General features: G+C 44.8%; 1 protein-coding gene across 5 annotated transcripts; it reads right to left on the reverse strand.

Moving 5' to 3' along the window:
* Positions 1 to 55,791: 55,791 nt before the first annotated feature.
* LOC140726054 (galectin-3-binding protein-like) lies at positions 55,792 to 93,587 on the reverse strand. Of its 5 annotated transcripts, none has more exons than XM_073041953.1 (6): positions 93,545 to 93,587; positions 86,326 to 86,387; positions 83,230 to 83,421; positions 82,330 to 82,461; positions 76,409 to 76,676; positions 55,792 to 59,068 (listed from the first exon to the last, which is right to left on the reverse strand). In XM_073041953.1, the coding sequence occupies exons 2-6, from the start codon at positions 86,378 to 86,380 to the stop codon at positions 57,982 to 57,984; spliced, it is 1,734 nt and encodes a 577-aa protein (XP_072898054.1). In that variant the 5' UTR covers positions 86,381 to 86,387; positions 93,545 to 93,587; the 3' UTR covers positions 55,792 to 57,981. The 5 variants fall into 5 exon arrangements, with proteins under 5 accessions (XP_072898054.1, XP_072898053.1, XP_072898051.1 ...); XM_073041952.1 differs by having other exon boundaries at positions 86,326 to 86,411; positions 93,535 to 93,585; XM_073041950.1 differs by having other exon boundaries at positions 86,326 to 86,411; positions 93,545 to 93,583.
* Between the last annotated feature and the right edge of the window lie 27,850 nt (positions 93,588 to 121,437).

Here is a 121,437-nt window from a genome sequence, read left to right on the forward strand (position 1 = left end):
CGCTTGATTTATCGTACAATTTCATTGGACCTCTGTGAACTACTCATCAATTTTATTGGTCTACTGTTACGAGGCAAAATGTTTTTGGCGGCATGAAAAAAATCATGTATTAGCCGCTCCGTATTAAAGGCCGCAGTGTTCAAAGCTGTTCAAAATGTGGGAAAAAAGTAGCGGCTTATAATCCGACATCTACGGTAACTCCCTGAACTCCCTAAGCAGAGCCTCATCACTTGTCCTACCCATGTCATTGGAACCTACATAGATCACTTCTGGATGTTCATTCTCCCACATAAGAATGCTGGGGACAGGATCCGAGATATCCCAGATGCTGGCATTTGAGAGTCAGTATACTCTCCAGGAATATCATTCTCACTCTCAGAACTTCCTCTCTGTTCCCTTAACTGTGTATTCCCTCTCACCACAATTTCTTCTTCCATCTTCCAGAGACCCGGCCACTGTACCTTTCCTCTGTTAGGTCATTACCCCCACCCCACCCTCAATATCTAAAGTGATATACCTGTTGTTGAGGGGGATAGCCACAGGGGTACTCTGCACTGGCTGCTTAACCCCTTTCCCCTTCCTGACAGTCACCCAGTTTCCTGTGTCCTGCACCTACCTCTCTATATGTCCTATCTATCAGCCCTTCAGCCTCACGAAATGCTCCAGAGTTCATCCAGTTCCAGCTTCAATTCTGTAACATGGTTTATTAGATGTTGCAGTTGAATGCACCTCACAGTTGTAGTCATCAGGGACAGTGGATGTCTCCCTGCCTTCCCACATCCCACAAGAGGAGAATTTCACCATCCTGCCTGGTGTCTCTACTGTTTCAAGCTGAGCAGATAGAAAGAAGTGAATGAGAAAAGCGAGATTTTCTTTGTTTCTCTGACTGAAGCCTCAAAGAACTAAATCCACAAGATCACCACTCTGACTCTGTTCACTCAGACGATGGCCGCTGTGCTTGCCCCTACCTTCCTTTAATTTTCTCTTACTAATCAATCCCAAACACCAACTGGTCGCTGGTCAAAGCTTTGTTTTCGCTCTCACGACCCACTGCTGCCTTTTATCCTTTGGCAGTGGACCTGATTGAAGACCCTTCCATATAACCATATAACAATTACAGCACAGAAACAGGCCATCTCGGACTCCACCTTCCGCTCACAGTTTCTTCTGTCCGCCTTTAATCTCTCCCTTTTCTGACTTAAACTTTGAAATTTCAACTTTATTCAGTCAGATCTGTAGAGCAACAGTTATAATTATGGCTACTTTAAGAAGCACCAAAAAGAACCCGGACCCAGGCAACAGAAAGTCTAAAAAAGCTGATGAGTTTTTGGAGGAACTCCCTTGGGTGAAGAGATTAGAGTTTCAAATCAGCAGTATCGGCACTGAAATAACTCAACTAAAAGAGAAATTTGAAGAAAAAATTGACTGTCTGAGCCTCGATCTTAAAGAAGTTAGTCGAAATGCAGCTGACCTTTCTTCTTGTTTGGAAAAGGCTCAACAACGAATCGTGGATCTGGAAGCTCGGTCGCGTCAGAATAATATTCGAATTGTTGGATTAAAAGAAAAATCAGAATCTGCCGACACACTGGATTATTTTGCTAAAATGTTTCAGTCTTTATTTCCGGAGGTTTGTTCGTTACCTCCGGGTATTGAAATGACTCACAGAACCGGTGTTTTAAAACTTTTGGATCAAGGTGAAAACAGGCATATTGTTGTGCATTTTCTCCATTTTAGAGACAAAGACTGCATTATTAAGCTTGCAAAAAAACAAAGGTTGTTTCAATTTCAAGGTTTGGAGATCCGCTTTTTTGAAGATTTTCCACACGAAATTGTTAAGAAATGTGCTGGATTTGCTTCGGCTATGAGATAAGCATATCAAAAAAAAGCTCTTTCCATCGCTTCAATACGCAGCTAAATTAAGGCTTTTTGTCAAAAATTCTGGGGCTCGTATTTTTGATGACCCAGTCAAAGCACTGCGTTTTATTAATTCTTTGCCTGACGAGTCTGAAGCCTGAAGTTTGAATGATTTACAATGGTTTGATTGTCTCGTGGCATAAAGAGGGATGAAATTGGAAGATCTGATGGTTATAGAGAGTCTTTACTTTAAAATGTATTTTTATCTGTGAAAAAGACTGGTTTGGATGGTTTTAACCTCAGAAGACATAGCAGGAGAACTGTTGAAAGACTGTAGATAATTTTGAACTATCTAGAATTTTTTCTCTGCAGCATTGAAATGAACTAACTGGTTTTTTTTGTTCAGTATGCTTTTGTAAAAATCTTTTAAGTAACTATTTGGATTTCTTTACATTTAAAAGATAGGTTGGATAATTTAAAGATGGCGATTGTTTTTTATTGTGCAAATATTTCAAGAATTGTTTTGGATGTGTTTTTCTTCCCTTATCTAATATTATGAAGGTCACTTTCAAAATTGAAGGTCGTTTTGTTTTACAATAAAAACACTGTTCCTTCCAATTTAATTATATTGAGATACACGTCGACTGTAACGAGTTTTATGTTCAGTAGAGGGAGACAGAGTTTACTTTTTTCATATTTTTTATTTAGGTAGGTGGCGTTTATAATCGCTTTCTTTGCTTTTCTTGGGGCTTGCGTCAATTGATATTGACTTATTTCTGGGCTTTGTACTTTGGGTGGATTTTTTTTCTTCTTTTTTTATCCCCATTATGGAATCCCAGAACATACGCGAATTATTATTATTGTTGTTCATCTCCGCCATTTGCGACTATCTTATCCTGACATGCATCTAACTACTCTTTTTAGATACAAAGTCTCATGATGATATATAAACAGTTAAATGTTTTAAGTTGGAATGTCCGTGGTTGGAATCATCCTATTATGTGTAAGAAAACATTTTAAATTATTAACCGATTCCAACCTGATATAATCTTTGCTCAAGAGATGCATATCAGGTTATGTGATAAAAATTGATTTTTTAAATCTTGGAAGGGTCCTCAGATTCATTCAAACTCTCAGAGTAAAATTAGAGTTGTTTCTATTTTTATCGATTCCAATATCCCTTTTAATCAGGAGCATATTATAGCCAATATTAATGGTAGATTTTTGATAATTAAAGGATTAATTTATAATAGGAAAGCAGTTTTGGTTAATATTTATGGACCAAATGTAGATGATCCTTTTTTTAAAGCTGTCTTTGCTCTATTACCTGATTTAAATGAATATATGTTATTAATGGGTGGTGATTTTAATACTTGTTTAAATCCTTTAATGGATAAGTCATCACCCAAACATCAGCGCCCTAATCGTTCTGCATCTCTTATTAATTCCTTTTTAATTGATTATGGTTTAATTGAAATCTGGAGGCATATGCACCCTAGTGATAGAGAATACTCTTTTTTCTCACATGTTCATAATATATATTCGAGAATTGACTATTTTATAGTCGACCCTCAACTTCTATTTAATGTTCAGAAATGTGAGTATGATGCAATTGTTATCTCTGATCATGCTCCTTTAAACCTAATATTTGAACTGAAAGATGTTGCTTCTACCAGACCATTTTGGTGTTTTCCAGAACACTTGTTACAAAGTTCAGAATTTGTTGAGTTTATTGAAACTCAGATAAAAGAGTTTTTTCTCTTTAATAATACAGGAAACATCTCAATGTTAGTAACTTGCAATACATTAAAAGCCCATTTACATGGTCAGATTATTTTGTATATAGCTAAACTGAAGAAAACAACAAGAATAGAATTAGATAAAATCTCTAAACAAATTAAAGAATTAGATAACATCAATGCAATCTCTCCAAATGTTGTTTCATTTAAAAGAAGAGTAGAATTACAATCACAAAATAATTTATTACTAACATATCCTATTGAAGGATATTTGCTTAAATTGAAAAGTCAATTTTATATTTTTGGGGATAAAAATAATAAGCTCTTAGCTTCCCAATTAAGAGCAGCGAGAGCTAAAAGACAAATTTTAAAGATTCGTAAAAATAATGGAGATATAGCAAGTAACCATGAGGACATTAATAATATTTTTCAAGATTTTTATTCTGATCTTTATAGATCTCAGTTTCCTGCAGAGTCCTCTGAAATGAAGGGTTTTTTTACATAAAATTACATTTCCTCAAATTTCTGTTGAAGATCAACAGATGCTTGATGCTCCAATTACCGAGCATGAAATTCAGAAAGCTATTTTATTAATGCAATCAGGTACAGCTCCTGGACTTGATGGTTATTTGATAGGATTTTACAAAAGAATTTGAAAGATTACTTTCTCCGTATCTTTTGGAAATATTTCATGAATCCTTTGAGAAGGGTAGTTTACCTTCTTCCTTTTATGAAGCATCTATTTCCTTCATTAGAACATAGAACATAGAATAGTACAGCACATTACAGGCCCTTCGGCCCACAATGTTGTGCTGACCCTCAAACCCTGCCTCCCATATAACCCCCCCAGCTTAAATTCCTCCATATACCTGTCTAATAGTCTCTTAAACTTCACCAGAGTATCTGCCTCCACCACTGACTCAGGCAGTGCATTCCACGCACCAACCACTCTCTGAGTAAAAAACCTTCCTCTAATATCCCCCTTGAACTTCCCTCCCCTTACCTTAAAGCCATGTCCTCTTGTACTGAGCAGTGGTGCCCTGGGGAAGAGGCTCTGGCTGTCCATTCTGTCTATTCCTCTTAACATCTTGTACACCTCTATCACGTCTCCTCTCATCCTCCTTCTCTCCAAAGAGTAAAGCCCTAGCTCCCTTCATCTCGGATCATAATCCATACTCTCTAAACCAGGCAGCATCCTGGTAAATCTCCTCTGTACCCTTTCCAATGCTTCCACATCCTTCCTATACTGAGGCGACCAGAACTGGACACAGTACTCCAAGTGTGGTCTAACTAGAGTTTTATAGAGCTGCATCATTACATCATGTCTCTTAAACTCTATCCCTCAACTTATGAAAGCTAACACCCTATAAGCTTTCTTAACTACCCTATCTACCTGTGAAGCAACTTTCAGGGATCTGTGGACATGTACCCCCAGATCCCTCTGCTCCTGCACACTACCAAGTATCCTGCCATTTACTTTGTACTCTGCCTTGGAGTTTGTCCTTCCAAAGTGTACCACCTCACACTTCACCGGGTTGAACTCCATCTGGCACAGCTCAGCCCACTTCTGCATCTTATCAATGTCTCTCTGCAATCTTTGACAATCCTCTACACTATCTACAACAACACCAACCTTTGCGTCATCTGCAAACTTGCCAACCCACCCTTCTACCCCCATATCCAGCTCGTTAATAAAAATCACGAAAAGTAGAGGTCCCAGAACAGATCCTTGTGGGACACCACTAGTCACAACCCTCCAATCTGAATGTACTCCCTCCACCACGACCCTCTGCCTTCTGCAGGCAAACCAATTCTGAATCCACCTGGCCAAACTTCCCTGGATCCCATGCCTTCTGACTTTCTGAATAAGCCTACTGTGTGGAACCTTAATTCTTAAGAAAGATAAAGATCCTACTGAATGTTCATCATATAGACCTAGTTCATTATTAAATGTGGATGCAAAATTTCTCTCTAAGATAATGGCTAACCACTTGGAAAATATTTTAACTAAAATCATCTCTATGGATCAAACGGGCTTTATTAAAGGCCATTACTCTTTCTCTAATGTTCGGAGATTGATGAACATTATATATTCACCAATATCTAAGCAACCTCAATGTGTTACTTCTCTCAACACAGAAAAGGCATTTGATAGATTTGAGTGGCCATATTTATTTAAAGCATTAGAAAAATTTGGTTTTGGTAATAATTTTAATAGGTGGATTCAAATGATTTATAAGAATCCTATTGCCACATTTATTACTAATAATTTCAGGACAAATTTTTTTCACTTTCTTGTAGTACTAGACAGGGATGTCCATTAAGCCCCTTATTATTTAATCTTGTATTGGAGCCTTTAGCTATAACATTACGTGAAGCTAAAAATATTCATTGTATCTCTATGAATGGAACCATACATAAGATTTCTCTTTATGTGGATGATCTTTTGGTTATTATTTCGAATTCTGAGGAATCAATTCCTAATCTTTTGGAAACACGAAAAGATTTTGGCAAATTTTCAGGATATAAACTTAACTTGAATAAAAGTGAATTGCTTCCATTAAATGCCCCTGTTTTTATATATAATGATATTCCTTTTAGAATTGTTAATACTTTTAAATATTTAGGTATTATAATTACTAAAAAATATAAAGATCTTTATAAAGCTAATATAGTTCCTTTAATGGACTCCATGAAACAACTATTTTCTAGATGGAATCCATTTACTCTCTCTTTAATATCCATGCTGCAAAAATGATGACTTTACCAAGATTTTTATATATTTTCCAAAATATACCTATCTTTTTAACTAAAAAACTTTTTGATCAAACTTTTTTTGACTCTCTTATTTGTTCCTTTATTTAAATAAAAGACCAAGAATTAATAAGTATCATTTACAAAAATCTAAAAAAAATGGTGGACTTGCACTTCCTAATTTAAGACTATTATTGGGCTGTTAATATCAGACAATTATGTTTTTGGCTATATTGGCTTGACAAGAGCCAAAAACCACTATGGGTTGATTTGGAATTAAAAGCTGTTGAACAATTTCATTTAACCTCAATATTAGGAGTTCCATTACCTTTACAACTCTCTAAATTTCCACTTTTAAATCTTTACCCTGTTATTAAACAGTCCTTACGGATTTGGCTTCAGTTTTGCAATTTTAAAAATTTTAAACACTTAAGTTGTCTAGTTTTTTATATCAAAACTTTTTATGTAAACCTTCAATAACCGATCCCATTTTTCTCCTATGGAGAAATAAAGGGATCCGTTCTTTTTCAAATTTATTTTGTGATGGCCAATTGATGACTTTTGAAGAGTTAATTAACAAATATTCTCTCGCTCATACACATTTTCTGCAATATCTTCAGGTTAGACATTTTTTACAACAATATTTATCTAAGTTCCCATATTTGCAAGAATCTGATTTGTTGGGTACCATTTTGAAGTTGAATCCTTCAGTGAGGTTCCATTAGCAGAATTTATAATTTACTTTTGTTACAAAAAGAGAACCTCTCACTAAAGATTAAACAAGATTGGGAGAGAGAACTTAATATGACCTTTGTTAATGAAGATTGGTTGCGAGTTTTGAAAAACGTAAATTCTTCTTCTATATGTGCCAATCACTGTTTAATTCAGTTTAAAATTGTTCACTGTTATTATTTATCAAAGGAGAGACTATCTAAAATATTTCCTAGTATAGACAACTACTGCGATAGGTGTAAAACTGAAGTAGCTACTTTGTCGCATATGTTCTGATCATGTTCTTCATTAAAACCATTTTGGAAATCTTTATTTTCTACAATTTCTAAAGCTCTCAAAAATAAATTAACAACCTAACAATTCTGTTTGGAATAGTTCTACATCATATTCAGGGTATTTCATCTTCAGATCAACATGTAATTGTATTTGTTACATTATTGACAAGAAGTGCTATTTTATTAAAATGGGAAGATACCTCTGTCCCTACATTAATTGAATGATTTTCTCAAGTAATGTTATGTCTCATTTTGGAAAAAATTAGAAGTAGAACTTCTGATCCCCGATTTGATTTTGAGAGAAGATGGGACTCTTTTGCGAAATATTATCATTTAATTTGAATTATTTTATATGGTTTCCTTCCAATCTTATTTTATATAAATATGAATCAGTGGTTGATGATTCTTTTTCTTTATATATATATGGATGATGGTAAGACATATTGCTCTGGGAGTTGATTCCTAATGGGGTTTTTTCCCCTTTTTTTTGTAGTCAGTGGGTTTTTTTCTTAGTTAGATGGGGTTCTTTTTTTCCTTCGTTTCCTTACATATAATTTTTTAAAATTTTTATATTTTACGAACAGTTTTTATTTTCTTCAGCTTTATTAATTGTATATACATTAACTTGTTGAAGTTTTGAATCATTTTAGAGCTGTAGAAGATTATGTACCAATAGAAAGATTCTAAAAATGAGAAACAGGCCATCTCAGCCCTTCTAGTCCATGCCAAATGCTTACTCTCACCTAGTCCCACTGGCCCGCAATCAGCCCATAACCCTCCATTCCTTTCCTGTCCATATACCTATCCAATTTTACTTTAAATGACAATATCGAACCTGCCTCTACCACTTCTACTGGAAGCTTGTTCCACACAGCTACCACTCTCTGAGGAAAGAAGTTCCCCCTCCTGTTACCCCTAAACTTTTGCCCCTTAACTCTCAACTCATGTCCTCTTGTTTGAATCTCCCCTACTCTCAATGAAAAAGAGCCTATCCATGTCAACTCTACCTATCCCCTTCATAATTTTAAATACCTCTATCAAGTCCCTCCTCAACCTTCTATGCTCCAAAGAATAAAGACCTAACTTGTTCAACCTTTCTCTGTAACTTAGGTGCTGAAACACAGGTAACATTCCACTAGATCTTCTCTGTACTCTCTCTATTTTGTTAATATTCTACCTATAATTCGGTGACCAGAACTGTACACAATACTCCAAATTTGGTCTTACCAATGCCTTGTACAATTTTAACATTACATCTCAACTCCTATACTCAATGCTCTGATTTAAAAAGGCCAGCATACCAAAAGCTTTCTTCACCACCCTATCCACATGAGATTCCACCTTCAGGGAACCGTGCATCATTATTCCTAGATCACTCTGTTCTACTGCATTCCTCAATGCCCTACCATTTACCATGTATGTCCTATTTTGATTAGTCCTACAAAAATGTAGCACCTCACACATATCAGCATTAAACTCCATCTGCCATCTTTCAACCCACTCTTCTAACTGGCCTAAATCTCTCTGCAAGCTTTGAAAACCTATTTCATTATCCACAAACACAAAAACGCTACTGCGTCCAGTGCTCCCGGTGTGGCCTTTTATACATTGGTGAGACCCGACGCAGACTGGGAGACCATTTTGCTGAACACCTACGCTCGGTCTGCCAGAGAAAGCAGGATCTCCCAGTGGCCACACATTTTAATTCCATGTCCCATTCCCATTCTGATATGTCTATCCATGGCCTCCTCTACTATCAAAATGAGTCCAAACTCAGGTTGGAGGAACAATACCTTATATACCGGCTGGGTAGCCTCCAACCTGATGGCATGAACATTGACTTCTCTAACTTCCGTTAATGCCACTCTTCCCCTTCTTACCCCATCCCTGACATATTTAGTTGTTTTTTTTCTCTCTCTCTCTGCCCATCACTCTGCCTATTCTCCATCTCCCTTTGGTGCTCCCCCCCCCCCCCGCCTTTCTTTCTCCCGAGGCCTCCCATCCCATGATCCTTTCCCTTCTCCAGCTCTGTATCACTTTCACCAATCATCTTTTCTGCTCTTAGCTTCATCCCACCCCCTCCGGTCTTCTCCTATCATTTCACATTTCCCTTTCCCCCCACTACTTTCAAATCTCTTACTATCTTTCCTTTCAGTTAGTCCTGACGAAGGGTCTTGGCCCGAAACGTCGACAGTGCTTCTCCTTATAGATGCTGCCTGGTCTGCTGTGTTCCACCAGCATTTTGTGTATGTTGTTTTCATTATCCAGAACGCCACCTATCTTAGTATCATCTGCATACTTACTAATCCAATTTACCATCCCATCATCCAGATCATTAATGTATATGACAAACAGCACTGGACCCAGTACAGATCCCTGAGGCACACCACTAGTCACCGGCCTCCAACCTGACAAACAGTTATCAGCCACTACTCTCTGGCATCTCCCATCCAGCCACTGTTGAATCCTTTTTACTACTTCAATATTAATACCTAATGATTGAACCTTCCTAATTAACCTTCCATGCGGAACCTTGTCAAAGGCCTTTCTGATGTCCATATAGACAACATCCACTGTTTTACCCTTGTCAACTTTCCTAGTAACCTCTTCAAAAAATTCAATAAGATTTATCAAACATGACCTTCCATGCACAAATCCATGTTGACTGTTCCTAATCAGACCCTGTCTATCTAGATAATTATATATACCATCTCTAAGAATGCTTTCCATTAATTTACCCAGTACTGACGTCAAACTTACAGACTGATAATTGCTAGGTTTACTCTTAGAACCCTTTTTAAACAATGGAACCACATGATCAATATGCCAATCCTCCAGCATCATCCCCGTTTCTAATGACATTTGAAATATTTCTGTCAGAGCCCCTGCTATTTCTACACTAACCTCCCTCAAGGTCCTAGGGAATATCTTGTCAGGACCAGGAGACTTATCCACTTTTATATTCCTTAAAAGCGCCAGTACTTCCTCCTCTTTAATTGTCATAGTTTGCATAACTTCCCTACTTGTTTCCCTTTTTTACACAATTCAATATCCTTCTCCTTAGTGAATACCAAAGAAAAGAAATTGTTCAAAATCTCCTCCATCTCTTTTGGCTCAACACATAGCAGTCCACTCTGATTCTCTAAGGAACCAATTTTATCCCCCACTATCCTTTTGCTATTAATATAACTGTAGAAACCCTTTGGATTTATTTTCACCTTACTTGCCAAAGCAACCTCATATCTTCTTTTAGCTTTTCTAATTTCTTTCTTAAGATTCTTTTTACATTCTTTATATTCCTCGAGCACCTCATTTACTCCATGCTGCCTATATTTATTGTAGACCTCCCTCTTTTTCCAGTATCCCTTGAAAACCATGGCTCTCTCCAACTTTTAACCTTTCCCTTCAACCTAACAGGAACATAAAGATTCTGTACCCTCAAAATTTCACCTTTAAATGACCTCCATTTTTCTATTACATCCTTCCCATAAAACAAATTGTCCCAATCCACACCTTCTAAATCCTTCCACATCTCCTCAAAGTTAGCCTGTCTCCAATCAAAAATCTCAACCCTGGGTCCAGTCCTATCCTTCTCCATAATTATATTGAAACTAATGGCATTGTGATGGCTGGACCTGAAGTGCTCCCCAACACATACCTCCATCACCTGACCTATCTCATTCTCTAACAGAAGATCCAACACTGCCCCTTCTCTAGTTGGTACCTCTATGTATTGCTGCAAAAAACTATCCTGCACGCATTTTACAAACTCCAAACCATCCAGCCCCTTTACAAAATGGGCTTCCCAGTCTATGTGTGTAAAAATTAAAACCTCCCACAATCACAACCCTGTGCTTACTACAAATATCTGCTATCTCCTTACAAATTTGCTCCTCCAATTCTCGCTCCCCATTAGGTGGTCTATAATAAACCCCTATAAGTGTTACTACACCTTTCCCATTCCTCAATTCCACCCAAATAGTCTCCCTAGATGAGCCCTCTAATCTATCCTGCCAAAGCACTGCTGTAATATTTTCTCTGACAAGCAATGCGACACCTCCTCCTCTTGTCCCTCTAATTCTATCACACCTGAAGCAACAAAATCCAGAAATAATCAGTTGCCAATCACAACCCTCCTAGAACCATGTTTCACTAATAGCTACAACATCATATTATCAGGTATCAATCCATGTTCTAAGCTCATCCACCTTTCTTACAATGCTCCTAGCTTTAAAATAAATACATTTAAGAAATTCTCCCCCTCTTACTCTCTGTTTATCCCTAATGGTGCAACCAACTTTACTATCTTCTTTTTCTTCCTTCTCCCCTACATCTTCAGTCTGAGCGCTCCCCTTCTCTATCACCTGCCTATCCTCCCTCACATACTGTCTACAAGCTTTCTCTATTTGTGAACTAACCTCCTCTCTCCTAGACTCTTCAATTTAATTCCCACCCCCTCAACCATTCTAGTTTAAACTCTCCCCAGTAGCCTTTGCAAATCTCCCCACCAGGATATTGGTCCCCCTAGGATTCAAGTGCAACCCGTCCTTTTTGTACAGGTCACACCTGCCCCAAAAGAGGTCCCAATGATCCAGAAACTTGAATCCCTGCCCCTTGCTCCTATCCCACAGCCACACATTTATCCTCTACTTCATTCCATTCCTACTCTCACTGTCGCGTGGCACAGGCAGTAATCCCGAGATTATTACCTTTGTGGTCCTTCTTCTCAACTCCCTTCCTAACTCCCTATATTCTCCTTTCAGGACTTCTTCCCTTTTCCTACCTACGCCATTGGTACCTATATGTACCACGACCTCTGGCTCCTCACCCTCCCACTTCAGGATATCTTGGATGCAATCAGAAACGTCCCAGACCCTGGTAGGCAAACTACCATCCAGGTCTCCTGATTGAATGCACAGAATCGCCTATCTGACCCCCTAACTATCGAGTCCCCTATTACTACTGCCTTCCTCTTCCTTTCCCTACCCTTCTGAGCTACAGGGCTGGACTCTGTGCCGGAGGCACGGCCACTGCTGCTTCCCCCCAGGTAGGCTGTCCCCCACAACAGTACTCAACATGGAAACATAGTAGCATGGAAAATAGGTGTAGGAGTAGGCCATTCAGCCCTTCAAGCCTGCACCGCCATTCAGTATGATCATGGCTGATCATCCAACTCAGAACCCTGCACCTGCTTTCTCTCCATACCCCCGATCCCTTTAGCCACAAGGGCCATATCTAACTTCCTCTTAAATATAGCTAATGAACCGGCCTCAACTGTTTCCTGTGGCAGAGAATTCCACAGATTCATCACTCTCTGTGTGAAGAAGTTTTTCTTCATCTCGGTCCTAAAAGGCTTCCCCTTTATCCTTAAACTGTGACCCCTCGTTCTGGACTCCCCCAACATCGGAAACAATCTTCCTGCATCTAGCCTGTCCAATCCCTTTAGAATTTTATATGTTTCAATAAGATCCCCCTTCAATCTTCTAAATTCTAGTGAGTATAAGCCTATCTATTCCCCTTACAATTGAATCCCCTATCACTATAGCTCTCCCACTCCTTTTTCTTCCCTCCTGTGCCGCAGAGCCACCCGTGGTGCCATGAACTTGGAGGCTGCTGCCTTCCCTCGATGAGACATCTCCCCCAACAGTATCCAAAACAGTATATCTGTTTAGGAGGGAGATGACCTCAGGGGACTCCTGCACTACCTGCCTACTGCTACACTGTCTAGTGGCCACCCATTCCCTTTCTGCCTGTGTAGCCTTTACCTGTGGTGTGGCCAACTCACTGAATGTGCTATTCACGACTTTCTCAGCATCACGGATGCTCCAGTATGAATCCAATCGCAGCTCCAGATGCTCAATGCAGTCTGCCAGAAGCTGCAGTTGGACACACTTCCTGCACACATAGTCGTCAGGGACATTGGAAGTATCCCTGATTTCCCACATGCTGCAGGATGAACAAACCACGGGGCTGATCTCAGCTGCCATGATCTACCCAATACTTGCCTCAACATTTGAAACTTTCTCCTTTTAAAGGAACTTACCCGGCCTTACCTCACTTGGAATGAAGCTCATCCTCAGCCTCTGCTCGCCAAAGCCTTCCTACTCTGTCTCTCTCTACTCTGTTGCCCGCTACAATGTCAAACAGGAGTACTTATTGTCAAGGGGTACAGCCAATGGGGTACTGTCTAGGACCTGACTCTTCCCCTTCCCCCTCCTAACCGTGACCTACTTGTCTGTCTCCCGTGGCCTCGGTGTGACCACCTGCCTGTAACTCCTCTCTATCAACTCCTCACTCACCCTGACCAGACGAAGGTCATCGAGCTGCAGCTCCAGTTCTGTAACACGGTCCCTTAGGAGCTGCAGCTTGGCGCACCTGGCGCAGATATGGACTTCCGGGAGGCTAGGAGACTCCAGGACCTCCCACATCCGACACCGAGAACAACAAGCTGCCCTCACACTCATGATTGCCCCTTTCCTCAAAGAACAGGAAAAACTGAAAACTAAACTACCTTGCCTCGCCCATTGAGCCAAAGCCCTTAAGCATTCACTCTGCTCCTGGCTCACTCTGCTGCCCCAAACGACACTGCCCGCTGTATAAGGCTGTGTTCCTTTTAAATCTTCCGTGCTTCACTGCCTGACGTCACATACCTGCACAGTCCCACATCTCTTAATCCCGATGAGAAGAAAAAGTCAAAATGGCTCCCGCAGCACTCTGGTTCTGACTCTCAGACTTCCTTCTCCAAATGCGAAGCATTCATGCTGTCACATAATCCAGGATGGATTCCTGTCACAGTACGTTGACAGGCTAACTAGGGGGAATGCCATACTAGATCTAGTATTAGGTAATGAACCGGGTCAGGTCACAGATCTGTCAATGGGTGAGCATCTGGGGGACAGTGATCACCGCTCCCTGACCTTTAGCATTATCATGGAAAAGGATAGAATCAGAGAGGACAGGAAAATTTTTAATTGGGGAAGGGCAAATTATGAGGCTATAAGGCTAGAACTTGCGGGTGTGAATTGGGATGATGTTTTTGCAGGGAAATATACTATGGACATGTGGTCGATGTTTAAGGATCTTTTGCAGGATGTTAGGGATAAATTTGTCCCGGTGAGGAAGATAAAGAATGGTAGGGTGAAGGAACCATGGGTGAGAAGTGAAGTGGAAAATCTAGTCAGGTGGAAGAAGGTAGCATACATGAGGTTTAGGAAGCAAGGATCAGATGGATCTATTGAGGAATATAGGGTAGCAAGAAAGGAGCTTAAGAAGGGGCTGAGAAGAGCAAGAAGGGGGCATGAGAAAGCCTTGGCGAGTAGGGTAAAGGAAAACCCCAAGGCATTCTTCAATTATGTGAAGAACAAAAGGATGACAAGAGTGAAGGTAGGACTGATTAGAGATAAAAGTGGGAAGATGTGCCTGGAGGCTGTGGAAGTGAGCGAGGTCCTCAATGAATACTTCTCTTTGGTATTCACCAATGAGAGGGAACTTGATGACGATGAGGACAATATGAGTGAGGTTGATGTTCTGGAGCATGTTGATATTAAGGGAGAGGAGGTCTGGAGTTCTTAAAATACATTAGGACGGATAAGTCCACAGGACCTGACAGGATATTCCCCAGGCTGCTCCACGAGGTGAGGGAAGAGATTGCTGAGCCTCTGGCAAGGATCTTTATGTCCTCGTTGTCCACGAGAATGTTACCGAAGGATTGGAGGGAGGGAAATGTTGTCCCCTTGTTCAAAAATGGGTAGTAGGGATAGTCCAGGTAATTATAGACCAGTGAGCCTTGCATCTGGTGTGGGAAAGCTGTTGGAAAAGATTCTTAGAGATAGGATCTATGGGCATTTAGAGAATCATGGTCTGATCAGGGACAGTCAGCATGGCTTTGTGAAGGGCAGATCATGTCTAACAAGTCTGATAGAGTTCTTTGAGGAGGTGACCAGGCATATCGATGAGGGTAGTGCAGTGGATGTGATCTACATGGATTTTAGTAAGGCACTTGACAAGGTTCCACACGGTAGGCTTATTCAGAAAGTCAGAAGGCATGGGATCCAGGGAAGTTTGGTCAGGTGGATTCAGAATTGGCTTGCCTGCAGAAGGCAGAGGGTCATGGTGGAAGGAGTACATTCAGATTGGAGGGTTGTGACTAGTGGTGTCCCACAAGGATCTGTTCTGGGACCTCTACTTTTCGTGATTTTTATTAACAACCTGGATGTGGGGGTAGAAGGGTGGGTTGGCAAGTTTGCAGATGACACAAAGGTTGGTGCTGTTGTAGATAGTGTAGAGGATTGTCAAAGATTGCAGAGAGACATTGATAGGATGCAGAAGTGGGCTGAGAAGTGGCAGATGGAGTTCAACCCGGAGAAGTGTGAGGTGGTACACTTTGGAAGGACAAACTCCAAGGCAGGGTACAAAGTAAATGGCAGGATACTTGGTAGTATGGAGGAGCAGAGGGATCTGGGGGTACATGTCCACAGATCCCTGAAAGTTGCCTCACAGGTAGATAGGGTAGTTAAGAAAGCTTATGGGGTGCTAGCTTTCATAAGTTAAGGGATAGAGTTTAAGAGACGCGATGTAATGATGCAGCTCTATAAAACTCTAATTAGGCCACACTTGGAGTACTGTTTCCAGTACTGGTTGCCTCAGTATAGGAAGGATGTGGAAGCATTGGAAAGGGTACAGAGAAGATTTACCAGGATGCTGCCTGGTTTAGAGAGTATGGATTATGATCAGAGATGAAGGGAGCTAGGGCTTTACTCTTTGGAGAGAAGGAGGATGAGAGGAGTCATGATAGAGGTGTACAAGATATTAAGAGGAATAGGCAGAGTGGACAGCCAGTGCCTCTTCCCCAGGGCACCACTGCTCTGTACAAGAGGACATGGCTTTAAGGTAAGGGGAGGAAAGTTCAAGGGGGATATTAGAGGAAGGTTTTTTACTCAGAGAGTGGTTGGTGAGTGGAATGCACTGCCTGAGTCAGTGGTGAAGGCAGATACACTAGTGAAGTTTAAGAGACTACTAGACAGGTATATGGAGGAATTTAAGGTGGGGGGGTTTATATGGGAGGCAGGGTTTGAGGATCGGCACAACATTCTGTGTCAAAGGGCCTGTAATATGCCGTACTATTCTATGTTCTATGTTCTATATGTACAGCCAAGTTTATCATCCTTGACGTCTAACCAGGGATAAGTTTCCTTCTTTTTCTTCCACATTTCTTCAGTCCAAACATCTGAACAGGGATACATGTCTGACTTTGAAAGCCACAGTGGCTCCAATGACTACAGACCGGTGGGATTGACCTCCCACATCATGAAGACCCTGGTGAGCCTTGTTCTAGAGCAGCTCTGGCCTATGGTTAGGCCATACAGACCCTTTCCAGTTCGGCTACCAGCCCCGACTAGGAGTTGAGGATGCCGTCTAAACCTACTAAACCGTGTCTACACCCACCTGGACAAACCGGCGAGCACTGTGAGGGTCATGTTTTTTGATTTCTCCAGTGCGTTCAACACCATCCACCCTGCTCTGCTGGGTGAGAAGCTGACAGTAATGCAGGTGGATGCTTCCCTGGAGTCATGGATTACCTAACTGGCAGACCACAGTACGTGCGCTTGCAACACTGTGTGTCAGACAGAGTGGTCAGCAGCACTGGGGCTCCACAGGAGACTGTCCTGTCTTCCTTTCTCTTCACCATCTACACCTCGGACTTCAACTACTGCACAGAGTCTTGCCATCTTCAGAAGTTTTCTGATGACTCTGCCATAGTTGGATGCATCAGCAAGGGAGATGAGGCTGAGAACAGGGCTACGGTGGGAAACTTTTTCACATGGTGTGAACAGAATCATCTGCAGCTTAATGTGAAAAAGACTAAGGAGCTGGTGGTGGACCTGAGGAGGGCTAAGGCACTGCTGACCCCTGTTTCCATCCAAGGGGTCAGTGTGGACATGGTGGAAGATTACAAATACCTGGGGATACCAATTGACAATAAACTGGACTGGTCAAAGAACACTGAGGCTGTCTACAAGAAGGGTCAGAGCCGTCTCTATTTCCTGTGGAGACTGAGGTCCTTTAACATCTGCCGGACGATGCTGAGGATGTTCTACGAGTCTGTGGTGGCCAGTGCTATCATGTTTGCTGTTGTGTGCTGGGGCAGCAGGCTGAGGGTAGCAGACACCAACAGAATCAACAAACTCATTCGTAAGGCTAGTGATGTTGTGGGGGTGGAACTGGACTCTGTGACAGTGGTGTCTGAAAAGAGGATGCTGTCCAAGTTGCATGCCATCTTGGACAATGACTCCCATCCACTCCATAATGTACTGGTTAGGCACAGGAGTACATTCAGCCAGAGACTTATTCCACCGAGATGTAACACTGAGCATCATAGGAAGACATTCTTACCTGTGGCCATCAAACTTTACAACTCCTCCCTCGGAGTGTCAGACACCATAAGCCAATAGGCTGGTCCTGGACTAATTTCCACTTGGCATAATTTAATTATCATTATTTAATTATTTATGGTTTTATATTGCTATGTTTCTACACTATTCTTTGTTAGTGCAAATGTAACAAAACCCAGTTTCCCTCGGGATCAATAAAGTATGTCTGTCCGTCTGTCTGGCTGTCAAACCTGATTCTGATTCTTTTGGGAGAGACATGACCTGTTCAAAAGTGACAGGTTGCACCTGAACCCAAAGATGACCTACGTTCATGTGGGAAGGTTTGTTAGTGCTATTGGGGAGGGTTTAAGCTAAGTTGGCATGGGGTTGAGAACCGGAGTGAAGGAACTCAGGATAGGACTCAGGATAATGAAGTAGGTTTTCAAAGCTTGCAGAAAGATTTAGGCTGGTTAGAAGAATGGGCTGAACGATGGCAGATGGAGTTTAATGCTGATAAGTGTGAGGTGCTACATTTTGGTAGTGTTACATACCCTTGGGTATCTTGTACTTGTCACAAGACAGTGGTGTTGAAGTTATACTGGACTTAAGGTAATGGTCTTGTGATGGTGGAGTGATGTAATTTTCCTGCCAGTAGAGGTCATGTGACAGTTTTTTTTTACAGGGTATAAAAGGAGGAGGGGCAGTTCGTGGCCCCTGTGAGGAGGGGCAGTTCGTGGCTGGATTTGCCATTTTGTCTCCATGCTACTACGTGGTCCAATATTATGACACAGTTTGGTTGAAAGGTGGAGTTTTATTTAATGCCTAAAGTTTAAAAGGTCATTGCCGGCAGTTTCTTTACAATACTTCCAGTAGTTAAAAGTCAGTGGAGAGTGAAGATCGGAGTTCGGGAGCTAACAGATCGAGGAAAGTCGATTTCGACGGTGAAACAGGTTCGACCTTGTTTGATCCTCATTCAGAAGGAATTCATTGGCTGTGCCTGTGTTAACCCCTGCAATAATAGCAGAAAGGATTGGGTACAGTTTTGCCAAGGAAAGGTCAGTGCCTTTAAGCCATTTCATTTTCATCTTTGTAAATTCTCTGGGAAAAGTATAGTTCGACTGGGAACTGCAAAAACACGACGTGAAGGAGAATTTAAATCATCTAAAAAAAGTCTCTCCTTAAATGGACTGTAAGCATTTTGAACTTTTGCAGTACTACTTTGAAGAACTGTTTTCGCTTTATTCCTTTAAGAACTGTTTAAGCTGCCGCACAGCAGCTGATTTCCGGTTACGTTAGTGGCTTGTTTACTTTTGGGGGTTTGTTTTTCAGTGTTTAATAAATGTTTTATTTGTTATAAAAACCCTGCCTCACTTATATATTTATTGTTGCTGAATCCGTTACATAAATATGGGGGCTCATCTGGGATAAACCATTTTTGAGTTTAGATGCTTGTTAAATGTTGAATCGGTGTTTTGGAAAAGGGGAATACTCGACTCTTTTGTTTGATTGGCTTGTGAGTGGTATTCGGCAACAATGAATATTGATGAGTTTCTGGCTTCGCCAGATGCGGAGTTGTTAGTGAAGGCGAAAAAAACAGAGGTGTCTGAGATAGCTAGTAGATTGCAACTTAAAGGTATTTTGAAGTCTACATCGAAGGCTCTAATACAGAGAAAAATTGCGTCACACTATGTAGATTCAGGTGATTTTGATGAATCGATTTTAGAGTCATTTCCAATAAGTAATCTGGAGGTGCAGTTGCAAATTGAACAAGTGAAGTTGGAGCATTGTAGATTAGAAGCTGAAAGTAAACAGAGGGAATTTGAATAGGCGATGGTGGAATTAAGGTCTGAGAATCAGTCTTCTGGTTCTAGAAAACCATTTGCTGCTAGTCAAGAAATTAAATTGGTCCCTCCATTTAGTGAAACAGAAGTGGAAAGATATTTCCAACATTTTGAAACAATTGCTCAGATTTCAGAGTGGTCGAAAGATAAATGGTCAGTGTTGTTACAAAGTGCAATTAAAGGCAAAGCACGACAAGTTTATACAGCTTTAACTGCTGCGCAAGCACTTGATTATGATATTGTGAAACAGCAGATTTTGAAAGCATACGAATTGGTCCCAGAAGCATATAGAGAAAGATTCAGAAGTTTGAAGTCTCAGGAAAAAACATGTGGAATTTGCCTATGATAAAGCTGTGTGTTTTGAGAGATGGGTTTCCTCTAAAAATGTAAATGGGGACTATAATACATTGAAAGAGCTGATTTTAATGGAAGAATTTAAAAGAAGCATCCCTGTTGAAGTAAGGACCTACTTAAATGAGAGGGATACTGATACATTGCAGGACTCTGCTAGATTAGCTGATGAGTATGTTTTAATCCATAAGAATAAATCTCCTCAGGGCAGAAGTTTTAAGAGGAAAAATAACACAGAGACTCAAGGTAAATCAGAAATTAAATCAGAAGTTAATGAGAAAGGTAAGGAGGAAGGAAAACCTGTGAAGGAAAGACAGTTTGGTCCTATTTGTAACTATTGTAAGAAACCTGGCCATGTAATAGCTAACTGTTTCAGATTGAAAAAGAAAGAGAACGAAGCAGTCCCAGATGCTTGTATGCAACATACTGAAGCACCTGTAAAATTACAGGGTTCGATAAACACAAATGAGGTTTTGTTAGAATCTGACCAAGTTAAAAAGGGATATGATAATTTTATAACTGAAGGGTTTGTATCCTTGAAAGAAGAATCTACTCCAGTGCCAATAAAAATCCTTAGGGATACTGGAGCTTCTCAATCACTGATGTTAGACAGTGTATTGAAGTTTAATGAAGAGTCTGATACTGGTGAGGTAAATTATATACGAGGTGTTGGGAGTGCTTTTATGCCTGTACATTTGCATAAAATAAATTTAAAGTCAGGGTTAGTTACAGGATTTGTTAAAGTAGGATTACAGCCTAGCGTACCTGTGAAGGATATTTCTTTATTGTTAGGTAATGACTTGGCAGGTGGACAAGTTTTTCCTGAAGTGCATTTGACAATGGAGTCAGAGGAACCACAGATGAATTCTAACACAGATTCTTCCTGTGTTGTGACTAGAGCTATGGCTAAAAAGATTGATGCGCAGAATGAGGTTGTTACTCATGACTGTTCAACTCAGGATTCGAGTTTTGAGGATGTGTCAGAGACTTTCTTACCTTTATTGTTTGAACAAGATTCTTGGAGTAAGTCTGACTATGAAGATTTATCTCTGTCTCGGAAGGAGATGATAGCAGAGCAAAATAGAGACCCTGAGATTATAAAATTAAGAGAACAAGCTCTACTAGATAGTGAAATTGAGAAGGTGCCAGTAGGATATTACTTGGAAAAAGGAATGTTGATGAGGAAGTGGAGATCACCTACAATTCCTGCAAGTGATGAATGGAATATTGTTTACCAGGCAGTTGTCCCTAAAGTTTATCGAAATGAGATTTTGACTTTAGCTCATAGTGTGCCCTTAGGTGGACATCAAGGGGTAAGGAAAACAGTGGACAAGATTTTAAAACATTTTTACTGGCCTGGTCTATGAAAAGATGTGGCGATGTTTTGTAAAACGTGCCATACTTGTCAAATTGTGGGTAAACCAAATCAAGTTACTCCAGTGGCTCCATTACAACCTATTCCAGCATTTGGTGAACCATTTTCTAAAGTTATTATAGATTGTGTCGGTCCATTACCAAAGACAAAAACTGGTTATCAGTGCTTGTTGACTATCATGTGTACTTCGTCTAGGTTTCCAGAGGCAGTACCACTTAGGAATATAACCACTAAAACTGTGACAAAGGCTCTTATAAAATTCTTTACTTATTTTGGATTACCTAAGGAAATACAAACTGATCAAGGCAGTAATTTTATGTCTGGATTGTTTCAACAGATAGTTTATAAATTGGGAGCTAAGTAAATCACTTTGTCTGCATACCATCCAGAATCGCAAGGTGCCTTGGAGGTTTTATTCTACCCTCAAGAATATGATTAAGACATATTGTGTGGAAAATGAAAGTGATTGGGATGAGGGTATAAACTTGCTTTTATTTGCAGTAAGGTAATCAGTACAAGATTCTTTAGGTTTCAGTCCATTTGAACTTGTATTTGGGCATAGAGTTAGAGGACCTTTAGCTTTATTAAAAGAACAGTGGATTAGTAAGGAAGTACACACTAATATGTTGGACTATGTTTTGAAATTTAAGGACAGGTTACATAAGCTTGTAGCTTAACCAAGGAAAATTTTAAATTGGCTCAGGAGAAAATGAAAACATGGTACAATAAAGAAGCTAGGATGAGGATGTTTAAGCCTGGAGATAAGGTGCTGGTTCTTTTCCCAGTGCAAATGAATCCTTTACCAGCTAGATTTCATGGTCCTTACGAAATTGTGTCTAAAATCAATGATGTGGATTACGAGATAAAAACTCCAGATCGTAGAAGGCCATCACAACTTTGCCATATAAATATGATAAAACCATATTGTGAGAAACAATCTGATACTGTGACTGTTGTGGTTAATGATAATGAATTCGATCTAACTAGGAACATGATAGATGATTCGTCTGAATTTCATTCTAAATCCAACATTGTTTCTGTCAGGTTACCAAATTCAACCATTCTGGAAAATATTGATGAGAAATTAGCACATTTACAGCCAGAGCAGAAACAGCAGATGAAGAAATTAATTTTTAAATATAAGGATTTGTTTCCAGATGTTCCGAGAAGGACTACTATAGCTTCACATGATGTAGATGTTGGAGATGCCAAATCTATTAAACAACACCCATACAGGATGAACATAGAAAAATGTGAACTTGCTGAGAAAGAAATTAAATATATGTTAGAGAATAATATTATTAGACATTCTAACTCGAATTGGAGTTCACCCTGTGTTATGGTGCCAAAACCAGATGGTAGTATTAGGTTTTGTACGGACTATAGGAAGGTGAATGCCGTAACGAAAACAGATGCATATCCAATTCCTAGAGTAGATGATTGTGTAGATAAAGTTGGAAAAGCAAAGTTCCTTACAAAGATTGATTTATTGAAAGGGTATTGGTGTGTTCCACTAACAGATGGAGGTAGAGAGATTTCTGCATTTGTAACTCCATCTGGGCTATATGAATATAATGTTCTTCCATTTGGGATGAAGAATGCCCCAGGTACTTTCCAGAGGATGATTAACTCTGTGATTCAGGGATTGAAAAATACAGATGCTTATATTGATGATTTAGTGACAGGAGATGATACTTGGGAAGCGCACATTATTGTGGTGGAGAAATTGTTTGAAAGGCTTTCAAAAGTTAACTTAACTATTAATTTAGCTAAGAGTGAATTTGGACATGCCACTGTGACTTACCTTGGTTATGTTGTGGGTCAAGGTAAGGTAGCTCCTGTTCAGGCAAAAGTTCGGGCAATTTTAGAGATTCCTACTCCAACGGGGAAAAAAACTCTCAGAAGATTCTTGGGAATGGTAGGATATTATCGAAAATTTTGTAAGAATTTTGCTAATGTTGCCCTTCCATTAACTAACCTTTTGCAGAAGAATGAGAAGTTTGTGTGGACAGTGCCTTGTCAAGAAGCATTTGAAAAATTGAAAACAATGATATGTCAACAACCTGTGCTTAAGGCACCTGACTTTGAAAAACCTTTTCCATTAGCTGTAGATGCTAGTGATGAGGCTGCAGGAGCAGTATTAATGCAAAGGAATGAGGGTGATGAGGTTGATCATCCAGTAGGTTACTTTTCTAAGAAATTTAATAAGCATCAAAGAAACTATTCGACAATAGAGAAGGAATTGTTATCTCTTGTTTTAGCTTTAGAATATTTTGATGTATATGTTGGTACAACTCAAAAACCACTTATTGTTTACACTGATCATAATCCGTTAGTGTTTCTGAGTAAGATGAAAAACAAAAACAGAAGGTTATTAAATTGGAATTTGATGTTACAAGAGTACAATATTGTGATAACTCATATTAAAGGTAAAGATAATGTGATTGCTGATTGTCTATCTTGATGTTGAATGTACAATGTAATTTTTTTATGGAGTGATTTTTTTTAACATTTGTAACACTCCTACTGTATTGTAAGTTGTAAGATGCTATATGATAATACTATGTATACTGTGTATGTTATAAAATTTATATATTTGGTTCTTTTTCCTTGTAAATAATTGTTAAAATTTTGTTCTTGACAGACCAAATTTTTTTTTTTTGGAGGGACGTGTTACGTACCCATGGGTATCTTGTACTTGTCACATGACAGTGGTGTTGAAGTTATACTCGACTTAAGGTAATGGTCCTGTGATGGTGGAGTGACATCATTTTCCTGCCAGTAGAGGTCATGTGACAGGTTTTTTTTACAGGGTATAAAAGGAGGACCCCTCCCTGTGAGGAGAGGCAGTTCGTGGCTGGATTTGCCAGTTTGACTCCATGCCATTGCGTGGTTCAATATTATGACGCAGTTTGGTTGAAAGATGGAGTTTTATTTAATGCCTAAAGTTTAGAAGGTCATTGCCGGCAGTTTCTTTATAATACTGCCAGTTAAAAATCAGTGGAGAGTGAAGATCGGAGTTCGGGAGCTAAAAGATCGAGGAAAGTCGATTTCGACGATGAAACAGGTTCGACCTTGTTTGCTCCTCATTCAGAAGGAATTCGTTGGCTGTCCCCGTGGTAACCCCTGTGTATAGCAGAAAGGATTGGGAACAGTTTTGTAAAGGAAAGGTCAGTGCCTTTAAGCCGTTTCATTTTCATCTTCGTAAATTCTCCGGGAAAAGTATAGTTCGACTGGGAACCGCAACAACACGATGTGAAAGAGAATTTAAATCATCTAAAATGTCTCTCCTTTAATGGACTGTAAGCACTTTGAACTTTTGCAGTACTACTTTGAAGAACTGTTTTCGCTTTATTCCTTTAAGAACTGTTTAAGCTGCTGCACAGCAGCTGATTTCCGGTTACACTAGTGGTTTGTTTACTTTTGGGGGTTTGTTTTTCAGTGTTTAATAAACGTTTTATTTGTTATAAAAACCCTGCCTCACTTATATATTTATTGTTGCTGAATCCGTTACATAAATATTGGGGCGGTAAATTGGATTAGTAAGTATGCAGATCATACTAAATTGGCGTTGTGGATAATGAAGTAGATTTTCAAAGCTTGCAGAGAGATTTAGGCCAGTTAGCAGAGTGGGCTGAAAGATGGCAGATGGAGTTTAATGCTGATATGTGTGAGGTGCTACATTTTGGTAGGAATAATCCAAATAGGACATACATGGTAAATGGTAGGGCATTGAGGAATGCAGTAGAACAGAGTGATCTAGGAATAATGGTGCATAGTTCCCTGAAGGTGGAATCTCATGTGGATAGGGTGGTGAAGAAAGCTTTTGGTATGCTGGCACTTATAAATCAGAGCATTCAGTATAGGAGTTGGGATGTAATGTTAAAATTGTACAAGGCATTGGCAAGGCCGAATTTGGAGTATTGTGTACAGTTCTGGTCACCGAATTACAGGAAAGATATCAACAAAGTAGAGAGAGTACAGAGAAGGTTTACTAGAATGTTACCTGGGTTTCAGCACCTAAGTTACAGGGAAAGGTTGAACAAGTTAGGTCTTTATTCTTTGGAGCGTAGAAGGTTGAGGGGGGACTTGATAGAGGTATTTAAAATTATGAGGGGGATAGATTGAGTTGACGTGGATAGGCTTTTTCCATTGAGAGTAGGGGAGAGTCAAACAAGAGGACATGATTTGAGAGTTAGGGGGCAAAAGTTTAAGGGTGACACGAGGGGGAATTTCTTTACTCAGAGAGTAGTAGCTGTGTGGAATGAGATTCCAGTAGAAGTGGTGGAAGCAGGTTCGGTATTGTCATTTAAAGTAAAATTGGATATGTATATAGAGAGGAAAGGAATGGAGGGTTATGGGCTGAGTGCAGGCCAGTGGGACTAGGTGAGTATAAGAGTCTGCACAGACTAGAAGGGCAGAGATGGCCTGTTTCCGTGCTGTAATTGTTATATGGTTATATGTTATATGGTTATAGGACGGATGGTAAAAAACCAAAGATAGCGTGCAGTCAGACTGTCAGGAAGGGCAAGCGGATGATAAGACATAACTGCGGACAGCAGGGTGAGTATCAGTGCATTATGGGTGCAGAACCAAAAAGGGCAGCAAATACAGTATCAAGGTGTTATATCTCAATGCACGGAGTAGGAGAAATAAGGTGGATGATCGTGTTGCACTTTTACAGATTGTCAGGTATGATGTTGTGGCAATCACTGAACCGTGGCTGAAGGACGGTTGTAGTTGGAAGCTGAATGTCCAAGGTTACACGTTGTATCGGACAGATAGCAAGGTAGGCAGAGGCAGTGGTGTGGCTCTGCTGGTAAAGAATGGCATCAAATCAGTCGAAAGATGTGACATAGGATCGGAAGATGTTGAATCCTTGTGGATTGAGTTAAGAAACTGCAAGGGTAAAAGGACCCTGATGGCAGTTATTTACAGGCCTCCCAACAGTAGCTGGGATGTGGACCACAGATTACAACAGGAAACAGAAAAGGTGTATTGTTGAAAGGGTAATGTTACGATAGTCACGGAAGATTTTAACATGCATGCCAATTGGGAAAATTGGGTTGGAAATGGATCTTAAGAGAGCTAGTTCCTTGAATACCTGAGAGATGGCTTTTTAGAGCAGTTTATCATTGAGCCTACTTGTCACAACCATGGATTTGGTAGCACAGCAGATACGGCAATTGCACTTGTGAATATGCACATGTCAGCTAATTATTATTTCATTCTGATGGTATTTATCTCCATTCTTTTTATTTATGCACTTGTCAAGACTTGAGCAAAGCACAGCAACATTTGGCTGCCTGTTTGCATTCGGCCTTCTTGAGAAAATTGGACTGTCGAGTCAACTGACTCTGAAGACTAGCAATGTTTATTTTATATCTAGTTTTTCCTTTCAGCTGCAGCGGTGGCTTCATTTTCTATTTGAGAGTTTTATCGGTCATGTTCAGCCAGAGTTTATTGTTTTCTTTTCCCTCTAACTCAGCTCGCATTAAAGTCTGTGAACTATAGACCCGCATCAGTATCTCTCGCTCCACATTTGGGCCATATCCGAACCTGGTGAGAACAAGTGTTGACCACGCAAAGAACGACCCAGCAGAGAGAGAGCGGCTGACCTTGGCCCTGACATTCATTGGTCAGGTAGGGGACAAACTACAGGCAATGGAATCTGTTCTGTGACGTTACGGGGGCAATGAGGCAGAGACTCTCATGTTGACAAGCCCAGTCTCATTTGGAGGAACTGGTATCATCCCTAGCCGCAACGGTTGAATAGCTCACTGCAAACAATCGGACTCGGGTGTTTGCGATTTCCGTTCTCACGGCCGCTGTCCACGAGCTCACTGTGGACAGGCAGCATCAGCTGACCGCCATTAACGTTCTCGCCAATGCATTTCAGCAGCCTCGGGCTGCCTCAGTCCCACTCACAGCACCTCACAGGTCCTCCTTTTCTACTGCCCCAACGATCTCTGCTACTAATGCGCCCACTCCCACGCCTCAACCAGAACTAACTCCTGCCTTTGGATCCCCACAGACTCCTGGGTCTGTACAGGAACCGAGTATTCAACCACCAGGCAGATATTCTGGTGATCCTGATGGCTGCAGAAATTTTATTACCCAATGTGAGCTGACATCCAAGCCCAGACTGGTCGATTTGATGATGATACGTGAAAACTGACGTACATGGCCAGTCTTCTTGACGGGCCTCCACTCAGCCTGTTCACGGGAGCAAGGAGACCCCGCAGCCCAGTCGTTCCAACATTTCGTGGTGGAGTTAAGGAGGGTTTTTGACCTTCCAGTAAGGGGTCAGGAGGCTGCCTACTGACTTTTGGACCTGCACCAAGGCAGAGGAACAGTGAGAGTCTATGGAGTGAAATTCTGCACGCTTGCAGCAGAGCTGGGTTGGAATAAGAGGTCCCTCATCACTGCCTTCCAGTGTGGACTGAACACAGGGGTCTGGCATGATATTGCTGTTCCTGTCAAGAAGGATTAATCTGGCTGTTCGAGTTGACAACCGGGTGACTGAGTGGCACAGGGAAAGAGTGTTTCAAGCTTCCTGATCACCGTCTTTCTCAACCCTCTCTTCCTCCCTCACCACTCAGCACCCAGTCCATGGAGGAGCCTATGCAAGTAGGGCACATGCGCCTGTCTCAGGAGGAATGAGAGCGGCTCTGGAGAATAGGTTCCTGCCTCTATTGTGGTGATCCATGACACTTCCGGGCGGCATATTCCAAGCATCCAGTGAAAGAGAATACCCGTCAGCAGGGAGGGGAATCCTGACGGGTCGGTTCTCTCTTCAGTCAGCTCCCCTAATTCTGTAATGCTTGCAGCTTCCTTGTCATGGAGGACTCAGACCCATGAACTTAACTAATATTTATTTATTTATTAAATTTTAGAAAATTACAAAGAATAAATGTGATGATAAAATAGTGAGAAAAATAATATTAACCCTCCCCCCCTTAACCCTTATCTAAAGAAAGAAAAAAAAAGAGAGAAAGATTGCCTGGATATCGGAGGATCCCCACATGCTCCATGGAGTTCAAAATAATTTTAATATTTATTTTTACTTTCCCCAATTACTTTATAATTTTATCTTCAAAGGATCTATGTATTTAATCCTATCTTTTGTAGGTATGGGAGCCAAATTTTCAAAAATATATCATATTCATTTCTTAGATTGTATGTAATTTTTTCAAGTGGAATACAACTATGTATTTCATTGTTCCAACGATCCATAGTTAAATATAAATCAGATTTCCAAGTAACTGCGATAACTTTTTTGGCTACTGCCAATGCAATTTTTATAAATTTTTTCTGATACTTATTCAATTTAAGTTTCGGTATTGTCCCTTCAATGTCTCCTAATAAAAATAATATTGGACTATGTGGGAGTTGTAATCCAGTCATTTGTTCCAATAAAAGTCTTAGATTTATCCAAAATGATTGAATTTTAAAACAAGACCAAGTAGAATGTAAAAAAGTACAAATTTCTTGATTACATCGAAAACATTGGTCAGACATATTTGAATTTAATTTATTTATTTTCTGTGGTGTTATATATAATTGATGTAAAAAATTATATTGTACTAATCTAAGTCGAACATTTATTGTATTTATCATACTATCAGAACATAATCTTGACCAGCTTTTTCCATCAATTTTAATATTCAAATCAGATTCCCATTTTTGTCTTGATTTATGAATTCCTGATTTAACTGTCTGCTTTTGAATCAAATTGTACATGCAAGATGTAATTTTTTAAATTTTTCCTTTTTGAATTAATATTTCTATTTCACTAGATTTTGGCATCAACATTGTTTGACCCAGCTTTTCTCGTAAATAAGCCTTTAATTGAAAATAACAGAAAAGAGTGTTATTTGATATTTTATATTTATTTTTTAATTGATCAAACGACATCAATATACCTCCTGCAAAACAATCACCTATATATTTAATCCCCTTTTGAAACCAATTATGTAAAAGTGTATTATCCATTGTAAAAGGAATAAGCCTATTTTGAATTAAAGTTCTTTTTGCTAATAAAGATTTCTTTATCTCATCATCCATATTTACCTTATTCCATAAATCAATCAAGTGTCTTAATATAGGAGATACTTTTTTTTCCCGTATCCATTTGGATTCCCATTTATATATAAAATCTTCCGGTATGTTTTCTCCTATCTTATCTAATTCTATTCTAATCCATGCCGGTTTTTCTTCATCAAAAAAAGATGCAATAAATCTAAGTTGATTTGCTTTATAATAATTCTTAAAATTTGGAAGTTGTAACCCTCCTAAATCAAATTTACATGTCAATTTTTCCAATGATATTCTTGACATCTTTCCTTTCCAAAGAAATTTCCTTACATATTTATTCAGTTCTTGAAAAAACTTCTGAGGTAATTGTATTGGTAAAGTTTGAAATAAATATTGCAATCTAGGAAATATATTCATTTTTACAGCATTAACTCTACCTATTAATGTTATTGGTAACATCATCCATTTATCAAGATCCTCTTTTATTTTTTTTAATAATGGCAAATAATTTTGTTTATATAAATTTTTTACATCATTATCAACTCTAATACCTAAATATTTTATCCCATTTATTGACCATCAAAATTGAGTTACTAATCGACATTGATTATAATTTCCTTTGGTAAGGGGTAAAATTTCACTTTTATCCCAATTTACTTTATACCCTGATACTTTCCCATATTCTTCCAATCTAAAAGATAATTTTTGCAAAGATTGCAATGGGTTTGTTAAATAAATCAAAACATCATCAGCAAATAAATTAATCTTATATTCTTCTTGATTAACTCTAAAGCCCCCGATGTCTGAATCTGTTCTAATTAATTCAGCTAATGGTTCTATTGTCAATACAAATAAAGCAGGTGATAATGGGCAGCCTTGTCTAGTTGACCTCGTTAAGCAAAATGGTGTTGAAATCTGACCATTTGTAACTATTTTAGCTTGAGGATTAGTATTTAAGGTTTTAATCCATTGTATAAAAGATTTTCCTAACTCATATTTTTCCAATACCTTAAATAAAAAATCCCATTCCAATCTATCAAATGCTTTTTCTGCATCCAAAGCAACTGCCACACTCATTTCCTCTCTTTTTTGTGCCAAATGAATTATACTAAGTAACCGGGTTATATTATCCATTGATTGTCTGTTTTTAATAAAACCTGTTTTATCCATATGTATTAATTTTGGTAAATATTTAGATATTCTATTAGATAAAATTTTTGCTATTATTTTATAATCTGTATTCAACAAAGAAATAGGCCTATATGATGTTGGTTTTAAAGGATCTTTATCTTTTTTTGGCAATACAGTTATGATCGCTGTTAAAAAGATTGTGGGAGTTTATGCATTCTTTCCACTTGGTATATTAATTCTATAAAAGGAGGAATTAATAAATCTTTAAATTTTTTATAAAATTCAGGAGGAAAACCATCTTCTCCTGGGGATTTATTACTCTGAAGTGATCCTAAAGCTTCTTCAACCTCTTTTAATGTAAAGGGCATATCTAATCCTTTCTGTTCTTCCAAATTTAATTTTGGAAGGGTTATTTGTGATAAAAATTTATCTATCTCAGCAATCTTATTTTGTGATTCTTATTGATATAGTTCAGTATAAATTTTTTTTAAAGTTTCATTAATTTCTAAAGGTTTATAAGTAACCTTATTTACACTTGTTCTAATTGCATTTATTGTTTTAGAAGCCTGTTCTGTTTTCAACTGCCAAGCAAGAATTTTATGTGATCTTTCACCTAATTCATAATATTTCTGTTTAGTTCTCATAATTACTTTTTCTGTATGATATGTCTGGAGTGTATTGTATTGTAATTTTTTATTAACAAGTTGTCTTTGTTTTTCTTCTGTCATATATCTTTGAGATTCTTTTTCTAACTTTATGGTATCTTTTTCCAATTGATCTATTTCTGCCATGTATTCCTTCTTAATTTTAGATGTATAGCTTATAATCTGACCCCTTAAATATGCTTTCATCGTTTCCCATAATACAATTTTATCCTCAACTGAATGTAAATTTGTATCCAAAAAAAATTGAATGTTTTTTCATAAAATCACAAAAATCTTGATGTTTTAATAAAATTGAATTAAATCTCCATCTATAAATCGATTCCTCCTTATCCATCATTATCATTGTCATTATCAAGGGGGAATGATCTGACAGTATTCTTGCTTTATATTCCACACTTTTCACTCTACCTTGAATATTTTTTGATAATAAAAAAATCAATCCTTGAGTAAGTTTTATGTCTATTGAATAAAATGAATAATCTCTTTCTCTTGGATTAATTTTCCTCCATATATCAATTAGATTTAAATCTTTCATTAATGATAAAGTTAGTTTTATTACCTTTGATTTTGTAGCAATTTTAGTTGACCTATCCAAAACTGGATCTAAACAAAAATTAAAATCTCCACCTATTAATATTTTATCATGTGCATCAGCCAAGTTCAAAAAAACTTCTTGTATGAATTTTGCATCATTTTCATTTGGTGCATAAATGTTCATAGAAGTCCATAATTCTGAAAAAATTTGACAATGTATAATCACATATCTCCCCCCAGAATCAATTATTACATTTTGTATTTTAATTGGTAAAGATTTATTAACCAAAATTGCAACTCCTCTCGATTTTGAATTAAATGAAGCTGCAATGACATTTCCAACACAATTCCTCTTTAATTTCTTATGTTCTGTTTCTGTTAAATGTGTTTCTTGTAAAAAAGCTATATCTCCTTTCATTTTCTTAATATATGTTAAAACTCTTTTTCTTTTCACAGGTCCATTAATTCCATTAACATTAAAACTTTAAAAATTAAGTAAATTAATCATTCATAATACCTTGGGAACTCTTTAAAATTCTCCATGTTGCTATGAGTTTCTCCCCAACCATCCAGGCAAAAAAGAAAAATAGAAGAAAGATAACTAATATATAAGAAAAAAAAACAAAGTACCCCCCCCCACTAATGTTGCGAATAAAAAGAACACAACATTACCCCCTCCATTTTACGGGTCATGGCAATCGCCATGATTGTACACGTGAAACTCACAGCCATCGATCAGGAGCTCTTCCAGCTCCCCTACAAAAAAAAAGAAAATATATTAGTGAAGAAAAAAAAGAAAATAATTAATGTCTCTACGCCCAATTAATACTCCTCAACTATTTTTTTTTATAAATGTCCGTCAAGTCCAACCTTGTTTCAGTCTTCATCATTAGTCCATTTCATTTCTATAATTCTTTACTTCTTCATGGACATCAAGTAATTCTTGTACAAATTTCTCCGCTTTCTGGTTGTCAACGAAAAATCTTCTTTCTTCGTTATCCAGGAAAATTATCAATTTTGCTGGATAGCTCAATAAAAATTTGTAGCCCTTTTCCCATAAAGATTTTTTCATTGGATTAAATTCCTTCCGCCTCTTCAGAAGATCGTAACTTATGTCTGGATAAAAAAAACTCTTTTCTCTCCTACTATCAATGGCCCTTTTCTCTTTTTAGCGCCTTGAATAGCTGCCTTCAAGATCATTTCTTTATCTTGGTACCTTAAACATTTTATCAAAATTGATCTTGGATTTTGATCTTGTTAAGGTCTTGGTCTTAAAGCTCGGTGTGCTCTTTCAATTTCAATTACTTGGCTTCCTTCTTTCATTTCCAACATTTTCGGAATCCATTCTTGAAAGAATTTTATTGGATTTTCTCCCTCTGTACCTTCCATAAGACCAACAATTTTGATATTATTTCGTCTACTAGAGTTTTCAAGCGCATCTATTTTTTCCAACATCTGTTTTCTTTCTATTGTCCAGGCAAGATTATTGTCTTCTATCTTATCTATTCTTTCAGTGTTTTCTTCCATTTTTACTTCCATCTCTTTAACTTTATTATCCATCTTCTTTTGTTTTTCCACCACATTATCGAGTTTATTCTGCATCCTTCTTATAGCTTTTAATTCATTCATAATATATATCAGGATATCTTTTATGTCTCCTTTAATCTCTTCCTTCTTTTCCTCTTCTTCTTCCTCTGAATTTCCCAAAGAGTCTGATTCCACTTCTGATTCACTTCCAGTTTCACTTCCAGCCGTAGTTGGGATTTGTAGTTTTGTTAATATCTGTTCATGCATACTTTCGCGCATGCGTTGTTCTTGCCGTTTCTTCTTAGAGACCGCCGACATTGCTGCAACTTCCTGTCCCATATCATCAGAAGTGCCATGCACTCCGCCGGGAGGAGATCCAACTTGAGTCCGAGGCTTCGCCGAGACGGTTAGGCCTTTTTCCCCGCCGATTTGCGCAGTCTTCGAAGTAGTAGCTTTCTTCTGTTTCAGTTTAGGAGCCATATCAAAAGATAATCCTGAGTTACTTATAAATAGTTTCTAGTAGATATTTGTTAACTCTTCTTCATTTAAACCCTATTTCATTACTTTTTACGAGGGAGCTGGATTCCCAATGTCTTGACCCTACGTCATCACGTGACGCCCCCCAGACCCATGAACTTCAAGCGTTTATTGACTCTGGTGCAGCCAGGAATCTTATGAACATCTCTCTTACTCAAAGTTGGGGAGTTCTGACTCGGGAATTAAAAGAAAAAATCAACATCAAGGCACTGGACGGTCAACCTCTGGGAACCGGCCAGATCCACCTTTCCACCCAACCCCTCCAACTGGTGCTCGAAGACAACCATCATGAAGAAATATCTTCCTACCTGGTTAACTCACCTAAACTGCCACTGGTGCTTGGTCTCCCCTGGTTATCCTGACATAACTCACAGATCGATTGGTCTCTGAAGGTACTCCAAGAGTGGGGACCAGCTCAAGCTCCATCCCATGAATCCCCTCCTGTGTCAGCAAAGGATCTGAACCTGTCTGGGATTCTGGCTGAATATGCCGATCTCCTTGAGGTTTTCAGTAAAAGAAAAGCCACCACCCTGTCCCCACACCAGTCATACGACTGTGCTATAGACATCCTATCTGGCACTGGTCCTCCCCGGGCTGACTCTTTTCCCTCTCTCGTCCTGAAACGGTGACCATGGAGGAATGCATCAAGGAGGCATTGAGCATGGGGTTTATCCGTCCATCAACCTCTCCAGCAGGAGCGGACTTCTTTTCTGTGAGCAAGAAAGATGGCAAGCTTCATCCCTGCATCGATTATCGGCCCCTGAACAACATCACTGTGAAGAACCACTACCCTCTTCCCTTGCTGGTGTCTGCGTTTGAACACCTCCAGGGAGCAACGATATTTTCCAAAATTGATCTGCGCAATACTTACAGTCTGATTTGCATAAGAGAAGGGGATGAGGGGGAAACAGCTTTCAACACCTCTAATGGCCACTATGAATACCTGGTGATGCCTTTTGGTCTGGTCAATGCCCCCGTTGTATTCCAGGCCTTGGTTAACGATGTGCTCAGGGACATGGTGAACCAGTTTGTGTTTGTGTATTTAGATAACATCTTTAATTATTCTCACTCTCATCAGGAGCACATCCTGCATGTCTGGAGAGTACTCAGACGGCTTTTCGAAAATCGCCTGTACGCCAAGCCTGGAAAATGTGAGTTCCATTAAGACTAGGTGTTATTTTTGGGCGATATACTTACCTCTTCCAGTGTTCAAATGGACCCTAGTAAAGTTCAGGCAGTTGCAGAGTGGCCCAAACCATCCATAATCAAACAGGTACGGCGCTTCATGGGGCTTGCAAACTTTTATTGCCACTTCATCCGGATTTTCGGCTCTATCGCGGCTCCTATAAATGCGCTCACCAAGAAGACCTCGGCAGGATTCCATTGGACGGACGGTGCCGACCGAGCATCTTCCGAGCTAAAGCGACGCTTCACCACTGCCCCGCTGCTGCAACACCCAGACCCGTCTCAGACATACATCGTCGAGGTGGATGCATCCGATGTCGGCATTGGAGCTGTCCGCTCTCAGCGCTCGGGTGGATGCATCCGATGTCAGCATTGGAGCTGTCCGCTCTCAGCGCTCGGGTGGATGCATCCGATGTCAGCATTGGAGCTGTCCGCTCTCAGCGCTCGGGTGGATGCATCCGATGTCAGCATTGGAGCTGTCCGCTCTCAGCACTCGTTTGTGGATAGCCAGATGCACCCTTGTGCTTTTCTTTCCCATCGCTTGACTCCGGCCGAGAGGAATAACGATGTTGGGAACCGGGAGCTTCTGGCCGTCAAGGATGCTCTGGAGGAATGGTGACACTGGCTGGAGGGGGCAGAGCATCCACTCTTGGATAGAACTCACAAGAACCTCTCCTACGTTCTGGGTGCAAAGAGACTCAACTCCCATCAAGACAGTAGGATCTCTTCTTCACACGGTTCAATGTTGTCCTCACCCATCGTCGCGGCAGCAAGAATATAAAATCTGACGCTCTCTCGATGGATCTGAGGACAATGCAGATCCAGAGTCTATTCTTTCTCGCTCATGTATCGCCGCTCTGGTGATCTGGGGAATAGAGGCAGAGGTGAGGGCCGCCCAACAGTCAGATCCAGGCCCAGATGGGGGACCTCCCAACCGGCTGTTTGTCCCTGCTGCGCTGCATTCCAAAGTGTTGGAATGAAGTCACTCCTCCTGCCTGGCTGGACATCCAGGCTATCAACAGACCCGGGAGTTTTGGTGGCCATCTGTCCCAGGACGTCCATGACTTTGTATCTGCCCGTCGCACCTGTGATCCGAACAAGCCATCACGCCAGCGTCCTGGTCCCACCTCTCAGTAGATTTCATCACTGGGCTGCCCCATCTAATGGAAACACCACTACTTTGATCGTTGTGGATCAATTTTCCAAGGCTGCCCACTTCATTGCCCTGCCCAAGCTCCTATCAGTTCCTCAGAATGTCACACTCATGGTTCAACATGTGTTCAGGCTCCATGGTTTTCCTCAAGACCACAGTTCACTTCCGGCTTTTGGAAGGCTTTCTGCTCTCTTGTAGGAACCTTGGCCAGCCTCTCATCCGGCTTCCACCCCAATCCAATGGCCAGACTGAGAGTGAACCAGGAGTTGGAGACAACCCTGCGCTGCCTTGATTCTTCCAACCCCATGTCCTGGAGCTCCCAATTGGACTGGGCAGAGATCGCCCACAATAACCTCGTCATCCTCCACGGGTATGTCTCCCTTTGAATGTCGAAGGTATTTCAGCCCCCACCTTTCCCTGATCAGGAGATTGATGTAGGAGTTTATGCTTCTGAACAGCTGATCCAGTGCTGTAAGCGCACCTGGAGACGAGCCAGGGCTTCTCTGCTGCAATCCTAGAAACAACATGTCCAGCAGGCTGGTTGGCTCCATCAAGGCAATTCAAGCCAAGAAAGAAGGTCTGGTTGACTTCCTCTGAAAGTTAAGAGACGTAAATATGCACCGCGCTACGTAGGACTGTTTGTAGTGGGAAAGGCTGAGGGTACTACCACTCCCCTGGCTCCAGTCACCCCACCACCCCTCCTCCCTGCTCAGTAGATGGTTCCCTGGTCTAAACGGTGCAGTGCCACATAGAACATAGAGAATCTACAGCACATTACAGGCCCTTCGGCCCACAATGTAGTGCCAACCATGTAACCTACTCTAGGAGCAGCCCAGAATTTCAATTCCGCATAGCCCTTTATTTTTTTTAAGCTCCGCATATCTAAGTCTCTTAAAAGACCCTTTTGTATCCGGCTCAACCGGCATCATTGGCAGTGCAATCCATACGCTCACCAGTCTCTGTGTGGAAAAACTTGCCTCTGACATCCCCACACTACCTATTTCCAAGCACCTTAAAACTATGCCTCCTCATGCTAGCCATTTAAGCCCTGAAGAAAAGACCTTCTGGCTGTCCACACAATCAATGCCTCTCAATATTTTAAAATCAAAAAGGGTAGCAAATACAGTATCAAAGTGTTATATCTCAATGCTTGGAGTATAAGAAATAAGGTGGTTGATCTTGTTGCACTTTTACAGATTGCCAGGTATGATGTTGTAGCCATCACTGAATCGTGGCTGAAGGACAGTTGTATTTGGGAGCTGAATGTCCATGGTTACACATTGTATCAGAGGGATAGGAAGGTAGGCAGAGGGGGTGGTGTGTCTCTGCTGGTAGAGAAAGACATCAAATCAGTAGAAAGACGGGACATAGGATTGGAAGATGTTGAATCCTTGTGAGTTGAGTTAAGAAACTGCAAGGGTAAAAGGACGTTGATAGCAGTTATATACAGGCCTCCCAACAGTAGCTGAGATGTGGACCACAGATTACAAGAGGAAATAGAAAAGGTATGTCAAAAGGGCAATGTTATGATACTCATGGGAGATTTCAAAATACAGGTCAATTGGGAAAATTAAGTTGGAAATGGATCCCAAGAGAGCGAGTTTGTTGAACACCTACAAGATGGCTTTTTAGAGAAGTTTGAATTTGGAGTATTGTGTACAGTTCTGGTCACCGAATTATAGGAAAGATATCAACAAAAAAGAGAGAGTACAGAGAAGATTTACTAGAATGCTACCTGGGTTTCAGCACCTAAATTACAGGGAAAGATTGAACAAGTTAGGTCTTTATTCTTTGGAGCATAGAAGGTTGAGGGGGGGACTTAATAGAGGTATTTAAAATTATGAGGGGGATAGATAGAGTTGACATGGACAGGCTTTTTCCATTGAGAGTAGGGGAGATTCAAACAAGAGGACATGAGTTGAGAGTTAGGCAGCAAAAGTTTAAGGGTAAAACAAGGCGGAATTTCTTTACTCAGAGAGTGGTAGCTGTGTGGAACGAGCTTCCAGTAGAAGTGGTAGAGGCAGGTTCGGTATTGTCATTTAAAGTAAAATTGGATAGGTATATGGACAGGAAAGGAATGGAGGGTTATGGGCTGAGGGCGGGTCAGTGGGACTAGGTGAGAGTAAGCGTTCAGCACGGAATAGAAGGGCTGAGATGGCCTGTTTCCGTGCTGTAATTGTTATATGGTTATATGGTCATTGAGCCTACTAGGGGATCAGCTATATTGGATTGTTATGTAATGAACTGGGTGATTTGGGAGCTTAAGGTAAAATAACCCTTTGAAGGCAGTGATTACAAGATGATTGAGTTCAATTTGAAATTTGACAGGGAGAAAGTAAAGTCTGATGTAGAAGTATTTCAGTGGAGTAAGGGAAATTACAGTTGGAAGGCGATGCTGGCAAATGTTTCCACTCTCACTCCTGCTCACCAAGGCCTTTTCATGGCCCTTTCTAGAACATAGAACATGGAATAGTACAGCACATTACAGGCCCTTCAGCCCACAATGTTGTGCCGACTATCAAACCCTGCCTCCCATATAACCCCCCAACTTAAATTCCTCCATATACCTGTCTAGTAGTCTCTTAAACTTCACTAGTGTATCTGCCTCCACCACTGACTCAGGCAGTGCATTCCATACACCAACCACTCTCTGAGTGAAAAACCTTCCTCTAATATCCCCCTTGAACTTACCTCCCCTTATCTTAAAGCCATGTCCTCTTGTACTGAGCTGTGGTGCCCCGGGGAAGAGGCGCTAGCTGTCCACTCTGTCTTTTCCTCTTAATATCTTGTACACCTCTATCATGTCTCCTCTCATCCTCCTTCTCTCCAAAGAGTAAAGCCCTAGCTCTCTTAATCTCTGATCATAATGCATACTCTCTAAACCAGGCAGCATCCTGGTAAATCTCCTCTGTACCCTTTCCAATGCTTCCACATCCTTCCTATACTGAGGCGACCAGAACTGGACACAGTACTCCAAGTGTGGCCTAACCAGAGTTTTATAGAGCTGCATCATTACATCGCATCTCTTAAACTCTATCCCTCGACTTATAAAAGCTAACACCCCATAAGCTTTCTTAACTACCCTATCTACCTGTGAGGCAACTTTCAGGGATCTGTGGACATGTACCCCCAGATCCCTCTGCTCCTCCACACTCCCAAGTATCCTGCCATTTACTTTGTACTCTGCCTTGGAGTTTGTCCTTCCAAAGTGTACCACCTCACACTTCTCTGGGTTGAACTCCATCTGCCACTTCTCAGCCCACTTCTGCATCCTATCAATGTCTCTCTGCAATCTTCAACAATCCTCTACACTATCTACAACACCACCAACCTTTGTGTCGTCTGCAAACTTGCCAACCCACCCTTCTACCCCCACATCCAGGTCGTTAATAAAAATCACGAAAAGTAGAGGTCCCAGAACAGATCCTTGAGGGACACCACTAGTTACAACCCTCCAATCTGAATGTACTCCCTCCACCACGACCCTCTGCCTTCTGCAGGCAAGCCAATTCTGAATCCACCTGACCAAACTTCCCTGGATCCCATGCCTTCTGACTTTCTGAATAAGCCTACCGTGTGGAACCTTGTCAAATGCCTTACTAAAATCCATGTAGATCACATCCACTGCACTACCCTCATCGATATGCCTGGTCACCTCCTCAAAGAACTCTATCAGACTTGTTAGACATGATCTGCCCTTCACAAAGCCATGCTGACTGTCCCTGATCAGACCATGATTCTCTAAATGCCCATAGATCCTATCTCTAAGAATCTTTTCCAACAGCTTTCCCACACCAGATGCAAGGCTCACTGGTCTATAATTACCTGGACTATCCCTACTACCTTTTTTGAAAAAGGGGACAACATTCGCCTCCCTCCAATCCTCTGGTACCATTCCCGTGGACAACGAGGACATAAAGATCCTAGCCAGGGAGTCAGCAATCTCTTCCCTTGCCTCGTTGAGCAGCCTGGGGAATATTCCATCAAGCCCTGGAGACTTATCCGTCCTAATGTATTTTAAGAACTCCAACACCTCCTCTCCCTTAATATCAACATGCTCCAGAACATCAACCTCACTCATATTGTCCTCATCGTCATCAAGTTCCCTCTCAGTGGTGAATACCGAAGAGAAGTATTCATTGAGGACCTCGCTCACTTCCACAGCCTCCAGGCACATCTTCCCACTTTTATCTCTAATCAGTCCTACCTTCACTCCTGTCATCCTTTTGTTCTTCACATAATTGAAGAATGCCTTGGGGTTTGCCTTTACCCTACTTGCCAAGGCCTTCTCATGCCCCCTTCTTGCTCTTCTCAGCTCCTTCTTAAGCTCCTTTCTTGCTATCCTATATTCCTCAATAGATCCATCTGATCCTTGCTTCTTAAACCTCATGTATGCTGCCTTCTTCCACCTGACTAGATTTTCCACTTCACTGTCACCCATGGTTCCTTCACCCTACCATTCTTTATCTTCCTCACCGGGACACATTTATCCCTAACATCCTGCAAGAGATCCTTAAACATCGACCACATGTCCATAGTACATTTCCCTGCAAAAACATCATCCCAATTCACACCCACAAGTCCTAGCCTTATAGCCTCATAATTTGCCCTTCCTCAATTAAAAATTTTCCTGTCCTCTCTGATTCTATCCTTTTCCATGATAATGCTAAAGGTCAGGGAGCAGTGATCATTGTCCCCCAGATGCTCACCCACTGACAGATCTGTGACCTGACCTGGTTCGTTACCTAATACTAGATCTAATATGGCATTCCCCCTAGTTGGCCTGTCAACATACTGTGACAGGAATCCATCCTGGACACACTTAACAAACTCTGCCCCATCTAAACCCTTGGAACTAATCAAGTGCCAATCAATATTAGGGAAGTTAAAGTCACCCATGATAACAACCCTGTTATTTTTGCACCTTTCCAAAATCTGCCTCCCAATCTGCTCAACAGTATCTCTGCTGCTACCAGGGGGCCTATAGAATACCCCAGTAGAGTAACTGCTTCCTTCCTGTTCCTGACTTCCATCCATACTGACTCAAAAGAGGATCCTGCTACATTACCCACCCTTTCTGCAGCTGTAATAGTATCCCTGACCAGTAATGCCATAATAACGTTCCTTTCTAGCTCTCCTAATTTCATTACTGAGCTCCTGCTTGGCACCCTTGTAATTTTCTAGAGTTCTAACAGTGCCTAGTTTCTTGGACCTTTAAGCTTTTCTTAAAGCTTGGCTCCAAGGGTAGTCATAGCCGAAGAGTGGTAGTGGGGACGGGCTCCCACTGCTAAACAAATGCTCTTCATGGCTTGCGTCTCAAACAGTCTCTGACAACCAAGTCCAAGTCCAACTCCTAGCCTTCATGTGTGGCATAGTTCTTATGCCCGGCGGAGCTGTTCTCACCGACAGGAGAACGGGCAAAGATGGACCACTGTCGCCTTAAAACCAGTTGCTCTGGGCAGATGGGGTTTGTTAACCACGGATGGTAGCTCATCTAGTAGAGGGAAAACTCCGATTTCAAACCTCCGCTGCCTTGTGGCTGTATCCGCTCACGGGAAAGGCTTTGGGAGTAAACCCCGAGGAGGAATCCGGAGTCGGAGTTCCGAAGGCGGCTGACTGCTGTACCCAGCAACGGCACGGCAACTCCTGCGATGCTGCTGGCACCAAATTGTATCGACTTTCGTCATTCCTTTGGACCTGTGGGGGGTCCCACTGCATGGGCAACAGACAGATCTCCTTATCAACTCTGCCCTGGCTTGCGCCCTGGAGAAGCCACTCCCAGTGACTACCAGAGGCCCAGTACCCATGGTCAACCACGACCGATGGAGGCCACCGAAGCTTTTCTTCTTAACTACATTTTCTACTTCCTTTTTGAACCATGGTTATTTTACTCTACCATCCTTCCCTGCCTCAATGGAACATGTAGAACGCCATGTTCCCAGATCATTTGCCACATTTCTGCTGAGCATTTCCATGAGAACATCTGCTCCCAATTTATGCTCCTATTCCTGCCTAGTAGCATATTCCCCCTAACCCAATCAAATGATTTCCCAAATTGTCTGCTCCTATCCCTCTCCAGCAGTATGGTGAAGGAGAAAGAGTTGTGATCGTTACCTCCAAAATGCTCTCCCACCGAGAGATCTGACACCTGACCAGGTTCATTTCCCAATACCAGATCAAGTACAGCCTGTCCTCTTGTAGGCTTATCTACATATTGTCTCAGGAAACCTTCCTGAACACACCTAACAAACTCCACCCCATCTAAATCCCTTGCTCTGAGGAGATGTCAGTCAATATTAGAAAAGTTAAAATCACCCATCACAACAATCCCATTATTATAGCACCATTCCAGAATATGCATCCCTATCTGCTCCTCGATATCCGTGTTACTATTGGGAGTGGTCTATAAAAAACACCAAGTAGAGTTATTGCCCCCTTCCTGTTTCTGACTTCCACCCACAATTACTCAGTAGCCAATCCCTCCAAAACTTTCTCCTTTTCTGCAGCCATGATACCATCCCCGATTAGTAGTGCCACTCCCCCACCTCTTTTGCTTGCCTCCCTGTCCTTTTTGTAACATCTAGGGCCTAGCAGACTCAGCAGACATTCCTGCCCCTGAGACATCCAAGTTTCTGTAATGGCCACAGCATCATAGTTCCACTTATTGACCCATACTCTGTTCATCTGCCTTGCTCATGATACTCCATGCATTAAAATAGACACATCTTATACCATCTGGCTGGGTGCATCTTTGCTCTATCATCTACCTACGATCCTTCTTCATAAACTCCCTACAAGCTATGTATGAAAACTTCCCATCCTCTGCCTCTTCACTTCGGTTCCCATCCCCCTGCAAATCTAATTCAAACCCTTCGCAATAGCGTTAGCAATTCTCCCAGCCAGGATATTGGTTGCCCTCTCCTACCACTTGTACAGGTCAGCTCTTCCCCAGAAAAGGTTCCAATGATCCAAGAACTTGAAACTCTGCCCCCTGCACCATCTCCTCATCCATTCATTCATTTTCACATTCTTTTGGTCATAGTGCTTGTCAAAACGTGAGCAATGCACAGCAATGTTTCCCTGCCTGCTTGCATTCAGCCTTGCCTGAGAAATTGGACTGTCGAGTCAACTGACTCTGAAGACTAACGGTATTTGTATTATATTTAGTTACTCCTTCCAGCCGCAGTGTTGGCTTCATTTTCCATTTGAGAGTTTTAGTTAATGGCCCTGTTTGGCCTAGAATTTATTGTTTTCTGTTTGTATTAAAGACTACTAGTGACCAGCTTCAGTGTCCCTCACTCCACACTTGGGCTATGTGCAAACACAGTGAGACGACTAGGGGCTCAGCTATACTGCACTGGGTGTTGTGTAACTGTAATGCCCTGTTTCATATTCTTACTGTTATATAACCATATAACAATTACAGCATGGAAACAGGCTATCTCGGCCCTTCTAGTCCGTGCAGAATGTTTACTCTCACCTAGTCCCACCTACCTGCGCTCAACCCATAACCCTCCATTCCTTTCCTGTCCATATACCTATCCATTTTTTTTAAACAAGAGAAAATCTGTAGATGCTGGAAATCCAAGCAATACCCAAAATGTTGGAAGAACTCGGCAGAACAGTCAGCTTCAATGGAGAAGAGTACAGTTGGCCCAACAGATGCCGTTCTAAGGAATGAAAAACCCTACCCTAGCAATTTAGTTATGTATAGAGATTCTGAGAAAACAAAATAGAGGGAAACCATGTGCTGTTATCTGAGTCTCCAGTAATCCAGTAGTCTCCACATAAACAATCTCTTGGACATCTTTGGGCACAGGACTTAGTACTACAAGACTTGAAATAAGTATCAAAATGTGCAAGATTGAGTATCACTGCACTTTGCTTGCAAAACATGTTTTAGACAAGCCAGATAAGAATGCCACATTAGTTATTCATATTACTCAACTCTCAGAACTCTGTTATGCTGTAAGTATTTCATTTTGTGCTGTATGTAATTCATTTGGCATTTCTGTGGGAGATGTCTGTTTTCAGCTTATGTTTGGGTTATTGTTGAAGGTAAGAGATATGGAGAAATGGGTGCCATCCAATTAGGATGGTTGGATTTAAGGGGAGGTTTCTCTGGTGAAGGACACTAAGGTTGGGCTTGGGGCTTTTGTTTGAGAGGAGATGAAGAGGGAAGATGCCAGAGAGAAGAGGTCATATGATTTGACCTGGAGCGGGACTGTGATTCGACAAAACCTGGAGTGAGATCAATTGAGGGTCGGTGGCTTGGTGAAGCTGTGAGCTCCAATCTGTGCACATTGGACCGTTTCGTTCAAATGAGCCCTTTTCTCTCTTTTGTTCTTTTCTTTAATAACCCTTTAGTCAAGATAAGAATTATAAAGATAAATCTTTTAATCATATGCAGTGTCTGTGTGTTATTGAGTGGCACTAATTTGTAACAGGGTAGCGAATTACACAGCATCCACACAAGCAGGGGTTTTACAATGGAATCGCACCTCAATCTCACATGTTTAGCGGGGCTAGAGGTTGTCTTCCCTAGACTTATGCAGCTGAGGAAACCAGGGTGTTTCATAATGAACTGAAGGTGATGAGAGAGCTTTAGGTAAATGAACCACCGGGAGGCAGTGATCACTATATAATTGAGTTCAACTTGAAATTTGATAAGGGGAAAGTAAAGTCTGATGTAGCAGCATTTCAGTGTAAAGGAAATTAGTGCTATGAGAGAGGAGTTGGCCAAAGTAAATTGGAAGGAGATGCTGGCAGGGATGACAGTGGAACAGCAATGGTGTGCATTTCTGGGAAAAATGAGGAAGGTCCAGAACAGATATATTTCAAAACTGAATACTCAAATGGCAAAATAGTACAACCATGGTTGACAAGGGAAGTCAAGGCTAATGTAAGAGCAAAAGAGGGCAGACAACATGGCAAAACTCAGCGGGGAGACAGAGCATTGGGCAGCTTTGAAAACCCTATAAAGAGCAACTAAAATAATAAGTGGGAGGGGGAGTTGAAATCTGGAAGCAAGCTAGCATATAATATCAGAGTGGATAGTAAAAGCTTTTTTTAAGTATGTAAAAGAGAAGTGAGAGTGAATATAGGACCACGAGAAAATGAGGCAGGAGAAATAATAATGGGGGACAAGGATATGTAAATGAGTCTTCACTGTGGATGACACTAGCAGTGTGCCTGATGTTGAAGGGTGCAAGGGAAGAGATGTGAATGCAGTTACTATTACAAGGGAGAAGGTGCTCGAAGTTGAAATACCCAAGCACACATAGGTTACCCAGACCAGATAAACTGCACCCTAGGGTTCTGAAAAGGTAGTGATAGAGATTGTGGAAGCATTAGTAATGATCTTTTAAAAATCATTGGACTCTGGCCAATGGAAATTGACTCTGGATTGGAAAATTGCAAATGACACTCCACTCTTTAACAAAAGAGGAAGGCAGCAGAAAGGAAATTACAGACCAGTTAACCTGACCTCAGCAGTTGGGAAGATGTTGGAGTCAATTCTTAAGGATGAGGTTATGGATTATTTGGTGACACAGGACAAGATAGTACAAAGCCAGCATGGTTTCCTTAAGGAAAAATTCTGCCTGATGGACCTGTTGGAATTCTTTGAGGAGATTACAAGCAGGATAGATAAAGGGGAGGCCATGGATGTTGTATATTTGGACTTTCAGAAGGCCTTTGACAAAGAGCCTCACATGAGGCTGCTTATCAAGATAAGAGCCCATGGTATTACAGGAAATTTACTGGCATGGTTAGAGCATTGGCTGATCGGTATGTTACAAGAATCACCCCTTGTAATAATGATCAGTGAGGCACAGAGAATCTGTAGTTACTGACAAGTAACTTTTATTATTTCAACTTAAAAATCAGGTGGGTTCACACTCTTATCTACCTGTGTACTCCCTACTAGAATTCTCTGACAGTCCATGAACAGGCAATGAAGAGAAAAGGTATTACCAGGGAAAGGAGTCTACCCTGGCCGGGTTCCTCGTGGTCCTGATCTCCACGTGTCCGTTGGGTCCTCCTTATCCGCAATGGTTGGTCTCCAGCTGCTGGAGAGTTATCAACCCTGTGTATTTGGAGCTCCTGAGTCTTATACGGTTCCTCATCAATTGAACCATTGGATCTCCATCCCATTGGCTCAAGGTCACCTGACCTACCTGGGTCACTCTCTTACTGGTCATTGTAGAGGGCTACAGCCAACATTGTTTCATGGTTCTGTCCACCCCAGCCTTGTGTATTTGTGTGTTTACACTCTGACTGGTTCAAACCAGTTAAATTAGGCAACCCAGACAGAGTCTAATGAGATTACCGATTGCAGGTCTGGCATTTTACATAACAAGTACCTACTCCTCTGAGAATGGTCTCAGGTTTATTGCTCTGATAAGACTGTCCCAGCGCAAGGATCAGTTCAGAGTCCATTCCCTTTACATAACTAACGGCTATTTGTTTGAGAGTGGTCTCAGGTTTAGCAGATCATTACCTGAAGCTTTCTGTGTCCACATTCAGTTGCTCTGATTAGGTTATCCAAGAGCAAGAAAGGCTCTGCACGGAGTCCACAAAATGGGGGCGGGGTGGCTTGTCTGCTTCCTTGTCCTTGATCAGACTGAAGTTTCTTCTGGCCAACAGGTAGGAGGCAGCAAGTGGGAATAAAAAGATCCTTTTCTGGTTGGCTGCCAGTTACTAGTGGTATTCCGTAGGGGTTGGTGTTGGGACTGCTTCTTTTTATGCTGTGTATGAATGATTTAGATGATGGAATAGATGGCTTTGTTGCCAAGTTTGCAGATGATACGAAGATTGGTGGAGGGGCAGGTAGTGTTGAAGAAACAGGTAGGCTGCAAAAAGATTTAGACCGATTAGGAGAATGAGCAAGAATGTGGCAAATGAAATACAATGTTGGAAAATGAATGATTGTGCACTTTGATAATAGAAATAATTGTGCAGACCATTTTCTAAATGGGGAGAAAATGCAAAAATCTGAGATGCAAAGGGACTTGTGAGTCCTTATGCAGTACACCCTAGAGGTTACCTTGCAGGTTGAGTCAGTGTGAGGAAGGCAAATGCAATGTTAGCATTCATCTCAAGAGGACCAGAATACAAGAGCAGGAATGCAGTGCTTTATAAAGTTCTGGTGAAGCCTCACTTTGAGTACTGTGAACAGCTTTACGCTCCTCATCTAAGGAAAGATATGCTGACATTGGAGAGAGTACAGCCGAGGTGCACAAGGGTGATTCTGGGAATGAAAGGGTTATCATATGAGGACTTTTTAAATTCGTTTACAGGATGTGGGTGTTGCCAGGTAAGCCAGCATTTATTGCCCATTCCTCGTTTGCCTTGAGAAGATGATGATGAGCTGCCATCTTGATCTGCTGCAGTCTCTAAGGTGTAGGTACATCCACAGTGCTGTTAAGGAGGGAATTCCATGATTTTGATCCAGCATCAATGAAGGAACAGTGATATGTTTCCAAGTCAGGATGGTGAGTGACTTGGAAGGGGATTTCCAAGTGGTGGTGTTCCCAGCTATCTGCTGTTCTTGTCCTTCTAGATGGTAGTGGTCGTGGGTCTGGAAGGTGCTGCCTTAGGAACTTTGGTGTGTTGTTGAAGTGCATCTTGTAGATAGTAAACACTGCTCCAACTGTTCATCGATGGTGGAGGGATTGGATGCTTTGGGAAGGGGTACCAATCAAATGGGCTGTCTTGTACTGGATGATGTCGAGCTTCTTGACTGTTGTTGGAGCTGTACTCATCCAGGTAGGTGGTGAGTATTCCTGACCTGAACCTTGTAGATTGTGGACAGGCTTTGGGAAGTCAGAAGCTGAGTTCCTAGCCTTTGACCTGCTCTGGCAGCCACTGTGTTTATATGGCTAGACCAGTTCAGTTTCCTGCCAATGGTAACCCCCAGGATGTTGATAGTAGGGGATTCAGTGATGGTGATTTCACTGAATGTCAAGGGATGATGGTTAGAGCCTCTCTCTTGTCATTGCCTGGCACTTGTGTGGCTCGAATGTTACTGGCCACTTGTCAGCCCAAGCCCAGATATTGTTCAGGTCCTGCTGCATTTAGGCATGAACTGCTTCACTATCTGAGGAGCCATGAAAGGTGTAGAATATTGTGCAGTCATCTGCAAACATCCCCACTTCTGACTTTCTGATGGAAGGAAGCAGCTGAAGATGATTAGTCCTATGACACTTCCCTAAGAAACTCCTGCAATGATGTCCTGAGGATGAGATGATTGACCTCCAACCATCTTCCTTTGTGTCAGGTATGATTCCAGCCAGCAGAGGGTTTTCCTCCTAATTCCCATTGACTCCTTTTTAGCTGGGGCACCTTGATGCCATACTCAGTCAAATGCTGCCTTGATGTTAAGGGCTATCACTCCCACCTCTGTATTTAACTCTTTGGTCCATTTTTGAACCAAGGAGGTGATGAGGTCAGGAGCTGAATGTTTGATAGCTCTGGGTCTGTACTCACTGGAATTTAGAAGAATGGGGGTGGGGGGAATCTCATTGAAACCTTTCAAATGTCGAAAGGCCTTGACAGGGTAGATGTGGAAAGGATGTTCCCCATGGTGTGGTAGTCCAGGACAAGAGGGCACAGCCTCAGGGTAGATGGGCGTCCATTTAAAACAGAGATGTGGAGAACATTCTTTAGCCAGAGGTTGGTGAATTTGTGGAATTTATTACCATAGACAGCTGTGGAGGTCAGGTCATTGGTGTTTTTAAGGCAGAGCTTGATAGGTTCTTGATGGGACACGGCATCAAAGGTTATAGGGAGGAGGCCAGGAGGTGGGACTGAGGAGAAGGAGAAAAGGTTCAGCCATGAATGAAGGGCGGAGCAGACTCGATAGGCCAAAAGGCCTAATTCTGCTCCTATAACACCATAAGATTCAGGATCAGAAGTAGGCCATTTGGCCCATCAATTCTGCACTGCCATTCAATCATGGGCTGATCCAATTCTTCCAGTCATCTCCACTCCCCTGCCTTCTCACCATACCCTTTCATGCCCTGGCTAATCAAGAACCTATCTATCTCAGCCTTAATTGCACCCACTGACCTGGCTTCCATAGCCACCTGTGGCAACAAATTCCACAGATTTACCACCCTCTGACTAAAGTAATTTATCTGCATCTCTGTTCTAAATGGACATCCTTAAATCCTGAAGTTGTGCCCTCTTGTCCTAGACACCCCTACCATGGGAAATAACTTTGCCATATCTAATCTGTTCAGTCCTTTTAACATTCAGAATGTTTCTATGAGATCCCCCCTCATTTTCCTGAACTCCAGGGAATACAGCCCAAGAGCTGCCAGACGTGCCTCGTACAGTAAACCTTTCACTCCTGGAATAATTCTTGTGAATCTTCTCTGAACTGTCTCTATTGTCAGTATAGCCTTTCTAAAATAAGGCCGAAAACTGCCGACAGTACTCTAAGTGTGGTCTCACAAATGCCTGATAGAGCCTCAATATCACATCCCTGCTCTTATATCCTATACCTCTAGAAATGAATGCCAACATTGCATTTGCCTTCTTCACCACTGACTCAACCTCTAGGTTAACCTTTAGGGTGTCCTGCACAAGGACTCCCAAGTCCCTCTGCATCTCCCCATCAAAATAATAGTCTGCCCGTTTATTTCTCCCACCAAAGTGCATGACCATACACTTTCCAACATTGTATTTCATTTGCCACTTCTTTGCCCATTCCCCTAAACTACCTAAGTCTTTCTGCAGGCTCTCTGTTTCCTCAACACTACCTGCACCTCCACCTATCTTTGTATCATCGGCAAGTTTAGCCACAAATCCATTAATTCCATTGTCCAAGTCATTGACATACATCGTAAAAAGCAGCGGTCCCTACACTGACCACTGTGGAAATCCACTGGTAACTGGCAGCCAGCTAGAATAGGACTCCTTTATTCCCACTCTGTGTTTTCTGCCAATCAGCCAATGCTCCACCCATGCGAGTAACTTCCCTGTAATTCCACGGGCTCTTATCTTGCAAAGTAGCCTCATGTGTGGCACCTTGTCAGAGGCCTTCTGAAAATCCAAGTACACCACATCTGCTGTATCTCCTTTGTCTACCCTGCTTGTAATTTCCTCAAAGAATTGCAGTAGGTTTGTCAGGCAGGATTTTCCTTTCAGGAAACCATGCTGGCTTTGGCCTATCTTGTCATGTGCCTCCAGGTATTCTATAATCTCATCCCTAATAATCGATTTGAACAACTTCCCAACCACTGATGTCAGGCTAACAGGTCTATAGTTTCCTTTCTGCTGCCTCTCACCCTTCTTAAATAGAGTAGTAACATTTGCAATTTTTCAGTCGTGCAGTACAATGCCAGAATCTATCAATTCTTGAAAGATGATCATTAATGCAGCTGCAATCTCTCCAGCTACTTCCTTCAGAACCCAAGGGTGCACTCTATCAGGTCCAGGAGATTTATCCACCCTCAGACCATTAAGCTTCCTGAGCACCTTCTCAGCCGTAATTTTCACTGCACAAACCCCACTTTCCTGACACTCTTGAATGTCCATGAGACTGAGGCAAAATGCACGCTCAATTCCTCTGTCATCTCTGCGTCTCTCATTACAATATCTCCAGCGTCATTTTCTACCTTCAGCTCTCTTTTACCCTTGATATACTTTAAAAAGCTTTTAGTATCTTCTTTGATATTAGTCGCCAGCTTCCTTTCATAATACATCTTTTCCTGCTGAATGACCTTCTTGGTTTCCCTTTAAAAGCTTCCCAATCCTCTATCTCCCCACTAGCTTTGACTTCCTTGTATGCCCTCTCTTTTGCTTTTACTTTGGCTCTGACTTCACTTGTCAGCCATGGCAGTGTCCTTCTTCCATTCAAAAATTTCTTCTTATTTGGAGTATATCCGCCTTCCACTTCCCTCATTTTTCGCAAAAACTCCAGCCATTGCTGCTCTGCTGTCCTTCCTGCTGGTGTCTCTTTCCAGTCAGGTTTGGCCAGTTCCTCTCTCATGCCATTGTAATTTCCTTTATTCCACTGAAATACTGACACATTGGAATTTAGTTTCTCCTTCTCAAATTTCAAAATGAGCTCAATCATATTGTGATCACTGTTCTCTAAGGGTTCCTGAACCTCTCTTATCACTTCCAGATCATTGCACAACACCCAATCCAGCATAGCCAATCCTCTAGTGGGCTCAACAACAAGCTGTTCTAAAAAACCATCCCTTAGACATTCTACAAATTCTCTCCCTTGAGTTCCAGTACAGGCCTGGTTTTCCCAATCCAATTTCATGTTAAAATCCCCAATGATTATCATGACATTGCGTTTCTGACACATCTTTTCTATCTCCTGCTGTAATTTGTAATCCACATCCTGGCTGGTTTGGAGGCTTGTATTCAACTGCCATTAGGGTCGTTTTACCCTTGCCATTTCTTAACTCAACCCATATAGACCCAAACCTTCCAATCCTATGTCATCCCTTTCTAATGATTTAATATTATTTCTGATACACAGAGCCACACCACCCCCTCTGCCTACTAACCTAGCTTTCTGATACACCTTATATCCTTGGTCGTTCAGCTCCCAATGACAGCCATCCTTGAGCCAAGTTTCAGAAATGGCCACAATGTCATATTTGCCAATCTGGTATCTGAATTTCAAGATTGTCTATTTTATTTCTTATGCTGTGTGCATTCAAATATGACACTTTCAGTCCAGTATTTGTTGCTTTCTGTTTTAACTGCACCACGCCTCTATTGCCCTGTAACTCATCCCACTGGCTGTGATTATGTCTTATCTCCTGTCTGTCCTTTCTATCATCTCTGTTGCATGCTATCTTTTATATATTTGTTTTCTCCCTTCCTCAGCCCTATCATTCCACTTCCCACATTCCCCTGCCAAATTAGTTTAAACCCTCCCTAACAGTGCTATTAAACCTGCTTGCTAGGTTATTGGACCCCTTTAGGTTCAGGTGTAACCCGTCCTTTTTGTACAGGTCGTACATCCCCCACAAGAGGCCCCAATGATCCAGGAATCTGAAGCCCTGCCCCCCACACCAGTCTGTCAGCCACACAATAATATGCCTGATCATGCTGTTCTTGTGCTCGCTAGCATGTAGCACAAGCAGCAATCCTCAGATTACTACCCTACAGGTCCTGCTTTTCAGCTTCTTACCCAACTCACTGAATTCTCTCATCAGGACTTTCTCCCTTTTTCTATCTATGTCATTGGTACCAATGTGTACCAAGACTTCTTGCTGGTCACTCTCTCCCTTCAGAATACTCTGCACCCAATCCGAGACATCCCAAACTCTGCCACCTGGGAGGCAACACACCATGTGGGTATCTCTGTCAGGGTGACAGAACCTCCTGTCTATTCCCCTCACTGTGGAATCCCCTATGACTACCACATTCCTCATCTTCTTCTCTCCCTTCTGCACCATGAAACCAGACTCAGTGCCAGAAACCCGATCACTATGGTCGTCCTTTGTCAGGTCACCCCACCTCAACCGTATCCAAAATGAGATCATGAATATGGAGGGGTTGGCCACAGAGGTGCTCTCTTCTATCTGAGCTATTTCCCTCATTTCCCTGACTATCACCCACTTACCTAACTCCTGCATCCTCAGGGTGACTAACTCCCTGTAGCTCCTCTCTATCTCCTGCTCACTTTCCCTAATAAGCCGTAGGTCATCAAGCCGCAGCTCCAGATCTCTAACATGGTCTCTCAGGAGCTGTATCTCGGTGCACCTGGCGCAGATGTGTTCATCTGGGAGACTGGAAGATTCCCAGGATTCCCATATCTGACATGCAGAGCAAAGTACTAACCCTACAGACATGCTCTCTATTCCTCCTATGTCTTATAGACTTGAATAACTTAAACATCCCATCTCCTGTACTCAGTACATTCTAGGAAGGCCAATGTGCCAAAAGTTTTCTTTACTATCCTGTCTGTGATGCTGTCAATGAATTATGGGCCTATAATCCCAGTTCCCTTTGTTTTACCACACTCCACAGTACCCTGTATTCACTGTGTGAGACCTACTTTGCACTTGTCTGCATTAAATTCCATCCGCCATTTTTAAACCTATTTTTCTAGCTGCTCCGTATCCCACTGCAATCCATGCAAGCAAGTCTTCCTGACTGTCCCCTACATCCCCACACTTGGTGGCAGCTGCAAATCTGCCGATCCAGTGAACCTCATTATAGCAACAAAGGACCCAGCACCGATACAAGTCACTCCACTATTCACAGGCCTCCATGCAGAGAAGTGACCATCTACTAACACTCTCTGGCTTCTCCCACAAAGCCAGTGTCAAATCCAATTGAGTACGTCACCTTGAATGCCAAGCCAGCCACTGAACCTAGATCACCATTCTAGATCAACGGTTTTGAGCGCCATAGATCTCGCCTTCAGTAGACCAGGAAGCTCCTGTTTCATCCACGGCCTTTGGTTTGGGTATGTCTGGTATGTTCTCAAAGGCACACACTCATCCACACAATTCTTGATAGTCAGTGATGACTGCGGCATATTCATTCATGTCAATATTGTCCAGTCCCCAGACTCAAAGCAGTTCTGCAAGCACTCTTCCTCCTCCCTTGACCATACCTGCTTGGTCCACACCAGTGACACTGCTCCTCCTGGCCTTCTGTCACCCTGCTGTGTCCCATAATCTCCGTCAAGCACCTGGGAATGATTCCCAAGAGCAAATGCCATTCCCAAACATCATTGATCCCAGATTCACCCTCCTCCCACCCTCCAGAGTTCCCCTACTCTCCCTCCCACATTGTCATACTACTAGTGCTACCCATTCCACACCCCCAATCTCTGCTCCCCCCACCTCATCATTATCCTCTCCACATTCTGTGCCAGCACCCTGAACCTGTTGCCAGGGTGAAGTCCACAGGCTCCACCCACAAATGGACAAGGACACATAGCATCAAGCAAGGTCGTTTATTGAAGGAGTAGACAGCAGCAACAAAGAGACAGGAGGGACCGGCAACAGCTGAAGGGAAGTGAGGGACCGGCAACAGCCGAAGGGAAGTGAGGGACCGGCAGCAGCCGAAGGGACGGGAGGGACCGGCAGCAGCCGAAGGGAAGTGAGGGACCGGCAGCAGCCGAAGGGATGGGAGGGACCGGCAGCAGCCGAAGGGAAGGGAGGGACCGGCAGCAGCCGAAGGGACGGGAGGGACCGGCAACAGCCGAAGGGAAGGGAGGGACCGGCAGCAGCCGAAGGGAAGGGAGGGACCGGCAACAGCCGAAGGGAAGGGAGGGACCGGCGGCAGCCGAAGGGAAGGGAGGGACCGGCGGCAGCCGAAGGGAAGGGAGGGACCGGTAGCAGCCGAAGGGACAGGAGGGACCGGCAACAGCCGAAGGGAAGGGAGGGACTGGTAACAGCCGAAGGGAAGGGAGGGACTGGTAACAGCCGAAGGGACGGGAGGAACTAGCAGCCGAAGGGAAGTAAGGAACTGGCGGCAGCTGAAGGGACGGGAGGGACCGGCATCCGAAGGGAAGTGAGGGACCGGCAGCAGCTGAAGGGAAGTGAGGGACCGGCAGCAGCCGAAGGGAAGGGAGGGACTGGTAACAGCCGAAGGGACGGGAGGAACTAGCAGCCGAAGGGAAGTAAGGAACTGGCGGCAGCTGAAGGGACGGGAGGGACCGGCATCCGAAGGGAAGTGAGGGACCGGCAGCAGCTGAAGGGAAGTGAGGGACCGGCAGCAGCCGAAGGGAAGGGAGGGACCGGCAGCCGAAGGGAAGTGAGGGACCGGCAGCCGAAGGGAAGTGAGGGACCGGCAGCAGCCGAAGGGAAGGGAGGGACCGGCGGCAGCCGAAGGGAAGGGAGGGACCAGCAGCAGCCGAAGGGACAGGAGGGACCGGCAACAGCCGAAGGGAAGGGAGGGACTGGTAACAGCCGAAGGGAAGGGAGGGACCGGCAGCCGAAGGGAAGTAAGGAACTGGCGGCAGCTGAAGGGACGGGAGGGACCGGCAGCCGAAGGGAAGTGAGGGACCGGCAGCAGCCGAAGGGAAGTGAGGGACCGGCAGCAGCCGAAGGGACGGGAGGGACCGGCAGCCGAAGGGACAGGAGGGACCGGCAACAGCCGAAGGGAAGGGAGGAACTGGCAGCCGAAGGGAAGTGAGGGACCAGCATCAGCCGAAGGGACGGGAGGGACCGGCAGCAGCCGAAGGGAAGGGAGGGACCGGCAGCAGCCGAAGGGACGGGAGGGACCGGCAGCCGAAGGGAAGTAAGGAACTGGCGGCAGCTGAAGGGACGGGAGGGACCGGCATCCGAAGGGAAGTGAGGGACCGGCAGCAGCTGAAGGGAAGTGAGGGACCGGCAGCAGCCGAAGGGAAGGGAGGGACCGGCAGCCGAAGGGAAGTGAGGGACCGGCAGCAGCCGAAGGGACGGGAGGGACCGGCAGCAGCCGAAGGGAAGGGAGGGACCGGCAACAGCCGAAGGGAAGGGAGGGACCGGCAGCCGAAGGGAAGGGAGGGACCGGCAGCAGCCGAAGGGAAGGGAGGGACTGGTAACAGCCGAAGGGAAGGGAGGGACCGGCAGCCGAAGGGAAGGGAGGGACCGGCAGCAGCCGAAGGGAAGTGAGGGACCGGCAGCCGAAGGGAAGTGAGGGACCGGCAGCAGCCGAAGGGAAGGGAGGGACCGGCAGCAGCCGAAGGGAAGGGAGGGACCGGCAGCAGCCGAAGGGAAGGGAGGAACTGGTGGCAGCTGAAGAGACAGCAGGGACCAGAGCAGCTGATCATTCTGTAAGGTTCCTATACACACAGAACAGGGTGTGACAGTGACCTCTGAATTGGGGCAATGAGAGAACCCACAGCCAGGCAGAGGGTGGGGTGAGTATACCAGAGCAAGGGTTGGGCTTCAATGGGGCTTGGATGGCACCTATGGACCACTAGTGCCCCCAGGGTGGAGCGGACAGCAGAAGCAATGTGTGACCCTGGAGTTGGGATGGAAGAAGGTGATCTTGGGGGAGAGGGAAGGGGAAGGGGAATGGTCAAGAGAGACACTGCATGATCCTGGGGTAGGAGGAGGATCTGGGCAGATGCAATGGCAACGGAGGTGATGAGACAGGACAGTTAGTAGAGACGTATGGGAGGGGAAGTGATGGGGAAGACAATTCACAACCCACAATGTGTAGCCCAGGAGATGTGGCAAAGAGTTTGTTGCTCTGTGGGTCTCTGCTGATCACAGGACACAGATTTTGTGCACCCTCGGGGAGGATATCTGAACATTTGGTGTACTGAGTTCCATTCTAGTCACTGCTTTCAGGAGGAGTGAGATACAAAGATTTACCAGCGGGGGCCTAAGAGTGTGGGGTGCTGTTGTACCTACCAACTTCAGTGGGAAGTGATTGAGGCTGTAGATACTGGAAATCTCCTGGGATTCTTTGAGGAAATAACTGGCAGGATAGACAAAGAATTAATGGATGTTGTGTATTTGGATTTTAAGAAGGCATTTGATAAGGTGCCACACCAAGAGCCCATGGCATCACAGGAAAAATTCTAGTATGGACAAAGGTGTGGCTGAATGTCCAGTGGCAATGAGTGGGAATAAAGGAAGCCTGTTCTGACCGGCAGCCAGTGACTAGTGGTGTTCCACCAATTCTTTTCATGTTATTTGGATGACAGAATTGATGGCTTTGTGGCCAAATTTGTAGATGATTTGAAGATAGGTGGAGGGGTGGATCGTGTTGAGGAGACATGGAAGCCACAGGGGGACTTAGACAGATTAGGAGAATGGGCAAAGAAGTAGCAGATGGAATATTGTCGGGAAGTGTGTGGTCATGTATTTTGGTAGAAGAAATAAATGGGAAGACTATTTTCAAAATGGGTTGAAAATTCAAAACTCTTGAGGTGCAAAGGGACTTGGGAGTCCTTGTGCAGAATTCCCTAAAAGTTAACTTGCAGGTTGAGTCAGTGGTGAGGAAGGCAAATACAATGTTAGCATTCATTTTGAGAGAACTAGAATATTAAAGCAGGGACATAATACTGAGGCTTTATACGGCATTGGTTAGTCTGCAATGAAGAAAATTTAAAGGGGACCTGAGGAGTAGAGTTTTGCAGAGTGGTTTGTATCAGGAACTCACTGCCAGGGCTGTGGGTGGGGAGGGTAATGGCTGTCACCTGGTTTAAGAGGCATTTAGACAGCCTTGATATTTAATTAGGATCGGTGTTAATATGGGCGAATGGGATCATTGCAGATGGGCGTGGAAGTGGTGGGCAGGAGGCCCTATGTCTTTCATGTCGCACTTCAGTGACTGATAAATTATGCAGGTCCATGGTCGACTGTGCACATTGGGGCCCAGACTGTCCTCTGAGACAGAAATGGATGAAGAGTGAGGGGTGAGGAGAGAGACTGAGAGACTGGTGTGGACTACTAAGGAAAGGATAAACTAGGGGTGGGGAGAGAGTCGGAGGGGAGACAGGAAGAGGGTCTGCGGTAGGAAGAGAGGCAGTAGGGCAAGTCTGGGGATGAGGCAAGAGACGAATGGACTGGAGGTGGGGAGAGAGAGGGCAAGGGACTGGAGATGGACACAGAGACAGAAGGACTGGGGGTGGGGAGAGAGAGGGCAAGGGACTGGAGATGGACACAGAGACAGAGGGACTGGGGGTGGGGAGAGAGAGGGCAAAGGACTGGAGATGGTCACAGAGACAGAAGGACTGGGGGTGGGGAGAGAGAGGGCAAGGGACTGGAGATGGACACAGAGACAGAAGGACTGGAGGTGGGGAGAGAGAGGGCAAGGGACTGGAGATGGACACAGAGACAGAAGGACTGGGGGTGGGGAGAGAGAGGGCAAGGGACTGGGAATGGACACAGAGACAGAAGGACTGGAGGTGGGGAGAGAGAGGGCAAGGGACTGGAGAAACATGTGGGTTTACATTGTTGCTACTGGGCAGTTGGTGGTCAAATTCTGAACGGGTCAAACATAAAAGGGCCGGACGACAAACTGGAGGGTGGAAATGCCGTCATCACAGGCAAAGAGAGAAAAGTCAGTGTTGTTGTGGGAGGGCAACACAGCTGTTGAGTTCTTCATCTCCTGCACATAGGAGACGGTGCTATTGTTGCAGAGCAGTAGCAGAGAGTTGCGGTAGGTGACGGTTTCTGGGGCGTTGTACGTGGTCAGCACTGCCACAGGGTAGGTATCGTACGGACACGACACGTAGCTGTTGCGGCAATGCTGTGCTGTGCTGTGGTAGTAGGCGGTCCATTGGAGCGTGCTGGAGCTGAACAGCTGGCTTATGTGTTGCTTGGTCTGAAAGGAGACGCGTGGGGAGGAGTAGTAGTAGGAGTTGTAGCCGCCATAATACCTCTGGTGCCTGTTGTAGTATGAGGGCGTGGGTCCGTACAGACCAGTGCGCTGGTAGGCAGAGTCCCTGAGGCCGGGGATGGCCAGAGTCCTGCTCCATTGTTTGGAGGTGTAGATGCGTGGCTGGAAGTCAGGGGTGTTCAAATCCTTGAAGTATTTCAGCACCTGTGGACGGACCGAATGGAACTCAAAAGCTTCCAACACCCCCTGCGTGAACACGCTCTCAAACTGCTGGTACAGGCTGGAATTGAAAGACAAGGAGATGAGCTCCTCAGGAGACATCATCGGGAAGCGGATGTTCTTCATCAACAGGCCAACGGCATCAGTCTGCCCACTGCGGGAGACCCAGGACTCCACTGCCCGAAACAGCGTGAATTCACTCTCAATGACCAGATCCGAACGCTGGAGCAGGGCAGCCAAGTCCGTGACTGACAGCTCATCCCATGCCACTGTCTGGCTGAAGGTCTCACAGTTCCAGGAGAAGTACTGCAGGCAGATCTCCTGCAGCACAGGGTCCTTCACTCTTTCTGCATACTTGTAAAGCTCCAGCTGCTGCTGAAATGAACTGTCCTGGGGCATGAGTTTGTAGAAGAGCTGATCACAGTAATCACGCACTGCAGTGATCCTGTAGTCCGATGCTATATTGTGGATGCACTTCACTGAAGACAGAGTGACAGAGATGGTCTTTGTGTAAAAATACCTGCAGGTAAAGAGCAACAGAAAGGGGACGTGAGTGGATTTCATTCTCCAACCCCGCACCTGGCATGGAAACTGGCCATTCAACTCAACTTATCCATGTTGGGCAATGAGCACCCTTCCATATTCATATCATAGCCCAATATCAAAATGTCCATGTGTTTGAAATGCTCACAAGACACTTCTCAAACACAATCAGTAACTGTGCTCCAGACATTCACTGCTTTCTGGCTGAAAAATACCCCGGCACATCCCTTCCAAATCTTCTCTCTACTCTAAACCTACTTCCCACTAAGTACTGGAGTCAGTCAGGCATTTCTACAATCCATCATGCCAAACAATGTGTCCATCAGAGGTAGTCTGATTTGCCCACATTCTGGCCATAGATTCTAAATCTTTTCCATCATTCACTTGTTCAAATCTTCATCTACAAACTTTGCTTCTGCCACTTAATGACACTTGAACAGTGTAGATGATTAGAGAAGCCAGCCTGAATTTGTTAAAATCATCTGAGCTAGTACATCTCTTGTTCATTATTTGGGTAAATAGTTTGGATGAGAAAGTACAAGGCAGAGTTAGTAAGTTTACAAACACCCCAGGTGACTTCATAGACAAAAGATTATCAAAAATTACAGGAGGGAGTCTTGATCAGCCGATTAATTGGGCCGAGGATTAAGGACTGGCAAAAGAAGTTTAATTCATAGAAACACAGAAAACCTACAGCACAATACATGTCCTTTGACCCACAATTCCGTTCCAAACATGTACTTATTTTAGAAATTACCTAGGGTTACCCATAGCCCTCTATTTTATAAGCTCCATGTACCTATCCAGGAATCTGTTAAAAGACCCTATCATACCCGCATTCACCACCGCCGCTGGCAGCTCATTCCATACACTCACCACTCTCTGCGTAAAAAAGAACTTGACTCTGACATCTCCTCTGTACCTACTTCCAAGCACATGAAAACTGCCCTCTCATGTTAGCCATTTCAGCCCAGGGAAAAAGTCTCTGACTATCCACACGATCAATGCCTCTCATCATCTTATACACCTCAATCAGGTCACCTCTCATCCTCCGTCGTTCCAAGGAGAAAAGGCCGAGTTCACTCAACCTATTCTCATCAGACATATTCCCCAATCCAGGCAACATCCTTGTAAGTCTCCTCTGCAGGATGGCTTCCACATCCTTCCTATAGTGAGGCGACCAGAACTGAGCACAATACTCCAAGTGGGGTCTGACCAGGGTCCTATATCGCTGCAACATTACCTCTCGGCCCCTAAATTCAATTCTACAAATGATGAAGGCCAATACACCATATGCCTTCATAACCACACAGTCACCCTGCACAGCAACTTTAAGTGTCCTATAGACTCAGACCCCAAGATCCCTCTGATCCTCCACACTGTCAAGAGTCTTACCATTAATACTATATTCTGCCATCATATTTGACCTACCAAAATGAACCACTTCACACTTACCTGGGTTGAACTCCATCTGCCACTTCTCAGCCCAGTTTTGCACCCTATCGATGTCCCGCTGTAACCTCTGACAGCCCTCAACACTTTCCACAACACCCCCCGACCTTTCTGTCATCAGCAAATTTACTAACCCATCCCTCCACTTCCTCATCCAGGTCACTTATAAAAATCACAGAGGGAAGGGGTTCCAGAACAGATCCCTGAGGCACACCACTGGTCACCAACCTCCATGCAGAATATGACCCGTCTACAACCACTCTTTGTCTTCTGTGGGCAAGCCAATTCTGGATCAACAAAGCAATGTCCCCTTGGATCCCATGTCTCCTTACTTTCTCAATGAGCCTTGCATGGGTAGCTTATCAAATGCCTTGCTGAAATCCATATACACTACATCTCCTGCTCTTCCTTCATCAATGTGTTTAGTCACATCCTCAAATAATTCAGTCAGCCTCATAAGGCATGATCTGTCCTTGACAAAGCCATGCTGACTATTCCTAGTCATATTATGCCTCTCCAAATGTCCATCAATTCTGTCTCTCAGGATCTTCTCCGTCAATTTACCAACCATTGAAGTAAAACTCACTGTTCTATAATTTCCTGGGCTATCTCTACTCCCATTCTTGAATAAGGGAACAACATCTGCGACCCTCCAATCCTCCAGAACCTCTCCCGTCCCCACTGATGATGCAAAGATCATTGCCAGAGGCTCAGGAATCTCCTCCCTCGCTTCCCACAGTAGCCTGGGGTATAACTCATTGGGTCCCAATGACTTATCGAATTTAATGCTTTCCAAAAGTTCCAGCATATCCTCTATCTTAATGTCTACACGTTCAAGCTTTTCAGTCTGCTGTAAGTCATCCCTATAATTGCCAAAATCCTTTTCTGTAGTGAATCTCCTCCAGTTCCATACACACTTTTCCACTGTCACACTTGATTGGTCCTATTCTCTCACGTCTTATCCTCTTGCTCTTCACATACTTCTGGAATGCCTTGGGGTTTTCATTAATCCTGCTCACCAAGGCCTTCTCACGGCCCCTTCTGGCTCTCCTAATTTCATTCCTAAACTCCTTCCTGCTAGCCTTATAATTTTCCAGATCTCTATCATTATCTAGCTTTCTGAACCTTTCATAAGCTTTTCTTTTCTTCTTGACAAGATTTTCAACAGCTTTTGTGCACCACAGTTCCAGTACCCTACCATTCTTTCCCAGTCTCACTGGAATGTACCTATGCATAACATCACGCAATTATCCCCTGAACATTTGCCAAATTTTTGCCGTACATTTCCCTGAGAACATCTGTTTCCAATTTATACTTCCAAGTTTCTGCCTGATAGCTTCACATTTCCCCTTATTCCAACTAAACACTTTCCTAACTTGTCTGTTCCTATTCCTCCCCAATGCTATGGTAAAGGAGATAGAATTGTGATCACTGTCTCCAAAATGCTCTCTCGCTGAGACTTGATACCTGACCAGGTTCATTTCCCAATACCAGATCAAGTACAGTCTCTCCTCTTGTAGGCTTATCTGCATATTGTGTCAAGAAACCTTCCTGAACACACCTAACAAATTCCACACCATCTATACCCCTTGCTCTAGGAAAATGCCAATCAATTTTTGGGAAATTAAAATCTCCCATCACAACAACCCTGTTATTATTACACCTTTCCAGAATCTGTCTCCCTATCTGCTCCTTGATGTCCCTGTAACTATTGGGAGGTCAATAAAAAACATCCAGTAGAGCTATTGACCCCTTCCTGTTTCTAATTTCCACCCACAGAGACTCAGTAGACAATCCCTCCATGACTTCCTCCTTTTCTGCAGCCGTGACACTATCTCTGATCAGCAGTGCCACGTCCCCACCTCTTCTGACCCCCTCACTATCCTTTCTGAAACATCTAAAGCCTGGCACTCAAAATAGCCATTCCTGCCCCTGAGCCATCCAAGTCTCTGTAATGGCCACATCACAGCTCCAAGTACTGATCCACACTCTAAGCTCATCTGCTTTGTTCATGATGCTTCTTGCGTTAAAGTAGACACATCTCAAACCATCAGTCTGAGCATATCCCTTCTCTATCACCTGCCTATCCTCCCTCTCGCACTGCCTACAAGCTTTCTGTATTTGTGAGCCAACCACCCCTTCCTCCATCTCTTCAGTTCAGTTCCCACCCCCCAGCAATTCTAGTTTAGACTCTCTGCAATAGCCTAAACAAATCTCTCTGCCAGGATATTGGTCCCCCTGGGATTCAAGTGCAACCCGTCCTTTTTGTACAGGTCACACCTGCCCTAAAAGAGGTCCCAATGATCCAGAAACTTGAATCCCTGCCCCCTGCCCCAATCACTCAGCCACGCATTTATCCTCCACCTCATTCTATTCCTATACTCAGTCACATGGCGCAGGCAGTAATCCTGAGATTACTACCTTTGTGGTCCTTCTTCTCAACTGCCTTCCTAACTCCCTGTAGTCTGTTTTCAGGACCTCTTCTCTTTTCCTACCTATGTCATTGGTACCAATATGTACCATGACCTCTGGCTGTTCTCCTTCCCACTTCAGGATATCATGGACACGGTCAGAAGCATCCCGGACCCTGGCACCTGGGAGGCAAACTACCATCCAAGTTTCTTTCCTGCGTCCACAGAATCGCCTATCTGACCCCCGAACTACAGAGTCCCCTATCACTACTGCCTTCCTCTTCCTTTCCCTACCCTTCTGAGTCACAGGGCCGGACTCTGTGCCAGAGGCACGGCCACTGTTGCTTCCCCCTCCCCCAGCAGTGCTCAAACAGGAGTACTTATTGTTAAGGGGGACAGCCACAGGGGTACTCTCTAGCATCTGACTCCTGCTCTTCCCTCTCCTGACTGTTACCAACTTATCTGTCTCCCGAGGTCTACCTACTACCTACTGTGACTACCTGCCTATAGCTCCTCTCTATCACCGCTTTACTCTCCCCGACCAGACGAACGTCATTGAGCTGTCTCCAGTTCCCTAATGCAGTCCCTAAGGAGCTGCAGTTCTACGCATCTGACGCAGATGTGGCAGTCCAGGAGGCTGGGAGTCTCCCAGACCTCCCACATCTGACACGCAGTACAGAATACCGGCCTCACACACATACTTTCCATTCCTCACCTTGCCTCAACCCACTAGCACCGAAGCCCTGTCAAACCAAAGCCCTCCTACTCTGTCTACCTCGACTCACCCACTCGCCCTACAAAGCAGTCTTCTCTTAAATCCTTCCTGCCAGTCTAACTCGCTGACATCCACACGCTTACACAGTCATGCCTCGATAAGTGCCAGATGTTACATTTTGGGAAGACAAGTGAGGATAGGACTGCCTCAGTGAAGCAACAAATATGAAAGACCCCAGCCACCCCAGACATTCTCCCTTTTTCGGGCTTCCATTGGGCAGAAGGTTCAAAAGCCTGAAAGCACATACCACCAGGTTCAAGAACAGCTTCTATCTCACTGTTATAAGACTATTGAATGGTTCCCTAGTACGATAAGATGGACTCCACCTCACAATAAAGGTCTCGCCCTTTATTGTTGACCTGCGCTGCACTCTCTCAGTATCTGTTGCACTTTATTCTGCATTCTGTTCTTGTTTTACCTTGTTCTGCATTAACATGCTGCTATAATAAAGTGATCTGTATGGATTGCATGCAAAATAAAACTTTGCTAAGGTATATTAGTATGTGACAATAATGCACCAATTTACTGTGAGTGGCAGGGCCATGGGACTGTTGTAGAACAGAGAGTCTTGGAGTGCAAGGACATGCTGCCCTGGAAGTGGCATCCCAGGTCAGACAGAGTGCTGAGAAAAGCTTCAGCAGTGAGGGATTGAGTGTAGAAGTCAAAGTTGTGCAAGTCATTGCTGGCATTGGGAGTATTGTCTTCAGTTTGGGTCACTCTGCTAAAGGAGGGACAACATTCAGCTGGAAAGAATTCAGAGGAGATTTACAAGGAGGTTGCCAGGATTCAAGGGACTGAGTTATTGGGAAGGCTAAGAGTAGAAAGATCCTACAAAGATGGCACTGGTGAGACACTGCAATGTTTTTTGGGCAACAAACAGAACTACTAACTATTCTATTAATTACACAGTGGACTACGATCACTGAAATCCACAGCCTATAACTTCCCTTTGGCAGTTGTGCCTTTCAACCATCTGTATGATCTGGCAGTTTTGAAGGATTTGGCAAACTGGACTCTCGAGAATGCAATTACGACCTTGGTGTCCATTGCTGGAATCAGACTCTGGGCTGACTGAGATGACAGGGCCCGGCCCGAGAGCACAAATCAAACTGCTGTTGAGTTGATTTAAGTACTGAGCCAGATTAAAAGGAGGCAGAACAAATTCCTACTCCATGAGGTTTTACTCGCCGTAGCGCTGAGCCGACTCTGCGGTTGTGACCCACAGTCATCGGGTTACTGGACCAACTGCAGTCCCGAGCCAACGCCATGGCTGTGCAGTCAGCTTTGGGGACTCTGCGGTTGTGACCAGCTGCAGTCCCGAGCCAACGCCATGGCTGTGCAGTCAGCTTTGGGGACTCTGCGGTTGTGACCAGCTGCAGTCCCGAGCCAACGCCATGGCTGTGCAGTCAGCTTTGGGGACTCTGCGGTTGTGACCAGCTGCAGTCCCGAGCCAACGCCATGGCTGTGCAGTCAGCTTTGGGGACTCTGCGGTTGTGACCAGCTGCAGTCCCGAGCCAACGCCATGGCTGTGCAGTCAGCTTTGGGGACTCTGTGGTTGCTGCTCTCTGTGTTACTTAGTTTATAAGTTGCACGATTTGTTCTTTTTCCACACATTGGATGCCTGAAGGATATTGTGTGGAATATTTTAAATGGTTCTAATATGTTTCTTTGTTTTGTGACTGCCTGTAAGAAGAGGAATCTCAGGGTGTATATGGTCAACATACTTTACTAATAAATGTACTTTGTACCTTATTCCTTGGTGTGCAGAAGATTGAGGGGTGACCTTATTATGATCATGAGGATGATGCGCAGACTTTTCGCATGTTGGGTATCAAACACTGAACAGTACAGGCTTCAGGGGAGCGGGGAGAGATCAGATAAGGGCCCAATGAACAACTACTTCATATAACCATATAATAATCACAGCACGGAAACAGGCCATCTTGGCCCTTCTAGTCTGTGCCGAATGCTTACTCTCACCTAGTCCCATCTACCTGCACTCAGCCCATAACCCTCCATTCCTTTCCTGTCCATATGAAATGTGCAAAAATAACAGGATTGCTATCATGGGTAACTTTAACTTCCCTAATATTGATTGGCACTTGATTAGTGCCAAGGGTTTAGATCGGGCAGAGTTTGTTAAGTGTGTCCAGGATGGATTCCTGTCACAGTATGTTGACAGGCCGACTAGGGGGAATGCCATACTAGATCTAGTATTAGGTAAGGAACCGGGTCAGGTCACAGATCTGTCAGTGGGTGAGCATCTGGGGGACAGTGATCACCGCTCCCTGACCTTTAGCATTATCATGGAAAAGGGTAGAATCAGAGAGGACAGAAAACTTTTTAATTGGGGAAGGGCAAATTATGAGGCTATAAGGTTAGAACTTGTGGGTATGAATTGGGATGATGTTTTTGCAGGGAAATGTACAAAGTTTGTACTATGGACATGTGGTCGATGTTTAAGGATCTCTTGCAGCCAATATAACCTACATTAGAAGATTGGCATGAAATTATTTTGGAAATATTTAAAATGGAAAAGATGACCTACTCTTTGAGAATTCAAAAAGAAAGATTTAATCAAATTTGGAATATATGGATTGAATTCATAACCCCAAAGCGAGCAGACTCTGGTTGACTCTCCTAATGATTTATACTGCTTTTCTCATCAATACAGTAATATTGCTAATGTAAGCACCCTGGATTCGATTGTTTACTGTTTTTTTTTTGGAAAATAGGGAATTAACACAAGTAAAGGGAAAGATTTGGGAAAGGGGAAAAATACTAAAAAAATTAGGTAAATAAGTACATAGGGATTGGATAATTATGTTTGGGGATAGGAGCAAACATGAACCAGTTAGGATATAAAATCCTACAATGGTAGTTACATAGGGTTACATATAATATTTTGGACCAGAAGTAATGGTTCAGAAAAGATATATGGAAATTATTATTAATCCACTATTATTACTATTCTTCTTAACAATTATTGTCATTACTTAGTCAAATATGGTGGAATTACAACTGCACATAATTATCTATTTAAGTGCCATTACATTTCATATTATCTCAAAGTGTACTTATGAATGTATTAAAAATTATACATTAAAATTAAATTTTAAAAAAATTTTAAAAGACGATCTCTTGTAGGATGTTAGGGATAAATTTGTCCCAATAAGGAAGATAAAGAATGGTAGGGTGAAGGAACCATGGGTGACAAGTGAAGTGGAAAATCTAGTCAGGTGGAAGAAGGCAGCATACATGAGGTTTAGGAAGCAAGGATCAGATGGGTCTATTGAGGAATGTAGGGTAGCAAGACAGGAGCTTAAGAAGGGGCTGAGAAGAGCAAGAAGGGGGCATGGGAAGGCCTTGGCGAGTAGGGTAAAGTAAAACCCCAAGGTATTCTTCAATTATGTGAAGAACAAAAGGATGACAGGAGTGAAGGTAGGACCAATTAGAGATAAAAGTGGGAAGATGTGCCTGGAGGCTGTGGAAGTGAGTGAGGTCCTCAATGAATACTTTTTTTCGATATTCACCACTGAGAGGGAACTTGATGATGGTGAGGACAATATGAGTGAGGTTGATGTTCTGGAGTATGTTGATATTAAGGGTGAGGAGGTGTTGCAGTTGTTAAAATACATTAGGAAGGATAAGTCCCTGGGGCCTGACGGAATATTCCCCAGGCTGCTCCATGAGGCAAGGAAAGAGATTGCTGAACCTCTGGCTAGGATCTTTATGTCCCCGTTGTCCACGGGAATGGTACCGGAGGATTGGAGGGAGGTGAATGTTGTCCCCTTTTTCAAAAAAGGTAGTAGGGATAGTCCAGGTAATTACAGACCAGTGAGCCTTACATCTGTGGTGGGAAAGCTATTGGAAAAGATTCTTAGAGATAGGATCTATGGGCATTTAGAGAATCATGGTCTGATCAGGGACAGTCAGCATGGCTTTGTGAAGGGCAGATCGTGCCTAACAAGCCTGATAGAGTTCTTTGAGGAGCTGACCAGGCATATAGATGAGGGTAGTGCAGTGGATGTGATCTACATGGATTTTAGTAAGGCATTTGACAAGGTTCCACACGGTAGGCTTATTCAGAAAGTCAGAAGGCATGGGATCCAGGGAAGTTTGGCCAGGTGGATTCAGAATTGGTTTGCCTGCAGAAGGCAGAGGGTCGTGGTGGAGGGAGTACATTCAGATTGGAGGGTTGGAACTAGTGGTGTCTCACAAGGATCTGTTCTGGGACCTCTACTTTTCGTGATTTTTATTAACGGCCTGCATGTGGGGGTAGAAGGGTGGGTTGGCAAGTTTACGGACGACACAAAGGTTGGTGGTGTTGTAGATAGTGTAGAGGATTGTCGAAGATTGAAGATAGACATTGATAGGATGCAGAAGTGGGCTGAGAAGTGGCAGATGGAGTTCAACCCGGAGAAGTGTGAGGTGGTACACTTTGGAAGGACAAACTCCAAGGCAGAGTACAAAATAAATGGCAGGATACTTGGTAGTGTAGAGGAGCAGAGGGATCTGGGGGTACATGTCCACAGATCCCTGAAAGTTGCCTCACAGGTAGATAGGGTAGTTAAGAAAGCTTATGGGGTGCTAGATGTCATAAGTCGAGCGTTAGAGTTTAAGAGATGCGATGTAATGATGCAGCTCTATAAAACTCTGGTTAGGCCACACTTGGAGTACTGTGTCCAGTTCTGGTCGCCTCAGTATGGGAAGGATGTGGAAGCATTGGAAAGGGTACAGAGGAGATTTACCAGGATGCTGCCTGGTTTAGAGAGTATGGATTATGATCAGAGATTAAGGGAGCTAGGACTTTACTCTTTGGAGAGAAGGAGGATGAGAGGAGACATGATTGAGGTGTACAAGATTATAAGAGGAATAGACAGAGTGGACAGCCAGCGCCTCTTCCCCAGGGCATGACTGCTCAGTACAAGAGGACATGGCTTTAAGGTAAGGGGAGGGAAGTTCAAGGGGGATATTAGAGGAAGGTTTTTCACTCAGAGTGGTTGATGTGTGGAATGCACTGCCTGAGTCAGTGGTGGAGGCAGATACACTAGTGAGGTTTAAGAGACTACTAGACAGGTATATGGAGGAATTTAAGGTCAGGGGTTATATGGGAGGCAGGTTTTGAGGGTCAGCACAACATTGTGGGCTGAAGGGCCTGTAATGTGCTGTACTATTCTATGTAGAAACATAGAAAATAGGTGCAGGAGTAGGCCATTCTGCCCTTTGAGCCTGCACCGCCATTCAGTATGATCATGCCTGATCATCCAACTCAGAACCCTGTACCTGCTTTCTCTCCATACCCCCTGATTCCTTTAGCCACAAGGGCCATATCTAACTTCCTCTTAAATATAGACAATGAACCGGCCTCAACTGTTTTCTGTGGCAGAGAATTCCACAGATTCACCACTCTCTGTGTGAAGAAGTTTTTCCTCCTCTCGGTCCTAAAAGGCTTCCCCTTTATCCTTAAACTGTGATTCCTCGTTCTGGACTCCCCCAACATTGGAAACAATCTTCCTGCATCTAGCCTGTCCAATCCCTTTAGAATTTTATACGTTTCAATAAGATCCCCCCTCAATTTTCTAAATTCTAGTGAGTATAAGCCTAGTCGATCCAGTCTTTCTTCATATGAAAGTCCTGCCATCCCAGGAATCAATCTGGTGAACCTTCTTTGTACTCCCTCTATGGCAAGAATGTCTTTCCTCAGATTAGGGGACCAAAACTGCACACAATACTCTAGGTACGGTCTCACCAAGGCCTTGTACAACTGCAGTAGAACCTCCCTGCTCCTGTACTCAAATCCTTTTGCTATGAATGCCAACATACCATTTGCCTTTTTCACCGCCTGCTATACCTGCATGCCCACCTTCAATGACTAGTGTACAATGACACCCAGGTCTCGTTGCACCTCCCCTTTTCCTAATTGGCCACCGCTCAGATAATAATCTGTTTTCCTGTTCTTGCCACCAAAGTGGATAACCTCACATTTATCCACATTAAATTGCATCTGCCATGAGTTTGCCCACTCACCTAACCTATCCAAGTCACCCTGCATCCTCTTAGCATCCTCCTCACAGCTAACACCGCCGCCCAGCTTTGTGTCATCCGCAAACTTGGAGATGCTGCATTTAATTCCCTTGTCTAAATCAGCAGGCTCGAAGGGCCAAATGGTCTACTTCTGCACCTATTGTCTATTGTCTATTAATATATATTGTAAACATCTGGGGTCCCAGCACTGAGCCTTGTGGTACACCACTAGTCACTACCTGCCATTCTGAAAAGGTCCCGTTTACTCCCACTCTTTGCTTCCTGTTTGCCAACCAATTCTCTATCCATATCAATACCATATCCCTAATACCATGTGCTTTAAGTTTGCACACTAATCTCCTGTGTGGGACCTTGTCAAAAGCCTTTTGAAAATCTAAATATACCACATCCACTGGCTCTCCCCATCCACTCTACTAGTTACATCTTCAAAAAATTCTATAAGATTCGTCAGACATGATTTTCCTTTCAGAAATCCATGCTGACTTTGTCCGATGATTTCACCTCTTTCCAAACGTGCTGTTATCACATCTTTGATAACCGACTCTAGCATTTTCCCCACCACTGATGTCAGACTCACGGGTCTATAATTCCTGGTTTTTCTCTCCCTCCTTTTTTAAAAAGTGGGGTTACATTAGCCACCCTCAGGAACTAATCCAGAATCTAAGGAGTTTTGAAAAATTATCACTAATGTATCGACTATTTCTTGGGCTACTTCCTTAAGCACTCTGGGATGCAGACCATCTGGCCCTGGGGACTTATCTGCCTTTAATCCCTTCAATTTACCTAACACCACTTCCCTACTAACACGTATTTCCCTCAGTTCCTCCATCTCACTAGACCCTCGGTCCCTTACTATTTCCGGGAGATTATTTATGTCCTCCTCAGTGAAGACAGAACCAAAGTAGTTATTCAATTGGTCTGCCATGTCTTTGTTCCCTATGATTAATTCACCTGTTTCTGACTGTAAGGGACCTACATTTGTCTTGACCAATCTTTTTCTTTTCACATATCTATAAAAGCTTTTATAGTCAGTTTTTATGTTCCCTGCCAGCTTTCTCTCATAATCTATTTTCCCTTTCCTAATTAAGCCTTTTGTCCTCCTCTGCTGGACTCTGAATTTCTCCCAGTCCTCAGGTTTTTTTTTTGCTAATTTATATGTTTCTCCTTTGGACTTGATACTATCCCTAATTTCCCTTGTCAGCCACGAGTGCACTACCTTCCCTGGTTTATTCTTTTGCCAAACTGGGATGAACAATTGTTGTAGTTCATCCATGCGATCTTTAAATGCTTGCCATTGCATATCCACCGTCAACCCTTTAAGTATCATTTGCCAGTCTATCTTAGCTAATTCACATCTCATACCTTCAAAATTACCCTTCTTTAAGTTCAGAACCTTTGTTTCTGAATTAACTATGTCACTCTCCATCTTAATGAAGAATTCCACCATATTATGGTCACTCTTACCCAAGGGGCCTCGCACGACAAGATTGCTAACTAACCCTTCCTCATTGCTCAATACCCAATCTAGAATGGCCTGTTCTCTAGTTGGTTCCTCGACATGTTGGTTCAGAAAACCATCCTGCATACATTCCAAGAAATCCTCTTCCTCAGCACCCTTACCAATTTGGTTCACCCAATCTATATGTAGATTGAAGTCACCCATTATAACTGCTGTTCCTTTATTGCACGCATTTCTAATTTCCTGCTTAATGCCATCCCCAACCTCACTACTACTATTAGGTGGCCTGTACACAACTCCCACCAGCGTTTTCTGCCCCTTAGTGTTATGCAGCTCTACCCATATCGATTCCACATCCTCCAGGCTAATGTCCTTCCTTTCTATTGCGTTAATCTCCTCTCTAACCAGCAACGCTACCCCACCTCCTTTTCTTTCCTGTCTATCCCTCCTGAATATTGAATATCCCTGGATGTTGAGCTCCCATCCTTGGTCACCCTGGAGCCATGTCTCTGTGATCCCAACTATATCATATTCATTAATAACTATCTGCACATTCAATTCATCCACCTTGTTACGAATGCTCCTCGCATTGACACACAAAGCCTTCAGGCTTGTTTTTACAACACTCTTAGCCCTTATACAATTATGTTGAAAAGTGGTCCTTTTTGCTTTTTGCCCTGAATTTGCCTGCCTGCCACTTTTACTTTTCACCTTACTACTTTTTGCTTCTATCCTCATTTTACACTCCTCTGTCTCTCTGCACTTGTTCCCATCCCTCTGCCACATTAATTTAAAGCCTCCTGAACAGTAGTAGCAAATGCTCCCCCAAGGACATTGGTTCCAGTCCAGCCCAGGTGCAGACCGTCCTGTTTATACCAGTCCCACCTCCCCCAGAACTAGTTCCAATGTCCCAGAAATTTGAATCCCTCCCCCTTGCACCAGTTTTCAAGCCACGTATTCATCTGAAATATCCTCCTATTTCTACTCTGACTAGCATGTGGCACTGGTAGTAATCCAAAGATTATTACCTTTGTGGTCCTACTTTTTAGTTTATCTCCTAACTCCCTAAATTCACCTTGTAGGACCTCATCCCATTTTTTACCTATATCGTTGGTACCTATGTGTACCACGACCACTGGCTGTTCACCCTCCCACCCTCCCATTCCAGAATGTCCTGCAGCCGCTCAGAGACATCCTTGACCCTTGCACCAGGGAGGCAACATACCAACCTGGAGTCTCGTTTGCGGCTGCAGAAACGCCTATCTATTCCCCTTACAATCGAATCCCCTATCACTATAGCTCTCCCACTCGTTTTCCTTCCCTCCTGTGCCACAGAGCCACCCATGGTGCAATAAACTCGGCTGCTGCTGCCTTCCCCTGATGAGAGATCTCCCCCAACAGTATCCAAAACAGTATATCTGTTTAGGAGGGAGATAACCTCAGGGGACTCCTGCAATACCTGCCTACTGCTACGCTGTCTAGTGGGCACCCCTTCACTTTCTGCCTGTGTAGCCTTTACCTGCGGTGTGGCCAACTCACTGATCGTGCTATTCACGACTTTCTCAGCATCACGGATGCTCCAGTATGAATCCTCTCGCAGCTCCAGACACTCAATGCAGTCTGCCAGAAGCTGCAGCTGGACACATTTCCTGCACACATAGTCATCAGGGACACTGGAAGTATCCCTGATTTCCCACATGCTGCAGGATGAACAAACCACAGGGCCAATCTCAGCTGCCATGACCTACCCAATACTTGCCTCAACTTTTGAAACTTTCGCCTTTGAAAGGAACTTACCTGGCCTTACCTCACTTGGAGTGAAGCTCGTCCTCAGCCTCTGCTCGTCGAAACCTCTCAAGACAAAGCCTTCCTACTCTGTCTCTCTCTACTCCGTCACCCACTACAACATCGCCAGCTCTGTCTACTGCTCTCTTTAAATACTCCCGCTGCCTCACGGTCCGACTTACACGCACTTGCGCAGTCATGCCCCCATTAAACTGCCAAAGAAAAGTATATGTTCTATATACCTATCCAATTTTTTTTAAATGACAAAATCGAACCTGCCTCTACCACTTCTACTGGAAGCTCATTCCACACAGCTACCACTCTCTGAGTAAAGAAATTCCCCCTTGTGTTACCCCTAAATTTTTGCCCCTTAACTCTCAACTCATGTCCTCTTGTTTGAATCTCCCCTACTCTCAATGGGAAAAGCCTATCCATGTCAACTCTATCTATTCCCCTCATAATTTTAAATATCTCTATCAAGTCCCCCCTCAACCTTCTACGCTCCAAAGAATAAAGACCTAACTTGTTCAACCTTTCTCTGTAACTTGGGTGCTGAAACCCAGGTAACATTCTAGTAAATCTCCTCTGTACTCTCTCTAATTTGTTGACATCTTTCCTATAATTCGGTGACCAGAACTGTACACAATACTCCAAATTTGGCCTCACCAATGCCTTGTACAATTTTAACATTACATCCCAACTCCTATTCTCAATGCTTTGATTTATAAAGGTCAGCATACCAAAAGCTTTCTTCACCACCCTATCCACATGAGATTCCACCTTCAGGGAACTATGCACCATTATTCCTAGATCACCCTGTTCTACTGCATTCCTCAATGCCCTACCATTTACCATGTATGTCCTATTTGGATTAGTCCTACCAAAATGTAGCACCTCACATTTACCAGCATTAAACTCCATCTGCCATCTTTCAGCCCACTTTTCTAACTGGCCTAAATCTCTCTACAAGCTTTGAAAACCTACTTCATTATCCACAATGCCACCTATCTTAGTATCATCTGCATACTTACCAATTTACCACCCCATCATCCAGATCATTAATGTATATGACAAACAACATTGGACACAGTACAGATCCCTGAGGCACACCACTAGTCACCAGCCTCCAATTGGACAAACAGTTATCCACCACTACTCTCGGCATCTCCCATCCAGCCACTGTTGAATCCATTTTACTACTTCAATATTAATACCCAACAATTGAACCTTCCTAACTAACCTTCCGTGCAGAACCTTGTCAAAGGCCTTAATGAAGTCCATATAGACAACATCCGGTGCTTTACCCTCATCAACTTCACCCAGAGAGTGGCCAGTACATGAATCAGCTTCCAGAGGAAGTGGTCAAGGGGGGTATATTAACATCATTTTGGAAATGTTTGTACTGGTACATGGATATGAAAGGTTTAGACTGAGATATGGGCCTGTTGTAGTCAAATCCGACTGATTTTGTTGATAGAATCCACTTTGCCCAAAGCTGCTGCTTATCTGCGGTGTGTCTCAAAATATTGTGAATGGAAATCAATAGCATTTTGATGAAGTTTCAGAATACAGTACTCTGAACACAGTACTCTGAGCGCGATCTACCCCGTACTGTGTCTGTACACAATACTCTGAGCGCAATCTACCCCATATTGTGTCTGTACACAATACTCTGAACGCGATCTACCTCGTACTGTGTCCGTACACAATACTCTGAGCGCGATCTACCCCGTACTGTGTCTGTACACAATACTCCGAGCGCGATCTACCCCGTATTGTGTCTGTACACAATACTCTGAACGCGATCTACCTCGTACTGTGTCTGTACACAATACTCTGAGCGCAATCTACCCCGTATTGTGTCTGTACACAATATACACAATACTCTGAGTGCGATCTACCTCGTACTGTGTCCATACACAATACTCTGAACAGTCTACCCCATACTGTTTCTGTACACAATACTCTGAGCGTGATCTACCCCGTACTGTGTCTGTACACAACACTCTGAATGTGATCTACCCCGTACTGTGTCTGTACACAATACTCTGAGCGCAATCTACCTCGTACTGTGTCCGTACACAATACTCTGAGCGTGATCTACCCCATACTGTGTCTGTACACAATTCTCTGAGCGCAATCTACCTCGTACTGTGTCTTTACACAATACTCTGAGCACAATCTACCTTGTACTGTGTCTGTAACAATACTCTGAGCGTGATCTATCCCGTACTGTGTCTGTACACAATACTCTGAGTGCGATCTACCTCGTACTGTGTCCATACACAATACTCTGAACAGTCTACCCCATACTGTTTCTGTACACAATACTCTGAGCGTGATCTACCCCGTACTGTGTCTGTACACAACACTCTGAACGTGATCTACCCCGTACTGTGTCTGTACACAATACTCTGAGCGCAATCTACCTCGTACTGTGTCCGTACACAATACTCTGAGCGTGATCTATCCCGTACTGTGTCTGTACACAATACTCTGAGCGTGATCTACCCTGTACTGTGTCCGTACACAATACTCTGAGCACGATCTACCCTGTACTGTGTCCGTACACAATACTCTGAGCGCGATCTACCCCGTACTGTGTCTGTACACAATACTCTGAACACAGTCAACCCCATACTGTGTCTGTACACAATACTCTGAACACAGTCTACCCCATACTGTGTCTGTACACAATACTCTGAGCGCGATCTACCTTGTACTGTGTCTGTACACAACACTCTGAACGTGATCTACCCCGTACTGTGTCTGTACACAATACTCTGAACGTGATCTACCCCATACTGTGTCTGTAAACAATACTCTGAGTGTGGTTTATCCCATACTGTGTCCATACACAATACTCAAACACAGTCTATCTAATACTGTGTCTGTACACAATACTCTTAACACAGTCTACTCCACATTGTGTTTGTACACAATACTCTGAACACAGTCTACTCCATAGTGTGTCCGTACACAATACTCTGACTGTTCTCTATCCCTTATTGTTCCTTTACACAATATTTCAAGTGCAGTTTACCCCTTACTGTTGCTGTACGCAATACTCTGAACATCATGTCCCTGTGTTATGTCTGTACGCAATTCTCCAAGAGCAGTCTACCCCATGTTGTTTGTACAAATATTCCCTTCCCTGGGTACCCTCTCCCTGCCCTGTGTCTACTCAGTGTCCGGGGTGAGAACTAGTCCTTGCCGTGTGTCTACCAAGTGACTGAGAGTGACAACTTGTTCCTTCCCCTGGGTACTCACTCCCTGCCTCGTCTCTACCCAGTGACCAGGAGGGTGACAACTCGTCCATCCCCTGGGTACTCTCTCCCTACCCTGTGTCTACCCAGTGACCGGGGGTGAGGGGCAAGCAGTAATTACCTGATTATGTCATCGACATACTGCACACAGTCCTGAGACACCAACAAATTGAAGCAGCTGCCTTGACTCTGGCTGAGCAGATTTCCATCTGTGTGCAGCGACAGGATCAGTCTGTGAACACAGAAGCGCGCCTCTTCACGGCCGTCCTCCAGGCTGCTCACTGTGATGTTCATGTCACAGTCCCTGTGACTCTCGTATAACTCTTCTAAAGATTTGTAGAACTCTGAAGTGAGGTCTAGTCTGTAGCCAAACAGCTGGTCCAGCCGCCCTGGAGAACAAAACATTCTTCACATAATTCTGAAACACGCCTTCCCAGAAACAAGAACACCGCAGCTCAGAGTGGTAAAGCGGTGCAGTGGGGACAGCCATTCTCATTGACATGAAAGTTGGTGCAGTTGTGGATAATCTGGAACATTGTGTTTTTTTTATATTACAAAATCCTTTATTACAAATATCGGTGCTATAAAATATATACAAAACAGTGGCAAACACAATTACTTCACTACAAACTGGAACATTGTTAGGGGTCACTGACAATGTGCAGAGCTGGGCTAAGTGGCAGAGGGAATTCTGCCAGAAAATTAAAGGTCAAATTTGAAGGCAAGTACAGGGTTAATGGCAGAGTTCTTAGCAGTGTGGTGGAATAGAGGGATCTTGGGGTCCATCTTGATAGATCTTTCAAAGTTGGCACACAAGTTGATAGGGTGGTTAAGAAGCTGTATGGTGTTTGAGCTTCATTAAGTTCAAGCGTCATGAGGTAATGTTGCAGATCTACAAAACCATGGTCACAGAATATTGTGTTCAGTTCTGGTTGCCTCATTATAAGAAGAAAGTGGAAGTTTTTGAGAGGGGGCAGGAGAGTTTTATCAGGATGTTGCCTGGAGTTGAAGGCATGTCTTATGAGGAAAAGTGAAGTGAGCTCAGCTTTTCTCTTTGGAGTGAAGGAGGATGAGCGGTGACTTGATAAAAATGTACTCAAGCAGCACAGATGTAATAGGCAAAAATGCTAATATGAGGGGGCATAATTGTAAGGTGATTGGAAGAATGTGGGGGGGGGGGAACGTCAGAAGTAATTTATTTTTAAGAAATACAGAGAGCAATGGTTGCATGGAACACCCTGGCAGGGGTGGAGGTAGAGGCAGATATATTAGGGACTGTAAGCAACTCTTAGACAGGCACATGAATGATAGAAAAATGGAGGCTATGTGTAAGGGAAGGGTTAAAGGGACAGCACAACATTGTGGGCTGAAGGGCCTGTACTGTGCTGTAATGTTCTATGTTCTCTAGAATATCAAATTGAGAAGTATGGAATGTATGAGAGAGAGGGGTAGAGAATCACAGCCTTTTTGGGTAGAAATGCTAAGTACTAGAGGAAACAGTTTACGTGATGGGGAAGGGGAAGGTTTTTTTTATTTTTACAGAGATTGGTGGGTGCCTGGGGTGGTGTTGTCAGCTGGTTTGATAGTGGTATTAGAGAGACAGTTAACACATAAACAGCAGCAAGTGTCGGAATGTAGGCTTCTGCAAGAAGGGATTTACTTTGTAATCAGCACAGATATTGTGGGCGGAATGGGCTGTTCTATGTTCAAACTGAAATGAGAGGGGAAAGGTTCATGTGCAGTAGGAAAGAATTAAGTTTAATTTAACATTGTGTTCAGCACAGTGCCGAAGATCCTGTTCAGGGCTACATTCTGTGAATAAACATTAATGTAAAATGGGTGGCAATGGTGTGCATAGCTTAAACGGGTGGAAGGGCCTGTGTCAACGACAAAACAAACCACGAACAACCATGCACCATCAAACTGCCAACCTCAGATCAGCTCCAGACTCTGCGGTAGTCAGCAGTTCCACCAACCCAACCCACCAATCGTCACATCACCCACTCCCTCATCTCCAATGGTCTGTTCATTCCCCTCCCCACTCTCTGTATTGTCCTTAACGTCCAGCAGTCCAGTCACTCCCCACTTAGCCATCCCACTCCCTCCACGCCGTCCGTCACGTCACTCCCTCCCCATAGTCCGTCATGTCACTCCCTCCCCACTGTCCCTCACATCACTCCCTCCCCACCGTCCATCACATCACAGACCTCTCCAAACCGTCCGTAACAGACCACTCCCCACCACCCGTCAGATCATTCCCTCCCCACCATCCGTCACGGACGCCTCCCCACCGTCTGTCAGATCATTCCCTCCCCACCATGCATCACCTACCCCTCCTCACCGTCCGTCACAGTCCCCTCCCCACCGTCCGTCACGGACCCCACCCCTCTGTCTGTCACTCCCTCCCCACCGTCTGTCACTGACCCCTCCCCACCATCCATCACTGACCCCTCCCCACCGTCTGTCAGATCATTCCCTACCCACCGTGCATCACTGACCCCTCCTCACCGTCCATCACAGTCCCCTCCCCACCATCCATCACTGACCCCTCCCCACCGTCTGTCAGATCATTCCCTCCCCACCGTGCATCATTGACCCCTCCCCACCGTCCATCACTTACCCCTCCTCACCATCCGTCACGGACCCCTCCCCTCTGTCTGTCAGATCATTCCCTCCCCACCGTCTGTCACGTCATTCCCTCCCCACCATCTGTCACTGACCCCTCCCCACCATGCATCACTGACCCCTCCCCACCATCCGTCACGGACCCCTCCCCTCTGTCTGTCAGATCATTCCCTCCCCACCGTCTGTCACGTCATTCCCTCCCCACCATCTGTCACTGACCCCTCCCCACCATGCATCACTGACCCCTCCCCACCATCCGTCACGGACCCCTCCCCACTGTCTGTCAGATCATTCCCTCCCCACCGTCTGTCACGTCATTCCCTCCCCACCATCTGTCACTGACCCCTCCCCACCATGCATCACTTACCCCTCTTCACCGTCTGTCACAGTCCCCTCCCCACTGTCCGTCACGGACCCCTCCCCTCTGTCTGTCACTCCCTCCCCACCGTCTGTCACTGACCCCTCCCCACCATCCATCACTGACCCCTCCTCACCGTCCATCATGGACGCCTCCCCACCGTCCATCACTTACCCCTCCCCACCATGCATCACTGACCCCTCCCCACCATCCGTCACGGACCCCTCCCCACTGTCTGTCAGATCATTCCCTCCCCACCGTGCATCACTGACCCCTCCCCACCGTCCATCACTTACCCCTCCTCACCATCCATCACGGACCCCTCCCCTCTGTCTGTCACTCCCTCCCCACCGTCTGTCATTGACCCCTCCTCACCGTCCATCATTGACCCCTCCTCACCGTCCATCACGGACCCCTCCCCACTGTCTGTCAGATCATTCCCTCCCCACCGTCTGTCACGTCATTCCCTCCCCACCATCCCTCACGGACCCCCTCCCCACTGTCTGTCAGATCATTCCCTCCCCACCGTCTGTCACGTCATTCCCTCCCCACCATCCCTCACGGACCCCTCCCCACTGTCTGTCATGGACCCGTTCCCACCGTCTGTCATTGACCCCTCCTCACCGTCCGTCACGTCATTCCCTCCCCACCCTCTGTCACTGACCTCTCCCCACCATCCATCACGTCATTCCCTCCCCACCGTCTGTCACTGACCCCTCCTCACCGTCCGTCACGTCATTTCCTCCCCACCCTCTGTCACTGACCCCTCCTCACCGTCCGTCACGTCATTCCCTCCCCATCCTCTGTCACTGACCCCTCCTCACCGTCCGTCACGTCATTTCCTCCCCACCCTCTGTCACTGACCCCTCCTCACCGTCCGTCACGTCATTCCCTCCCCATCCTCTGTCACTGACCTCTCCCCACCATCCATCACGTCATTTCCTCCCCACCGTCTGTCACTGACCCCTCCTCACCGTCCGTCACGTCATTTCCTCCCCACCCTCTGTCACTGACCCATCCCCACCGTCCATCACGTCATTCCCTCCCCACCCTCTGTCACTGACCCCTCCTCACCGTCCGTCACGTCATTCCCTCCCCACCCTCTGTCACTGATCTCTCCCCACCGTCCATCACGTCATTCCCTCCCCACCCTCTGTCACTGACCCCTCCTCACCGTCCGTCATGTCATTCCCTCCCCACCCTCTGTCACTGACCCCTCCTCACCGTCCATCACGTCATTCCCTCCCCACCGTCCGTCATGGACCCCTTCCCTCTGTCTGTCATTGACCCCTCCTCACCGTCTGTCTGTCACTCACTCCTCACCGTCTGTCATTGAACCCTCCTCACCGTCCGTCACGTCATTCCCTCCCCACCCTCTGTCACTGACCCCTCCTCACCGTCTGTCTGTCACTCACTCCTCACCGTCTGTCATTGAACCCTCCCCACCGTCCGTCACGACATTCCCTCCCCACCCTCTGTCACTGACCCCTCCCCACCGTCCGTCACGTCATTCCCTCCCCACCCTCTGTCACTGACCCCTCCTCACCGTCCGTCATGTCATTCCCTCCCCACCCTCTGTCACTGACCCCTCCTCACCGTCCATCACGTCATTCCCTCCCCACCGTCCGTCATGGACCCCTCCCCTCTGTCTGTCACTCACTCCCCACCGTCTGTCATTGACCCCTCCCCACCCTCTGTCACTGACCCCTCCCCACCATCCGTCACATCATTCCCTCCCCACCCTCTGTCACTGACCCATCCCCACCGTCCGTCACGTCAATCCCTCCCCACCCTCTGTCACTGACCCCTCCCCACCATCCATCATGTCATTCCCTCCCCACCCTCTGTCACTGACCTCTCCCCACCATCCGTCACGTCATTCCCTCCCCACCCTCTGTCACTGACCTCTCCCCACCGTCCGTCACGTCATTCCCTCCCCACCCTCTGTCACTGACCTCTCCCCACCGTCCGTCACGTCATTCCCTCCCCACCCTCTGTCACTGACCTCTCCTCACCGTCCGTCACGTCATTCCCTCCCCACTCTCTGTCACTGACCCCTCCCCACTGTCCGTCACACCATTCCCTCCCCTCCCTCTGTCACTGACCCCTCCCCACCGTCCATCACTTACCCCTCCTCACCGTCCATCACAGTCCCCTCCCCACCGTCCGTCACGTCATTCCCTCCCCACCCTCTGTCACTGACCTCTCCTCACCGTCCGTCACGTCATTCCCTCCCCACTCTCTGTCACTGACCCCTCCCCACTGTCCGTCACACCATTCCCTCCCCTCCCTCTGTCACTGACCCCTCCCCACCGTCCATCACTTACCCCTCCTCACCGTCCGTCACAGTCCCCTCCCCACCGTCCGTCACGGACCCCACCCCTCTGTCTGTCAGATCATTCCCTCCCCACCGTGCATCATTGACCCCTCCTCACCGTCCATCATTGACCCCTCCTCACCGTCCATCATGGACCCCTCCCCACCGTCCATCACTGACCTCTCCTCACCGTCCGTCACGTCATTCCCTCCCCACCCTCTGTCACTGACCTCTCCTCACCGTCCGTCACGTCATTCCCTCCCCACCCTCTGTCACTGACCCCTCCTCACCGTCCGTCACGTCATTTCCTCCCCACCCTCTGTCACTGACCTCTCCCCACCGTCCGTCACGTCATTCCCTCCCCACCCTCTGTCACTGAGCCCTCCCCACCGTCCATCACGTCATTCCCTCCCGACCCTCTGTCACTGACCTCTCCTCACCGTCCGTCACGTCATTCCCTCCCATTCCCTCCCCACCCTCTGTCACTGACCTCTCCCCACCGTCCGTCACGGACCCCATTCCCACCCCCCCATTCACGGGGGTCACATCGAACTCCAGCACCCCATTCCCACCCCCCCCCCATTCATGGGGATCACATCGAACTCCAGCACCCCATTCCCACCCCCCCATTCACGGGGGTCACATCGAACTCCAGCACCCCATTCCCACCCCCCCATTCACAGGGGTCACATCGAACTCCAGCACCCCATTCCCACCCCCCCATTCACGGGCTGCTGCTCACGGGGGTCACATCGAACTCCAGCATCCTCTGAGTGTTGGCAGTCGTGGATCTTCCAGCCTTTGGTCTTGCAGTCGGCGAGAGACGTCTCGGTTCCAGTACAGGACACATCATCCAGCAGGATTGGGCCTGACCCTGGGGGAGAGGCAGATTGGAGTCAGCATAGTCTCAGGGTCACCCCTCACCTTAGTGTCATGTCCTCCTCCTCAGGGATCCACATCTCTGGGTCACATCAGCATGGGCCTGCAGCAGTGTTGCGGTCAAAGAGTGAAACTGGGGTCACGGGGAGACAGTGATATCAGGGTTCATGGGGTGCGGGTGAGGCAAAAGAGTAGGGCTCAAGCATCTTGACAGGGCCGAGTGAGGGGGCACTGGGTCCAGGCAAGGGCCGAGGGAGAGGAGTGCTGGGTCTGGGCAGGGCCGAGTGAGGGGGCACTGGGGTCCAGGCAAGGGCCGAGGGAGAGGAGTGCTGGGTCTGGGCAGGGCCGAGTGAGGGGGCACTGGGGTCCATGTGGGGCCAAGGCCGAGGCGGAGGGGCACTGGGTCCAGGCAAGGGCCGAGGGAGAGGAGTGCTGGGTCTGGGCAGGGCCGAGTGAGGGGGCACTGGGGTCCATGTGGGGCCAAGGCCGAGGCGGAGGGGCACTGGGTCCAGGCAAGGGCCGAGGGAGAGGAGTGCTGGGTCTGGGCAGGGCAGAGTGAGGGGTCTCTGGGGTCCAGGCGGGCCCAAGGTGGAGCGGCACTGGGTCTGGGCAGGAGCCGAGGAAGAGGAGCATTAGGGACCCCATTCCCCACTAGCCAATCAATCTCGGTTCTCAGCAAAATCACACTGTGGCCACCTACTGCTCACCAGTCGTTCCCTCTGGTGATCAGGGAAATATAGAGATCCCCACCCAGTCACCTCACCTGATCTGAAGACGCCTCCAATTTCAGCCTCCGTGGCATTGAGGTAGCCGAGGCTGCGGCAGACAACGTGAGCATCAGTGAGGTCCCAACCATCATCACACACGGTGCCCCACTCTCCATTGTAGTAAACCTCCACACGGCCCTCGCTGGGCAGTCGGCCGCCGGACAGACGCAGATCTCCGGACTCCAGCCCTGGGAACAAGCACACGTCATCTTGAGAAAGCAGCACCAGCTGGGTCTGGAATTACACTGTCTCCCCGGTCTCCCACCCGGATCTGGGATTACACTGTCTCCCCGGCCTCCCACCCGGATCTGGGATTACACTGTCTCCCCGGTCTCCCAGCCGGGTCTGGGATTACACTGTCTCCCCGGTCTCCCAGCCGGGTCTGGGATTACACTGTCTCCCCGGTCTCCCAGCAGGGTCTGGGATTACACTGTCTCCCCATTCTCCCAACAGGGTCTGGGATTACACTGTCTCCCTGGTCTCCCACCCGGATCTGGGATTACACTGTCTCCCCGGTCTCCCAGCCGGGTCTGGGATTACACTGTCTCCCCGGTCTCCCAGCCGGGTCTGGGATTACACTGTCTCCCCGGTCTCCCAGCAGGGTCTGGGATTACACTGTCTCCCCGGTCTCCCAGCTGGGTCTGGGATTACACTGTCTCCCCGGTCTCCCAGCAGGGTCTGGGATTACACTGTCTCCCCATTCTCCCAACAGGGTCTGGGATTACACTGTCTCCCCGGTCTCCCAGCCGGGTCTGGGATTACACTGTCTCCCCGGTCTCCCAGTAGGGTCTGGGATTACACTGTCTCCCCATTCTCCCAGCCGGGTCTGGGATTACACTGTCTCCCCGGTCTCCCAGCCGGGTCTGGGATTACACTGTCTCCCCGGTCTCCCAGCAGGGTCTGGGATTACACTGTCTCCCCATTCTCCCAACAGGGTCTGGGATTACACTGTCTCCCCGGTCTCCCAGCCGGGTCTGGGATTACACTGTCTCCCTGGTCTCCCAGCAGGGTCTGGGATTACACTGTCTCCCCGGTCTCCCAGCAGGGTCTGGGATTACACTGTCTCCCCATTCTCCCAACAGGGTCTGGGATTACACTGTCTCCCTGGTCTCCCAGCCGGGTCTGGGATTACACTGTCTCCCCATTCTCCCAGCCGGATCTGGGATTACACTGTCTCCCTGGTCTCCCAGCCGGGTCTGGGATTACACTGTCTCCCCATTCTCCCAGCCGGATCTGGGATTACACTGTCTCCCCATTCTCCAACCCGGGTCCGGGATTACACTGTCTCCCCGGTCTCCCAGGCGGGTCTGGGATTACACTATCTCCCCGGCCTCCCACCCGGATCTGGGATTACACTGTCTCCCCGGTCTCCCACCCGGATCTGGGATTACACTGTCTCCCCGGTCTCCCACCCGGATCTGGGATTACACTGTCTCCCCGGTCTCCCAGGTGGGTCTGGGATTACACTGTCTCCCCATTCTCCCACCCGGATCTGGGATTACACTGTCTCCCCGGTCTCCCACCCAGATCTGGGATTACACTGTCTCCCCATTCTCCAACCCGAGTCCGGGATTACACTGTCTCCCCGGTCTCCCACCCAGGTCCGGGATTACACTGTCTCCCCGGTCTCCCAGGCGGGTCTGGGATTACACTATCTCCCCGGCCTCCCACCCGGATCTGGGATTACACTGTCTCCCCGGTCTCCCACCCGGATCTGGGATTACACTGTCTCCCCGGTCTCCCACCCGGATCTGGGATTACACTGTCTCCCCGGTCTCCCAGGCGGGTCTGGGATTACACTGTCTCCCCGGTCTCCCACCCGGATCTGGGATTACACTGTCTCCCCGGTCTCCCAGCCGGGTCTGGGATTACACTGTCTCCCCGGTCTCCCACCCGGATCTGGGATTACGCTGTCTCCCTATTCTCCCACCCGGATCTGGGATTACACTGTCTCCCTGGTCTCCAACCCAGATCTGGGATTACACTGTCTCCCTGGTCTCCAACCCGGATCTGGGATTACACTGTCTCCCCGGTCTCCCACCCAGATCTGGGTTTACACTGTCTCCCCATTCTCCCAGCCGGATCTGGGATTACACTGTCTCCCCGGTCTCCCACCCGGATCTGGGATTACACTGTCTCCCCGGTCTCCCACCCGGATCTGGGATTACACTGTCTCCCTGGTCTCCAACCCGGATCTGGGTTTACACTGTCTCCCCATTCTCCCAGCCGGATCTGGGATTACACTGTCTCCCCAGTCTCCCACCCGGATCTGGGATTACACTGTCTCCCTGGTCTCCAACCCAGATCTGGGATTACACTGTCTCCCCGGTCTCCAACCCGGATCTGGGATTACACTGTCTCCCTGGTCTCCAACCCAGATCTGGGATTACACTGTCTCCCCGGTCTCCAACCCGGATCTGGGATTACACTGTCTCCCCGGTCTCCAACCCGGATCTGGGATTACACTGTCTCCCTGGTCTCCAACCCAGATCTGGGATTACACTGTCTCCCCGGTCTCCAACCCGGATCTGGGATTACACTGTCTCCCTGGTCTCCAACCCGTGTCTGGGATTACACTGTATCGCCATTCCCCCAGCCGGATCTGGGATTACACTGTCTCCCCGGTCTCCCACCCGGATCTGGGATTACACTGTCTCCCCGGTCTCCCAGCCAGGTTCGTGGGGGGGTGAGGGGGGGAAATTTCACATGGCCTGACTCTGGGGACGGGGGTGGTGAGGGAGGGGGGGGAATGTCAGATGGTCTGACCCTGGGGTGGGGGGGAATGTCACACAGCCTGACCCTGGGGATGGGTGTGGGGGGAGAATGTCACACGGCCTGACCCCGGAGTGGGGGGGATTGTCAGATGGTCTGACCCTGGGGTGGGGGGGAATGTCACACAGCCTGACCCTGGGGATGGGTGTGAGGGGGAGGAATGTTACGCGGCCTGACCTCGGGTTGGGGGGGTGGAATGTAACACGGTCTGACCCCGGGGACAGGTGGTGAGTGGGGGAAGTCACGCGCCTGACCCGGGGACAGGCAGGTGGGTCGCAAGGCTGGACTCCACTTAGGAATGTACAGCAGATGAGTCTCACCTTCACCCAATCCCAGCAGAAGGAACATTAAAGCCAGAGCAGGAAGGACGGTCATCTTGTTCCTGGGCACAAAACACAGAGGGCAGCTGAAACAGAACAGACAAGTACTCACACTCACTTCCAAAACCTTTGTGTTACCTCCGGTCTGCAGGAGCCTTATCTCTTGTGATGGTATACATGAGAGAGATCAATAAATCTGATCTTCAATCTTTTTGTTGCTAGTGGGGCTGGTTATAAACAACTAGTTCCATGGACACTAGCCTCTCCTACATCCAGGATACCTTCAAAAGGAGCTGCCTCAAACAGGTGGCATCATTCACCCAGGACGTGCCCTCTTCCCATTGCTACCATCACAGAGGTGGTGCGGGAGCCTGAAGACCCACACTCAACGTTTCAGCTTCTTCCCCTCCGACATCAGATTCTGAATGGTCAATGAACCTATGAACACTACCTCACTATTTTTCCTCTTTTTTGTACTACTTAATTTATTTTACATATATCTATTGTAATTTATAGCTTTATTATTCTGTGTTGCAATGCACTGCCACCACAAAACAACAAATTTCATGACATATGCCAGTGATATCAAATATGATTCTGATTCTGAAAGAGGAAGAGATTCATTTAATTAGGCATCATTAGTTTAATTAGTTATCAAGTCAAAGTTGGTGACCAGTGGTGTTCCACAGGGATCTGTTCTGGGATCCCAGCTCTTTGATTTGTACGGATGAGGAAGTGGAAAGGTGGGTTAGTAAGTTTGCGGATGACACAAAAGTTTTATGGAGTTGTGGAGAGTTATCATACATTACAACAGGACATTGACAGGATGCAGAGCTGAGCTGAGAAGTAACAGATGGAGTTTATCCTGAGAGATTCACTTTGGGAAGTTTGAACTTGAAGGCACAGTACAGAGTTAATGATGGGATTCGTAGCAGCGTGAAGGAACAGAATCTTCTATTCCAGGTTCATAGGTTGCTCCAAGTTGCCATGCTCATTCAATCTCAGAAAGATTAAAGAGCTGACTATTGACTACAGAAGGAGGAAATTGAAGGTCCATGAAGGGAGTATAGGTGGAGAGAACAGCAACTTTAAGTTCCTTGCTGTTACCTTTTCAGAGGATGTGTCGAGGGCCCAGCACGTAACTGCCATTGAAGTGAAGGGAGAGCAGCGCCTTGATCTTCTTAGAAGTTTGCACAAATTATCCATGACATCTAAAACTTCGAGAAACTTCTATAGATGCGTGGGGGAAGAGTATACTGACTGGGTTCATCACAGCTTGGCAGTGAAACTCCTACAAAAAGTCCATCACAGGTAAGGCCCTGCTCACCATTGAGCATCCATCAACGCTGTTGCAGGAAAGGAGCATCCATCATCAGGGACCTCCACCACCCTGGACATGCTCTCTTCTCACTGCTGCCATCAGGGAGAAGGTACAGGAGCCTTAGGACTCACACCGCCAGGTTCAGGAACAGTTATTATTCCTCAACCATCAGGCTTTTGAACCAGAGGGAATAACTTCACTCACCCCAACATTCAACTGTTCCCACAACCTATCGACAAACTTTGGACACACTTCTGAGGACTTCAGAACTCATGTTCTCAATATTTATTATTATTACTTTTTTCCTCTTTTTTATTTACAGTTTGTTGTCTTTTGCACTCTGGTTACCTGTCCATCTTGAGTGCAATTTTCTTTGATTCTGTTGTGTTTATTTGTATTTACTCTGAATGCCCACAAGAAAATGAACTTCAGGATAGTATAAGGTGACGTATATGTACTTTGATGAATTTTGTAGGTTAATAGGGTGGTTAAAAGGATGTATGCTGTGTTGACCTTTATCAGTTGGGGGATTGCGTTTGAGAGCTATGTCGCAGCTCTATGAAACCCTGGTTAGACCACACTTGGAATATTGTGTTCAGTTCTGGTCATCTCCTTGTAGGAAGGATGTGGAAACTTCAGAGGGGGCAAAGGAGATTTACCAGGATGCTGGCTGGATTACAGAGCATGCCTTATGAGGATAGGTTGAGTGAGCTGGGGCTTTTCTCTCTGGAGCGACAGGGGCTGAGAGGTGAATTGATCGGGCTGTACAAAATGGTAAGAGGCATGGATTGAGTGGACTGCCCAAGACATTTTCCCCCAGGACAGAAATGGATAATATCAGAGGACATCTATTTAAAGTGATTGGGGTAAAGTATGGGGGGGGGGGGGGGGTGGCATGTTGGAAGTAAGATTTTTAATTTTTTTTTACACTGAGAATGGTGGGTGTGTGGGATGCTCCACCAGGTATGGTTATAGAGGCAGATACATTAGGGACATTTAAGCAACACTTATATAGGCACATGGATGACAGAAACATGGAGGGCTATGTAGGAGAGAGGGTTAGATTGATCTTGGAGTAGGGTAAATGTCAGCCCAACATTGTGGGCCGAAGGGCCTGTGCTATGTTGTACTTTATTTAATTAGTTGTCATTTCCTTTAGAAACATAGAAAACCAACTACACAATACAGGCCCTTCAGCCCACAAAGTTGTGCTGAACATGTCCCTACCTTAGAAATTACTAGTCTTACCCACAGCCCTCTATTTTTCTAAGCTCCATGTTCCTATCCAGGGGTCTCTTAGAAGACCCTATCGTATCCACCTCCACCACCGTTGCCGGCAGTCCATTCTACGCACTTACCACTCTGTGTAAAAAAACTTACCCCTGACATCTCCTCTGTACCTATCCCCCAGCACCATAAACCTGTGCCCTCCTGTGGCAGCCATTTCAGTCCTGGGAAAAAGCCTCTGACTATCCACATGATCAATGCCTTTCATCATCTTATACACCTCTATCAGGTCATCTCTCATCGTCCGTCACTCCAAGGAGAAAAGGCCGAGTTCACTCAACCTGTTTTCATAAGGCATGCTCCCCAATCCAGGCAACATCCTTGTAAATCCCCTCTCCACCCTTCCTAAGGTTTCCACATCCTTCCTATAGTGAGGCGAACAGAACTGCGCACAGTACTCCAAGTGGGGTCTGACCTGGATCCTAAATAGCTGTAGCATTACCTCCCAGCTTCTAAATTCAATTCCATGATTGTTGAAGGCCAATGCACCATATGCCTTCTTAACCACAGAGTCAACCTGCAAGGCTGCTTTGAGCATCATATGGACTTGGACCCCAAGATCCCTCTGATCCTCCACACTGCCAAGAGTCTTACCATTAATACTATATTCTGCCATCATACTTGACCTACTAAAATGAACCACCACACACTTATCTGGGTTGAACTCCATCTGTCACTTCTCAGCCCGGTTTTGCGTCCTATCGATCTCCCACTGTAACCTCTGACAGCCCTCCACACTATCCACAACACCTCCAACCTTTGTGTCATCAGCAAACTTACTAACCCATCCCTCCACTTCCTCATCCAGATCATTTATTAAAATCACGAAGAGTAAGGGTCCCAGAATAGACCCCTGAGGCACTCCACTGGTGACCAACCTCGATGCAGAATATGACTCGTCTACAACCACTCTTTGCCTTCTGTGAGCAAGACAGTTCTGGATTCACAAAGCAATGTCCCTTGGATCCCATGCCTCCTTACTTTCTCAGTAAGCCTTGCATAGGGTACCTTGTCAAATGCCTTGCTGAAATCCATATACACTACATCTACTACTCTTCCTTCATCAATGTATTTAGTCACATCCTCAAAAAATTCAACCAGGCTCTTAAGGCACGACCTGCCCTTGACTAAGCCATGCTGACTATTCCTAATCATATCATGCCTCTCCAAATGTTCATAAATCCTGCCTCTCAGGATCTTCTCCATCAACTTACCAACCACTGAAGTAAGATTCACTGGTCTATAATTTCCTGGGCTATCTCTACTCCCTTTCTTGAATAAGGGAACAACATCAGCAACCCTCTAATCCTCTGGAACCTCTCCCGTCCTTATTCATGATGCAAAGATCATTGCCAGCGGCTCAGCAATCTCCTCCCTCACCTCCCACAGTAGCCTGGGGTACATCTCATCAGGTCCTGGTGACTTATCCAACTTGATGCTTCCAAAAGTTCCAGCACATCCTCTTCCTGAATATCTACATGCTCAAGCTTTTCAGTCCACTATAAATCATCACGACAATCATCAAGATCCTTTTCCATAGTGAATACTGAAGTATTCATTAAGTACCTCTGCTATTTCCTCCGTTTCCATACACACTTTCCCACTGTTGCACTTTATAGGTCCTTTCTTTCACATCTTATCCTCTTGCTCTTGACGTCCATGTAGAATGCCTTGGGGTTTTCCTTAACTCCACCCGCCAAGGCCTTCTCATGGCCCCTTCTGGCTATCCTAATTTCCTTCTTAAGCTCCTTTCTGTTAGCCTTATAGTCATATAGATCTCTAACATTACCTAGCTCTCTGAACCTTTCGTAAGCTTTTCTTTTCTTCTTGACTAGATTTACTACAGCCTTTGTATACCATGGTTCCTGTACCCTACCATAACATCCCTGTCTCATTGGAACGTACCTATGCAGAACTCCACACAAATATCCCCTGACCAGGTTCATTTCCCAATACCAAATCAAGTACAGTCTCTCCTCTTGTAGAAACCTTCCTGAACACACCTAACAAACTCCACCCCATCTAAACCTCTTGCTCTAGACAGATGCCAATTGATATTTGGGAAATTAAAATCTCCCACCATGACAACTCTGTTATTATTACACCTTTCCAGGATCTGTTTCCCTATCTGCTCTTTGATAACCCTGTTTCTATTGGGCAGCCTATAAAAAACACCCAGTAGAGTCACTGACCATTTCCTGTTCCTAACCTCCACACACAGAGACTCTGTAGACAATCCTTCAATGACGTCCACCTTTTCTGCAGCCGTGACACAATCTCTGATCAACAGTGTCACGCCCCCACCTCTTTTGCCTCCCTCCCTGTCCTTTCTGAAACATCTAAAACCTGGCACTTGAAGTGACCATTCCTGTCCCTGAGCCATCCAAGTCTCCATAATGGCCACCACATCATATCTCCAAGCACTGATCCACGCTCTAAGCTCATCCGCTTTGTTCACAATACTCGTGTTAAAAGTCACATCTCAAACCTTTGGTCTGAGCACGTCCCTTCTCTATCACCTGCCTGTCCTCCCTCACACACTGTCTCCAAGCTTTCTCTATTTGTGAGCCAACTGCCTCTTCCACAGTCGCTTCTATTTGGTTCCCAACCCCCAACAATTCTAGTTTAAACTCTCCCCAGTTGCCTTAGCCTGACAGGATATTGGTCCCCCTGGGATTCAAGTGCAACCCGTCCTTTTTGTACAGGTCACAACTGCCCCAAAAGAGGTCCCAATGATCCAGAATCTGAATCCCTGCCCCCTGCTCCAATCCCTCAGTCACGCATTTATCCTCCACCTCATTCCATTCCTATTCTCACTGTCACGTGGCACAGGCAGTAATCCCGAGATTACTACCTTTGAGGTCCTGCTTTTCAACCTCCTTCCTAACTCCCTGTAGTCTTCTTTCAGAACCTCTTCCCTTTTCCTACCTATGTCATTGGTACCAATATGTACCACGACCTCTGACTGTTCTCCCTCCCACCGCAGAATATCATGGAGCGATCAGAAACATCCCGGACCCTGGCACCTGGGAGGCAAACTACCATCCGAGTTTCTTTCTTGCGTCCAGAGAATCGCCTGCCTGACCCTCTAACTATAGAGTCCCCTATCACTACTGCCTTCCTCTTCCTTTCCCTACCCTTCTGAGCCACAGGGCCAGACTCTGTGCCAGAGGCATGGCCACTGTCACTTCCTCCAGGTAGGCTGTCCCCCTCCAGCAGTACTCAAACAGGAGTACTTATTGACAAGGGGTACAGCCACAGGGGTACTCTGTCATACCTGACTCTTCCCCTTACCTCTCCTGACTTTTACCCACTTGCCTGTCTCCAGTGGCCCTGGAGTGACCACCTGCCTATAACTCCTCTCTATCACCTCCTCGCTCTCCCTGACTATGGCGGTCTTCTTTGCTAACTTTTCCCGCTCTACCGGATGACGTCCGTTTGCAGCCTTCTTGCTTTTAATTATGATATTGTTAGTAACCTAATTTAATCTCAATTACAAACTTACTAAGTAAGTCCATCTGTGTAGTTTAAAGAAAGGGTGAGGGACCTACCTGATGTAAGTGTCTCGATCCAAAGCCTCAAGGTCCAATGATCTTCTCCTATAGACTGATCTACTTCATTTTACCTCCCTTTTACTGGCAGCGGCTGCCCAACGAGCCACGAACAGTTTTCGTTCGTTTCCGTCGACTCAAATCTTTCCCAATCTCACTTTCACTTCCGTAAAAACGAAACTCATCAGCATCGAAACTTGATAACTCAAATCTTTCCCCATCTCACTCTCACTTCTCTGAAAACAAACGCTCCAGTAACGAGACATGTCTTAAATAGAGACCTTCCTGCTTTTGCTTCTCAGCTCTACCAAATGGTCTCGCTGAACGATCCCCACACGATGGACATCACAAAACCCCTTTCTCTCTTATTGCGCCTCACCTCTGCAGCATCTGTGCCCTGCGACATTCAGCTGTCAGACCCGCCCTTCCCGCAGCCAAGGTTCTGTTCTACAATAACGTCCCAGTCTCCAGATCCAACCCACCCAAGTATACCCTCCTCACTGTTAAGCCTCGTGTATAAACATAAGTCCAGTTTCAATCTCCTGCCTTTCTTCGCTCTTGGCTGTTCTGTTGCTCGCACTGTGGCTCTTAGCGGCTTCATTTCCGTGCAGGGTAACACCCCGCGGCGAGCTGGTTTAAACCCTCACGATCAGCCCTGCAAATCTTCCCCGGCCCTACCCCAGATCGGGTTTCTACTCAAGGTGGCAGGAGCTCCATTCGGTTGTAGGTGTAGTCAACAGGGAGATTAAACTACTAAATTGGTTTATCGCTGTCTCATGTACAGGTACCGTGTGGAAGAGTTTGTTTTACAGACTGTTTATCTAGTCATTACACAGTGCATTGAGGTAGAACACGGTAAACAATATAGAGTTAAGTCTCACAGCTACGGAGAGGGTTCGATGCAGGTAGACAATAAAATGCAGATTTTCATGATAGATTGTGAGGTAAAGATAACCGGTGGCGTCCCTAATCGGCCACATGCCCCAGAAGGAACAGCCGCTGTCCCAACTGCGCCGTGATTGCAAAGTATAAGGTTTGAGAAGATTTTACCTGCTCTTACCTGCACTTACTCCTCGCGCACGGCACCTCGAACCACAGCCACTCCCAATACCTGCGGTTTTAAATGCCACTTCGCTTCGCCTTGGCTGACGCACCTCACAATTAACCAATCAGAAATGTCTCCTTGGCTTTCTTCTTCGCGGCCAAAGTACATTTAACTATATAACAATTACAGCACGGAAACAGGCCACCTCGGCCCTTCTAATCCGTGCTGAACGCTTACTCTCACCTAGTCCCACCTACCTGCACTCAGCCCATAACCCTCCATTCCTTTCCTGTCCATATTCCTATCCAATTTTTTTAAATGAAAAAATCAAACCTGCGTCTACCACTTCTACTGGAAGCTCGTTCCACACAGCTACCACTCTCTGAGTAAAGAAGTTCCCCCTCATGTTACCCCTAAATTTCTGCCCCTTAACTCTCAACTCATGTCCTCTTGTTTGAATTTTCCTACTCTCAGTGGAAAAAGCCTATCAATGTCAAGTCTATCTATCCCCCTCATAATTTTAAATACCTCTATCAAGTCCCCCCTCAACTTTCTACGCTCCAAAGAATAAAGACCTAACTTGTTCAACCTTTCTCTGTAACTTAGGTGCTGAAACACAGGTAACATTCTACTAAATCTCCTCTGTACTCTCTCTATTTTGTTGACATCTTTCCTATAATTCGGCGACCAGAACTGTACACAATACTCCAAATTCGGCCTTACCAATGCCTTGTACAATTTTAACATTACATCCCAACTCCTATATTCAATGCTCTGATTTATAAAGGCCAGCATACCAAAAGCTTTCTTCACCACCCGATCCACACGAGATTCCACCTTCAGGGAACTATGCTCCATTATTTCTAGGTCACTCTGTTTTACTGCATTCCTCAATGCCCAACCATTTACCATGTATGTCCTATTTGGATTAGTCCTACCAAAATGTAGCATCTCACACTTATCAGCATTAAACTCCATCTGCCATCTTTCAGCCCACTCTTCTAACTGGCCTAAATCTCTCTTGAGATTTGAATTGCTCCAGCTACTCCCCTCAACTGCGAGACATGTTGGGCCTGGGAAACAGTCTTCTTACCTGTCAACAGGTTGTCACGTACCCCGTGACCAGGTTATAGAACCAGCAGAAATGGAAAACACTCTGGAGTCTGGTATTACTATAAACTAATAATGTTTATTAGTAAACTACACATTACAGTACTATAAATGCAAATATATTAAACAGGTTAGCAATGATATATATACATAAGTGTGGAAATAGGAAAACCAAGCTTCTTCAAGTCTAGGGGTAAATGAATCCAGTCTTACGATGATATGTAAGAAAGGTCAGTTTAATGCACGAGGTTGCTGTTGTTGGTAAGAGAGAGAGATTTGTAATCCAAAGGTGTATGTTGTGAGAAGGCAATTATGTCGATATTCCAAAATAACAATAGCAGTAGGTTTTATCTCCGGAGTTGTTCCACTCCACACACAAAGTATCACCGACAATGATCTTCAACAAATATCCTTTCAACACAAGTGGTACTACACCCAAATTCAGCTACGGGACATCCCAATGTGGTGGCCACAGGATACTCAAACAGAATCCACGTATGGATTATCACCAACAGTAGCTTATCACTGAGGTACCGTCTTCAAATGGTAAAACTACCAACCCCGACCAGGATTATCACACACAGGTAGTTTCCACACAAGGTTACCCCAAACACACAACTGTGATAGCCACTTATCCAGTTCCATGACATACGAAATAACTCCTACAGTGATTTGCCACAGGGGTGCCTTTCCTCAGTGAACTACCACACCCAAACAAGGGTAATACACAAGTGGTAATCACAAAGGTTGCCCCCTCACCAGAGAACCCACTCCTGTGGATTAACTACATGACAGTCACACCTTCGTATTCGAATGGAACTCAAACTCACCCTTACGGCCTACAGAGGAGAGAGTCCAAATAGTGACCTCTTTGTCACTAGGTTTCTTCTGTTTCTCTCCCCTCTTCTCTTCCTTTAAAGTCACCAAATGTGACCATAACCAAGGTGACCGTTCTTCTGTGGTAGAGTTCAACCCAGGCCAGGGTTGGACACACAAATAACTCCCCACCGGTCACATCTTTTCACACTGCGAGAGCCACTGATCGATTTCCCCGAATCGATCCTCCAAAAACCCACCTTCTTGTGGGTGCAACAAAGCTTGTCCAGTGTCCAAAACCGTGTGTCTCTGGGTCCAGCAGCTGACCTGGTGTTTATTTCAGCATGCTGAACACTAGCTGTCCATCAACCTGCTCCACTCTCCTCTCTCTGCAAGAACTTACAAGCAGGCAGTGTCCTTGTGGAAAGGTAAACAAACTGCCAAGAAACCATAACATCAATCTTCCGAGCATTCTTTGCCTCTCTCGCTCTCTCTTAATAACAGCTCAAACAGTGTCCAAAAGTCAGTCTCATTTCCCCGACATTTTAAAGTGATTGTCCACAGAAAATATGAACTCTAGGGGTACAGAACAAGGTTCTCCCAGTCCAACTCGAGGTCCGTCCTCAATCATAAACAGCTCCTGCGCAGACTTGCCCCCTTTAACGTGCCTCCTCGTTTGATCTGCTGCCCGACCTCTGCAAATGACAATTATTCCCCATAATTTGTCCAGGCAGGAGTGGCAGAGGGACGTGGTGTGGGAGTACACCAGTGTCCATCTGCAGCAAGCTTCACTTCAGAGTTCCACAAAACTGTTAATCAGAGCAGAATTAGGCAATTTCACCCATTGGGTCTGCTCTGCCATTCCATCACGGCTGGTTTAATATCCCTCTCAGGTCATTCTCCTGTCTTCTTCACTAACATTTGACACACCCTCACTTCGGGAAGTCTGATCACCTGGCTGTACATCTACTCCCTGAGTACAGGCAGAGAAGAAGACTGCTTTGAATTGGTGAACTGGACTGGATTCAGCGATTCATCGTCGAACCTGGATGAGTATGCTGCAGTTGTTACCAACTTCATTAAAACCTGTGTGGATGAGTGTGTGCCTACGAAGACTTACTGTACATTCCCAAACCAAAAGACGTGGATGAACCAGGAGGTACGTCGTCTGCTGAAAGTTAGATCTGTGGCATTCGAGTCTGGCAACCCAGGCCTGTACCAGAAAACCAGGTATGATTTGCAGAGGGATATTTCAAGGGCAAAGAGACAATTTCAAACGAGGTTGCAGGTGACATCCCTGGTCCATACATCCCTGGTCCATACATCCCTGGTCCATACATCCCTCCCCACGGATCTCCCACCTGGTGCTTATCCCTGCAAGCGTAAATGCTACACCTGTCCCTACACCTCCTCTCTCACCATCATTCAGGGACCCAAACAGTCCTTCCAGGTGAGGCAACACTTCACCTGCGAGTCTGCTGGAGTTGTCTATTGCATCCGGTGCTCCCGGTGCGGCGGCCTCTACATCAGCGAGACCCGACGCAGATTGGGGGACCGCTTCGTCAAGCACCCCCACTCCGTCCGCCACAACAGACAGGATCTCCCGGTTGCCACCCACTTAAACTCTGCTTCACGTTCCCATTCAAATATGTCCATACATGGTCTCCTCTACTGCCATGATGAGGCCAAACTCAGGTTGGAGGAGCAACACCTCCTATACCGCCTAGGTAGTCACCAGCCCCTTGGCATAAACATCGAATTCTCCAACTTCTGGTAATTCCCTCCCTCTCTCTTCCCCCATCCCACTTTCAGAGATAAGCAGCTCCTCCTCCAGCTGCCTATCACCTCCCTCATGGTTCCGCCTCCTTCTACTACCCATAGTGCTTTCCCCTTATATTCCTCCACCTTTCCTGCCTATCCCCTCTCTGCTTCCCCTCCCCCACCCCTTGATCTTTCCCCTTAGTGGTTTTTCACCTGGCACCTACCAGCCTTCTCCTTCCCACCCTCCTTCCACCTTCTTTATAGGCCCCTGCCCCCACCCTCTTCAGTCCTGATGAAGGGTCTCAGCCTGAAACGTTGACTGTTCGTTTCCACGGATACTGCCCAACCTGCTGAGTTCCTCCAGCATGTTGTGCGTGTTGCTTTGACCCCAGCATCTGCAGAGTATTTTGTGTTTGATGGTGACATTAGATGTACAACAACTCTGTCTCAGAGGCCAATGTTAGGCTGTCTTTAAAGAGAGTGAACCGTCACAAGGTGGAAGGTCCTGATGGAGTACTGGTAAGGCTCTGGAAACCTGTGGTAACCAACTGGCTGGAGGATTCAAGGACATTTTCAACCTCTCACTGCTCTGGGCGGAAGTTCTCACTTGCTTCAAAAAGGCAACAATTATACCAGTGCCTAAGAAAATAACGTGAGCTGCTTAATGACTGTTGCCCGGTAGCACTCACATCGACAGTGATGAAATGCTTTGAGAGGTTGGTCATGACTAGACTGAACTCCTGCCTCAGCAAGGGTCTGCATCCATTGCAATTTGCCTATTGCCACAATAGGTCAATGGCAGATGCAATTTCAATGGCTCTCCACACAGCTTTAGACCACCTGCCAAGCACCAGTACTGACACCCCCTTCCAGTCTGGAAGGTAAATGTTAAAGATTAATTTGGCTTATGATTGTCATATAAACCATGATAAAGTCAAAAACTTTTTTGTGCAAGCCTTCCATACAGATGAATTAATTGCACCTGTGTATCAAAGTTCGAAGTAAATTTATTATCAAAGTACATTGATGTCAGCATATACAGCATATAACTAATAAACAAGAAATATCAAGAACACGAGATGAAGTATCCTTGAAAGTGAGTCCATAGGTTGTGGGAACAGTGAACTTGAGTGAAGTTATTCCTTCTAATTCAAGAGCCTGATGGTTAAGGGTAGTAAATCTTCACATGGTGGTGTGAGTCCTAAGGATCCTGAATCTTCTTCCTGATGGCAGAACATAAGAGATAGGATCAGGAGTCGGCCATCTGGCCCATTGAGCCTGCTCCACCATTCAGTAAGATCATGGCTGATCTGGCTGTGGACTCATCTCCCCCTACCTGCTTTTCCCCCATAACCCTTAATTCCCCTACTATGCAAAAATCTATCCAACCTTGTCTTAAATATATTTACTGAGGTAGACTTCCCTGCTTAATTGGGCAGAGAATTCTACAGATTCACCACTCTCTGGGAAAAGCAGTTCCTCCTCATCTCTGTCCTAAATTTACTCCCCCGAATCTTGAGGCGATGTCCCCTAGTTCTAGTCTCACTTACCAGTGGAAACAACTTTCCTGCCTTTATCTTATCTATCCCTTCCATAATTTTATATGTTTCTATAAAATCTCATTCTTTTAGATTCCGGTGAGTACAGTCCCAGGCAAATCAATCTCTCCTCATTGTCTAACCTCCTCATCTCTGGAATCAACCTGGTGAAGCTCCTCTGCACCACCTCCAAAGCCAGTATATCCTTCCTCAAGTAAGGAGACCAGAACTGCACACAGTACTCCAGGTGTGGCCTCACCAGTACTCTGTACAGTTGCAGTATATCTTCCCTGCTCTTAAATTCAATACCTCTAGCAATAAAGGCCAACATTCCATTTGCCTTCTTTGTAGCCTGCTGCACCTGCAAACCATCCTTTTGTGTTACATGCACAAGCACTCCCGTCCCTCTGTACAGCAGCATGCTGCAATCTTTTACCATTTAAATAATAATCCGCTGTTTCATTTTTCCTTCCAAAATGGATGACCTCACATTTATCAACGTTGTACTCCATCTGCCAGAACCTTGCCCACTCAACCTATCTATCTCTCTGCAGACTCTGTATCTTCTGTACAATTTGCTTTTCCACTCAATTTAGTATCATCAGCAAACTTAGCTGCACTACACTCAGTCCCCTCTTCCAGATTGTTAATGCATATCACGAACAGTTTCGTGCCCAGCACCAATCCCAACAGCACACCACTCACCACTGATTGCCAACCAGAATGACTCACATGTATCCCAACTCTCTGATTTCTATTAGTTAATCAATCCTCTATCCATGCTAATACATCACCCCAACTCTATACATCCTTATCTTATGGATAAGCCTTTTATGTGGCATCTTTTCAACCGCCTTCGGAAATCCAAGTAAATAACATCCATCAGTTCTCCTCTATCTACTATGTTAACATCAAGATTGATAAATCCCCAGGGCCGGATATGATACACCCCAGGTTGTTGTGGGAATTGAGAGAAGAGATGGCTGGAGCATTAGCTGTGATCTTTGAAACCTCTTTGGCTACAGGGGAAGTGCTGGAGGACTGGAGAATGGAAAATGTAGTTCCCTTGTTTAAAAAAGGTAATAGGGAGAAACCTGGGAACTATAGACCAGTGAGTCTTATGCCAGTGGTCTGCAAATTACTGGAAAGGATTCTTAAGGATAGGATCTATGAACACTAGGAGAAGTACAGTCTACTCATGGATAGTCAACATGGCTTTGTGAAGATCGTGGCTCACGAGCCTGAATGAGATTTTTGAAGAGGTAACAAAAGAAATTGATGAGGGTAGGGCAGTGGATGTTGTCTACATGGACTTTAGCAAGGTATTTGACAAGATCCCTCATGAGAGACTCATCCAGAAAGTCATGAGGCATGGGATAACTGAAACCTTGGCTCTTTGGATAAAAAATTGGCTTAAAAGAAGAAAACAGAGGGTAGTTGTGGAAGGAACTGGAGGTCGGAAACTAGTGGAGTGCCGCAGGGATCTGTCCTGGGACCCCTGCTATTTGTGATTTTTATAAATGACCTGGATATAGAGGCGTAAGAATGTGTGAGTAAGTTTGCAGATGACACAAAGATTGGAGGAGTTGTGGATGGAGCTGTAGGTGTTCGAAGGTTACAAGAGGAGATAGACAGGCTGCAGAGTTGGGCAGGAAAATGGCAGATGGACTGCAATCCGGATAAGTGTGAGGTGATTCATTTTGGAAGGACAACCCAGAAGACTGAGTACAGGATTAATGATCAGTTACTTAAGAGTGTGGATGAACAAAGGGACCTTGGGGTTCAAATCCATATATCCCTCAAGGTCGTTGTGCAGGTTGATAGGGTAGTTAAGAAGGCCTATGGGATGCTAGGCTTCATTAACAGGGGATTGAGTTCAAGAGTAGAGAGGTCATGTTACAACTCTACAAATCTCTGGTGAGACCACACTTAGAGTATTGTGTTCAATTCTGGTCACCTCATTATAGGAAGGATGTGGAAGCTATGGAGAGGGTGCAGAGGAGATTTACCAGGATGTTGCCTGGATTGGAGAACAAGTCATATGAAGCAAGGTTAGCAGAGTTGGGACTTTTCTCTGTGGAGCGTAGAAGAATGAGAAGGGACTTGATAGAGGTCTACAAGATTATGAGAGGCATAGATAGGGTGGATAGTCAGTACCTGTTTCCCAGGGCACCAATAGCAAACACCAGAGGGCATTTGTACAAAATTAAGGGGGGAAAGTTTAGGAGAGACATCAGGGGTAAGTTTATTTTTATTTTTTTTAAATAAACACAGAGGGTTGTGAGTGCCTGGAATGACTTGCCAGGGATGGTGGTGGAGGCTAAAACATTAGGGGTATTTAAGAGCCTCTTGGATAGGCACATGGATGAAAGAAAAATGGAAGGTTATGGGGTACTTTAAGGTTGGTTTAGTACTTTTTTTAAGGATTATATGGGTTGGCACAACATGGATGGCTGAAGGGCCTGTACTGTGCTGTAACGTTCTATGGTTCATTATACAGTATCCTCAAAGATCTCCAGTAAGTTTGTCAAACAGGACCTGGATTTGCTGAATACCCGCTGCATCTGCCTGATGGATCCATTTCTTTCCAGATGCCTCTCTATTTATTCTTTAATGATAGAACACAGAACATAGAATAGTACAGCACATTACAGGCCCTTCGGCCCATATGTTGTGCCGACCCTCAAACCCTGCCTCCCATATAACCCCCCACCTTAAATTCCTCCATATACCTGTCTAGTAGTCTCTTAAACTTCACTAGTGTGTCTGCCTCCACCACTGACTCAGGCAGCGCATTCCACGCACCAACCACTCTCTGAGTGAAAAACCTTCCTCTAATATCCCCCTTGAACTTCCCTCCCCTTACCTTAAAGCCATGTCCTCTTGTACTGAGCAGTGGTGCCCCGGGGAAGAGGCGCTGGCTGTCCACTCTGTCTATTCCTCTTAATATCTTGTACACCTCTATCATGTCTCCTCTCATCCTCCTTCTCTCCAAAGAGTAAAGCCCTAGCTCCCTTAATCTCTGATCATAATCCATACTCTCTAAACCAGGCAGCATCCTGGTAAATCTCTTCTGTACCCTTTCCAATGCTTCCACATCCTTCCTATACTGAGGTGACCAGAACTGGACACAGTATTCTAAGTGTGGCCTAACTAGAGTTTTATAGAGCTGCATCATTACATCGCATCTCTTAAACTCTATCCCTCAACTTATGAAAGCTAACACCCCATAAGCTTTCTTAACTACCCTATCTACCTGTGAGGCAACTTTCAGGGATCTGTGGACATGTATCCCCAGATCCCTCTGCTCCTCCACACTACCAAGTATCCTGCCATTTACTTTGTACTCTGCCTTGGAGTTTGTCCTTCCAAAGTGTACCACCTCACACTTCTCCAGTTGAACTCCATCTGCCACTTCTCAGCCCACTTCTGCATCCTATCAATGTCTTTCTGCATTCTTCGACAATCCTCTACACTATCTACAACACCACCAACCTTTGTGTTGTCTGCAAACTTGCCAACCCACCCTTCTACCCCCACATCCAGGTCGTTAATAAAAATCACAAAAAGTAGCGGTCCCAGAACAGATCCTTGTGGGACACCACTAGTCACAACCCTCCAATCTGAATGTACTCCCTCCACCACGACCCTCTGCCTTCTGCAGGCAAGCCAATTCTGAATCCACCTGGCCAAACTTCCCTGGATCCCGTGCCTTCTGACTTTCTGAATAAGCCTACTGTGTGGAACCTTGTCAAATGCCTTACTAAAATCCATATAGATCACATCCACTGCACTACCCTCATCTATATGAATGGTCAGCTCCTCAAAGAACTCTATCAGGCTTGTTAGACACTATCTGCCCTTTACAAAGCCATGCTGACTGTCCCTGATCAGACCATGATTCTCTAAATGCCCATAGATCCTATCTCAAAGAATCTTTTCCAACAGCTTTCCCACCACAGACATAAGGCTCACTGGTCTATAATTACCTGGACTATCCCAACTACCTTTTTTGAACAAGGGGACAACATTCACCTCCCTCCAATCCTCCAATACCATTCCTGTGGACAACGAGGACATAAAGATCCTAGCCGGATGTTCAGCAATCTCTTCCCTCACCTCATGGAGCGGCCTGGGGAATATTCCATCAGGCCCTGGGGACTAATCCGTCCTAATGTATTTTAAGAACTCCAACACCTCCTCTCCCTTAATATCAACATGCTCCAGATATATCAACTAGCTTCAAGCATTTTCCCAACTACTGGCCTACGGTTACTTGCCTTTCACCTACATCCTTTTTTGAACAGTGGCGTGACATTCACCGTCTTCCAATCCGCCGGGACCTGGCCAGAGTCTAAAGAGTTTTGGTAAATCATCGGCAAAGCCTCCACTATAACTTTTACCATTTGTTTCAGTACCCTGGGATGCATTCCATCAGGACCAGGGGACTTACCTGTCTATTTGTTCAGCATTATCTCTTGTGACGGGGTCCTGAATTACCCCTATGAACTGTGTTTTTGAAAAGAGAGAGAGAGTTGTTGTTCAACACCAGACACCTTGTTATTAAGAGGCAGAGAGAGGCAAAGACTGCTCGGAGATGATGTCATGGTTTCTCTGCAAGCATGTTTACACTTTTACAAGGACACTGTCAGCTTCTGTATTCTTACAGAGAGAGAAGGAAGGAGCTGTTTGATGGACAGCTGGTGAGATAATTAGAAGGTCAGCTGATAGACCTACAGGCACATGGTTTTGGACATTGAATGAGTTTTGTTGTGCCCACAGAATAGGTGGGTTTTGGAGGGTCGATCAGGAGAATCGATCAGTGGCTCTCACAGTGTGAAAAGGGTGTGACCGGTGGGGAGTTTTCCTGTGTCCAACCCTCGCCTAGGTTAATAATTCCACAACAGAAGAATGGTCCCCTTTGTTGTAGTCACAGTCGGTGACTTCCAAAGGATTTTGGAGGACAACGGGACAATCAACAGCGTCAGCTTACCTGAAGACTCAAAACTCTCCCTCTCTCTCTCCATCACTACTAGACTCAATCCCACGAACTGAACTGAACTTCACTCATCATCGTAAGACTGTATCCATTTACCCCAGGCTTGAAGAAGCTTGGTTTTCCTATTTCCGCACTTATATATACGTAATCATTGCTAACCTGTTTGATATATTTGCATTTATATTACTGTATTGCTTAGTTACTAATAAACACTATTAGTTTATAGCAATACCAGGCTCCATGGTGTTTTCTATTTCTGCTGGTTCTTTCACCCGTCACGGGGTACTTGCCACTCTTTAGTGATAGCTATTGTATCGAGGTTCTCAATTCCCATCGCATCCATAACATCTCTCTTTGGCATGTTAGATGTGTTCTACACTATGAAGACCAACACAAAAAGGTAATCCAAAGCCTCTCCCATTTCCTCATTACCCAGTATCAATTCTCCAAGGGACCTACATTCACCTTAGCCACACTTTAGCTTTATGTAATTATAAAAACATTTACTATCCATTTTTATATTTTGTGCTAGTTTATTTTGGTAATCTAGCTTCCCTTTAATTATTGATTGCTTAGTAGTTCTTTGTTGTTTTTTAAAGTTTTCCCAATCTTCCAGTTTCCCAATACTCATAGTATTATGAGTATTATGAACAAAGTGGATGAGCTTAGAGCGTGGATCAGTGCTTGGAGCTATGATGTTGTGGCCATTACAGAGACTTGGATGGCTCAGGGGCAGGAATGGTTACTTAGAGTGCCAGGCTTTAGATCTTTCAGAAAGGACAGGGAGGGAGGCAAAAGAGGAGGGGGCGTGGCACTGCTGATCAGAGATAGTGTCATGGCTGCAGTAAAGGAGGAAGTCATGGAGGGATTGTCTACAGAGTCTCTGTGGGTGGAAGTTAGGAACAGGAAGGGGGTCAATGACTCTACTGGGTGTTTTTAATAGACCACCCAATAGTAACAGGGACATCAAGGAGCAGATAGGGAGATAGATTTTGGAAAGGTGTAATGATAACAGGGTTGTCATGGTGGGAGATTTTAATTTCCCAAATATCAATTGGCATCTCCATAGAGCAAGGGGTTTAAATGGGATGGAGTTTGTTAGGTGTGTTCAGGAAGGTTTCATGACACAATTTGTAGATAAGCCTACAAGAGGAGAGGCTGAACTTGATCTGGTATTGGGAAATGAACCTGGTCAGGTGTCAGATCTCTGAGTGAGAGAGCATTTTGGAGACAGTAATCACAATTCTATCTCCTTTACCATAGCATTGGAGAGGGGTGGGAACAGACAAGTTCGAAAAGTGTTTAATTGGAGTAAGGGGAAATATGAGGCTATCAGGCAGGAAATTGGCTTTAGATGTTTCAGAAAGGAAAGGGAGGGGGCAAAAGAGGTGGGGGCATGGCACTGTTGATCAGAGATAGTGTCACGGCTGCAGAAAAGGAGGAAGTCATGGAGGGATTGTCTACGGAGTCTCTGTGGGTGGAAGCTAGGGGTCAATAACTCTACTGGGTGTTTTTTATTGACCTCCCAGTAGTTACAGGGATATCGAGGAGCAGATAGGGAGACAGATTCTGGAAAGGTGCAATAATAACAGGGTTGTTGTGGTGGGAGATTTTAATTTCCGAAAAATTGATTTGCATTTTCCTAGAGCAAGGGGTATAGATGGTGTGGAATTTGTTAGGTGTGTTCAGGAAGGTTTCTTGACACAATATGCAGATAAGTCTACAAGAGGAGAGACTGTACTTGATCTGGTATAGGGAAATGAACCTGGTCAGGGGTCAAGTCTCAGCGAGAGACCATTTTGGAGTTAGTGATCACAATTCTATCTCCTTTACCATAGCATTGGGGAGGAATAGGAACAGACAAGTTAGGAAAGTGTTTAGTTGGAGTAAGGGGAAATGTGAAGCTATCAGGCAGGAACTTGGAAGCATAAATTGGGAACAGATGTTCTTAGGGAAATCTATGGCAGAAATGTGGCAAATGTTCAGGGTATACTTGTGTGGAGTTCTGCATAGGTACATTCCAATGAGACAGGGAAAGGATGGCAGGGTACAGGAACCATGGTGTACAAAGGCTGTTGTAAATCTAGTCAAGAAGAAAAGCTTACAAAAAGTTCAAAAAACTAGGTAATGATAGAGATCTTGAAGATTATAAGGCTAGCAGCAAGGAGCTTAAGAATGAAATTAGAAGAGCCAGAGGGACCATGAGAAGGCCTTGGCAGACAGGATTGATGAATACCCAAAGGCATTCTACAAGAATGTGAAGAGCAAGAGGATAAGACATGAGAGAATAGGACCAATCAAGTGTGACAGTGGAAAAGTGTGTATGGAACCAAAGGAGATAGCAGAGGTACTTAATAAATACTTTGCTTCAGTATTCACTATGGAAAAGTATCTTGGCGATTGTAGGGATGATTTACAGTGGACTGAAAATCTTGAGCATGTAGATATTAAGAAAGAGGATGTGCTGGAGCTTTTGGAAAGCATCAAGTTGGATAAGTCACCAGGACCAGACGAGATGTACCCCAGGCTACTGTGGGAGGCGAGGGTGGAGATTGCTGAGCCTCTGGCAATGATCTTTGCATCATCAATGGGGACAGGAGAGGTTCTGGAGGATTGGAGGGTTGCGGATGTTGTTCTATTATTCAAGAAAGGGAGTAGAGATAGCCCAGGAAATTATAGACCAGTAAGTCTTACTTCAGTGGTTGGTAAGTTGATGGAGAAGATCCTGAGAGGCAGGATTTATGGACATTTGGAGAGGTATAATATGATTAGGAATAGTCCGCATGGCTTTGTCAAAGGAAGGTCATGCCTTACAAGATGGATTGAATTTTTTGGGGATGTGACTAAACACATTGATGAAGATAGAGCAGTAAAGGTAGTGTATATAGATTTGTGCAAGGCATTTAACAAGGTACCCCATGTAAGTAAGGAGACATGGGATCCAAGGGGACATTGCTTTGTGGATCCAGAACTGGCTTGCCCACAGAATGCAAAGAGTGGTTGGAGTCGGGTCATATTCTGCATGGAGGTTGGTGACCAGTGGAGTGCCTCAGGGATCTGTTCTAGGGCCCTTACTCTTCGTGATATTTATAAATAACCTGGATGAGGAAGTGGAGGGATGAGTTAGTAAATTTGCTATTGACACAAAGGTTGGGGGTTTTGTGGATAGTGTGGAGTGCTGTCAGAGGTTACAGCGAGTGCATAGGACACTCAAAGCTGCTGCGCAGGTTGACTCTGTGGTTAAGAAGGCATACAATGCATTGGCCTTCATCAATCATGGGATTGAGTTTAGGAGACAAGAGGTAATGTTGCAGCTATATAGGACCCTGGTCAGACCCCACTTGGAGTACTGTGCTCAGTTCTGGTCGCCTCACTACAGGAAGGAGGTGGAAACCATAGAAAGGGTGCAGAGGAGATTTACAAGGATATTGCCTGGATTGGGGAGTGTGCCTTATGAGAATAGGTTGAGTGAACTCTGCCTTTTCTCCTTGGAGTGACAGAGGATGAGAGGTGACCTGATAGAGGTGTACAAGATGATGAAAGGCACTGATCGTGTGGATAATCAGAGGCTTTTTCCCGGGACTGAAATGGCTAACACGAGAGGGCACAGTTTTAAGGTGCTTGGAAGTAGGTACAGAGGAGATGTCAGGGGTAAGTATTTTTTTTTTTATAAACACAGAGAGTGATGAGTATGTGGAATGGGTTGCCGGCGACAGTGGTGGAGGCGGATATGATAGGGTCTTTTAAGAGACTCCTGGATATGTACACGGAGCTTAGAAAAATAGAGGGCTATGGGTAACCCTAGTTAATTTCTAAAGTAAGGACATGTTCGGCACAGCTTTGTGGGTTTAAGGGCCTGTATTGTGCTGTAGGCTTTCTATGTTCTATTCTTGGCGACTTTGTATGCTCGAGCTTTTAGTCTCTTGCCTTCTTTTACTTCTTTAGTTATCCAAAGCTGGCTCCCCATCCTTACCGTCCTTGCTTCTAACTGGAATATATTTTTGTTCAACACCATGAAAAACCTCTTCCACCGCTCCTCAACTGTCTCACCATATAGCCTGTGGTCCTAGTCTACTCTAACCAAATCCTCCCTTATCCCACAGTGGTCTCCATTGTTTAGGCATAATACACTGGCTTTAGATTGAACTACAGTATTGCACCCTCCATTTGTCAGAGAAACTCAATCATACTGTGATCACTCTTTCCAAGATGACACTAACTACAAGATCACTAATTTTACCTGTCTCATTGCACAGGATCAGATCCAAGATAGCACATTCCCTTGTAGGTTCATTAACATGCTGTTCATGGATGCATTCTGTGAAGTCCTCTTCAAGAATGCTTCGACCAAGTTGATTCACCCAATCTACATTCAAGTTGAATTCCCCCATGAAAGCTGCTGTTCCATTCTTACTTGCCTCGGATATTTCTTGGTTTATTGCCTGTGCCACTGTCATGTTATTATTCAGTGGCCAATAGACAACTCTTACTAGTGATTTTTTCCCTTTACCATTCCTAATCTCTACCCAGATGGATTCAACATTCTGCTCCTTAGATCTTAGATCGTCTCTCACTATTGCCCTGATCTCATCTTTAATTAAGAGCGCCACCCCACCTCCCTTATCTTCCTGCCTATCCTTCTGTATTACCCAATACCCTTGGATATTGAATTCCCCAATCCTCTCCACCCTGAAACCATGTCTCTGCAATGGCCACTAAATTATACCCCTTTGTACTGCTTTGTGCCACAAGTTTACTGACCTTGTTCTGAATACTACGGGCATTCAAATAAAGTACCCTTGCAATCATTGTGCTTTAAAAATCTTGTAATCTTTCAATTTTTTTTAAACACTTGACTTTTTTCACTCCACTCTTTTCTCTTTTTTATCTGTTGCTTTTTTTTTTATCCACACTTCTTTTTTACTTTATCCATACTTCCCCAATCTGTTGAACCCACCCCCCTACTATTTCATTTAAAGCCCTATCCACAGCCCTAGTTATGCAATTCGCCAGGATCCAGCTCCCATCACGGTTCAGGTGGAGCTTGTCCCATCGGTACGGCTCCCTCCTTCCCCAATACTGGTGCCAATTTCCCATGAATTCAAAGCCACTTCTCCCACACCAATGTTTGAGTCATGCATTTAACTCTTGACCCTCTACCAATTTGCACCTGGCTCAGGTAGTAATCCAGAGATTACCTTTTTGTTCTGTTTTTTAATTTAGTCCTTAGCTGCTCAAATTCTCTCAGCAGAACCTCTTTCCTCATTCTACCTATGACACTGGTAACCACATGGACCATGACAACTGTATCTTTCCCCTCCCACTGCAAATTTCTTTGCAGGTCAGATAAAATGTCCCAAACCCCAAGCACCAGGCAGGCAACACAGCCTTCAGGACACTCTATCCTCACAACAGAGAACTCTGTCTATTCCCCTGACTATACTATGCCGAATTACCACTACAGTTCTCTTCTCTCCCCCCTCTTGAATGGCTCCCTGCACTGCAGTGCCACAGTTAGGTTGCTCATCCTTCCTATAGACCCCACTCTCATCCACACAGGGAACAAGAATCTCAGACCTGTTGGACAAGCCCAAGGGTTGAGGCTCCTCCAGCACTGTCTCTTGGATCCCACTACCCACCTCACTCACAGTCACACCCTCTTGTCCCTGACCGCAGCAGAATTTGCAGCAGCTAATCTAATGGGTGTGACTGCCACCTGAAACAGAGAATCCAGGTAACTCTCCCCTCCCTGATGTGCCGCAGTGTTTGAAGCTCAGATTCCAGGTCATCAACTTTGAGCCCGAGTTCCTCGAGCCGCCAACACTTGGTGCAGATGTGGTCACTAGGAACCACTATGGGGTCCACCGGTTCCCACATCATACAGCTGTTGCAAGGGGGCAACTGAGGAGAACCCAAGTGCAGGACACCGGCACGTCGACTGAGTTGGGGAGGTTACCGTAGACCTGAACGTAGAACAGGAATCCGGAGGTATCTTGACAAGGAGACGGGATCTGCAGGGACTATCTAGAAACTAGTGCGGAACTTAGAACTAACAGTTCTAATCAAACTAGGGAATGAAGTATCACACGAGAATTGACCAACAAACTGGCGACCTGTGATCGTGTTGCCATCGTATTTATTCCCAGTCTCTGATGAGAACCAGGTGTACGGTGATTGGGCAAACTAGCAGCAAATGACTGAAATTGGGGCAAAATCAGGGAGAATTGTTAAAGGGGAACGGCCAACCAGAACCATGACAACAGCTACTGCACATCACCTGATCCTGCATCATCCCTTTATTCAATTAGCTGTAATTTAGTGACTTTTTTTATTCAAACACTACAAAAGCCTTAACTTTCACTTACCTGTGCCTCCTCGCTGGTCTCTTGAGCCAAAGCCTCAAATTCCCACTCCTACTGGTCCTCTCATACAATGGCTGCTCTCTGACCCTGCTTTACTTTTATCTGCTCCTGTTAATGAATCGAAAATCGATTGGTCCGCTGCTAATGCGCTGAGCCGCATGAAACACGCCTTTTTAAAACTCTTCTCCCCATCTATGCAAAGCTCTGTGTCTCTCTGCAAATCGATGATCTGCTGCTAATGCACCAAGCCCCATGAAATGCACCTTTTCAAAACTCTTCTCCCTGACCTGCGTGTCTCTGTCTCTCTCTCTCTGTCCTGAGAAGGCTGTATAAGACATTGATGAATCTTAATATGTGCAGTTTTGGTCACCTACCTGCAGGAAAGATGTAAACAAGGTTGAAGGAATGCAGAGAACATTTATAAGGATGTTGCCGGGTCTGGAGGACTGGAGTTGCAAGGGAAGTTTGAATAGGTTAGGACTTTATCCTGGATTCAGAAAAAGGGTAACCTATGGACTCACTGTCAAGGACTCTATCTCATGTTCTTGATATTTATTGCTAATTGAGAGATAAGACAGAGGTATACTGTAGATAGGGTTAATGTTAACAGGCTTTTTCCACTGAAGTTGGGTGTGACTACTGTGGTGAACTACATATACCTGTCTGGACACGCCCCCCCGCTGACTGCTCCTGTGGCCCCTTCCACTGACCGTGGCTCCTCCCACAGACTCCGGTATAAAGGCGATTGAGGCCTGAGCCCTGCCCTCAGTCTCCAGGATGTAGTATGGTGGTCAACTACTGCTTGTCCTTTCTCTCAGTCAATAAAAGCCGATATCTCACCTCACGTCTCAGAGAGTTATTGATGGTGCATCAACTACAATCAGAGGTCATGTGTTGAGGGTGAAAGGTGAAATGTTTAAGATGAACATGAGGGGAAACTTGTTCACTCAGAGGTCATGAGAGTGTGGAACGATGTCCCAGCAAAAGTGGTGAACGTGAGCTCAGTTTCAACATTGAAGACCATTGGATAGGTACATGCATGTTAGGGGTATGGAGAGCTATGGTACTGGTCAATGGGAGTAGTCAGTCAAATGGTAAGGCACAGACTAGATGGACCAAAGACCCTTTTTCAGTGCTGTACTTTTCTATAACTCTATGACTGTATGTGGGGGTGCACAATTGTTTCTCAATGCTCTGACAGTCAAAGTGTGCATAGAAGGCATTAAATTCATCTGGAAGTGGAGACCAGCTGTCTCCCATGTCACTTGATTCAACTTTGTAGGAGGTGATAACATTCATGTCCTGCAACAGCTCAAGCATCCCTCATTGATTCAAGTTTGCTCCAGAATTTTCACTTCGCCCCTGAGATGGCTTTCCGGAGGGTTTGCAAAGATTTGGCATGACATCAAAAACTTTGACAAGCTTCTATAGATGTGTAGTGGAGAGTATACTAACTGGTTGCATCATAGCTTGATATGAAAACACTAATGTCTTGAATGGAAAATCCTACAAAAAGCAGCGGATATGGGCCAGTCCATCATAGGTAAGTCTGCTCCACCATTGGACACATCTACATGGAGTGTTGTTGCAGAAAAGCAGCATCCATCATCAGGGACCCCACCCAGGCCATGCTCGCTTCTTACTGCTGCATACAATACTCCAAATTAGGACTTACCAATGTCTTATACAACTTTAACAAAACCATAATACTATAAGCTGTAGGAGCAGACTTAGGCCAATTGGCTCATCATATCTGCTGCGCCATTTCATCATGGCTGATCCAATTTTCCTCTCAACCCCATTCTCCTTCATTCCACCACCTGCACCCCACACCCCCTATCCCTTTGTGTCCTAAGGAGCTCAAAACTGCTTATAATTTTCTAAGAACACACACAAAATGCTGGTGGAACACAGCAGGCCAGGCAGCATCTATAAGGAAAAGCACTGTCGACGTTTCGGGCCGAGACCCTTGAAATAATGAAAATAATTTTCTAAGTACAGCCTCACCAGTGCTTTATAAAATCTCAACATTACATCCTTCCTTTTAGACCATAAGACAAAGGAGTAGAAGTCAGCCATTCGGCTCATCGAGTCTGCTCCGCTATTTTATCATGAGCTGATCCATTCTCCCATTTAGTCCCACTCACCTGCCTTCTCACCATAACCTTTGATGCCCTGGCTACTCAGATACCTATCAATCTCTGCCTTAAATACACCCAATGATTTGACCTCCACTGCCGCCCGTGGCAACAAATTCCACAGATTTACCACCCTCTGGCTAAAAAACTTTCTTCACATCTCTGTTCTGAATGGGCACCCTGCAATCCTTAAGTCATGTCCTCTCGTACTAGACCCCCCCACCATGGGAAACAACTTTGCCACATCCACTCTGTCCATGCCTTTCAACATTCGAAATGTTTCTATGAGGTCCCTCCTCATTCTCCTAAACTCCAAGGAGTACAGTCCAAGAGCAGTCAAATGTTCCTCATATGTTAACCCTCTCATTCCCAGAATCATTCTCGTGAATCTTCTCTGAACCCTCTCCAACGTCAGCACATCCTTTCTTAAATAAGGAGCCCAAAACTGCACACAGTATTCCAAGTGAGGTCTTACCAGTGCCTTATAGAGCCTCAACATCACATCCCTGCTCCTATACTCCATTCCTCTATAAATGAATGCCAACATTGCATTCGCCTTCTTCACCACCGACTCAACCTGGAGGTTAACCTTAAAGGTATCCTGCACGAGGACTCCCAAGTCCCGTTGCATCTCAGAACTTTGAATTCTCTCCCAATTTAAATAATAGTCCGCCCGTTTATTTCTTCTACCAAAGTGCATGACCGTACACTTTCCAACATTGTAATTCATTTACCACTTCTTTGCCCATTCCCCCAATCTATCCAAGTCTCTCTGCAGACTCTGTTTCCTCAGTACTACCAGCCCCTCCACCTATCTTTGTATCATCAGCAAACTTAGCTACAAATACATCTATTCCATAATCCAAATCATTGACATACAACGTAAAAAGAAGCGCCACCAATACGGACCCCCGTGGAACACCACTGGTAACCGGCAGCCAACCAGAAAGGGATCCCTTTATTCCCACTCTCTGTTTCCTGCCAATCAACCAACGCTCTATCCAGATATGTAACTTTCTATATTCCATGGGCTCTTATCTTGTTTAGCAGCCTCATGTGCGGCAGCTTGTCAAAAGCCTTCTGAAAATCCAAATACACAACATCCACTGCATCTCCCTTGTCTAGCCTACTTGTAATTTCCTCAAAAAATTGCAATAGGTTTGTCAGGCAGGATTTTCCTTTAAGGAAACCATGCTAAGTTTTGCATATCTTGTCATATGCCTCCAGGTACTCCGTAACATCATCCTTGACAATCGACTCCAACAACTTCCCAACCACTGATGTCAAGCTAACAGGTCTATAATTTCCTTTTTGCTTCTTTGCCCCCTTAAATAGCGGAGTGACATTTGCAATCTTCCAGTCCTCCGGAACCAGGTCAGAATCTATCGACTTTTGAAAGATCATTGCTAATGCCTCCGCAATCTCCACAGCTACGTCCTTCAGAACATGAGGATGCATTCCATCTGGTCCAGGAGATTTACGTATCTACCCTTAGACTATTCAGCTTCCTGAGTACTTTCTCTGTCGTAATTGTGACTGCGTATACTTCTCTTCCCTGACACCCCTGAGTGTCCGGTATATTGCTGATGTCTTCCTCAGTGAAGACTGATGCAAAATACTCATTCTGTTCCTCCGCCATCTCATTATCTCACACCACAATTTCTCCAGCATCATTTTCTATCGGTCCTATATCTACTCTCACCCGTCATTTACTCTTTATATACTTGAAAAAGCTTTTAGTATCCTCTTTGATATTATTTGCTAGCTTCCTTTCATAGTTCATCTTTTCCCTCTTAATGACCTTCTTAGTTTCCTTTTGTAAGCTTTTAAAAACTTCCCAGTCCTCTGTCTTCCCACTAATTTTTGCTTCCTTGTATGCCCTCTCCTTTGCTTTTACTTTGGCTTTGACTTCTCTTGTCAGCCACGGTTGCATCCTTTTTCCATTTGAAAATTTCTTCTTTTTTGGAATATATCTGTCTTGCACCTTCCTCACTTCTCACATAAACTCCAGCCACTGCTGCTCTGCCGTCCTTCCCGCTAGTGTCCCTTTCCAGTCAACTTTGGCCAGTTCCTCTCTCGTGCCACTGTAATTTCCATTACTCCACTGAAATACTGACACATCAGATTTCGGCTTCTCTTGCTCAAATTTCACAGTGAACTCAATCATGTTATGATCACTGCCTCCTAAGGGTTCCTTCACCTCAATCTCTCTAATCACCTCTGGTTCATTACACAATATCCAATCCAGTACAGCCGATCCCCTAGTGGGCTCAACAACAAGCTGTTCTAAAAAGCCATCTCGTAGACATTCTACAAATTCTCTCCCTTGAGATCCAGTGCCGACCTGATTTTCCCAATCCACTCGCATGTTAAAATCCCCTACAATTATCATAACACTGCCCTTCTGGCAAGCCTTTTCTATTTCCTGTTGTAATTTGTAGTCCACATCACTGCAACTGTTAGGAGGTCTGTATATAAATGCCATCAGGGTCCTTTTACCTCTGCAATTTTTTAGCTCAACCCATAAAGATTCTGCACCTTCTGATCCTATGTCACCTCTTTCTAATGATTTAATATAATTTCTTACCAATAAAGCCACGCCACCCCCTCTGCCTACCTGCTTATCCTTCCGATACACCGTGTATCCTTGGATGTTCAGCTCCCAGAGACATGTATCCTTTAGCCACGTCTCAGTAACGGCCACAATATCATACCTGCCAATCTATAGCTGTACGACAAGATCATCCACATTATTCCTTATGCTGTGTGCATTTAAGTATAAAACCTTAAGTCCAGTATTTGGTACTTTTTGCTTTGATTGCCCTGCAACTCATCCCAATGGCTGCAAATATGCCCCATCACCTGCCTGTCCTCCCTGACATCTTTACTGCTCACTATCTTAGATTTATCTCTGTTTTCCCCCTCCTCTGCTCTATCATTCCAGTTCCCATGCCCCTGCCAAATTAGTTTAAACCCTCCTTAAAGCTCTATTAAACCTTCCCGCCAGAATATTGGTCCTCTTAGGGTTCAGGTATAACCCGTCCTTTTTGAACAGTCCTTTTATATTCTAGTCCTCTCAAAATGAATGCTAACATCGCATATGCCTTCCTCACCACAGACTCAACCTGCAAATTAACCTTTAGGGAATCCTGCACAAGGACTCCCAAATCCCTTGTGCCTCAGTTTTTTGTACTTTCTGTCCATTTAGAAAAAAAGTCAACCCTTTCATTTCTTCTACCAAAGTGCATGACCATACACTTCCTGAAACTGTTCCATCTGCCATTTCTTTGCCCATTGTTCTAATCTGTCTAAGTCTTTCTGTAGCCTCTGTACTTCCTCAAAACTATCTGCCCCTCCACCTATTTTCATATTGTCTGCAAACTTTGCAACAAAGCCATCAATTCCATCATCCAAATCATTGATGTATAACACAAACAGAATCAGTCCCAACACAGACCCCTGTGGAACACCACTAGTCACTGGCAGCCGGCCAGAAAAGGCTCCCTTTATTCCACTCTTTGCCTCTTGCCAGTCAACCTCTGCTTTATCCCTGCCAGAATCTTTCATGTAATACCATGGGCTTGTAGCTTGTTAAGCAGCTCGAGTGTGGCACCTTGTCAAAGGCCCACTGAAAATCCAAGCACACAACATCAATTGTCTATCCTGTTTGTTATTTCTTCAAAGAATTCCAACAGATTTGTCGGGCAAGATTTTCCCTGAGGAAACCATGCTGACTACCGTTATTTTATCATGTGCCTCCAATTACATTGAGACCTCACCCTTAATATTTGACTCCAACATCTTCCCAACCACTGAGGTCAGATTAACTAGCCTACAATTTCCTTTCTTCTGCCTTTCTCCTTTCTTGTAGAGTGGAGTGACATTTACAATTTTCCAGTCTTACGGAATCATTTCAGAAGTCAGTGATTCTTAAAAGATCATGACTAATGCCTCCACAATCTCTTCAGCCACCTCTTTCAGAACCCTGGGATGTTCACCATCTGGTCCAGATGACTTATCCACTTTCAGACATTTCAGTTTCCCTCGAACATAGATAGTAATCTACAGCACATTACAGGTCCTTCAGCCCACAATGTTGTGCCGACCATGTAACCTACTCTAGAAACTGTCCAGAATTATCCTACTGCATAGACCATTATTTTTCTAAGCTCCATGTACCTATCTAAGAGTCTCTTAAAAGACCCTATTGTATCTGCCGTTGTTGGCAGTGCATTCCATGCACCCACCACTCTCTGTGCGAAAAACTTTCCCCTGACATCCTCCTTGTACCTACTTCCAAGCATCTTTAAACCATATCCTTTCATGTCCGCCATTTCAGTCCTGGGAAAAAGCCTCTGGCTATCCAGACAATCACTGCCTCTCATCGTCTTATACAGCTCTATCAGGTCACTTGAGTGTCCTATCAATGTGGACCCCAAGATCTCTCTGATCCTCCACACTGCCAAGAGTCTTAGCATTAATGCTATATTCTGTCTTCAAATTTGACCTACCAAAATGAATCACTTCACACTTTTCTGGGTTGAACTCCATCTGCCACTTCTCAGCACAGTTCTGCATTCTATCAATGTCCTGCTGTAACCTTTGACAACCCTCCAAACTATCCAGAACTCCACCAACTTTTGTGTCATCAGCAAACTTACTAACTCACCCTTCTACTTCCTCATCCAGTTCATTTATATTTTAAAAAAATCACAAAGAGGAGGGGTCCTAGAACAGATCCCTATGGAACACCACTGGTCACCGACCTCCATGTAGAATACAAACCATCTACAACTACACTTCACCTTCTGTGGGCAAGTCAATTCTGGATCCAGAAAGCAAGGTCTCCTTGGATTTCATACCTCCTTACTTTCTTATAGAGCCTTCCGTGGGCAATCTTATCAAATAGCTTATTGAAATCCATATATCCTACATCCACTGCTCTACCTTCATCAATGTGTTTTGTTATATCCTCAAAGCATTCAGACAGGCTCGTAAGGCATGACCTGCCTTTGACGAAGCCATGCTGATGATCCCTAATCAGATTATGTCTCTCAAAATGCTCATAAATCTTGCCTATAACCATATAAAAATTACAGCACGGAAACAGGCCATCTCGGCCCTTCTAGTCCATGCCAACGCTTACTCTCATCTAGTCCCACCAACCTGCACTCAGCCCATAACCCTCCATTCCCTTCCTGTCCTATACCATATGCCTCTCAGAATCTTCTCCAATAACTTGCCCTCTACTGGTAAGACTCACTGGTCTATATTCTTCTGGGTTCTCTACTCCAAGGGAACAACATTTGCAACCCTCCAATCCTCTGGAACCTCTCCCGTCCCTATTGATGATGCAAAGATCATCACAAGAGGCTCAGCAATCTCCTCCCTCACTTCCCACAGTAGCCTGGGATATATCTCGCCCGGAGCTGACAACTTATCTCACTTAAGGAAGGAGCTAAAGAAAGGACTTAGGAGAGCTCGAAGGGGGCATGAGAAGGCCTTGTCATGTAGGATTAAGGAGAACCCCAAGGCGCTCTATGTGTATGTGAAGAATAGGAGGATGACGAGAACGAAGGTGGGACCACTAAAGCGTAAAGAGGGCAACATGAGCCTGGAGGCGGAGGAGGTTGGGGAGGTCCTAAATGAATACTTTGCTTCAGTATTCACAAGTGAAAAGGATCTTGATCAGGATGAGGTCAAAGTAGAGCGGGCCTGTGTTCTGGACAATGTGGAGATTAAGGAAGAAGAAGTGCTGGATCTTCTTCAAAACATTAAGATTGATAAATCCCCAGGGCCGGATATGATACACCCCAGGTTGTCGTGGGAATTGAGAGAAGAGATCGCAGGAGCTTTAACCATGATCTTTGAATCCTCTTTGGCTGCAGGGGAAGTACCGGAGGACTGGAGAATGGCAAATGTAGTTCCCTTGTTTAAAAAAGTTAATTGGGAGAAACCTGGGAACTATAGACCGGTGAGTCTTATGTCAGTGGTATGCAAACTACCAGAAAGGATTCTTCAGGATAGGATCTACAAGCATTTGGAGAAATACAGTCAACTCATGGATAGTCAACATGGCTTTGTGAACGGAAGATCATGCCTCACGAGCCTGATTGAGTTTTTTTAAAGGGGTAACAAAAGAAATTGATGAGGGTAGGGCAGTGGATGTGGTCTACATGGACTTTAGCAAAGCATTTGACAAGGTCCCTCATGAGAGACTCATCCAGAAAGTCATGAGGCATGGGATAAGTGGAACCTTGGCTGTTTGGATAAAAAATTAGCTTAAAGGAAGAAAGCAGAGGGTAGTTGTGGAAGGAAAGTATTCTGCCTGGAGGTCGGTGACTAGTGGAGTGCCGCAGGGATCTGTCCTGGGACCCCTGCTATCTGTGATTTTTATAAATGACTTGGATGTAGAGGCGGAAGGATGGGTAAGTAAGTTTGCAGATGACACAAAGATTGGAGGAGTTGTGGATGGAGCTGTAGCAGGTCAAAGGTTACAAGAGGATATAGACAGGCTGCAGAGTTGGGCAGAAAAATGGCAGATGGAGTTCAATCCGGACAAGTGTGAGGTGATGCATTTTGGAAGGACAACCCAGAAGACTGAGTACAGGATTAATGATCAGTTACTTAAGAGTGTGGATGAACAAAGGGACCTTGGGGTTCAAATCCATATATCCCTCAAGGTCGCTGTGCAGGTTGATAGGGTAGTTAAGAAGGCCCATGGGATGCTAGGCTTCATTAACAAGGGGATTGAGTTCAAGAGTAGAGAGGTCATGTTGCAACTCTACAAATCTCTGGTGAGACCACACTTAGAGTATTATGTTCAATTCTGGTCACCTCATTATAGGAAGGATGTGGAAGCTATGGAGAGGGTGCAGAGGAGATTTACCAGGATGTTGCCTGGATTGGAGAACAAGTCATATGAAACAAGGTTAGCAGAGCTGGGACTTTTTTTCTTTGGAGCGTAGAAGAATGAGAGGGGACTTGATAGAGGTCTACAAGATTATGAGAGGCATAGATAGGGTGGATAGTCAGTACCTGTTTCCCAGGGCACCAATAGCAAACACCAGAGGGCATATGTACAAAATTAAGGGAGGGAAGTTTAGGGGAGACATCAGGGGTAAGTTTATTTTTATTTTTTTTAAATAAACACAGAGGGTTGTGAGTGCCTGGAATGACTTGCCAGGGATGGTGGTGGAGGCTAAAACATTAGGGGTATTTAACAGCCTCTTGGACAGGCACATGGATGAAAGAAAAATGGAAGGTTATGGGGTAGTGTGGGTTTAGTACTTTTTTTTCAAGGATTATATGGGTTGGCACAACATGGAGGGCTGAAGGGCCTGTAGTGTGCTGCAGTGTTCTATGGTTCTATGGTAATGCTTTTCAAAAGCTCCAGCACATTCCCTTTCTTGATGTCTATATGCTCTAGTTTTTCAGTCCACTATAAGTCATCCCCACAACTGCCAAGGTCCTTTTCCCTAGTGAATACTGAAGCAAAGTATTCGTTAAGTACCTCCTCCAACTTCATGCACACATTTCCACTCTCGCACCTGATTGGTCCTATTCTCACACGGCTCATCCTCTTGCTCTTCATATACTTATAGAATACCTTGGGGGTTTCTTTAATGCTGCTTGTGTAGGCTTTCTCATGGCCCCTTCTAGTCCTCCTAACTTCATTCTTAAGCTCCTTCCTGGCAACCTTGTAAATTTCTAGAGCTCTAACAGTACCTAGTTTCTTGAACCTTTCCTAAGCTTTTTTTTCCTTAACTAGATTTTCCACATCCTTTGTACACTATGGTTCTTTTACCCTACCATCCTTTCCATTCCTCAATGGAACATACTTATGCAGAACTTCATGCAAATGTTCCCTGAATTGAACCTATTGAACACACCTAACAAACTCTAACCCATCTAAACTCCCTTGCTCTAAGTAGATGCTAGTCAATATTAGGAAAGTTAAAATTACCCATCCCAACAACCCTATTATTATTGAACAGTTCCAGACTCTGCCTCCCTATCTGCTCCTTGGTATTTCTGTTACTATTGGGGGGGGGGGGGGGGGAGTCTATAAAAACACCCAGTAGAGTTATTGCCCCCTTCTAACTTCCACCCACAGTGACTCAGTAGACAATCCCTCCATGACTTCCTCCTTTTCTACAGCGTGATACTATCCCTGATTAGCAATGCCAGACTCCCACCTCTTTTGCCTCCCTCCCTGTCCTTTTCGGAACATCTAAAGCCCAGTACATTCAGTAGCCATTCCTGCCCAAGACATCCAAGTCTCTGTAATGGCCACAATGTCACATTTCATCTGCCTTGTTTTTGATATTCTTTACATTAAAATAGACAAATCTCAAACCATCAGGCTGAGTGCATCTTTGATCTAATATCTCACAAATAGAGAAAGCTTGGAGACAGTGCGAGAGGGAGGATAGGCAGGTGATAGAGAAGAGATGCACTCAGACCAAAGGTTTGAGATGTGTCTATTTTAATGCAAGGACTTTTGTGAACAAAGCAGATTATCTTAGAGCATGGATCAGTACTTGGAGATATGATGTGGCCATTACAGAGACTTGGATGGCTCAGGGACAGGAATGGTTACTTTAAGTGCTGGGTTTTAGATGTTTCAGAAAGGACAGGGAGGGAGGCAAAAGAGGTGGGGGCATGGCACTGTTGATCAGAGATAGTGTCACGGCTGCAGAAAAGGTGAACACCTTGGAGGGATTGTCTACAGAGTCTCTGTGGGTGGAGGTTAGGAACAGGAAGGGGTCAATAACTTTACTGGTTGTTTTTTATAGGATGCCCAATAGTAACAGGGACATAGAAGAGCAGATAGAGAACCAGATTCTGGAAAGGTGTAATAATAACAACAAGAGTCGTCATGATGGGAGATTTTAATTTCCCAAATATCAATTGGCATCTCCCTAGAGCAATGGGTTTAGATGGGGTGGAGTTTGTTAGGTGAGTTCAGGAAGGTTTCTTGACACAATAAGCCTACAAGAGGACAGACTGTACTTGATTTGGTATTGGGAAATGAACCTGGTCAGGTGTCAGATCTCAGTGGGAGAGCATTTTGGAGATAGTGATCATAATTCTGTCTCCTTTACAATAGCATTGGAGAGAGACAGGAACAGACAAGTTAGAAAAGTGTTTAATCAGAGTAATGGGAATTATGAGGATATCA

Source organism: Hemitrygon akajei, chromosome 4 (assembly GCF_048418815.1).
Source record: "Hemitrygon akajei chromosome 4, sHemAka1.3, whole genome shotgun sequence".
Classification (NCBI taxonomy): Eukaryota; Metazoa; Chordata; class Chondrichthyes; order Myliobatiformes; family Dasyatidae; genus Hemitrygon; species Hemitrygon akajei.

Coding starts and splice junctions, on each gene's coding strand:
- LOC140726054 (XM_073041953.1), bottom strand. CDS start 86,380: ATGACCGTCCTTCCTGCTCTGGCTTTAATGTTCCTTCTGCTGGGATTG. Junction 83,422..86,325: donor TCTGCTGGGATTGGGTGAAG/GTGAGACTCATC, acceptor GCTTGTTCCCAG/GGCTGGAGTCCGGAGATCTG. Junction 76,677..82,329: donor TGGAGTTCGATGTGACCCCC/GTGAGCAGCAGC, acceptor TTTGTTCTCCAG/GGCGGCTGGACCAGCTGTTT.